At 39.9% G+C, this 144,179-nt stretch overlaps 2 protein-coding genes across 5 annotated transcripts; both read left to right on the plus strand.

Moving 5' to 3' along the window:
• The first annotated feature begins 21,212 nt into the window (after positions 1-21,212).
• Positions 21,213-30,144, plus strand: LOC308232448 (dipeptidase 2-like). Its single transcript, XM_080638664.1, has 10 exons — positions 21,213-21,346; positions 22,683-22,809; positions 23,291-23,420; positions 23,746-23,887; positions 24,752-24,821; positions 25,312-25,488; positions 26,048-26,135; positions 26,780-26,855; positions 28,613-28,748; positions 29,949-30,144. The coding sequence occupies exons 1-10, from the start codon at positions 21,216-21,218 to the stop codon at positions 30,138-30,140; spliced, it is 1,269 nt and encodes a 422-aa protein (XP_080494790.1). The 5' UTR covers positions 21,213-21,215; the 3' UTR covers positions 30,141-30,144.
• Positions 30,145-42,714: 12,570 nt separating this feature from the next.
• On the plus strand, positions 42,715-94,308 carry SLC12A4 (solute carrier family 12 member 4; the record flags this gene model as incomplete). 4 transcript variants are annotated; one of them, XM_080638518.1, is made up of 25 exons in its annotated part: positions 42,849-42,988; positions 59,422-59,699; positions 63,700-63,794; positions 66,036-66,167; positions 74,226-74,372; positions 74,919-74,973; positions 75,298-75,428; positions 75,887-76,128; positions 78,074-78,288; positions 79,235-79,399; positions 79,483-79,581; positions 81,648-81,705; positions 82,153-82,327; positions 82,728-82,846; positions 83,287-83,385; positions 83,746-83,865; positions 84,579-84,683; positions 85,620-85,788; positions 86,855-87,050; positions 87,760-87,929; positions 88,099-88,230; positions 88,328-88,435; positions 89,163-89,347; positions 91,984-92,117; positions 93,255-94,308. In XM_080638518.1, 24 exons carry the CDS (start codon positions 59,528-59,530, stop codon positions 93,344-93,346), a joined length of 3,315 nt encoding a protein of 1,104 aa, XP_080494644.1. In that variant the 3' UTR covers positions 93,347-94,308. The 4 variants fall into 4 exon arrangements, with proteins under 4 accessions (XP_080494643.1, XP_080494644.1, XP_080494646.1 ...); XM_080638519.1 differs by lacking the exon at positions 42,849-42,988 and adding an exon at positions 43,376-43,615; XM_080638517.1 differs by lacking the exon at positions 59,422-59,699 and having other exon boundaries at positions 42,715-42,988.
• Positions 94,309-144,179: the final 49,871 nt, after the last annotated feature.

A 144,179-nucleotide genomic window follows, 5' to 3' on the forward strand; every position in this document is an offset into this window, starting at 1 on the left:
ATTCTAGCAGTAAGGAAGGGAAGATCATAGGATTGTTTAGACTTATAAAAAAAGTTTTGAAGCTATCCTAAATTCTTACAGAAGGGATATCACCAGATTTCTTCTCCACCTTCAGAATCCTGGTGAAATTTTTAATAAAACTTGACTGCTCTAGGTTTAAGTTTCTTTTGTTTGTTTTCAGATTTCAATAAGAGTGTTACAACTGGGGCAGTGTGAAGAAAAGTGAATATTCTGGATGGCAAGTGGCAGTGACCTGCTGAATCAAACATCCAGTAAACTAGGCAAAAACTCAGCTTGCTTTCACCAGGGAACTCTGATGCTTCAAATGTGACTTCAAATGGAAGGTAGCTGGTGTGGGATTATTGCTGGCACGTCTTACTTGGAGAAAATCATTTCCAGTGGTAATGTACATGCTTTGCTGAAAGCTTACCTGAAAATGTTCTTACCGTGGCATTCAAGAGTTAAAAAAAAAAAAAAAAAAAAAAAAGGTAATGATTCCTTCTGTTTCTCTCTTTCTACCACTTCTCGTCTGCTTTAAATGGCATGGTTTGGCAGGAGAAATTTCCTGTCCTTGAGGATTCACAGCTAAAATGCATTTGGAAGGGAACTGACCACGCTGAGACAAAATACTTGCCACAAGATACATTAAGTAGTCCAACCAGGAGATGAAGATCAAATCACTTTACTGAGTGCAGGAGCACAAATAGCAGGTGAACCTGTAATATGTGATTTGCTGGGAGCATCCACATTGTGTGTGGTACTTTAAAATTTGTGACATTTCACCTGAAAGCCAGAAGCAATTAATGCACTGTGGATAGAGCAACATGAAATATCTCAGCTTTACAATTTCTGCTTCTTAGATGAAGACAGCAAACATTTCAACATAAATAAGAGGATGTAGGAAAAAGAAACTGAATATTCTCTATGGGAGCTAAAAAAAGGTAGCTATCTGACAGACATGTGAAGACTCAGTTGGAAGCCAGATGCTGTTGCCTTTGTCTGAGTTGGTGTTGGACTAAATGAAAGCATTGGACTTGCATGCTGAGTCCCTAACTAAACAGGAATCAGGGGTGTCTTGTTGAAAGAGGACAGCTCTGAACCTCTATGAATAAATTGGCAGGAAGGAGAAGAAAAGCAAAATATTAGCCCTAGGAACAAGGATAAGGGGGGAAAAACATTATATGGCAGTATTTAAATGGTAACCTTTTTAGCTTGTGTAGGTGCAAACTAATTTGTCCATTTTCTGATTGCTAATGGGTGCTTCAGCTCCTAATTACACTGAATATCAGGTATGCTGTAAATCACTCTTACTGTCTCAGTAGTCATGGTTCAGCTTTTTGATACCTGTGCATTAGCTCTCTAAGCCTCTTGAGTGGAAGGAAGGGCACTCAAGCGTAACAGTGAGCAAAGACCCTGTGACACTTCTCTTTCTCGTTCTGGAGAATGTGGGTTACATCTCAGATGCAGATTTGTTTAAAGGAAAACAATCAGGCATCCAGCCTCAAAATTCCACTTTGTGGCTTTGAGTTCAATAGCTGTCTTTGTATACTGTGCTCTTCAGAAAGCTGACTTGGGCTGAAAAGCCCTTCAGCCTGAGTAATGAGCTACACAGATGCAACTGCTAGGAAACAAGCTTTGATGGGTCTGAAACCTCTGCACTTGGATTGGAGCACCTGTCTCCAATTGTGGCCTTGAGCTTGGTTATGGCCTTGTGAGAGAAGTTCTAGTCTCCATCCTTCTTAAAGTATGACCCCAAGGGAGGCAGGAAGTTCTGCTGCCTGGTCTGCATATATTAGACAAAAAAATGAGAACTCGGATTCAATTTCTTTCCAACCCCACCTAATGCGTTTCCTAAAGGAACTGAAAACTTCATCCCCTAGATACTAAGTTACTTGTCCACCATGCCATAAGCCAAGCTGTACATGGTAGTCTTGATCGTGTAGGAACTATGATGAAGTGCTGCAGCAAGTACGAACATCACAAGGTCAGAAGAAAAACCAATTGGACTGTTCAAGCTAGGCACTTGCTGGAGGTAAGAGGAGGCTCTGAAGTGTGACTTCATTGCTTCAAGAATTTTAGGGTTAAAAAGTAAATATAACAAATAAGTAAATCCTTTTAACATTTGTGAGCTGTAATGTTTGAATTTCTTGGGTGAAGGATTGGAACTGAACCTGTGTATCTCATGCTGGCCATGAAAATGTCAAACATTGTGTGATACAAAAAGATAAAAGCATCTTTTATGAGGAATCTGAAATTGTGCTGTGTCAGTATGGGAACTAAACTGGGGTCATAAGGAGCTGCTCCCTCTCAGTATGGATCTTGGAGGGCTGGACAGGAGTTTGGTAAACAGCTGCCCATTTGGCACACGTGTATGTGTGTGTGCACAAGGGAAAGCCTTCAAAGCACAGAAGGGGCTGGTTTAATCAAACAACTGGCCAAAAGGGTACTCTTGCAGCATAGTGATAACTAGTCACAATTACATCAGTCACTTGGTCTCTTCTGAAGAGTTTCAACCTGATCTGAAGCAGTTTATTAGGCTGTAAAACACTTTCCTGATGAAAGGGGTTTAAATCGAACATAACTGAGGAGAGTCCTTTTAATTAATGACAACCTCAAGCACAGCTGCTCTGAGCCCTGTGATGTTGCCATTGAGATGGTACAGACAGGATTTAAAGAAGATACAGGTTTATAGATTGATTCTTAATCTATTAGATCACTTCGTCTTATGAAAGAGAAAAATAGTACAATCATAGAACTGTTTGGGTGGGATATTGGCTGGCTTAACGAACCTCTTTGTGTTGCTGATGTGTTGACTGAGGTATGAGCTTGTTGAGTATAGTATATAAAGTAACTTTATATGTAACAATGGCAAACCAAAGCATATTCTTAAATGTAAATACAGTAAATACTGAAATTGTGGCAAACTAAGAAAATGTGTTTTGCGCTTTCCAAGCCCAGGAAGGACAAAGGACAGGAAAATTGGGTGAGTGCACTTCTGAACTGACAGTGCTAATTATCCCTAATTCTTGAGGCTTGTACCACAGTCACTTTCCAAATTGGCTTCTATTGGCCTGCACTACTTCTTTGCAAACACATAACCTAAAATATGATAAGCGAAGCTCTGGAAAAGTACTGGTCTGTCAGAACTTCACATTATATTTCACTTAAAAATTTGCATGGAGCTGATCCAAAGTTAATATTCTTCCCTTAAATGATTAGACTGTTAACCTGTTTCCATAGGTTAAATCATTATAGACAAAATTCTAACTTATTTTTTGACTGTTAAGCAAATAAATGGCTGACTTAGTAGAAGGTATGTTGAACTAAGAAAAGTCCTTTGGGTTCCAAGTCCTTCAGTGCTGTATCTGCATGGCTTTCAGGAGCACACTTCTTTACAGGAGTGTCAGCTCTTGCAAATTCTAGCTTTTATCCATTTTAATGGGTTGAGAGGGGGAGCTGGTGTACACCATCAGTTTACCTTCACATAGATTTATGGAACAGTCTCAGTTTTTCAAAGAAACTATTTTGGTTTGCTCAGTAACAGAGTGAAGGTATTGCTGAATTATTTTCTATTTTATATGTTGAAACATCTTCAGATTATTGTCTAGAAATGACCTATGTAGTTTATGTATTTTGCAGGTGTCTTCGCACATAAATTATGCTAAAAATCAGTCTTCATTCCCTGACGGAATGCCATTAAAAGAAGAAGTATTTCTAAAAATCTCTCATGAGGCCTTATAGGAGTTTCAGACCATGGGACTGAATATATAGTCTGTGAGTTGACAGCCTGTCTTGCCTTTATGCAATCATCAGTGTATTTCAGAAAACAACTCATTTCCTGAATAATGTGTGCTGTGTGAAAACAGTTAAAAAACCCAAACCCAAACTAAACAAAAAACAACTTCTAATGAATTACTACTTCACTGTATACATAATTTTGCATTACCTAAACCATAGACATATGTGGCTCATTCAAACAGTTGTCTTTAAGAGTGTGCCTGTAGAAAGCTCCAAAACAAATCAGAGATTTGCCTTTCAGATCCTTGAAGAGCTGTTTTATAGTGACTTGTAAAGCCAGTTTCAAAGGTAGAAAATAATGTTGGTAACAAACAAGATCACATTCAATCTGATGCAGATCAAGGGAGCAGAAATATTTTGTCCAATCTTCCTCTGAGCAGTCTGCCATATAGTTAACAAACAACTGATAATAATATATTTGCCAAGGTCTTTTATCTCTGGAGGTGTTATTTCATATTGTATGGTCAGATAAAGACTTTCTTTCTCATGTCAAAATGTACCGTCTGCTAACAAAGGAAACTTAAATATATGTTCTGGTAAATGGCCTAAGGCCCTCAATAACTCTCATAAACTTCCCGTCCTTTGCTAAAATAGTTTACCTGATTCTTAAAAAAAAATTTTCTTGACCAGGACTTGAAGGTCAGTTGTGTGAAACTTGCACTGATTTATAGTATAGGTTTTAGATTTGTTATGTAGCATATTATCTAGGTTAGGGAAGGTTGTAATACGCCTTATATGATTCAGACTTTTGTGATTAGATACTCAGCGAAGTTGCATGGGAGAGCGGTTTTAGTTAAGCTCCATATTGTTATATACAAACAAAAATTCAAAACTATTGGTGAATAATATAAATAACCTGCATCCTTCTCTCTACATTGCTATAGGTAATATAAAGGGTAATTTGTCAAAATCTGTTTTAACTTAACATGTTTTTGAAATCTTCCAACTCCCACAGTGTATGACCCAGTAATCCAAGATCTGATTCTTTCATTTAACTGTCTTTGAGTTTATCTATGTTAATTGTACATACATGATTGGAACTTCTGAGTATATTTTTCTGTGAGCTCCAGTGAGAATCTTCAAAGAGCAGTACTGACAGAAATATATTCAGTCTGAATAACTAACTAGGAAGACTGAAGTAGAGCAGTTCAGCTATCTTTGATTTGTTACGCTTAAAACTTTTAGTGAAACCTTTTCCTTTTGGTAAAGAATCAGTAACAATATTTCCCAGTTACTGGAGAATATGTTCAAAATATGCACAGAAATCTTTTCCATGTGACAAATTAGACTAAGAAATAAAATTTCACTTCATTGACAGCTTTTTCAGCCTTATAGATGCTTAGTCTACAGTCTGAGTTCCGACAGCTCCTTTCTTGAAGCAATGGCAACTTGAGAACTGTGAGAATTCAAAGTACAGACAGAAACTTTGTGTAATAGTTATCATGGTTGCACATGTGAATAAAAGCGGCAGAAGAAAGTCTGCAAACAAACTGTGGATACAATGGTTTTGGCTGTTCAAATGGAGTTGGTTTACTTTTGTTATGAATTCTAGGAAAGGCAAAAGTAATTTACATGGTATTTATAATTGGCAATAGCTATCATGCATCTACCTTTCCAGTAAGGAGGACATCTTGTTGAACAAAATTTGTTATTAATTTATGACCAATCAAGTAACAAATTATGATCTTGGGTCTAATAGAATTATATTGGAATAAAGCTCAGAAAGAGAAGACTGTTGGGCATAAAGTAGTGGCAGGTATATACAAAACTAGGACAAGAAGATGCCAAAATCATAACAAACTTCAAACCAGGATGCTTGTTGATATTGGCTGCAAATTCTTTAGAGAATAAGGAACATATCCTGGCTTGTGTTCTAAGATTCAAGACAACACATCTTCCTGTGTGCTGCTGTGGTTTTGTGCACAGCTCTTTTATGGACTAAGTGTGGTCAAAGTGATATAAATAATGTCTCACATTTTGGTCTTTCTTACCCAGAAGAACAAGGTGTCTTGATCTTGATCTTCATATGTGATACATTTGTGAACACATATATAACGCTATGCAAAGGGTAATCAAATCCCAATGCAGAGTTTGAAGAGACTTACTTGTGTTGTGAAAGTCAGAAGTGGAACGTCACTGTGGAGAGGTGCTGCTGCCCTTGTTAAATACCAGGCTTGCTGGTGTTTAGATGAAGAAAAGTGAGAAGGTACTACAGCTTTTCTGTAGTTTATGAGCTTAGTCCATACTGATTTGAAAAATAGTTCATTCTATGGCGGCATGAAGTTCACAAACCTATTTTTCATCTGAGTTTATCAATTTGAATTTACCTAGCTGTTTAGGTAAGATCACTTGTGTGGTCCATCTCCTAATACTACTCTTTCTGGAATAACATACACTGCCAAATGGCCATCTCTGAGGCATAACAAAATTCTGCAGTAATTCTCCTGAAAAAGTCCTTGTCTCTTGCTGTGTAAATAGCCTTTTTAGTCATTTCAGGCTGTATCACAAAATGCTGCTTATTACAAAAGGACAGACGTAAGTGTACATGCTGCACTTCAGTATCATCTTAGCAAAAGGTTTCCATGGTAATTTTTCTCTCAGAGCTGCATGGGAGCTATCTTTCTAACAGAACCACAGCAATTTTCTACCTACTGCCTTATTCAGATTACTGTCTAATTCCTCAATTAAAGAAACCTGTTCTTAAGCAACACAATATACTGTATAGATGCTAAAGTGCCTCAGAAACAATGGAACCTAAGATGGCAAATTTTCTGGTCTAACAAAGATATCTCAAGACAAAGGTAATTGGAAGGCTTTTAACTACACTTCTGTGAAAAAAAAAAAAAAAGTTCGTTTAGTTTGCCCACAGTTCTGGATGTTTAAGAGCACATGCATGTGCTTCATGTTAGATTCTGGGGCTGCTAACTTAGAATCATAGAATCATAGAATCCTAGAATAGTTAGGGTTGGAAAGGACCTTAAGATCATCCAGTTCCAACTCCCCTGCCATGGGCCGGGACACCCCACACTAAACCATGCCACCCAAGGCCTCATCCAACCTGGCCTTGAACACCGCCAGGAATGCAGCATTCACAACCTCCCTGGGCAACCCATTCCAGTGCCTCACCACCCTCTCAGTAAAGAATTTCTTCCTTAGATCCAATCTAAACTTCCCCTGTTTAAGTTTGAACCCGTTACCCCTTGTCCTGTCACTACAGTCCCTGATGAAGAGTCCCTCCCCAGCATCCTTGTAGGCCCACTCCAGATACTGGAAGGCTGCTATGAGGTCTCCACGCAGCCTTCTCTTCTCCAGGATGAACAGCCCCAACTTTCTCAGCCTGTCTTCATACGGGAGGTGCTCCAGTCCCCTGATCCTCCTCGTGGCCTCCTCTGGACTTGTTCCAACAGTTCCATGTCCTTTTTATGGTGAGGACACCAGAACTGCACACAATACTCCAAGTGAGGTCTCAAGAGAGCAGAGTAGAGGGGCAGAATCACCTCCTTCGACCTACTGGTCAAGGTTCTTTTGATGCAGCCAATGATACAGTTAACTTAAAATACTTGCATTAAATTTTAGATTTTTTTAGATTTGATTTAATAATTTCTCTAAAAGCTTTTGACAGGCTTTGACCAATTTTATGTAGTTTCCAGTTTGTGCAGTGCAGTTTGGACAAGAGACACAATTAGTCAATTTATTTCTATGCCACCTTTAGGTTCATAATACTTCCGAGGTATGAAAGTAACCTCTGCTTGTATGTGTGCCCAGTAGAGTTGGCTGCAGATACATAGCAAGGTCATTCCCTAAGCCTTTAGGAAATGCTAACAAAGTGACAAGTAGACAACTGATTATTTAGCTACTTAGTATAAGAGCATGAATGTGTTTCAGTGTAAATACAGTAGCAGTCTACCATACAATGCATGTCTGTTGTATTTATAGCTATGTTGTGGTATAGGGAAGTATAATTGTCAATATTAGACCTTCTGTAACCCTACTCATATTTAGTTCACTGTTACTGTGCTTAGGCACTGGGGCCACTTCAAAAAGCTTGGATTAATAAAAATCCTTGGGCCATTGCAGAGGCTTGAAACAGGCCCGGTGCAGGAGAGGAGGAAGTGAAAAGCATCTGTTTTCACCATCTGTCAGAGCGGAAAAACAGGCATGAGATTAAGAATATTGATAAGGAATCACCTCCTAAAAATATAAACAATGGCTTATTACCTTTTTAATCCCCTACTGATATGTTTCTTGCATTGACCCTGAGTCTTGTCAAGAAAGACATATATGAGACCTTTTTAATGGCTCTCCAAAGTCTGAGCTCTTTCTGGTAACTCCTTGCTTTCACAGAACCCAAGTCATTTGAGGGCAGTTCTTGCTTTTCCAATGCACATGTGTGATCACAGACTGGGAGACAGTGTGTGAGATGTGGGAGGAAGAAGAGAGAAGCAGACAGGGCAGGAGGGCTGATGCTTGAACTTACACATTCTCACAGACTACCAAAAAGGTAAGTTGGAGCTGACTTGGAGTGGTTTGCTTTGGTGTGGGTGGGATGGAGAGAAGGAGCAGTGGGACAGAGTATGCTTCGTCCCAAGAAGTGTGGGCAAGTGGAGGTGGATTCTCTTAATGAGAATTTTCCTCCAAATGATTAGTTCTAGTTTTCACTCTGAGTAGATGTGTGTATAAATGCAAAAGCTATTCTTTCATTTGGCATATTAATTAGAGGATTGACACTTGGAATTGGAAAGATTTTTATAAAACTTAGGCTACCTCAATGTATTTTGTTAAACTGAAAAAAAAACCCCAACCCAACACCAAGTTTCTTGATTTACTGTCCTGCTCACCAGCATATTACAGAATAACTGACTTGGCTTCCCCATGGATTTGAATTTTACACTGACCAAAAAAAAAAAAGTGTAGTGTGTGCTTAAATGTTAAATAGAGAACGAAACACTAAAATTAAAATCAATCTTAGAATCTTCCAATATCTTTGAGTGTGCTGACAAGCTTGCTGCTAAAGGTGTTGGGATCTTCTGCTCACAATGGTTGTCTGGCGGAAATGCCTGTTTCCCAAGATGGAAAGATTTTGCTGGAAAGAGCTGGCTAGCTGCTTAGAACAAAAGGGGAGAGAGAAGGGCAATATCCTCAGCTGTAACTAAAAATGGAATTTGTCAGAAACTAAATACAATTAATCTTGTTAAAAAGTTATAATTATAAATAACACTATGTACAATTTCAATGATGATTATGCAGTAGTATCTTTGGGATTTTATTACTTCTTGAGCACAACTTATAATAATCAGAATTTAGCAGTAGCAAACAATAAGGGCTGTAAAGCACAGTTATGCAGGAAGAAAGTCTAAAGTCAGTGGAAGACAGAATACTTGAAACTTTCCTCATACACTTGCATGTTAAAAAAATAAGTAAAATCCAAAAGTTACCATCATCTCTGCCACCATGATCTGGCTGTTATGTGACAATAGATTTGAGGCATTCTGTGGAGACAGTGTTAAGCACCAGTGAACACTATAACCTGAAGGTCATACTTAGTAACCTAGTACCTTTCTTGCTGCTGATAGCACAGCGTGGGTGACTTCAGTGTACGAAGCAAACTCCTTCCTGAGATGTATGATCTTCCATTTCCCCAAAATAATCCTGAGAGTAAACGTAAGTTTAAATATATTAAAAATAAAGCCAGTAAAAATGCAGATATTACATAGGCTAAGGCATAGAAATGTAATTTGCAATGCTGCATTCATGAATGTTGGCCATTCAAGATTCATGGTACGTTTGTACTTAAAGTTATACCAGTGGAGCTGTCTGCTGTGAGCACAGGGCTAAAACATCTCCCAAAACAGTGTAGCTGCTATGCTTTAGTGCATGAGCCCCAGTGAAGGAAGAAAAGCAAGGAATAATGAGGCCTCAGGAACGTATCAAGGATTATCTGCATATCACCTGCAGATCGGAGACAATGATGACTTTCAGACACCCCCTAAAACTCAAAGCAAAGTCTTTCAAATGCAAGTAAAAAAACTCTGTTATTAAGTGGAAGAAGTGAAGACGACTAAATAGACTTACTCTAAAATAGGATTTCTCATCGATGCCAAAAGGATTGGCTCTTCTCAGAAACCTGTGCCAAGCAGGAAACATCACATTCAGTGGCGCTTGGTGTCCTGCATGGCCGTGGGTACCTAATGTAGCATGGGCAGCTGCTCTTAAATAGGTATTAATTGCTTTGCTCCTGCTAAAAAATTGAAGTGGGAAGTGGCAAAAATAAAGCTTTGAGAATTCTGCAAAATAGTGCTTATATAGCAATCAATCCAGGGTAGGAAAACAATTTTGTTAAGTACTTCTTTTATTTCTGGAAGCCTTTTTAGTTAAAATTCCTGAACTGAGTAGGCAACAAATTCTTCTGCTGTCCACAAGGCTTTTGTGAGCTCTTCTATTGCTTTTTAAAGAAGATTTTTCTTTTTATTTTCTTGTGATGGGGAAAACAAACAAACCTACCAAAAAAAAAAAAAAAAAAAATCAAAACCCAAAACCAAACTTCAACCAAAAAAGAAAGCAAATCCCAAACCAACCAACCAATCAGACCCCCAAACAAACAAACAAAACCCCCACCCATCTGAACCAAGCTACTTGGCATCCTGGCTCACGGAAATGGTCGATAGTCCTGACAATTAGCAATGTGCCATTAGAGCATGGATTAGATACGATTTTAACTGGGAAGCTCCTGCCCCCTTGTGTTCAGAACTTTCACTTTTCTTGAATTAAAAGAATTAAACTGGATATCTGATACCTCTGTAGAACAAATGCATGGCTAAACAAACAGGAAGCAGGGAAGCCAAATGATTTGTTTGGTTTGCTTCATTATTTGGGCATTATAATTTTAAATGTTACTAGTATTTTAAAATAAGCATAATTTAAGTGAAAAGATAAGCTTGTTGCAACCTTTTTTTTCTGTAGCTGCTTCCTCCCTCTTTTTTTCCAGCCATTACAGAAATTAATTCTGTGGAAGTAGAGTATTGAGCCAGAAGAACTCACAACAACTTTAGTATTTGTATAAAAAACTGTTGACGAGAGTCATTGATGGTGTCATTGTAGTACTCATTTGTGTTCCTACTGGAAGGTATCTGTTCTCATTATGGCACTATTTGCTTTCAATTGTAGGAAACATTCAGCTATAGCTTCCTTCTCAGTGACTACAAAGCTTTTGTGACATCTTCATGTGTTTTGTGAAGCCTTTTCTCTGTTTATAGCATGGGAAAATAAAAACAGTCTCTGTGAAGACTAACATGTATCTTTGTACTCCTATTTCTTTTGCATTTGGTAAGTGGTGTCAACTGATGTGGTTGTGTGTACATATCCTGAGAACATATGGCATCATCTGAACTGTTTTCATGGATTCTGGTCAAATAAGGGTTGTGAACCTGGCAGCTTCAGCCACCCAGAAGACGTGAAAAAGAAGTTTTTGCTGATTTGGTTTGTGATCTCTTTGATTTTCCAAGCTTAGATTAGTTTTTCTCACGAAGTCTTATCTGAGAAATATGTTGCAACCATGCTGATTTAAACAGATAAAACCAACTAACAAACCTCCCATCTCCACCCCTTCCAAGTGTGAACTCACTCCATTTTAGGACCTAAAACTAATACTGAGATAAGTAGAAGAAACAGGTAAAATTTAATTTGCAATAGTTAAAGCTGCCTGTATTGCTATTTTTGTGCAAACAGAAATCTCAATACATGGGATTTTCTATTCCTAACATGTAAGAGTTTCTAATTAAAGTACTGATAGATACCCAAGAAATGACAAACTGACAGCCGTGATGACTGCAGTCTTTACGTGGAAGATAGCAAGTTTGGATACCTCATATGCAGCATTTATAATACTGTGCCAATGTGGTTTGTCCCTAAGTCATTTCACTCTATGTGGTTTTAAAGCTGATTCTCACACAAAACACACAAAACTACATCCATGCCAAATGCTGGAGTACTAGTAGGTAGGGTAAATGAGGTGTGTAGTAGGTAGAGGTATATATGAAGTAGAGGTATATATGAGGGGTATATAAGGTAGAGTGTATTTGTTTCTTCATGAATTTATGGAGAAACCAAATTGCAGTTAAAAAAGGCTGCCACAGTAAGCATCTGCATTTACAAAGCCCTACTTTCCCAGCTGTAAAATCCACAATTTAGTCTTTGCTGGTAGTAAAAACACTAGAGCTTTGGATGTGTAAGTATTGAAATTAGTGAAGCTGTTCTGTGACTGAAACAAGCCTTCCTAGTGTGAAAAATACTTCCAACATGTTAGCCTTCTATGTCGTGACAGCAGCTGGTGCTGCCATTATTTTATAGCTTCTCAGCTTGCTCCAAAATACATCTGAGACGAATATAGCATGATACAAAAATAGGGATAGCTATTATCAGGGAGAGAACTGTGTAACATCATTTTGGACGATTAAGATAGCTCTTGGGATATTTATTTAGAGAACAATTCTACCAGATGGACTCTGCAGGAAGGACATACATCACAAATGACACATCATAAGAATTATTATACACAAGCAGCTGCTAAGACTCATCCAGGGCTATTGGAATAAAAAGGTAGAAGAAACCTGACTGTGAACCAAAGGAGGAATTTGTCTTATAGCAGCTTTAAAAAATCAATTACATTCTGAATCTGTAAAGAGGTGAGCTGTTAAAAATACAAACAGGAGCTTAGTGGCTTGGCAAAACCTGTTTTTGAGCAAGGATTTGGTCAGCTTATTTTCCTGGAGGAATGTGGAAACAGAGAGTTTTAGGTAGAAATGAGATCAGAGATTAAACTTGACTTTGCAAAGGAAAAATATAAATAGGAAAAATAAATTGCAATTGGTGATGGTTATGCAATGGTTACTTACTTTGGAAGAAGGGGATGAGAATTTGGAAAGTTGAAAATCAACAAGGGAGCATGAGCTAGAACTAGACCACAAGTGGGAAAATTAATCTGAGTTATTATTTGATGGTTTAAATTAAATTTGGGAGATAGTTTCCTGTCATAGGCATGAATATGGACCTAGCTTGGATAAGCTTCAGATTAGGTAGAATCTCTTGATATCTCTTGATATTAAATTCGTGATACTAAATTCATATTATTTAGGGTTCTTCAGTCATTTGAGTTGATATCTGTAAGTGAAGGTTACTAACTTAGTGATGTGCAGCACAATTAAAAGTGATAGGGAGTGTGCTGTTAAAGTTTTCCAGATAGTGGGAACTAGATGATTGATGACAAACTTATGTTCCTGTTAAGATATGACTCATGCAATGCGCCAGTGGAGGTTTGATTGTGAGTCTAGTTTATTTCTCCACAATGGAATCATAAATAAAAGCATGATGCCCTTTTGGTTTTCTGTAGATAAGCAAACCTTATTTCTTGTGAGACTGCAGGATCATGTTTATGTATGTATTTCTTTGTTTCCAAACCGTCAGCTCCCACAAAGGGTGTGGAAAGTCCCAGTAGGTTCAGAGGCATAAGTGTATTTGAAAGGGTCACCTGTACTTATTGAGCATCTTGTCCTTTACAAATATCATACAATGGCACTGTAAACCCTGATTAAAATCCACCAGATGTGGTAACAAGGAGTAGATATTTATTGGTTTAGGTATGGTCGATGTGGTAAAAATGAGGTCAGCAGTAAGAAGCATACCTGTATCTGTGTTTGCTGTAAGTGCAAATCTAAGAGACTCTTCTCAGAGCAGGTCAGCAAGAGAATGAGAGGCAACCATCACAGACTGCAGTGAGGGAGATTCCAGCTGAATATAAGGGTGGTGGTGGTGGAAATCACAATGTCAATAAACAAGCAGTGCAACAGAGGCCTGGAAAGGTTAGATAGTATTTTTTCCTTGAAGACATCAAAACCTCGACTGAGCAAGAGCCTGAGCAACCTGACCTAACTTTGATCTAACTTTGATGTTGCCTTAGCTGGGATTATGTGGCTGAACTAGATGACATCCCACCATAAATGCCCCCTCCCTCAATGAAATTATTCTGTGATGAGTGGCACCTATTTCTAAACAACATCCTCAGAGCAGTGTTTAACGCATCATATGTCAGTGAGCGGATGCAAAATGGATTTCACAAACAGCCTGCCGTAAGAGGGAGGAAGTGCTGGGCTCGAGCACACAAGTCTGTGGTTCCCTGTGGGGGCTGAGCCAAAACTTTGTCAGACTTTGTATCTCTGTAAGGGGCAGTCCCCAAATGCCTGTTGAGTGTAGAAGCCTGTGACATGTGAACTAGAGAACTAGAGGATGTTTCTTGGTTGCCACCCTGATGCGAGAAGGCCCTGGTGCCAAGCTTAGCTGTTGCATGCCAAGCTTAGCTGTTGCATCCAACGCAGTGGAATGTGGATTTTGACTGCAGCATTTTCCTAAGAAGGTAACCTGCTCCAAGGAGCCTTTAGATAAATAAGAAAAAGCTATAAATCTCATGTCAACTTCACTTTTCAACTCTGCTCAGCAGTCACCATGGAAAAAGCTGTGTGGGGTTTGTATTTTAAATGGGGTTTAAATAGGAGTGCCTAATATGCCTTGTTCTTAATTTTGTGTGGTGTGCAATATTCCAGTTTTCAAGAACTGATTTCTGAAGGATGATACACTTAAGGGTCTTTTTTTACCTAAACACTTTGGCCTAAGTTTCAAAGGCAAATGAGTCTAACTGTCAAACTATAAAGAATATTTTGCATGAAACTTTGAAAGTATTTTTATATAACAAATCTATAGGGAACTCTTGTAGCTACCAGGAATAGCATTTTGTAAAAGTCTTCCCAAAAATCACTATAGACTTCATATTGATGGAAAAATAGTAAATATTTGGACCAAAATTCATAATGTGCAGCAGTTTTTATACCATCAGAACAGTGTTATTTTGTTACTTTCTCATTAAGTATTTTGAACTGACAAATGATGTGGATTTCTGGAATAGTAGTTATACTGCACAATGCCACAATCTTAGTGTTCCCTTTAAAGTGAGTTTATCAGGGTCTGGCAGAGTTCTACAGATACAGTTTGCAGATCTAATCTGTATTTTTGGTTTGAGGAATTTGAAACCAAAAAATGCTTGCAGAAACTAGTTTGTGTTGCCAGCTTGCAAGAATTCTGCTGCTTGGGTGATTTTTTGGCCTTTTTTTACATTTTGCATGCTGAGCAGCTATGGCCAAATTTGGCATTTTCTAGATTGGAGATACAAAGATTTTTTTCACTGTGGTAACAAAGTGTGTGGTAAGAACGGAAGTTTAAATTTCTGCTTCCACGTTTGAAAGAAATCTCTACAGTTGCATGATGTAGAAACCCCCCCAACTTCTGGTTGATATCTGTCCTTTCCAGTTCTGTAGAAGTGCTGTTTCACTGAAGTTTTGGGGTCTCACAATGCATGTATATTTTTGATGCATGTTTATGGAAGAAAAACTTATTCTCTAAGACTGCACTCCCATCTGAGGAAGGATTTCAACGATCACTGTGTTTCCAGGAATTGCTGTTCCTTGGAATCTTTCATTTGCATGCCATGACCAGAAGAAAACAAAGTTCTCTCTTTTAGATTGGAAAAACATGGGCAGCACAAAGAAGGAAAAGGGAAAAAAAAAAAAAAAAGGCAGACTATGGTGTGTTTTGAAAATAATCTCTTTTTAGAACTGCTCATGACCATCTCTACTGAGCGTTCTTACCTGAGTATGCTGCTCAACACGGCTCTGAGGGAGAGGCAATGAAACTCCTCTGTGGCACAAGTAGTTAAGTAGGCCTTCTTTTGCTGAAGTGAAGTTTGTTGCCTCCTATAAGAGCAACTTCCTGTAAGAGCAGTATTTCCACAGGCTGCATGCATTTTGGTAAAACTTGGCTGTTAATGCTCAGAATCAAGACATTTCCAGAATAATAGAAGTATTTTGAAACTGGGCAAAACCCTACAAAAATGAATGAGTCTATCAGGGGTAGGGGCTGGAGGGGGTACAGATTGCACTGATCCTGGCATATGCATAATATGTTTATATTTTATATTATATTATATTATATATATTATATGTTTATATTATATATATTATATATATATATATATAATATATGCAGAAAAGCATATGTTAAACAAAGGACAGGACCTTGGGGCCAGGAGCTCAAATGGGGTGGCTGGGAGGAAAAGCATTCCTTTCATATAATCTGCTGTCTACAGCTTTGAAACCTGTTGTGGTCCATGTACAGAGTATATTTGCAGAGGGTAATCCTGGAGTAGTTGTTTGCTGAAGTCCATTCGTGCTGTTCAATGGGTTCTGGTTTGCGTTCCAGGTAAGCCATATCACCAGATCTGAGAAAGGGGAGACTGCACACTAGCAAAGAAGCCAGCTGACTCCCTGCATCAAACACTCCTGGCCAGCCCTTCCACTGAGGTCAGCACTCTTCAGCTTGACACAGTTTTGTCTGATAAAATGTGGTCTGCTACAGTGCTACAGAAGTAGCTGTCAGGCTGTTCTGGTTTGTTCTGCCTTCGCGAAATTATGCCATAAAGTGTATCTATCTTGAAGTTAAAAGACTTTTGATAAGTTTTCTAAGAAAATAGTCCTCATCATTAGCAATTAGATTAAAAAAAAAAAAAAAAAAGCATAGCATTAGCAGAGATTCTGTTAAATTCAAAATTACCAGATTCAGCAATTTGAATTTGTCAGAAAGTCTAAAAGAACATGGACAGGAAAAGGCCATGGTGAAGTAAAGGATGAGAACCAACAAAAAAAAAAATTCAGTAGTTGTTATTTTCTTAAGGGAAGCTCTGAGAAATATTTCTGGAGTTAAAACATAATTTTTATGTGTAATAATAACATTTGCTATGGAATTATTTTAAATGAGAAACAATGAATCTCCTATACAAAGAAGTTGCAAAGAAGTCTTCCTGACTGAGGTTATACTGCATCTGAAAAACTTGCAGTCTACATGCGTGATGGATAGTATATGGAATATCCGAGGATGCATTGAAACTCAAGGCTGAAACCTAGGAGTTGACTTTATAAGGAAGTACTGTAATTGCCTTTACTGAGTTCCCCTTTCCCAGGAAGTTTGAGACAAGCTATCCTACTTGTTCCTTTCTCTTTTGCAGAGATCCTGAAATGCCTTCCCACCATTACTGTGTTTATTCCTTTTTATTCCTGTTTTAAGCTATAAATTTAACAGGAGGTTTCTAAGCAGAGGAACATAAACCTGGCATGATTCAGGGCTGGTGATGGTGGAAAGAATTTAGAGCAAGATTTGAGAAAGATTTGAAAGACTTTCTTTGACAAGGTGACTTTCAAAGGGGTCGGTATCTTTTCTGAAAAACATACTTCATAGTATGGTGCATGTGCTCTGCTCCTAAAATATACTTAATATTTATGTGTTAACTAACTATGCTTATTACTTAAGGACTAGGTCAGCAAGGAAAAATTTACTTAGGGTCCTGGTCACCTTGTGTTGTCTATGCTATGGCAACTAAGCTATGATGTGCGGTAGTTACTTCAGAGCTACACTAGGAATATCTGCATGAGATCTCAGCATAACTGGACTGTGTGAGGGAGTGAACCTTCTTAGTTTTTCAGGATATGTTACTAACTTGAACTGTGAGCTCTGATTTATTGCACTTTGTGTGTTTGATTTGGCACAATAATTCAACAAATCTGAGTATGCCATGAAGTGTTTTAATAAAGAATAAGAAGGAGGATAAGGACTTCAACTGGGATGAAAGGAATGCCATTCCTAACTGAGATTTGCTGCACTTGAATAACAGCAGTTTACTGAACCTTCTGCACTGAGGTCTGGCCTGCTTGCTGGAAAGGAGAAGAGGGGCCAGGAAGCTTGCCGATACTTCCGAAGATGGTAAATGACAGAAGCACGCAGAAAAACTTTTTTTTACTGTAAAAGTTTCCATTTAAATGTATCTATTTAAAAACAGCAAACTGTTGCATCCTTATATGGCATATTGACCATCCTGTTTCATTATAGCTCTGTCCTCCCTGATGTGGGAACACTCAATATAGTATACACAGCATTTACGTTTTACTGGTAGCAACTTCTTGCTGTTAAGATCTTGAAGAACACAAACCAATGGTAGAAGCTAGCTAGTGTGAATTAAAGCTTTCTTTCTGTAGTGCGTGTCTGCAAAGACTCACTCTGTGCCCATTTAGCTCTCCTGGGACTGTCATTTTTTATTTTGGCCTGTGGGCTCATGGCTTTTCTAAGCTTGATACCCTAAAATTGCGGTGCCTATCCTGTGTGCAGGGGTATGACGGGGATGAAAAGCAGTTACGCTCTCAATGAGAGATGCAAAGTTAGATACGTAAAAGATATTCAGGCTCTGAAGTGTAATGTGAAAAAAATGGTTGACTTCCCTCCTTATCTCTTCCACGCTGTGTGTCTGAATGTTGCCAGGCTGTGCTGTGTACCTGGAACAGAACTGAAAGGAAGAAGTGGGACTAACGGTGCACTTTGCTTTACGTACCTCAGGGCAGAGAGAGAGGAGTTTTGCAAGAGAAATAGCAGGCTCTTGGGCCTGGTTTACTTTATATTCCCACTGCATAGTATCTTCCAGTTCTCTGCATGAGGTTAATTGAAATAAATCAACAGTAAGCAAACTGCTGCAGATTTAAATGCATGTAAGATTCCAATAGGATTCTGACTATCTTTTCCTTTTGCAAAGTGCCCTCTTGCATAAATGGATTTTATTGAGGACAAGTAACTGAAGGAAATAAAATACCACTTCATAGTAGCACACAGGGCTCTTACTTTAAGCATGGATTTCGCTGTACCTAGTTATAATTTTTAAGCTGACATATCTGTGACCTGCCTCATTTTCTTCCCCAAATACATAATCTATAAGTATTCGATTTCTTTTAGCTAAAGTAATAGCAGAGGTCAACTTGTTCAGCATTGACACATCTCTGTTGTTTCCAGTGATCATTCAAGTATTTTTCTGTTAAAGGTAGCATTACAAAAAAACTGATAGAAAATGACCCTGTGAATAATTTTTTCCCTGTATACAAGTATAAAGCTGTGGCAATACATAGAAGCAGAAAAATTTCCCTGTCAATCAGTCAATGTGGGAAGAACACAAAAGGTTTTCATGATTATTGTGCAGATATGACAGGAACAAGACCTTCCATCAGCTATGGTACAAATCTTATGCAAGTTAGTGCCACAAGGGAGTCAACTGTGCTTTGATGAAGGGCAATCTGAGAGTATCATCCCAGTCTTGGGAAGTCCTGTCCTTATTCAAACCTCAGGGGAAGTGGGTAGGCCTGCATGAAACCCTTCCCATAAGAAAACTCAGATGCATAGACTTCTGATGTAAATTGATTCCCAAAGGAATTGTCCTAAGGGCTGAGCCAAAAAGCCTTAAGTTTTGTACACATGAGAAGAAACTTTCAGTCAGTCATTTCTGTTATGTTTATTCATGAATGAGAACATAGACTGCCAACCATCCTTGAAGGACAATCTATTTCTAGAGTACTTTATGTAGCACTAAATCTCTGTACTTCACAAATACTCTCTATGCTATTCCTTACATTATGTTTTCCTTGTAGGAAACATTCAGGGGTGAGGCTTATTAATTTTCCTTTGTTAGTGTCACAGCTCCCGTGGTACCATATCTATATTGGATCTTCATTTGCGCCTGCACACTACTGTGTTTATGCAGCTCTCCTAGAGATTCTTTCTGAGACCATTTCAGGGCCGATTTTAAACCTGCTTCTCCATCTGCGCTGCCTTTTGTATGAGCTTGTGTGTTCTCGCTGTTCAAAATTACTTCCTGCCAGATGGTCCCACGATTTGAGGCATTCCCAAATCTTGCGAAACAGAAAAGGCCTGAGCCAGTTTCTCAAAAGACAGACCTTAGGAATTTTTGTCCAAGTTACAGGATTTCTTTAGAGTAGCAGTTTGCACCTTTCTAAACCCAAGTTGGGAGGTAATTTCTTAATGGAAAAAAAACAGCAACCAAACCAAAACAAAAACTCAAAAAAAAAACCCCCAAAAACAAAACCCCACCTAACTTTTATTTTATTTTGGTTTAGAGATAAAATGCATGCAAAATGGATTAATTTTTATTTTAAAACATCTTAATTGAACAGCTTAATTAAACTCATACTGGTGCATTAAATAGTCCTTTACAAATTCATTTACATTTTATCAGGCATCTGCAGGGCAAATAAGCCACTTAACTTTTCCTTTGATTTACACCCTGCATATTGCAGGTGATAGGGAAATGATTTAACATATAGGCTGGAAATACAACAATTTTAATAATATGGTTTTCACTTTGTTGCTTTCCAACATCCTGATTACAGGCCTACTCTTATTTCAGCTTTGGTTATTCTAATACAAATGTTCTTGTAAGGGGCAGAAAGAAATATGTTTAGAGCAGGATGCCATCAACAGGTATTCTGCTCAGCATGACTTGAATTTGCTTCCAATACCACCATTACCCATGGATCTCCCTTGAGGTATCTCTGACTTCATAAATGAATATGTGGCTTCATAGCAGGAAACCATTTCCTGGGTTTATGTCTATCTCCTGTTGTTTTAGAAAATCAGCTTAAAAACAAGAGAAGGCAAGTGTGTAGGCAAGGTGAATTGCCTTGTAATTTTATAACATTTTGGCTATTTGCTATTTGTTTTTACCTCTGAAGAGAATGATTACATAAACCCAACATCCTTTATTAGTAGAAATGAACTTTTGTGTTGCCAAAAGAAAGTTTACTTTTATAAACCTTACTGACTGATTTTACAAAAGAGCAGAGGCTGCTTGCCTTACTCTTGAAGTCCGTCATACCCATTTCTTCGTGGAAACAAAGTGACCCTTTCAAGTCTAGAGCACATTGTCCTTCCTAAGGTATGAAAAAGTGTTGGATTTCAATAGCTTTCATTTGAAAATACCGTGCCATGCAGTGTGTTTTAACAATACAATTTACTCAGAAGCAGCTGATTTTTGGAATTTCTCAATAACGGTTTCAGTGTTCATTTCAGTGTGAGATTTCCCAAATAATGAGAATAAAATGGTTAATGAGAAAACTATCCTGTTACACTGTTTTGGGAGCTGCTTTCTGAGAGGTGTGAAACCGTGGTCTGCCTGGCTTACCTTGCCAGGTCTGACTGAGGCTGTAGTTCCCCTCAGCAGTCAGCTGGTGGCAGCAGCAGAATTTAAAGGGCGTTCACATGTGCAAAATTACAATAGCCAGAGACCTTAAAATCTTTGGTTTACGGTTTCTGCTGCTACATTCCCTTCTGTGTACTATTCTCCTTTTTTCTTTCTTTCCTCCTGCCGAATTCACCTGAGCCTTACCAGAAGGAGAGGCATTAAGCCTACAGCCTCCACAGACTAGAAATTTTGCTGTTTCATTGTCCTTAGAGAATAATGGTGGTATCTCTTTGCTTTAGTGAACTGGAAAATGGAAATGAAGAGAAATACAACAAAGCTACTGTGGCTCTTGATGTTCTCTGATATTGTGCTATTCAGCTACGAGAAATCACTGCGAGAGCAAGCTATCAAGCTGATGCAAGATGCACGTTTGATTGATGGGTATATAAAATACATTCAATTAAACCCTCTGTGAATCTGACGAGTGAGAAGGGAATGCTAATGTGTGTTTGCAACACTAGAGACATAGGCTGTTACTAGCACCTACATAGCAGTCAGTTACTGTTGCAGTGATTTATCAGAAAGGAATATTGGTTCAGACGGTACTTACTTACATTATCAGGTTATGCTAAATGTATTTGTGGTGTTCTGGTCAGGTGGTGTGGCTTAACCCCAGCCAGCAACTGAGCCCTCCACAGCCACTTGCTCACTCCCCCCTGGTGGGATGAGGAAGAGAATCAGAAGGGTATAGGTGAAAAAATGTGTGGGTTGAGATAAAAGCAGTTTCATAGGTAAAGCAAAAGCCATGTGCACCGACAAAGTGAAAAAAGGAATTCATTCACTATTTGCCATGGTCAGGCAGGTGTTCAGCCATCTCCAGGAAAGAAGGGCTCCATCATGCAGAACAGTTACTTGGGAAGAAAAATACCATCATCTACCCCCTTCCTCCTACTTTCCCAGATTTGTATGCTGAACATGACATCATATGATAGGAATATCCCTTGAGTCAGTTGAGGACATCTGTCCTGTGTTCCCTCCCAGATTCTTTTGCACCCCCAGCCTAATCTCTGGTGGAGTAGGGTAAGGAGCAGAAAAGGCATTGACTCTGTGTAGGCACTGCTCAGCAATTACTAAAACATTCCTCAATTATCAGTGTTGTTTGTGTTTCCAGCAGAAATAAAAAATACAGCCCCATACCAACCACTATGAAGAAAATTATCTCTATCCTAGAACATCGTGTTTCGCCGCTTAGTTATTATATCCCTCTAATGTAATGTCCTTGTCTCCTTCCCATATTTTAATGGTATCTTTCAGTAGCAACCATTTCTGTACAAAGCTAGAAAGCAGGCATTGTACTTCAAGACAGTACTCTTAAAACCTGAGAGAGTGATACCTGTGGTAAGTGTATTTTGACCTGGGAACACAAATGCTCATTCTTCTGACAAAGGCAGCACTGATTATTCTGCCACAAGTACTTATTTCCAAGAAGCACGGTGGCTGATTTAAATTCTTCCACTCCTTCAGCAATGATGGGAAGAAAAGTAGATATAGAAACACAATAGCTATGAAAATGGAAGAAGCAAAATAAAATTACTTGCTGTCCTAATTAAGAAATAAAGCTTGTTTGCAAAAGAAAGGAGACTTTCATGCATATATTACTGCAAGAATTATTGCAAATGAGTGGTCTAAGGGACTATGAACAGTGGAAGAATTACATTTGTGTTAGAAAGGGGAACAACTTATTTCTATCACAAGCCCTGTTTGTTTTCAATTCTAGCCACAATGACTTGGTACTGCGGCTGAGAATATTTTACCAAAATAGACTCAGTACAGTCAACCTAAGAGAACTCAACAAGACCCACACAAACCTTGCGAAACTTCAGGCTGGTTTTGTGGGAGCTCAGGTATGTGCTGCCATGGTTGTGAGTCTGAGAACATATTTTTACATTTGCCTTCTTCTCAATCACAAACATACTCTGGGCCTTGGTTTCTAGCTAATTCTATTGAAAAAGAGAAAATTATGAAAATGCAAAGCCACAGACACTTTTCCGTAATATCTGTGTTTCAGAAGTTTGTGTTTTATAATCTGGGTACCCTTATCCAAAACAGTGGTCTTTGTTTAGTGATAAGCAAATGAAACTTGTATCCACTTTCATGTGTGTACTGTAGAGCAGCTGAGTGTGTCAGGAGGCTTTAATCATGTCTGGAGCAGATGCTCTTGCCTTATATCCTAACTCTTCTTTTTGGGGAAAAATTGTAGTGGCAACTCCCTTGTAAACTGTAGAAAATTATTCTGGTCTGTGCTTACGAACTTCACTATTAGCAACTAAAATTTTCCAAGTTGAAACACAAGCTTTCTTGTTTACTTGTCAATGTCTCTTTCAGTTTTGGTCAGTGTATGTTCTTTGCAGCGCTCAGAACAAGGATGCTGTGCGTCTGACCTTAGAGCAAATTGATGTTGTCAAGAGGATGTGTAACAGCTATGAAGAGCTTGAACTTGTGACAACTTCCCAAGGTTACACTCACTCTTATACCAGAAATGTTTTAAATGGGGTTGTAGGAGTTATGTGCAAAACACACAGCTGCAAGCAGGCAAGTTATCCTGCATTAAAGAGTAACTTTGTTTTTTTCCGTTGAACCACAATAATTGACTGTGCACAGCTGTAGCCCACTGCAGTTGTAAGAAAGTTTGCCATATAAACGTGCAGTAGTATAAGCTCCTGTTCTATGCTATGTCAGTATTATTGCTTGCAATTTACAATAACAACTGTTACTTTGTGCTGCTTATTTCTTATCTGTTATGAAATTACTTTGGAATTATCTTCTTTTGTTGTTTCCAGGTATCTCTGACAGTAGAAGGATTGCGTGTTTGATTGGAATAGAAGGTGGTCACTCCATTGACAGCAGTCTGGCAACACTGAGGATGTATTATGACCTTGGTGTTCGTTACATGTCTTTAACGCACTCCTGCAATACACCTTGGTAACTAATGTCATGTTTTTGTGTGCACATCTAATGCAAACTGGTGGCATTTTTCAAGGTGGGGAGAAGATGTATACAGACACAGAGTTCACCTGTGAAAGACTGAACCAAGTCAAGGATGATAGGGCTTGGGGTAAATCACTTGCCATTTGTCAAGTGGGAGATTGAAGGATCTGTTACGTAGTGCTTGTAATTCGGGAACTTTTAACCCTTGTTAATGGCACAAAGATGGTAAATGTGCTATCCCCTTTGCTTTATTAGGAAAGCCACATAGGGCAAAAAATAAACAAAAAAAAAGTATTAAAAATGCATAAGATATAGGTAAGAGGTAAATGCTATGTAGGTCAGCAGCAGTCAGCAGCCTTCGGCACTGTCCTCTTTGGCCAGCTCTAAAGGGCAGGTACCATGTGCAGCATCAGAGATGGGTACTTAGTTCTGTATCTGAATATTAGCACCTACTGCTTGCTGGATTGGCAAAATTTCTTCTTGCACTGACTCAGGGAAAGGAGAATTTTGTGCAGAGAGGGCTGAAAAGCAGGCTTTCTGGCTGGCAGGTCAGTGACGTTTCAATTTATCTTTGCTCCCTGATGCTTGCTTAATCAGAAAAATTCTTACAAGCATCTCTTTGCTTGTCTTGCATTGCTTCACAAACATGCAACAGTTCTAAACATAAAAGCATAATGTCCAGAAAACAAAAACAGTTGTGAACACGATAGTTATTATCTAGCTCATTATCCCTACATTTGTCTATGTGACATGGTAATGATTTTTATTGTGTGTAGCATAAGAATTTTCAGTTGCTGATACTGAGGTCTCCAGAATAATATGATGTTTCTCCTTCCTCATCCCCCTCCCCCTTCCAAGGTCTGAATCATCATCTAAAGGAATGCACAACTTTTACCCCAATGTTAACGGTCTGACTGCATTTGGCCAAGTAAGGATCTCTTTCAAAAATGTTAGTCTAAGCAATCTCTCATGCAGCTAAGAACTTCTGGCCTTATTTTTTCAAAAGTAACTTATCATTAAAAATTAATTACTGGAAGTTTTTGATAGTTAGGAGTTCTCAGGGTTCAGTCAAACCAAATTCCCTGAATGTTCTTTAGGGTAAAAGAAGTGCTATATTTAATATTAACAATTGTTTTAGTACAGATCAGATGTATGAATATGTGGAAGTACTGGGATATGAATAACAGTTGAAATGACATACAGATTGAATGAGTTTTCTAAGTTTTGAGCACGTGGTTGTGTGCTAGTTAATTGTGAGTGAATAAGCTACTGCTGAATTCATAAGTAAACAGAAATCCATACAGGCACAGGGTATGTATGACTAGCTGACAGCTCCAGAATTCATTTATCTGTTTAAATATATCAGCTAAACTGTTTCCTTTAAGGAAATTTAATACTGACACTCTTGTCTGTTTTAGGATGTAGTAAAGGAGATGAATCGTCTGGGTATGCTGGTAGATTTATCTCATACTTCAGATATGACAGCTAAAGCTGCATTGAGTATCTCAAAAGCACCAGTAATTTTCAGCCATTCCTCAGCGTTTTCTATTTGTAATCACTCAAGAAATGTTCCTGATGATATCCTCCAGAAAGTGGTGAGCAGTATGGTGGGGGTTTTTTGATTGGTTGGGTTGGGTTTGTGTGTGTGTGTGTGTGAATTTTTTGTTTCGTTTTGGAAAGGTGTTTGGATTTGTTGATTTGCGGATTTATTTTGTTTGTTTTAGTGGTCTGAGGCAAACATGCACATTCAAGTCATGGTGCTTACTTTTCACTTTCTCGTATATGAATTGGATTTATAAGCAAATCCCTAAGCAGCAAGTTACATGTTTGCTTCTTGAAACATTTTATTTGGGTTGTGTATTTTCTTTGGCTACAAAAACTGAAGTGTTTGCAAACACTTGAGTTCCTGGTTGAGTTTGTTTGACATGGACTGGACTTCTGGTGATTCAGGCTACACATGAATATAATGAATCCAGGGTAAAGGACAGAGAGGCAAAGCCTTGTGTTGCTATCTGAGCTTTGATTTTTACAGAGTGCTATTATGCTTACTGATGAATGGATGGATGGATGGATGAATGGATAGGTGTATGGAGAAGTCTCTACATGAGATGTCTATGAGTTTCCATTCACTACCTGTCTCTTCATATCTTTCAGAAAAAGAACAAGGGAATTATCATGGTGACTTTCAATGCAGATGTACTGGCCTGTGACAGAAAAGTTGTTAATGTTTCTACCCTTGCAGGTTTGAAGTTAATGTACTGAAGTTTTTATGGGTGGCTTCTACGAATTTCCTGGTGTCTGTGTAATTTTTGAGACAGCGTAAATTTTAGTGCTTGTTTATTCCCTTCCACACCTTACCCCAGCTCTAGGTAATTTTGGAGCTAATATTCATTAAACAATAACAAGAGGTACAAAGTGTGTAGATGAAGGACACGATGCTCTCAAATGGAGCCAAGAACCATTAACTGCAAAGAAGTTGTTATCTTCTTAGGTCTTAAACCTTTGTAATAAGGAGTGGAAAACATAGGTATGTAATGGGAAATGAAAAATCTGTTTGTATATGTGGGGTACTTGCTGGAAAATAATGTGCCGTGATGATCATGTCTTTTTCCTCATTTGTATCTATCTCATCAGTGTAGCTTTTATTTTTTAAGATTGCTACTTGATGTCCTTAATAACAGATAACATCTAGTTAAGCAATAGTAAAATACATCAACTGCATTATTAAATTTTAGTTTGTATTATCAGGATGTCTTTTGGCTTTTTATGAACAGGATTAAGTTAAGAACCCATGATTAAGGAGAAAAGTCATCTAGTGCCAATATATCTGAACTACTTCTTCTTGCTGGATGCTTAGATATTGTTGTCTTTGACATTTTGTTTCAGATCATTTTGACCACATAAAGAAAATAGCAGGTTCAGAATCGATAGGAATTGGTGGTGACTATGATGGAGTAGAACGGTTAGTAATTGCACATACATTGACATCTGCTCCTTAAATTAGTAAGGTTTCAAATCGTTTTAGGGAAGAAAGAAGGTACACTAAGAGATCATAGAACAGTTTGGGTTGGAAGAGACCTTAAAGCTCATCTAAGTCCAACCCCCTGCCACAGACAGGGACACTGTGCTCAAAGCCCCATCCAACCTGGCCTTGAAGAGTTACAGCAAGTTGTCTTGCGAGGAGCACTAAACCAATTTTTGTGAAAATAAGGCACAACAATTCCATTGTAGAACTGTATAAAGCAGTGCTACAAATGTGGAAATGGATTCTAATACTCTCTGAACTCTGCAGTTGTGAGTTCTAGGCAGTGGTTTGCACATACAAAACCAGCGAGAGAGTGATTTCCCCCAAGAAGCCAAAGATTAATAACAGAATGCCTCAGGCTTTACACGGTTAATAGGTTAGCCTAAGGAGATGACGCACCACTCTTCCCTCCACTATTACTTTCTAGTGAGGAAAGCCCGACATGTGAATTTATTCCTGCTTTTGAGGCTTGAAAAGTGTTTGAGACAAGCAGAGCATGGTGGACAGCTTATAGCATAACCTCTCCTCCTCACTCCTGAGCTAGTGTTGTTACAGCACAGGAAATAAACGCAGATTAGGTGGCATTTGGTGGCCTATTTTTGCCTTTAATCTTTCTGCTGAATCTTCTTTCCCTGGCCCCCTCCCTGGGGTCAGACACACTTCGGTATGAAAGTCACAATCAGACTTACATCTGTAAAATACGATAACAAAAACAGTGTGTCAGCTCCCATGAGTCTTAGCTAATCATAACTCTGAAACTATAATCTCCAAAATAAAACCACAGTTTGTAATGAAAAGACACATTTTATTGCATGCATTTTCGCAGAGACCATCAGTTTGATTGGTAGTGGAGTTAAGGTCCTAAGTCCTGGTAGAAAGTAATGGCACGGATTTCTTGAGATATGCTTATCACCACATCTCCACAGAAAAGAAAAATAACAGAAAATGTTAGTTATCTCAAAATGAAGTCAAAGATTCATGGAAATACAATTTAAAAACATCTGTTTAATGCAGATGTTGCAGCTTCTAATTCCTTTTTTATTTTGATGAGAATTAGCACAAGGCACAGGTCAATTTTGCTTACTGTAATTTCTTTAGTAGAGAATTCTGAATAGCTTTTGTTTCACTGCCTAAACTGCTGAATTCAAAACAATGTTATTATTCTAATTATATGGTTTTTTGGGAAAATGACTTTGTAAACAACAGAGTACACAGAATTGCCTGCAACTTCTTAGTTCACCATGTGTTAGGAGATTCCTTCTTGTTCTCAGTTGCACAAGTGGATTGTACCAACTCCATCTGTGATGCAGCTGTTTCCTCTTACTCTAAAGGCCAGATAAAGAGTGGGTTACTGCATACATGAATTTGACTTTGTGTTTTGCTCTTTTATCTTTTGTTTTAATATGCTCCATACTATTGTTTTACCTATACACAAGTGCATCTTAATTCCAGAATACACAGTTGTGTTTTGTTTATGGGATCATCTGTGCAGAAAAAGCCTTTAATTGTGTCCCAGCCCCACTTCTGTTTGTCAGTTGAATTCTTAATTATTTTTTTAACTTCTCAGAGGAAGCATTGGGTCTAAAGTGAGCTCACTCCAAATGCAAATATGTGCAGAAGACTAATTAAAAATATTTTTCTGCATGTTTTTCAATGATATGTGTTGAATGTTCTCGTGTGACTCTTGCCAACAGTTTCCCTGAGGGATTGGAAGACGTTTCTAAATACCCTTCTTTGATTGAGGAACTTCTTAGAAGAGGATGGAACGAAACTGAACTGAAAGGGGTCTTAAGGGAGAACTTCCTCCGTGTCTTCAGAGAAGTGGAAAATGTAAGATTAAAACCAAAACTGAATCTTGATTCTTACTAAAAGGGAGAGAGAACCTTGCTGCTCCCTCCACCCCACCATGACAGAGCTATGAGGGAATGTGAGCACTTAATGCAATAATTACAAATGCTGGGAAAGAACCCAAGATGGCAAGAGAGTGTTAGCAGAATAAAGGAAAGAAGAGAGTGGACAAAGCTCTTTGAAACTTTTTCTCCCTGTGGTAATCTGATAAGTACACATCACTGACTTCTCAATAGAATCACTTCATGGTTTGGAGGAACTGTGGACGTACCAGCGTCACAGTCTGGCTGTGTTTGCTTGTGCAGTAAGGAATGCTGTCTCATGCAAATCAATTTAATTCCTGTCATGGGATCTGGCTGCTATCCAGAAGGCTTCTGCCATGACCAGATCACTAACAAGCATAAACGTAACAACTAGATCACGAGCTTTATGTGTAAATGTTAAATGCTAATCCAGAAGGAAGAGGGAGGAGCAAAGGGAGACACTGTATGAGAGTAAGGACCCCCTAAATGGTAACTGTTTCAAAAGCATCTGTTGAAACTCACAAACTGCTTGTCTCCTACTGTTTTTATTTATAGGGATAAGTAAGTAGATATTATACACAAAACCTTACAGACAACATATATTTCACAGTGATATTTGTTCCAGTGAAAAAATGCCTTGGGGGCATGTTAGATGAACAGAAATCAGGGAATTCTGCACTGTTCCAGTTAATCTGCCAAAATATCTACCTGATGCCGAGTTGCACGCAGTCTGATGTTATGAGGAGGTTGGAATTCATCACACCTAGCCAGTCTGTGAGATTAAGTAAATTTTTTTCCTTCTAAATTAGAAATGTTTGAAGCTCTGTCTTGACACTGTGAGCTGACTTCAGGGAAGAAAAATGATGAGTTTGTTTGCTTAAGGTTTTCCAGCTAATGGATTCATATGTGGATGGACCAAAGACAAAGAACAGCCACATCTGTGACTCTCGCCTGTAATGTATCTGTACTGAATTCTTGGAAGTGTTTCATAAGAATGCAAACATCAGAATAATTATGTTGATTTCCTCACCTTCAGATGTGGTTTTGCAATACCGTTCAAGTTGATTCACTTGAAACAGCATTGAATTTGCTAGCTGCATAATGCTTTTTCCTATTGTGTCAGTCTGGCTTTCAGGGGCAACCTTCTGAATTTTTCTAGGTGCGGAACCTTAGCAGACTAATCGATGTAGGTGAAAGTGAAGCTCCACAAGAAGTACAAAATTCCTGTCGCCTAGACCTACGTAATCATCAGCCTCAGAAAGTCAGGTCCTTTGGACTTTCTTCTATGGCACAACCTTTGAGTCTGATGTTTGTAACTATATCACATTTAATACTGTATTATGACTTGTGAGACTTATGGACCCTTGAGAGAGATATGTGGAGTAATCTGCAATGCAACTAGTTATCTTTTGGGGATTTTGTTAATGTAAAGCTATGCTAAATTTTTTAGTATCATTTCTTTAAATTTGCCTGCATACTTGGAAGTTAATGTAGTTTTTAAATGCTGTAGCAAAAGCATTTGGATTTTAAAGTGATAAATTCTATGTCATCCTGGCTACCACTAACACGTTAATGGAAAGTATTCACATCTAATGAATAAATATTCTAACATACACTGGATTCCAGAGTCAGCAGTTCCACACAAGAACTACAGAGCATGACTGACAGCTGTGCTGAGATGTTTTCAATATTGCTTATTAAGTCATACAACTTTCATCATCAGCCAAAGGCTTAGTCAGAAAAGACCACTCCCTGGTATATGTAGAAGAGTGGGGTTTTTTGGAGGCAGGTTTTTCTTTTGGGGTGGTTTTTTTGTTTTGTTTTGGTTTGGTTTGGTTTGGTTTTGTTTTTTAAAATGACAAGATGGATAACATAGAATCATAGAATGATTTGGGTTGGAAAGGACCTTAAGATCATCTAGTTTCAGCCCCCCTCCCATGAAACCTCACTCTAAACCATGTCACCCAAGGCTCTGTCCAACCTGCCCTTGAACACTGGCAGGGATGGAGGATTCACAACTTTCCTGGGCAACCCATTCCAGTGCCTCACCACCCTCACAATAAAGAACTTCTTCCTTGTATCTAACCTGAACTTCCCTGTTTAAGTTTGGACCCATTACCCCTTGTCCTATCACTACAATCCCTGATGAACAGTCGCTCCCCAGCATCCTTGTAGGCCCCTTTCAGATACTGGAAGGCTGCTATGAGGTCTCCACGCAGCCTTCTCTTCTCCAGGCTGAACTTTCAAAGCTCCAACTTTCTCAGCCTGTCTTCATATGGGAGGTGCTCCAGTCCCCTGATTATCCTCGTGGCCCTCCTCTGGACTTGTTCCAACACCTCCATGTCCTTATATTGAGGACACCAGAACTGCACACAGGGCTCCACATGAGGTCTCACAAGAGTGGAGCAGAGCAAAGAGGCAGGATCACCTCCTTCGACCTGCTGGTCACACTTCTTTTGATGCAGCCCAACATATAGTTGGTTTCTGGGCTGTGAGCACACACTAAATATGGCTATTTCAATTCAGATTTCACACCTTCCACTAGCTTTAGGGACCCATCCTGCAGTATTAAAGTTTTTTTTGAACACTGACAGGGATACTGAGCAACTGGAGAGTTACTGAAGGGTGCAGGTAGGCCTCTTGCTTTCAGGTAGAGATGACCAGGCAATGTTGTAGATACTTTTCTATAACTTGGAAATTGCTGTTTGCTGCATATTCATAGAGCTCGGAGCAAGAATAAGCCAGGAAAAAGCAGGAATTCTGGCTAGTCAGAAGGTGAGATCTTGTTCTGATATTTTCATTGCAGTCTGAAAAGTATAACATGAGTATTTAAATAAAAAATTTGGTAGAATGTTTTGCAGCTTTGTGGAAATCTTTTTCACATTTAAACAATGATCCTTATCAATATCAGGTTCTATTATTTTTATTCTAGCTGGCTGAAATCAGATCATTGTCCAAGGATTCATAGACATGAGATTAGAAAGAAATCTTTTTATTAGAAATCTGCCATTTTGGCCTTTGTAACACATTTTTAAATATGCAAGGTGTGTGAGGCTAGAAGCTACGGTTATACAGAAAAGCATATATTGTGATAAGCCTATTCTTGGTAGGCTAATATGGCTCAAAACGGGAAGGTTTATCAAACATCCTGAGATTCATGACTTAATCAGAAGGTGGCATCACTACGTCTTTATAGGGTCACTTCCCAGTGCTTCCTGGTAAATGCCTTCTGATGATGCCATTAATTGTGATTTTTATCCTATGGTACATGCTTTTATTATTTTTATTTATTTTTATTATTTACTGATACGACAACTACAGAATTTATCTGTAGTATAAAATTAAAATCTTGTAACTGGCCTAAGGACAGCATCTGTAAATACACAAAGTATTTAACAAATGAAAGACAAAGCTAAGGAGAACAGTATAGAAACAGTAAGTCAGTTATTTTCTAGGATCACTTGAGACTGTTCCTGCCATCCACTTCTGCACTGCATATACAAGTAGGGTTTCTGGAAGAAGACTGCTCTCTTATTACTTCAAAATGAAGCTTCATTAATTCTTCTGATAAGGTGGTCTCCTTGATAAGTATATTCTGAATATACTACCGCCACTTACTAAATTTTTTACAAATCAAGTTGAATAATCTGGTTGCATGCAAGCCAAGTTTTTGAGAACAGTTTCTCAATAAATACTGATCCTGGTTATGCACCTACAATGGGGAAGGACTGCACTGACTCAGAAGTCTTGCCTTCCCAATACTGCTTGACTGGCATCAGAACTTGTTATTCTGGTAAAATGATGAATTCAATAGGGCAGATATTTACTTCCTGTCAGTAGTTCAGCTAATAGGTTCATAAGTCATTGGAAAACTGCCATCTGTAGTCTCTTTTCACAGAATTAGCACTGAAATTGTAACTGGATAACACTTTGATATAACTGGTTCCACAATACTACAGATATTGTTTTATCTATATTTGTTTGACTGCTTTGCACAATGAATAATTTGTAACCTCGTAGCAAAACATATACATGAAATTTAAATAAAATATTGATTTAAATTGTGTATAGATACCGATGTAATATCACAAAACAATGTGCATGTTCAGAAATCCAGGAAAACCTGGAAGAACCATACAACTCTGCTGCAGAAGGAAGGCCAACCTATCATAAGGGCTCTGGGTCTGCTTTTCACAGGGAAGGTAGCCTCCTCCATAAGAGGCAGGATAAAGTCAGGTTAAGTTTAACCCTAGAACACACTGGATGTAAGCAGTCAGCCTCATCTTCACTCAGATATCACCATCTAACCTCTAATGAAGTCTGAGCAAGTGCCTGTGGAAGGGGGACATGGGTGACTCAGTCATTGCAGTGAGTTCATGATACCTGTGGTAAATCACCTGCTCAAACTAGTCACATCATAGAGAGCAAGGCTTATGGTTGCCTGCACCAAGCTGCGATAACATCTATTTCACAGCATTTCTCACAGATGTGTGATGATCTAGAACTCCCTTTTTCCATTACTGGCTACAGTGTTAATTCAGAATGCTTCAAATAAGCTGCCTGTGTGAAACTAACATCAGAGTGCAAAATCACCAAACAACAAATGGAATCTTATGCATGGTGCAACGATCATGCACATGGTACCTATGTTATCTAATAAATGCAGTTTATTTTTCTTAAATAATCAAAATCATATACATCTAAACATGGTATAAAGGCATCTCATTAGAATTTTATTTCAGAAGTAAAATGTCCTATGTGGCTGTGACTACTGTCAGGAAAACTACATTGACCCTGCAGTCTGAACACTAGTGTCTCCAGTTCTACTGCCAGCAGCTTGTAGAAGCAGTTACAACACTGCATTTCTAACAGCTCAAGCATAAAGTGATTTCACTCTGATTTCTGCCTCCCAATGGAGAGGATGCTTCATCTTGCAGTTGAATGCCTTTGCCCTGCACCAATTAATAACAGAAATTTGCACTGGTAATTTGAAATGCATGCTAGCTCAGCTGACAAGAGTCTATTGTGGCTAGTGGTGTTAGTGAAGTGTCAGATATAACTGAGATACCAAATTTATAGCAAGCTTTGTTGGCTCCCAAAGGGAAGAATGCAAGTCATTATTTACCTTTTCCAAATACTGAGTTGTGCTAACATAAATTCTGAAAAGTTTGTACTCTTTCTGTAAATATCAAAACTGATGTACTATTAAGTACTTTAGGCTGACTTTCTAAGACGCAAACTTCAAGGCATCTTTAACAATCTGAGGCTCATGCTTTCAGATGTGTGATATGAACAGCCAAGAAACTACAGACATAATTTTGATGTAGACTATTGATTTGATTCTAAAAGGTTGGTGCCATTGCCCTTCCCCCTGTGCTATTCTTTTTCAGATTAATGAGCTGTAGCATCCTCAGAAATAAACAACTTCAGTTTGCAGCTCTCTCATCTGCATAAGTTGTGATGCTAGAACCCAAGCCTAAAATGTCTGTTGCTGGTCTAACATATACAGCTGATCTGTTATGTAAAATGTGAGTAGTCCAGTTCATGTATCAAGCTTCTACTCAGTATGTGACTTGTCTGGGTCATGGAAGGAGTCTTGCATGGTTTAAATTGGATATGGACTACTGAAATGTGCCAGTGTCAACATCTGCATTTCTTCTTGCATATTGTTGAGCTACTCAAGCAATATGGGAGTATATTTCTATGTTTCAAGGTCAGTAAACACCGTGTATTAAATTTAACCACCTATGTAGGTTTATTAACTTCTGTTTGATCTTGAACATAAAGTTCAGTGGACATCTGCACCACACAATCAATGCTGAAAAGCCCGTTTATCAGTGCATCTCTATCACCTTCTGGAGTATGGTGCAGTGCCAAAGCAGTTCATACCAGTGTCAACTTCACCTGCTGCAGTTCTACCCTCCTTTGCTGTGAGAGTTGCAGATCTAGCCAAAACCTAACTGTTCTCCTCCCTGAAGTGATAGGTTTCCTGATCATGTCAGTGATTGGGTTAATCACGTTCAGTGCTAGTTGAGGGGAGAAGTGGGAAAGTTGAGTGAGGCTGCAGCAACTTGAATTTCTTCCACTTCCTATTGAAAGCAGCACCTCCTCTGTCTGCTCCTCTTCGGATTGATACATATGGAAATCATTAAATTGCTTCATATTCTGAAAATGTAACATATCTAAATTATAAAAATATAAATTAACCAGAAGATTCTTCCCATCAACAGTGGTTTTCATTTGCTCTTAAGATTTGCTGAATTTAATTCACAGAACCAAAGCAGTATGCTGAAGTGTTTTCAGGACAGGCTGTGATGCTTCCCAAGCCTTCTTGGGGTGTTTTCAAAGGCTTGATTCAGTGTTTCAAAGACTAATTTTTTCTTTTTTTTTTTTTTTTAATCTGGTCTTTATTTTTGTCTTGATATTTTACCTATAAACCTTACATCTATATAGTACAACTTGAGATGGTGGTGGGTGTTTGGTGCTTCTGTAATTTTCCTTTTTTAATCTTTCAGAACCAGAGAAATTTAAAAGCTTTTATAAGCTTTCATATTTGTTTAGAAGTTCATTATATAATTTCTTCAGAGGAAAACCAAAATTTGTAGCAATGGGAAGCATTTTTGTCCCATCTCTGTATTTCACAGATGCCCAGGATTTGGTGATTGAGTTAGAACCTCTCAGAACCTCTCAGTCACTTGGTCCAGTATTTACCAGATGAACTGTTCATAGCCTGTTTCACTTCCTGGCACTTAAGTTGCAAAGGTGGAAATTCTTTCCCCAGTGTCTCAGTGTTTGAGAAATTATTGCAAGCTGAGAAGAGTTTTTTCCTTCTTCTTTGTTGTTGTTGTTGTTGTTGTGCTGGTGGTGGTTCTTTTTGGTTGCTTGGGGTTTTTCTTGCTAAGCCATGAAGTACGCTCATTCCCTAAAGCTGTGACCTCGGAAAGATTAGACTTGGTTTAGCTCCTTCTGTCATGAGCCAACAAATGTGGGGGGAAGCTAAGTAAACAAAGTTCAGCATTTAGCTCACATCACAAAACTGCTGCTGTTTCTGACCAAGGCTCTAGCCTTAACCATCTGAACTCAAATGAGTGGGCAGTTAATTTTATTGTTTCTGTTGCTTCTCCCCAGATTGTTTAGTAAACTTCACTAGGACGATTCTTTCCTCTATAGAATGGGTATTTTTTCTGAAGCCCTTTCTCAGTACCTGGTTTCACTGTTTTATAAAGTATTTCTTTTGCCAGTTCTGCAACGTAAAAGCACAGAGCTCAGGAAGCAAGAACTCAAGCTCCCCCGAGGGCTGTTGCTGAGAAACAAAGATTAAAATAGCTAAGATTAAAACTGAAGCTAACACATGTTTTGTCAGACAAATCAAAAGAAGGTCCCTTCAATCTGGATTACAAACATTTGGAAAAAAAGTTCAATACAGCTTTGAAAAGTCCATTTGGATTAATCTTCCTGAGTGTCCTCCTGTAGTTAAACTCAGCATCTAAAGAATCTTATATAGGCCTGTGCTCATTTTCTTCTTTGAGCCCTTTCTTAAAAACAGACCACAACAAACCACGGAGTGGCATTTTTTCTGCATATTAATTGTAAATTAAGACTAAACTGTAATGTTTAACAAGCTAGTGAAAAAAAATTTGATCTAGTTTTCACTTGAATTTACAGAATCTGATTGAGTTGGGGGGGAAATGTCTAAGACTTAGTAACTTGTCAGTTTCTAAAGATGAAACTAAGGTATCTTTGTAGAAATAGCTATTCCACATATCAAATACAGTTTTGAGTAATTTTAGAGTAATTTTAGGCAAACGTTTGAGGTAAATTAATTTCGAAGATAAGTGGCACCATAGCGTCCTCTTGTGGTCCTTTAATGTCTAAGCTGTGACATGTTTTTCACGACAACAGAAGCGAGATTTGCAGTTGCAGTTAGCATACAAGCTCCTATGTAAGTATAATGTGACCTTTCCTTGCCTTATTTTTCTCCTGGAAATGGCATATAGGGGATTGCACATCCCATCTCCCACAGGCTTTTACTACTCTGTTCCAAATTCTTTACATGTGGAAGTATGCATTGCGGTCCTCTCCAAAGGACGTTTTTCAGCACTGCTTGTCCTTGTCAACAGTGAAGTAGATCCTGATCGTTGTTAGTGAGAAACCTTTGCAGCCAGGTTGCCAGTTTCCGGCCTGCTTTGTCCACAAGGCTGGCGTCATCCTCGGATGTGGGGAAGCAGGAATGTGCTGAAAACAGAAGTTCACTACTGGCCATGAACTTGCACAATTTCTGTCAAGGCTGACGTCCAGGGAAGCTGTACCTTGGCAGTGTCAATTTTTGTTTTGTTATTTTTTCCAGCGGTCACCTCTGAGCTATTTGTCACTCAGGTTTCACTCCAGTGGGAAAAAAATCTTTGAAAACAATAAGTAATATTTACAGATCCACTGCTGTGCCAATCCCAGCTTTTTTTTTACAGAGTTTTAAATATCTGTATTTACGCTTTTACAAACATGCTGGCTTCAAAACTTGCAAGTATTTTACAACTGTATGGGAGATAACTGAGCAAGGTTTAAGTTTCCCAGAGTTTTTTTTACTTGGTTAGATCTATGCTGTCTATAAATCTGCAAACCCTACTTCTGTTCTAACTGGAATACATTATTTTTTTTTTTTTTTCTGGGATGCTACCCTGCTACTAACTTGAGGAGCCAGGATATCTTGGAAATACTTTGCATGTCATATGGTTTAGAAATGTCTTGTGGCTTCAAAGTGTAAGCTCACAGATTGTTCCACTGAGACAGAGGAGAGAAGCATTATACTGGTCTGCAATAATAGCAGAGGTACAATATAACTGTACCAACAGCAGAATACAAGTATTCCACTCAAGTTTCATGTGTTTTGGATAAATGCATTTTGAGTGTTATCTCTTAGGCTTCCAGGGCAGTGTGTCCTGTGCATATACCTCTAAGCAAGCCATGTGTTCTTCCTGGGGACATAAACATTACAGACAGCAACAGCAGTAACTGGGCAGGTCATTCTACCAATGAGGCATTTCAAAGCTTCATTTACAGAAAGCTAATTTAAACTTTCTACAAAGCTTTTTGAGGTACCGCATTATTATGAAGAGCTCCAAACAGTGTTAGGGGCAACACAATTTTACAGATGAATAGAAAGAAATTTTGAGAATGATACTTTTTGCTTGGCCTTTATTTTTACAGTCAGAAAAAATAAACTAGTTTGTCTAAAATTAGCTATCCTCTCCTGACATTCAGGAAGGGAAGGTAAGAAAAGCTGTCCTCAAACAGTTTCAGATACTGGGTCATCCTATTCTTAAACAAATGGCAAATCATTTTTACCAAGGGTTTGAAGCAGTGTTACATTTTGTTGTTTGAGGTTTTATCATATCTTTCAAGTCTATAAGCAAATAATTACTCAAAAGCTCATTTATAAGGGCCTTCTGATGTGTGATCCCTTTGTGAGGGCTGAGGCAGCCTGTTCCCTCTACTATATCCTTAAAAGTGATCCCTAAAGCTGATATTAATTCTATGTTCACTTTCTCCTAGCATGACTGTATAAGCATGACATGAGAACTTGTGAATTGCTGTCTGCCAGGGAAGGGATGAAACACCCTGCATATGTAAGTCAAGTTAATTTTTGAGACAGCAGATGCAGCATGCAGTCACCATCTTGTGCTGGGCTGTAAAAGCCAAGCTGCCTTTTTTTGAATGCTTGAGTGTTGCCCCCTGTAATAAGAAGTGTTCAAGCAAACTCAGCTTGAGTGCCTGCCCTAAGGATTTCTGTAAGACTCTTCAGCAGTTTATCAAACTGCTCTTCTAGAAGACTTAGAGTTTCTCACACAATCTTTTTGAGTCACATGGCATAGTTGTTCACTGTGAAAGCATACTGACCTTTCAGCTAGAAGCTTATACCCACTTAAGGTAGTTCACAAATACCCAGTGGCTTACTAATTAAGAACTGAACTGTGTCTTTACTTACATGATTTGTCTGTTACAAACAATTTTAAAAGCAGCTCCTGGCTGTGTATCAGACATCATGAACTTGCTAATGTTTAGACTGCTGATTTCACTGCTGCTGTTACTGTACACTAGAGTACCAACAATTCAGGCCTTTTCTCATCTTGTAAGCCTTGACTCTGCTAAGTTGGTCTTAATGTTTTTCCCAGTGAAACCACAAGATGTTTGTTTAGAAGTGCAGTTTTTCTCTGTTGGGGGTGGGGATATGTGGTGTGCAGAGGCAGAGAAAAAAAAAAGACATTAACATTACTCTCTCTGCTCTTTTATTTTCACTGACCAGTCTGTACCCATATGAAATAATAATCCCAAATTCCATTTAGCTTTGTAGAAAAGAGGTAATTATTTTCAACCCCATTAGACAGTAATGTTGTCTCAGGTAAATGCTATAGTATTGTAGATCATTTCAACCTCATATTCATATCAGACAACTTCTAAGTTTACAATGGCTACTCAAAGTAACAATCAGTATTCATACTCAGGAGGTGGGGAACAAACAACAAACAAAAGTCAATCACCCGGGTTGAAATTTCAGTTCTCTTACAAACCAGTTGCTAAACAACAAAGTTGAAATGGGTAGATAAATTCTTATCTTTCACCATGGGCTTTCCACAAGTCAGTAAAGAACCATTGTCGTTAGACAAAAGAAGTATTTTTGCTTCAATAAACTTGAATAGTTTCCTAGGGCTAAATTCTCTCCTAACAAATTTGGATATAGTTTCCATTCCAGAGAGGGGAGTTGCTGGTATATGTGCAAGAGCTTAATTTTATTTATTTTTTCCCCCTCATGGGGTACAATTTCATTGCCATTGATTCCATGATATTAAAACATTTTGTGGTGGCATAGATGCATTTTTTGGTACCTAAAGTACCTGTAGTGACAGGACAAGGGGTAATGGGTTAAAACTTAAACAGGGGAAGTTTAGATTGGATATAAGGAAGAAATTCTTTACTGTTAGGGTGGTGAGGCACTGGAATGGGTTGCCCAGGGAGGCTGTGAGTGCTCCATCCTTGGTGGTGTTCAAGGCCAGGTTGGATGAGGCCTTGGGTGGCATGGTTTAGTGTGAGGTGTCCCTGCCCATGGCAGGGGAGTTGGAACTAGATGATCTCAAGGTCCTTTCCAACCCTAACTATTCTATGATTCTATGATTCTAAAGACAGCAATCTAAAGTCTTGCCAGACCTGCTTTCAAAAGCAAGATGAGAAGGAAGAGCCCAGTTTAATTCTTTTTCCTGAATAAGCATGACTCCAAAAACATTGACTCATGAGATTTCTTTCTTATAATCCCTGTTTCCTTTTTCTAGGACAGTTTACTTAGACCAGACACTTCCACTCAAAAGCTTTACAAAGTGGAAAACAGGAAAGATGACAACAGAAGACTAGGTATGAACTAACTTGCTTAAGGGTGAATTATCATGTCATCCTTTTTCTATATAAAATTCTTTGCACCCCATTAATTAATACTGAATTTTCTTGTTTTCTTGGTGAATTCTAGCTTATTAGGTCATACTTATTATAAATACAAATGAAACATAATTCAAGCAAAGAGAGTTAAACAGAAAATGCTACTTTTTGGCCAATTCTTAGACCTTCCTCCAGGGAAAAAATATTGCTGGAGATAAGACAGTGCACTAAGAGGTGCATCAGGATGTTTCCAGTATGTCAGAACTAATGCTTCTAAGATTAACAGAAATGCTTTCTAGATGATCAATATTGGCCTAACTTGCCCAAAGAAATTGCTGGTAAAATGTCACAGTGCGACCGTATTTACAAATGTGCTCATTTTAGGGTTACTGGGGAAAAAAAAATTACAAACAAATAAAACAAACAAACAAAACCCCCAAAAAACCAAAAACCCCACGTCCCACCCTAGATTTTCAAGATACTGCGAGTTTTGAATAGAGGGAAATCTGGCTTTTTATTTATATCCTCCAAAACTGAGGAGGCTTTTATTGAGATACGCATGGCCACATGGAGATGACTGCTGTTTAACAGAGCAGTGAGCCAAAAGTAAAATGTAGGTTAGAGGAAAGCACAGGAGTCTTAAGTCTTTCCACGTGTCTGAGCATTACTAAGAGGTGTAATTGCTTTGGTTTCCCTAGAAGTGGTCTACCAGCAAGTTTGTGTTAAGTGAACTGAGAGACTTGTACCACCCTTTGGCAGCAGCCACTTCACAGCATGGATCCTTCTTGTTTATTTCAAACTACAACTAATTAAAAGTAGACTTACTACTCAGTTCTTGTGAACAAAGTATTCTCCCTCTTGTTTTTTCTCTTCCGCTCATTACATGTTCCTCTTTCTCCCAGTGACCTGGGAGTTGTTGTGTCAAAAATGCAGGACTAAGTTCAGAAAGCTGGTTTTGAGTACAAGACGTGTCTGGTGTTACCCTTTTCCTCTGGTCCAAGTTTTATGTTCTCCCATAGCCTCCTAGGCAACTGAACATCAAAACTTAGACCAGTACTGGATTGACTTGTCACTGTACACAGATTTCTTGATTAAGGACTACTTCAGCAAAAAATCTACAGAAGTAGTTTAAGATGATATTTCATGGCAGAATGCACAAACTCTTCCCTAGAGCTTTTTTCTGATGATTATGTAATGCATTGAAAAGGGATCCTTCTACTTCCAAGGCCAGCTTTCAAACACAGACAATAAACAGCATTATCAACCATTAATTCATGTTTAAACTCCATGTGAAGACTACCATATATGAAACAAAGGACGTATATGAAACAAAGATACCCATTGCTGGTGTCAGCTTTTTCAAATGTGGAAGCAAGCCTGAATTTTGCTCCCTCAGGGCCGAGATGTTGAAAGGCCTTCCTGACACCCAGGCGCTCACCCCACTGCATCCTTAGTGGGACAGAACAATGATGCAGTCTTGGCTCTCAGGCCCTGCCTGAGCATCAGGCCACAGTTCATCTGCCCCTGCAGTCTGCCGCCCTAGCAACTGTTTGCTCTGCATAGAGCTGGAAATATGCTTGGCTCCAGCCTGCATCCAAACAGCCCCAGTGCAGGATTTTGCCCCCACTCCCCCCACACCTTTTGTGCAGCTGGCTCCATCAGGCCTGCCTCGTTTGACACGTTACTTCTGAGGGTTTCATGCAGGCAGAGGAGACAGCGAACACCATAGAATCCGCCCTCCCCACCCCTGCTACCGCCCACAGGCACAGGAAGCAGGGACAGCTGCCGCATCTGAAGTTAATGATAACTTGCGTAAACATACACACCCTCTGGGGAGATGGTGCGTCTTCCACTGGTTGGTGGTCAGCCCAAACCCGGGGTTTAACGGTCTGCTGGGAGTCGCGATTATTTGTAATTGCTGCGCCCCGCTCCCTCCCGGCCCCGCGGGAGGGTCCCTCTTGCCCATGTTCTCCTCACACCACCCCTCAAAGGGGTCCGTGACCACCCGGCCGCTGACAGGAAGGGAACAGGGTACCCTCCGGCGGCAACCGCCAGGAGAAACGACTTCACCCGACGCGGCCTCTTTCGGCCTCCCTGGGGATTACCCCCATTCAGTCCCCAGGGCCACAACCCTCCCCGCACCTCTCCGGCTCAGCAAATGGCCAGGGCACGGCGAAGGGAAATTTCCGCCCTGAGGCGACCCGGCAACGCTGGCAAGGGAGTCCGCCCCTCCACTCCCCGCCCCGCTCCCACCGCCCCTGGGCCCGGCTCCTGTCACGATGACTGCGGGAGTAAGGCTCGCCCTTCGCCGCGCCGCCTCGCAGCCTCCGGCCCCTCCCCCGCGGCCCCGCTGCTGAGCGCGCCCGCCCGGAGGAGCGACCCCCCCCTTCCCTGTGCCCGGCCCTCGCTGTGGGGCGGCCCCGGTCCCGGCCTGCCCGCCCGCCCGCTGGCCAGGGGCGGCCGCCGTCGCCGGAGCGACTCGCCGCCGCGGCGCTCGGAGGGGAATGGGTGGAGTTGAGGAGCGCGGTTTCCTGAGAGGAAGTGACCGCACGGGGCAGGAATGCGCCGCCGGCTCCGCGACGCATCCCGCCTGCCTCGCTGCGGTGCCGCGGGAAGCCTCCGCCGTCGCGCCAACCATGCCGCACTTCACCGTAGTGCCGGTGGAGGACAAGCACCGCGCCGAATACGACAGCGTAGAAGGGCTCAGCTGGGTGGACTACCGGGAGCCGGCCGCGGCTCCCGCCCCTGGGGACTCCTACGACACTGTCAGCTCTGACGGTGAGTGAGCACGGCCGGGGCTGGGGCGGCGGTACCGGCCGCTCTCGGGGAGGGGAGCCCGGGACGAGCCCGGTTGCCCCGCGCCGCTCCGCTCCCGCCGTCCGCGGCAAAGGCGGGGGCTGTTGTAGCGGATCTCGGGGACCGTAACTGCCAGCATTGTCGGGCCGGGCCGAGCGGTGGCGGCGCAGCCCTCGGGATGCAGAGGAGCCGAATCGGGCCCGCTCCGGACGCGCCCTGGGATTCTCTCCGCCCCGCAGCACTTGTTGATGATAGCCCAGAGTGCGGCGGGCAGCGGGGCCCGAGGAGGGGGGCGGGCGTTATCGTTGCTCCTACAAACTGCAGCCTGTGAAGCTGATAAGAGAGTGGGGAGATACGCTCCAATAGTTTCAAAGCTCCACTGCAAAAATATACCGGTGATAGAATTCGGTTAAATTAGACGATTCGCAGGTGGCTGCTTTTCTTTCTTATGTCATCTTAACCGCCTACCTAGCTAGGGCTCTCCCTCTGACCGGGCCCTCCAATTTTACAGCATGCCTGTTGTGTCTGTGTGGCTCTCACAACCGCTCCTGCTAGGCAGAGCTGCTTTTTGTTAGCGGTTAATTTATTCCAACTACAGAAGAGGATCACGTAAGTAGGAGGGGATTGGGATGGTGAGAAGTGCATTCTTTAATTAGGCAGCTAATATCAGTGCTTAGACTGTCTTGGTGTTTTGCTGTATCTTTTAAGTATAAATCAATTTAATTACAGCGACTGTTTCTAGAGAGAAAATGAAGGGCGCATAGATTTTGGAAAGTGGAGTAGTTCTGGTAAAGGGTTGTTTTAGCTGCCCATGAGGATCTGTTTCTCTTTTGTGCCATGGTTTTGTCTAGTTCTGTAACCTTTAGGAAGAGGATCTTCTCATAGGCTCAGTTGATGAATCTGGGTTGCCCTCTGTGAATCATGCGTGACTCTAGGCAACAAAAGAAGAAGCAGTAAACACCTGACCTGTTCGTCCTTGCCTGTGCAGTCAAACTTTTCTGACTGCAAATAATCCCCTGCACAGTAATCCCTGAAGGGAGCCTGCACTGCTCAGGCCTGCCTTAAGGAAGACAGCAGTGTTATTTTTCTGAGTAATACTCAACTGTCATGAGATCAAGGTCCAGTTCCTGCCTTCCCACCCTGTTCAGTTTTCTGTGAATCTGTGCTTCCATCTCCAGTATACCATTTCTCCCCCCACACACACTTCCTTTGCATAGTTTTGAAAGGAATTTTAGATTATGTATACCAAACAGCTTACATAAGCCTAATGCTAATTGTGCCAGTTCTAGCATGGGCATTTTGGAATGATGAGTGGTAGATGCTTTTCCCAATTGGTCTGTTATCACAGACAATTTGAGGTTCTAGCCCTGAAGTCTATGCAGGGCCTTGATTTTAGAAAAGGTTCTACTCTCAGGTTTCTGAGAGTATGTGTATGAAAGTAACCAGGTGTTTTTCACCCATCTCAGCAGGTTGAGGTGGAGACATCATGGGGTACTTTCCCATTAGCTAGCTTTGGCAGTGGGTTGGTACATGTGACTTGTGGAAGCTATGGGCATGGTGGATCAAGGAAAGTCCACTCAAACTGCCTGTTGTTTGGGTATGAGACTTCCTGCAGGATGTGTGCGAACAACACTCTTCAAGATACTCAGCTCCATGTCACAGTCTGTCAGTAGCTGGCAAGCTGTGGTCTAAGTACTGCTGAATAGCACAGAACCCTGCTGCTGGAAGTTAACTTAGTCTCTTTATTTTAGAACTGATAAATATCTAGTAACTTCTCTGTTAATATATGGTAGTCCTGTTTCTGTTTGAACTTTAACTGCCTTCTATTTTTTAATTTACTTTCACAGTAATTAAGAAGTGTTTCATATCCTCAGGGTGTACCTATAAAGGTATGGTGTCTTGCCTACCTGTACTGACAAGCATGTTCTTCCGCATGACCCTTTTCTGCCTCTTCCTAGGTTTCTTGGGGTTTATGGCTCTGTAGAGGGGAATCGGAACTCCAGTGTGTTAAACCTTTTGTTTTTGGTGCTTTTTTCTACATCCTGTGCAGAGTACCATAACCTCTCATACGCGGGAACATTGGTAATATGACATGGTGGAGATGGAAGCTTCTTCTGAAAACAGTATCTGGCAGCTGTTTAACACTGGCTGGAGCCTGCAGACTGGAGGGAAGGAAGTGACTCTCCAGAGTCTTCTGTGGCAGCTGATTATGGGGCTCATGGAGGGATTTGTTGGTGTTGGTGATGCCCCTGGTTGCAGATAACGTGAACTTTGTTTGACTTGAGTGCACAGTTCTAGAGTTCTAGGCTGTGGCCCTATTGAAGTACATACAATTCTTACTGGCAATACATGAATGCACACAGAGCTGCCTGAGCAGTGCCATTGTCCAGGCTTTCTGCTTGATTGAGTGGTGCCGCCACAGTCAGGGTAAGGGATTGGTTGGAGTTGTTCTGGTCAGTCTTCCTCAGAGAAGATTTTATTTTATCAGCTTGCCATTCAGAATCTTATTTAAAGACTTCTTCAGTTAAACTGATTTGATTGAAGATGGGTTAGAGGGACTCATTAATGGTCTTTAGAGTATGGTCTGTCTTGCTAGTTAACTGTAGCTGCTCTGTAAAGGTGTACGTAGTAGTGGCTTTGTTGTCCAGTGCTCCTTCCACAATCTCTTAGACTGTTGCTTATGATTCTGACAGATTCTTATTTCACTGACCTTTTCTCTCCAAACTTTGTCATAGCCTGTTTTTTTAATGTTTTCCTCTCAATTTTGCTTTATTTAGGATGTCAGCTGTCAAGTAATATGGTGTCTATTATAAACACTACAGACATGAAACCATTCTGCAATAGAATTTGGCAACCATTTCCATAAAACATTAGTCAGTGTGCAATAATTTAGCCTTCCCAGATAGCTCCAGTGCTTGCTTGTGAAAAAATCAGCCTTTATTTTCTAAGCAGGTTCCACTGACTGCCAGTGCTTGTAATAGATTTTGGCATCTTCCATTTAGAAAAAGAAGTACAAAGAATTATCCTGTGATCCTATGATAAACATGTGAGCTCTGCTTTGTGGATCGGCAGGGATGAGAAATGTGAAGTTGGCATCCCTTCAGTCTTTGCAATAATGCCAGCATGTTAGGTTGGGTACACAGGGTAAGAAGAGGGACAGTGGGGCCTGAATAGAGGTTAAAAAATCCAAGCTTTGCTTTAATAGGAATCTCAGCTCCACAGTGATGGTACACTCTGTTAACCAAAGTATGACAATGTCATGTGTCCTGTGGGAAGTTATTTATCTTCCTTTGACTGTTGTTTGTGGAAATGAGACTCTAATCAGCTTGGTGTCACTAACCAGCTTTGATCAGCAGCCACCCTTGGTTTTTGCCAAGGAATTGCTCTGTTTGTGTTCCAGTTGTCATATGGCTTCCTTTCAGCCCAGAGTTTTCTAACTAGACTTGAAGACCTTTTCCTCATGCGTACAGTTTGCTTCTGCACTTTCAGAGCCCTTGTGCAGCAACAGATTATGCTGGTCATTTAAAGTAAGCTATTTAGGAGAAGATGTGATGTGATGGCATCTGATGTGATGGCAGTGTACTTTTACTTTCATCATCTTCCTGGTTCACTGATTTTTAATTTGTAGTAACTTACCAGTAGAGGTTTTAAGTCTTTTGCAAGACTTGAAATAAAGGTCATATAAAATGTCTGATGATACGTTCAATGGGGATACATAAATAATTCAAAAATTCATTTTTAAAGCACTTCATTCTTACATGTAGGTGTTTTGGCAAAGTCCAGAGATAAAACAAAGTTAGTTATATATTTGAATTAGGTACTCCAGCTAAATAGGGGTGACAGAAACGTGTGCGGATATATTTTAGACTATATTAAATTTAAGAACTTCTAGCAGCAGTGTGGGTAAATGATGCTGTTACAGTAGTCATAGCAGGATATTTTTGCATAACATCGGTAGCATCTACATCTTTCAGCATTTTTCATGTTGCCTCAAAACTGCAGAAAGAAGTCCTGGAGGAGTGAGCCTGGGGAGGAGCTGAGGCAGAAGAAACTCTGAATTGTCTGGGAGGAAAGAAAATAACCTGAGAATAGAAACCAACTAATACTAGTGAACTGTCTTTTCTAGTGATTTGTTTATTATTGTCTTGCTGAAAATGGTGTGGAAACTACATCTTCTTCAATTTAGTTGCATTTTGAATGAGGAAAAAGCTTTTTTTTTCCCTGTTCTGTTAAGCTTGGAATCTGTTTTTCCTCTCTATAAAGTTTAATGTGCAGATTTGGATATATTAAAGGTATCCTGTCAGTACTGAATATGTCAATATTTGTTCCTGTTCCATAAAGGATACTTGTGAGGTACTTGTAGGATACACAGCAATGGTTATAACTCAAAATGAAAGGGGCCTCAGCAGCAGGGATGTCCTTGTGAAGTCCTGTATTCTTTTTTTCCCCTGTTTGTGCACTTGGCAATTAGCACGGCACTGATAGCAGTGCTAAACTCCAGAATGCTTTTTCAATAATACAGGTGCATAGATAAGTGCACCCTAGCTGCAGATAAGGAGAGATAGGAGTCTGGTATGTGGAAAATGAGAGTGGAGAAGTGCTTTGTGACATAACCAGCTGTTCATGACACTTGAGAAGAGGTGATGCATACTTTATAGTCTGTAAGCAAACTAATTTCTCTGAGAAGGTCATTTTGGTAGAGCCCATGGTGGGTACCTCAAGTTTATTTTTAGCAGCATTCCAGTGTTACAAGGTTTAATCCTTCTATTAAAATGCTTGTCTAGGAAAATAAATAAGTTCATGTTACTTTATAAACTGTTACTTTTGCTAAGCATGTCTCTCATACCTCTTCTAATTTGTGCAGTGATTAAGACAGAGCTGGAGAGGCTGCAGCTCTCTGGTACCAAGATAGTGGTGCCAACTGCTGACAGCCAGGAAACTCAACTAAATACACAGGCATTTTTGTGGTTTCTGTGGTAATTCAGTTATCTGGGAGAGCTCTGGGAAAGAACTTTGTGATGCATGTAAGTGATCTGAAAGCAACTCCTGTAACTATGTATGTGTGGGTTTTTATTTTGCAAAAACCCTAAAGATAAAAAACAAAACCAAACAATCCTCTGCTGGTGTTCTGTAGCTGTTGATTTTTCTGTGTTTCAGAGAGCACCTGTATAGAAGGCTAAGGTATTGCGCATGAGAAGAAGGGGATTTTCCATCTAATTTTACCTGTAAATGCTCATTCATTTTGCTAAATGCACATTTCAAACTTTTGTTGGGACTAAGTTTGGAGTTTTTTTTACATGCTGAAGTTTTATCTTTGAGTCAATCTCTGCATTTTTCCTAAAGAAATTAAAATAAATTTTGAGGCTTCTTGCACTGTGTTTGAAATGTATATGTCTCTCACATATAAAATTGTGTGTTATTCAATATCCCTTTACAAATCTCTTCAGTGTTTCACTTCCTTAAAGAAAATAATGGCATTTCCTTTCTTTTCCCCACTGCAACAAAAATCAAAGAATACACTCTTCAATGTAAAGTTTAAACTTGGCTTTTGCTCTGAAGTTCTCTGTAGAATGGAGATTAAGGTACTTTGCAGCCTCATTGACTAGGAAATGTAGCCAAACATAATAAATGCAGTTCGCTGAAGTTAAAGTTCAACAGCCACCTTGAGGAACATCAAAGTTAGGGATCACTGCTTTCTTCTTAAGTGCCTGTAACAGAATGGGGAGTGACACCCAGTACTACAGGAAGATAAAAGCTGTGTATGGTGAGTTTCCCCTTCCAAGACCAAGTTATGGATTTATACTAATTCTTGACTGTGATGTAACAAAGAATTTGTTGTGCAGACTGATATATATTACAGAAAAATTGCTATTGGCACCAATATATGGGAGCAAGAGTTATTTGATCTCAAGAAGTTGTGTCTTCAGCTTGGTGGTTCAGGGTTTTTCTTTAAATACTTTGATCTGAACTATGAAGAAAAAAATGCATAATTTTAAAACATGTTCTAAAGCCCATTGGATTTACATTTTAGGGGTGGTTCATTGTCTTCAGTAACCTTTGAATCAGAAATTTTTAATCTCTTAATTGTACTGACTTTTATTCTCTCAGAGAGTTCAGTATTTTTTATTTAGTAAGACCTCTTTAAGTATTAGTTTTCAATAGGCATCTGTTTAAATGATGCCAAGTGATCCCTTAGCAATGAGTAGTGCTGTTCTTCTTTCAGTTGAGCTGCTTTGGGTGATTCCTTTCAGTATACTTGGATTTTGTCATGCATAGAGAGCTGTGCATCTTTCACGGTGGCTGCTGTAGTAAATGCCAAGCAAACAATACCTTCTTTTTAAGCAAGCAAAATAATGAAATACCATACATAAAAAAAAATTAAGTTTTCTAGCAAAATTAAATACTTGACAAACATTTAATATCTTCTGTTGCTAACTGTAAATAGTCTACGTGACCAAGAAAAATACAGCTCTTATAATGTATGTAGGTTTAAAGTTCTCTGGATTTTGGATGTGATAGAATTTTGTGTACTGCTGTGTGATAGATGTCCCCTTCTGCCAGCCTTTGCACACCTACCCAGGGGTTATTTTGTAGGCTCTCTACTGCCTGTTTGTCCTCATGGCTCTTACTTCAAGCATTGTTTCCTGAGTCAAACTTCTGAACCATGAAAAGAAGTTACTGGAGTTAAAGAAGTAGTATTTTTTCCTCACAGGTCATGTGATAAGATAGTAGATTTTGTGGTAGGTATTTGGTTTGGCATGGAAAAGAAGACAAGAAGACTGTTTTTTGCTTACCAGCAGTGTTAATTCATGTCTGATCAACAGAGGTATAGGTTAGAATGGTTCTGTTTTTCTGGTGGTTTGTTTTTTGGTTTTTTTTTTTTTTTTTTTTTTTTTTTTTTTTTTTTTTTTTAACATTTTCATTGCTATTAAAGGAACTTGCTGGAATTTTTTTTTTTTTTACTCATCTTTTGGTCTTCATTCTGCTATGTGGGACCTAGTGGTGCAGTTCGATGTGCAGAATAAAGAAGGACAGGGACCTGCTGGAGAGAGTCCAGCGCAGGGCGACAAAGATGATTAAGGGAGTGGAGCATCTCCCTTATGAGGAAAGGCTGAGGGAGCTGGGTCTCTATAGTTTGGAGAAGAAGAGACTGCGGGGGGACCTTATTAGTGTATATAAGTATATAAAGGGGGAGTGTCATGAGGATGGAGCCAGGCTCTTCTCAATGGCAAACTATGATAAGACAAGGGGTAATGGGTATAAACTGGAACACAAGAGGTTCCACTTAAACTTGAGAAGAAACTTCTTCTCAGTGAGGGTGACAGAACATTGGAACAGGCTGCCCAGGGGGGTTGTGGAGTCTCCTTCTCTGGAGACATTCAAAACCCGCCTGGACACATTCCTGTGTAACCTTATCTAAGTGTTCCTGCTCTGGCAGGGGGATTGGACTGGATGATCTTTTGAGGTCCCTTCCAATCTCTAACATACTGTGAATAAAGCTGTAATTGCCCAGAAAGAGCTCGGACTCAATTAGCTTACGCATGACTGTGGAAGGCTGATAACTTGGATGTATTGCCAAGTTAGCTATGCTTTGCTGGCTAGAGGCAGCCTAAGACCTGTTGGAAATGTAAATTAAATGGCATTTGTTGAGAAGAAGATGAGAAGCCAGTGCCAGGCTGGGGTGGGCAGCTGGGGGTCAGGAGCGAAGGAAGAGGTTGCTGGTACTAAGTGAGGGGACAGTCATCATTCCACCCTTTTATTGGTGGTCACAGTGCTCTGACAGACAACTGGAAAGCTCATTTGCAAGGCTTAGCAGCATTTCCAAAGGTATTCAGATTCTGGGTTTGCTTCATGTCCCCTGGAAGCTTCAAGGTCCATCCCCTTGAATCCAGAATGCTGAATTTGCCTTCTCCCTGTTTCACCTAAGTGACCTGCATTGTCTTAGAAGCCCAGCTCTTCCATTGATTGGCATGTGGTGTATAATATTAGTATGTAATCCATCAGTTACTTTGAAAATGAGAATCAAAGCTGTAAGCTGGTGTTGGAAGCTGGTTTTCAGGCAACTGTAGCAGAGATTGTATAAGATCCTGGGAGAGGAGAGATGATGCAGAGCTGTGTTTAGGCAGACGCATGCCATACTATGTATAGGTTCAAGCTAATTATGCCTGAACAAAACTGTATGTGTGTTTTTTTTCTAAAGTCTAATTGCCCGCCTTGATTTTCATCTCTGACCAGTAGCCAGCAATTTCTTGAGTTTCTCATCTGAGGGATTCAGAACACCGTTCAATGATTACAAATACCTCCTGATCATGAAATAGGTTAGACATCCAAACTTTTGCCTCTCAGTTATATGTCAAAGGGGAAAAAAGGATTTTTATGGCGTGCCATTAGAAGCTGCCCGTTTGCTGAGTTAGAGTAACTCCTAAGGGGGGTAAACTTGTTTAAGCTTGCAGTTGCATGCTTTAAATTGCTGATTGCTGCAGTAAAACATAATTTTAATGCCCTGGAGTATAATTACTTCTCATAAAATTATCTGTAGCAATACTACTTTGTGTTATGACCCTGTCTCTGCTTGCAAGCTGAGCAGCCCTGAACTTAGTTACTGTGTTCAAAGTCCACCTCTGTATTTCCATGGAAGAGATCACACCTGAGTCAGGACTTCAAGTAATTCAAGAAGATGCTGTAGGTGCTGCTGTTTCTGATGGAGGACAGCACATTACTGTTTCTTGTATGCCTTCTACCTTTGCATTCAGGAGCTTTGCCTTCCTGATCCACTTCTGTGTAATATAACTGATGTAATTTTTGCTGCTACTTGCTATTGTATGTACCCAGAACTGATGCAAAGGGCAGAGTTAGAAGTTCTTTAGTGGTTGTAGATCTGATTTAAGAACCTACTACTCTTTAGTATTTTCATCTGTCTTCTGCTAAGGTTTTCACTGTTCAGTCTGTGATTTTTCAATATGAAGTGTTCAGCAGCAATACCACTTTTCTGTCTCTCCCCCCGCAGGATCCCTTCTCCCTTGGTTCATATTGATAAGACAAAGGGGAATGGCTTTAAGTTGAAAGAGGAGAGATTTAGATTAGATATTAGGAATAAATTCTTCCCTTTGAGACACTGGCACAGGTTGCCCAGAGAAGCTGTGGCTGCCCCATCCCTGGCAGTGCTCAAGTGCAGATTGGTCAGGGCTTGGAGCAACCTGGTCTAGTGGAACATGTCCCTGCTCATGGCAGGGGGTTGGAGCTGGATGAGCTTTAAGGTCCCTTCCAACCCAAACCAATCTGTGATTCTGTGATATTTGTGTTCTGCACCCTGTGCTGGGGCATAATCTCCAGGGCACATCTGGTTTTAGAGCATCACAAGCCAATTCTTGCCAAGTTTATCCAAACTTGGTTCCCACATGGATATAACATATCTTGGCTGCTTTGCCTGAGCAGACACAAACCATTCACTTTTTGATGTTCCAGAGAATGCGATGGAAATGTTGGGGGTTTATTTCAGGAATATTGCAGCAGGTCCCTGAAATTAACATGAAGGCAGGTATAGCTGGGCCATGCTTGATAAATCCCAACACTGAATAACCAGACACTGGGATGATTATCTGCATTGTGTCAAGATGTCTTCTAACATACATGCAGGGAGCTTTAAAGCTGTAACTCAGGGCAGCGCACAGAGAATAATTTAATTGCAATATTTTTCCTTTGCCCTTTTAAGAGACTGTATTCTGACCTTTGTGGTAGAAGCATACGTTAAGCAGGAGTAAACTCATTGTTATGTCACTGAGTTTCTTCTGACCTAGATTCTGTTTCATGGGCTTGATTTAATTCCTAACTGGTGGAGCAGAAGACAAGTGATCTGATGTTGCCCATTGCTCCTTGAAGAATTTCTGTAAGCCAATGTGCTCTACTAATTTTGCTCTCATGCTCTTGCAAACTGCTGAACTTTTTTCAAAATGATGATAAAAGCCACTGTGGCTTCTCCAGATATCTGACTCTTCTGGTCTGTGCCATGTGTTGCCCAGGGGTAAATATTTTGTGCTGTTTTTGAGAGCTCTTTATAAATGTGTGTTTGAATAAATGTATTTTACAAGAACTGTGGTTTGTTGCTTATCATGTGCAATGTCAGAGTGCTCTCCACCCTCTCAAATGTTCAGTGAGATGGACTGGCTTCCTTTGCTTGGAGAAGTCTCATGCTGAGACTTGTACTTTCTTTAATTGTTATGACCAAAGTTACAGTGAGTTTTGGCTGTTTGAGCACTTCACACTGAAAGGTCAGTTCTTCATCCTTGGAGCATATGCAAGCGTAGCTCTTTTTTGTCTTTCTCTTTTTATTTTCTTCTCCCTTTTCCATTAGTTCAAAAAAAATCTCACACACTTTGTTTTCACATGGATCAAAATCCTTCTCAAATGTAAGAAAAATCTGATATTCAGCACTTTCTATATGAGTTGACTGAAAACTGAGAAAACATTCAGGGCTTCACAGTAAGCTGTAACTGATTACCAGTGTCTTTCTGTTGTCTTCCAGGAATGGATAATAGATGTCCGTTAATGGCCATTGTATAGTATGTAATCCATAGAATGTACATACATTGACATTTTTACAGTAATTAAACCTCTGTTTTTTTTTTCTTTTCTGTAATTTTCTATATGTTTGGAGATACTTGGCACCCTGGCTCGTATCTGCTCTATTTCCACTTGTTCCCTGTAGGAAGTTTTTTGAGCTGGTGGTAATATTGACTTAATGGTCATAGTTCCCATCTGTTTGTTCTCACTTCATGGTTTGAACATGTAGAATTGTTTCTTTAGCATGTGTTGAGTTGGAGAAGGGACCAGATATGTCTCAAATTGTGGTGTGTGTTGTGGGTTTTTTTCTTTTGAGTTTGGATTTTTTGTTGCTGTTCTCTCATTTTAATTATTGTGCAGCCATGGTCAGCTGAACAGGTAGAGAGATGAAAACAATGTTCAGTATTTGGTACTGGGGGAAAAGATGAATGAATACTGCATGCTGGCATCACAGATGTATCTTGCTGTCTCACAGCAAATGAGAACACTTTACAGCAAGGTAAGAGGCCTTTCCTGAGGTAGGGAAAATGCTAGAATGCTTCTCCCTATATTTTGATACAGGGTGTACTGTATCTGAGGTGCTTTCATGCATGTGAAAAGACAGAGTTTCAGGGAGGGTAGTCATGAGAAATGATTTGCAGGCATTCCACGTGAAAGAACCTCTGAAGTGGATTACGGTGAAGTACAAAAGTTGTTTTCATAGTGCTTTCATTCAGCTGGCAGTGACAAGTTGTATTATGGAAGATCCTAAGTGATGTGTGTTCCTAAATCAAATTTCTCCAAAGTGACTTGGCATCTTTAATTACATAGACATTCTTGAGCATGGCACCTACTGTATGATACAGGTAAATCCTAATGTGGTGTGTGCTGGTATCCAGAGGAGCTCCTTATGACTGAGCAGAGTGGAGGGGTGTCTGGTAATTACGAACTGCTTAGAATCTGTAAGTTAGTATTTACTTATGTATCTTTTATAAACCCCCATTTCATCATGCTGATTCTTTTCTGTTTTTTCAATGATCTTGCATATGATTCATCCCTTAACAGATAACCATATCAGTGTTGAAGATGGAAAGAAATGCATCACTGTTTTCACTTGAAAGCTGAAATGCCTGGAGGGCTAAAGGCACAGAGCCATACTTTTCATGGCGTTAGCAGGTTTAAAACACTCAGCAAGCAGCATATTTGTGACACACACTTTTTTGAGTAAGTGTGTAAAGAGCTGGCAGTGTGCCTCGTAAGTGTGGTTGGATTTGAATTTTACAAATAGCATTTTCAGTAAGATCCTGACATTTGTGTATTTTCTTCATGTTGAGAATCCAGTGATGAATATAATGCCAAGATTATACCAGTGTTGGCTTAGCTTTCTGTAAGAAACCCTTTTGCTTCCTGAAAGAGATCAGTCCCATTCATTATTGAAGACAGTTTATCAGAGGACGTTAAAAAAGTTCTTTTGGGAAGACGGTATTATTAAACTTGTCCGATTCTCAGGACTTCATGGAGGAGGCATTTGCTAGAGCATGTTCTAAGGGTAGAAAGAAGAATAATGGTAAACCAAATTACTGAAAATGGCAAAGAGCTGTTGCTAAAGGGTAAGTACTTCGTGTTGATATTAATACCTGCAAAGGATTATAGTGTTCTGAATCATTGTGTCTTAACTGAAGAATAAAATCATTGCTCTTTCTGAAACACAGTATTGTTAAATTGCTAAATCCTTTGAGTTGTGTAGCATCAGTCAACTTAACTGGTAAAGCTGTTCTCTAATCTACTTCTGCAAAGTACAGTAGAAGTCTGATAGTATCTTCATACTTGTTTATGTAGGGATAAATCAAAGATCTGTGCTTAATTGTACACTTAATTCTGTACTCTCATGCAGCCTAACTGTTGCATAGGTTGTTGTCTGGGAAAGTTTTGGCTGGGTTTTTTTCATGCAGAACACAAACAAATGCGGTCTTAGAACTGAGAAGAACTGTTTCAGAGGAATTAATATATTGCCAACTATACAGCTTTTTAATTTACTTTTTGGTAAAACTGTGCCTTGCGTCACTTTTGTAGATACCAAAGCTGTTGCGATGATAAATATGTACATGGTATCTGCAGTGTAGCGTGTAGTAAATTTTAAGAAGCATTCCTTTATTTGTTGGATAAAATTCAGTAAACTCAAAACATTAATGACAGTGTCAACAGTGAAGTGAATGGTGCTATGTGTTAGTTTTAAAATATTATCATATCATTTACATTGTATTTAAGAATATAATGTGGATGAACACATTATATTCTTAAAGTACCCATGAATGTCTATAGTTTGGCCTTTAAGCTGCAGTTTCTAATGGAAGCAGGTGTCTGGGTCTGGCATGTGAGAGTTTGGTATCCTCAGTGTAACTAATAGTTTGAACCTGTGTTTAAAGTACAGAGGATCTCTTTGCTGCCTAAAAGCTATCAAGGTAAAGATCTGTTCTTTCATTCTACCATTCTTTCCTCTCATACAGACTTAATGTTGCATGAATTGTTATCTGGTGCAGCTTTGGCCTTTATTTTCATAAAATACTGGATCAGCCTGGAATTCACAGCTCATGCTTTCTGCCACCTTCAGTGAAAAAAACTTGGTAGCCTAAGGTCTTAAGTGGATGGGCAGTAACAGATTTCAGTTAGTAATTCCATTACTAGTTCCTAGTTTGTAGTGTGAATAAGCTTTATCGAAGTAGATGCAGTGCTATTTATTTCCTGCTTCTCCTATTTCTGATGTAAACATAATACTCCTAATAAGAAACAAAACAAACCAAAATAACACCAAAAAAACCCTAACACATAAAACACTGCAACCCCAAGAACTTAGTAAAGTATTCAAAATATTTGAGAACTGATGTTCACACAGCTTGGAATGTCACTATCAATCTTTTGCTGGTGCAAAATAACAAAATTCTCATTTTTGGTTCTGAAAAACCTGGAAGTTTAGTCTTAAATCGTGATTTTCTGGTTTTGCATGAGAAGTATTTTGGATAATATTAACTAATTTGTAGCTAAAGTGAAAATAAATATTCTTCATTATCAGCTGCCTGTTCTGCTGCCATAAGTGAGTTTGTAGTCAGAATTTTTATTTTACAAATGCTTCTTGTTTCTGGCCAGCTGTGTGTTGTCCATGGAGAAAAAACAATTTCTAATAAGTGGTGGTGGTGGTTGTTTCTGCTTTGGACTGTTACTGCCATTAGATTAGGATTTTTTTTCTATGCACTTGGAAGTGAGTAGTTTAACAAAAGAGGCAATACTCTATTTCTGTTAATGAAATTTATAGTTAATATAAATAAATATAGTAACAAGTTTAATAATGTGTTATAGTCTCCCAAATGAACCAAAAAGGAGGTTTCATAACAGTTCTGAGAGTGAGTAAGAGCCCAGCCACATGTGAGGAAACACATAAATAAAGTATGCAAGCAGATTCAGGATGTATTTGAATCAAATTGACATCTACATGTGTCTTAGGTTATCTTAATATGTCAATCTTTTGATATACTTCAGCAGTACCCTTGACTGCTGCTGAAATCCGAAGATATTTGGGGTCATGAGTTTCTTGGCAAAGGCCAAGAAACTTGTTTTCTGTTTTTCAGTAATACTCATTTCTGCAAAACTTTACTGCTGGTGGATAATGAGAAGAGTGCTGTCTGAGCATAGAACTTAGGACAACCTTTTGGAGGGAACCAAGTTTTATCTTGTGATGCAAATGCCTGGGAGAGTAGTATCATGGTTAACATCTGGCAAGTGCTTTCTCAAGAACTGTGTTAAAACAGTTGCTTTTGTAGAAACAAACAAACCAAAACCCCAGATGGTAATAAAACTTTTTCAATATTAAAACTTTATCCTTAAAGCTGTGAACAGATTTTTAAAAAAATAATGTTGTGACTTATAGAATTACCTGATTATGCAAGGGTGATTATGCCTGTTTTGGGTGTATTCATTTGCTCCTAGGTCTTGTGAGAACAGTTTAGTAAACCTGCTTTGGTTTTGTAGTCAAAACATCAAGCTGAATTCTGGCTTAATTACCAGTTTTGTAGAAATTTGCAGAAGATCTTGGCACATGAACATCTGGAAAAGCAGAAATAAATTGGAACAGAACTAACATGCTTTCCAAAGTGGGATAAATTTTGCATACCTTAAGCTATCTCTTTTTGTTTACATTAGACTCTTTTTAGAGGTAATTTGCAGCATGACAAAATTATGTACTGCATAGGTACTCCAGGGATCAGCTAATTGAGCCATCTCTTTCTGGGGAAAAAGTAAGCTTATATTATTAGTTGTATGTAACTGCCTGCTGTTTAGATAGGTGCGATTAGGTGGAAGGAAGCCCACACCAACTGCTTGGGTATCAACTCTAATTTCTAATCTTAGATTCCAGTGTTACTTGTGGATGGAATAATAAAAATACAAGTGATTTCCCGTGTTGTGTCCCCGTCCCCCCCCCCCACCAAGAGAGCAAAGTTTTAATAATGTTCCCTGTCCATGAAAATGGCTTAGTTTGTGTCCCTGTGCAGTCTATTACATCTATTCTTTTGCATTGTTTTTTTTTTGTGGGTTTTTTTTTGTTTACTGTTGTATACACAAAGGTATCTATACCTCCTTTGGAATCACTTTTTTTTTAAGCCTCACTGCAGCTCAATTAGCATTACTCTCTTTTTCACTTTTTCTGTTATCTATGTTGGCTAGACTAAAGCTAGGCAGACTATGTCCATCTGTGCCTTCAGTATGCCTTAACTTGTCAGGTAGATAGAGCTGCCATAAGGACTAGGTGAGTTAGTCATGGCCTGATAGAAAGATCTGAAGTTGGTTTAAGATGTACTAATTTCTACTTATTTAACTCAACATAATGAATAAGGGGAGTGGTTTTTTTCTTTAAGGGAGTTCATAAACTGACGGTAGAGGAGAATAAAACCTTGGCAGTTGGGTCATGCAACCATTCCTGCCACCTGCTCACAAGGATGATTGTTCTTTTAGTTGTCTGACTGAGTAGACTTTATCACTGTGAAGCTTCTTGGTCTTTGTGATAGTCTGACTGTGCCTAATTGTTCAGCTTTCATTTATTCTGACTAATCTTTGTTTTAGTTAGTTTCATGTGTGTTTTGTCTGTAATTCTCTCTAAATTCTGGTTTACATCCCTCAGTTACTGAAGAAAACACAATGGCTTGCATGAAGGACTTGCATTTGGCATGCTCAAGCACTGAAACTGTCTCCTTCTGGTCTAATTGCCTTCCAGAGGACAACAGTGACATAAACACTGTCCTCTGTGTTCTTGATATTTTATTTTATTTTTAAATAAAGACAATATAAGTCTTTTGGAGAAGAACAGTGTAAAACCACTCAGTAGAATACCTGCTACAGTTCTGCTGCAGTGTTTTCTCATGGCAATGAGACAAAAGCTTGGTCATCCATTTATTGATTTTATTCTCTCCTGAGCTTGTGTGTTTGCATGCATGGCAGTATGCACATTTAGGACTTGTAGGTTTTATTCCATGGGCCATCTTTGATGTTTTATGGAAATCAGGTGATGTACACAATGATGAACCTTGTTCTAGGTTCAGACCTTTGTTGGTACCCAAGTACGGGAGCTCTGAAAAGTTCAGGGACCTGGGGTGGAGATGTTTAAATAAACTGTATAATTGTAGTGGTGGTTGCAAATAGAATTACTTGGCTTGGAAGAGAACGGTAGTATTCGGAAATAAAATGTCTAAGTTATTGAAAGATAATGAAGAGTGAAAAGCAATGAAACAAGTGAAGAGGAAATATTCACTGACTTGAAATATAGTTTGCCTGTCTCAAAAATTGATATTAATTAGGGACTAAGGCAAATAAATTATTCTTTGTTGCAGAAGATATAGATTCCTCTTTAAGAAATGTTCCTTCCAAAACAATCTTGCATGATGAAAACTAACACCACATAGCTACTGCCCAGGACCAAAAACTTGATAACTGAAAATGAGGAAAACAGTACGCATAGCACAGGATGGTGCTTGCCCAGGAGACTTCATGCTTCAGAATGTAAGCTGTCCTCATGTGATGCTGGGGCAAGAATTTCCCCGAGTAGCTTTCCGAGGTCACCTCCACTCTCTTCCAAAACTGATGGAGAAAGCAAGCTCTTCCCATGCAAGTAAGTCTCTTTGAAGCTCATTGCTCATTGGCAGATGGAATGTACTAAGTTATTTTTTTATTGCAGTGCATATTATATACTGTGCTCCAGTCCCTTCTATTTTGTCCAAGTACATTTGTGATTCTTGTTGAGGGAATGGTCATCTGCCATAGGTTTTACTTGTGAAATTGGAAACAGAATATGGTAAGAGAGGAAATTATATTAACACTTTGATGTGATTTAGGACATGTCTGAAAAGTACAGATTGCGCCAAGCATGCAGATGTGATAGGGGTGATTTTGACTATCATTCAGTTAGTTGTATTTAACTTAGCAGTGTAGCACTGTTCTTTAGTCAGCACACATCTCTGTAGCACACAGTTCTACATATTGGTGAAATTAGAATAGGATGTCATTGGAAAGAACTTGAATATAAACCTGTACTCCTTTGCTTCCTGTTGAAAGTGTTCACTGTTAGAGAGGGGTTTAATGTGACACTTAATCGGATCAGTAGAATCATGCAGTTTGAAAGTTCACTTTTGTTTTTCCGTTGTTCACAGTAATCCATAATCTGTATATATTTCCAGGATAATAGAGCTAGTGCTGTGAATGGGATAAAAAGCCAGTTGTATTTCTCTATCATGTGAACTTTTCCATCGAGAGAAAAATGTGCCTTAGCAATTGCAAAAACAATACTTTTATTTCCAGTCACTAGTTCTGTGAAACTGATTTAGAACTGAATAGAACACTGATTGTTCTATTGCAATTTGCTTTATTTGAACTTCCTATGTGCAGGAAGATATATAAAGCAACCAACCAAGGAGTCAGATTTGGAGGGAAAGTCTAATGGGGAGGAATTGGGTGATGCTTGAAAATGCAAATGGAGAATGAGAGGAACTGACAGCTCTTTTTGAGAGAGTGAACTTCTGAAGAAACCAATGGTGAAGAACTTGCTGGTGGTAAAAATGAAAATGCATCTGAAAAATAATGCCAGTTAACTTGAAGATGCATCTTAAGTCACTGGACTTTGTCAGGCGCAGAGAGATGGTGTAGCATAATCTGTCTTAACTGAGGAGAGCTCGTTATAATGATGATGGTAATGAGATGCCTGGCATTTTGAAGGACCAAAGCAATTGCCATCTTATATAAGGTCTGAGATCAAATGTATGCATTATCTTGACAACAGTGGGATTTTATACATAAAAAGGCAGGGAGTTTTTGTAAGCATTAAAAGTAAAAGAACATCCTTTATACTTTTTTGCGACAGTGGTAAGCTGCATCTCTATGCTAAGATTGCTGATGAGAGAGCAAGGAAAACTAAAAGCAGAGATCATGCAGTGATTAAAAACAATCAGTTTAATTTTTCAAACATTCAGTTACCAAAGCTAGTATATAGGGAATGAGAAACTAAAACCAAGTTACTCCTGGCCTTGCTGTTTTTGGTGTGAGAATGAGAAGATACAGCACAGACCAAAGCTTTGAAGAATCACGTAGACAGTATTGCTGTTGATGTCATCATTTGCCCCCATGTCCTGTTTGATAAGTGATACCTATATGGCAGAAAACTCCATTTCCTCAGCAAAAATCACAAATATACGACAATCACAATAGGAAAGAACAGGCCGCAGCACAGCTTACAATACGTACTGGAACAAAATTGATCTTGTATAGGCCTTCTGCCAATATAGATGTAACAAATATACTAAGTAATTAGGTTTGGCTGCTTTTTAGTAAATATTTGCTTTGCTGAAGTTGATAAACGTATTTTAGTGCTGTGTTGCTAAGCTTATGGATATTTTTGTAGTAGCACAAAAAAATCTACTATGTACAGCAATATGAATGTCTCTTACATGTGGGTCTTATATGTAACAGCGCAGCTGCTAAATAATGTTTGCATGTTAGTTGTCAGACCTGTGAGAAAAGCAATAGGCAGCTTAACACAGCAGTCTCCTATTTACAGATATTTTTGGTCAGCTAAGTGTTTACTTCCAGAAGCCTAAAAAGACCTCTGTTGTTTATGAATATTGATTTTCCAAGTTCTGTTCAAAGCACCTCTCGGCAGTTTCTAGCAAATTGTGTTTCTTTCCATGCACCCTTTCCCCTCAGTAAGAACAGCACTGAACTTTCTCATATTTTTTTTGCTTATAGCAGTTGTTTTTGTAACTGTTATATATGCTGATCGCTGTGTGTGCAGGGATGTTTGCCTGCCAGCTTCATTTTTTAAGTTGATTCAGATTTCAAAATGCAGAGATACTTTCACTTCAGTTATATCATAATTTAGTGTAGCCTTGTTGAACTGATTACCTTAATCATTGAAAATATGTACCCAAAAATTGAGCTGTTTAATCTCTTGCTTTTTATATATTCACTGTACAATACTGTGTTAACTTGACATTTTAATTTGAAGTAATATTTTCTTTCTTTCATTTTCGATTTCTGTAGTGGTTACTTTTTTTTTTTGCACATAGAAAAAGAAGTATTCCTTGGATTGATCCTTTCTCAAAGATACTCTTGGAGATGTCTTTAGTTTGTATTGGCTGAAAGAGCAGGGAGTGAAAAGTTACAAGCAAGTGAAAGGATGTTTTTGTTTGTCAAGCAGGGTAATGGAGCCAAAGGTTGGAGAACCTCTGAATACTAGAATCGATTTAATATGTTACCCCCCTGCTCTGAACTAATTTTATACTATAGTGCTCTTTTTTTTTTTTTTTTTTTTTTTCTTTTTAAAGTTAGCTTTTCTTTAAAAAGCTCTTCTGGTAATAGAATCATCATAGAGTGATTTGGGTTGTAAGGAACCTTTAAGCTCATCCAGTTTCAACTCCCTGCCACAGCAAGGACACCTTCCACTAGACCAGGTTGCTCCAAGCCCTGTCCAACCTGACTTTGAACACTGCCAGCGATGGCACAGCCACAGCTTCTCTGAGCAACCTGTGCTGGGGCCTCACCACCCTCAGAGGGAAGAATTTCTTCCTAATGTTTAATCTAAATCTCCCTTCTGTCAGCTGAAAGCCATTCACCCTTGTCCTGTCACTAAATTCTCTACATTCTCTTATAAAAAGTCCCTCTTCTGATTTCTGGTTGGTCCCTTTAGGTATTGGAATACTGTTAAAGGGTCTTTCTGGAGCCTTCTCTTCTCCAGGGTGAACAAGCCCAGCTTTCTCAGCCTGTCTCCATAGCAGAGGTGCTCCAGCCTTTGGAGCATCTTCATGGTCCCCTCTGTACTTGCTCTACTAATCTTCCATGATATCTCTCTTTTTTTTTTTTTTTTTTCCTAAAATGTTTATTGCATAAGTGGATGCTTTACTTTTACTGTACCTGATATTAGGCTTTTAACTTAAAAGCATAAGAGGAGTCTGAAGAATGCACAGTCTTAAATGTTCAAAATACAGTAAGGGCAAAGGCATCATGAAGTGAGCATGTTTGATGTCTAGCATTGTTGGGCATAGTAAGAAAACAAGCAACAACTACAACAACAACAACAAAAAAACAACCCAACAAATGAACAAAAAACCCCAACAACAACAACAAAAAAGGAGGTGCTTTGGTGTACTGTAGTAACAGATTATATATAGCCTTTAATTTGTTTAGTTTTACTAAATCTACCTAATCTGTTTGAATGTAGTGCTCAAATGTTGCTACTTAGCATTAAAATGCTACTTACCATTAGCAATATTTTCTGAGTGCACAAGAACTCTCTTTTTACTTATTACTAATCTGTATAAGAAATAGTTATTAGATGGAACGTTAGAGAATAAATGCACAGATAATAGTATAGCTGTGACCCTACTTGTAAATTTTACTTTGAAGTGATTTTTTATTCTATTTTAATGAAAATGGAGGAGTAGAAATAAAAATAACTCTACCTTGAGAGTAACACCCCTGCTACTGATAATGTTGCATAACTGCAGATACTCAAAAGAAATAGATTCAATTGACCAAACAAATTTATTCCCTGTGGGTTTTGTTGAGGTTACATAGTCTGTCATCCTGTGCTTATCAAAACCTGATTCTTTTTTAATTTGCAGGTCATGGCAACCATAAAGAAAACAGTCCTTTCCTGAACAGTTCAGAAGCTGGCAAGGGAGGCGATTACTATGACAGAAATCTGGCCTTGTTTGAGGTATCTTCAAACTGTTTTTTATACTTCCATTGTGATTTGTGATCTTCCAAGATGGGAGGGATTGAGCACATTAAGTGCATTGCAAAGTTCCAGGCAGTGAGTTGGTTCCGAGCTCTCACTGCATGACCAGTCTTAAAGCCATTGGTGTATTTAAGGATATCTCTACAAAGGAGCAGAACATAATGGTACCAGAGGTGACCTGAATAATTGAAGTATTGAAGCTGTGGCACCGTGGGCTAATGATAGTGGAAAATGAGCATGAGCTGATTTATTGTGGTAAGAAGGACTGTGTTATTCTGTAAATTCAGGCAGTCAAATTAGCCTGGGTAGCCTGTATTACTACCACAGAATGGCAGTAACCTGGATTTCTCCCCCATGTGCTTTTCTGTGGGTGCATGTCTGTTTTCCAAGGTACCAATAGGCAGAGATACCCCGTGTGATGAAAAAGCTCAGATACTATGACCACTCGGGACTGTGAGGAAGAGAGGGATGACTGCTTCCATGAGGAAGTGAGAAGGACCAGACTCTTATGTGGAAAGCCAGCTGAAGCCACACCAAGTCCAGCAGAATCCTCTTCCACTTCCTCATCTCACTTGCACTGCATTACATACAGATATATTATGGTTGCTAAAAAATGTTTCCAGAAGCTCTGGTGCTGAGGAGTGCTGCAGAGTCTTCGTATGGCTTTGCAGCAGCTTTCCAGCAGGGCGTTTGAGTTACGGTTTCACAGCAGTACTGACAACATGGAATCCTAGAATGGTTTTGTGTTAAAGGTCATCCAGTTCCAACTCCCTGCCATGGGAAGGATACCTTCCAATAGACCAGATTGCTTGAAGCCCCATCCAGCCTGGCCTTGAGCACTGCCAGGTATGGAATGTGTTTCCCACTATGGGAACTCATTTTGGGGCAGTCAGAACTGGCTCTGCACCCTGCTAGGTTAACACCTGCAGAGTTCAGCTGCTTGGCATAGAGCCTGGACAAGTATAAACCTACCTGCTGCAAGATAGGCACTCACTGTGGAAAGGCTACAGCCATGCTTGGCGGCAGCGTGCTTGAGCTAAAAGACTTGGAAACATGCTCTCAGGCCTCCTCCCTCCAAGGCATGGTAAATCTGTGACCAGGATAACCTCACTTTCAGGTCATGCAGAGTGGTCACTTGTGGCACGGCTGCTATTATTTACATGCCTGCATTTTTCACAAGCAGTAATGCCTTACCACACCGGGTCTGTGGGCTCCTCATGTGCTACTGCAGAGAGGGAAGAGCATCCCAAAGGCCATGCTGCTCAACTGAACAGGAAGCATGTGTTACCCCTTTCTGAAAGGAATTGAGTCAGGTTTTTAAAGATGTGAAGTGCAGATCAGAGCAGAGGAAGCGGTCAGAAAAGGGATGCTTGGCTCGTGGCATCTGCTTAGCCATTTGGGGTCAGTTTCTATCGGGTACATAGCATGTAACTCTGCTGATTCTACTGGGAACTTTGTGGTAATACAGGAAAATATGATAACACTCAAGACAGTGAAATCTTTCTTATTATTTTTTTTTATTTCCTGTGTAGAAAGTTGTTTCTCTTTACCATGCATTACTTACTGTGCAGTTAGATGCATAAGACAGTTTAGTTTCATAGAGAAAGAGGGAGAGAATGATTTTGTTCTTATTTTTTTCCCCCTTTTTCTTTTTTCCCCTTGACCTTAGTTTCAGAAAGAGAAGTTGGGTGGGATAAATGTAAAGATGTGAGGCCTCTCTGCTTGTGGCTTTTGGGATTTTTACCTAGATCCACATGAGTTAGATGACATAGTTTGAATAATGTACTAAAATAATCAGAATGCGTGCATGCCTACAATGACTGGAGTTTTAATCACTAAAGCTGTAATTTGTTAGGCATCTTGACACTTTAAAAAGTATATCTGTTGATACAAGCTGACATGAGGGACACAGGCAAGGTACCTGTTAATTTTCTTACAGTTCCAAAGCTCAGACTTTGTTGCTGTAATTCATGCTTTTCAGCACCTAAGGAGAAGAATACATGCAGTGCGGACCTGTGGGCATAGCCTTTTCTCATAAGAGTTGCACTCCTTTCAGTAAATTAAATGCTTTGATCAGCACAATAAAATATTCTGTTACTCCCTGGATAATTTTCTTGGTGTATTCCCTGGCGGCTTCAGACATGCCAGGAAAGCGTGACCCGAGCCACTCTTCATAAATGCTGTGAATTGCAGAAATTGACTAGTTGCCTTCTTCCACAGGAAGAACTTGATATACGACCAAAAGTGTCATCTCTGCTTGGCAAGTTGGTCAACTACACAAATCTTACGCAAGGTGTTAAGGAACATGAAGAAGCAGAAAGTACTGATGGCTCGAAGAAAAAAGTGTCAAAAGTAAGTAAAAATTCTCTGCATGGCCAGCTGATAAATGGCATAATTCCCTACGTATTTTTTGAGAAGCTGGGATCCTATCTATTTTATCTTATCCTCTGTCAGGAGCCATGACGCTGTTGCAAAGAAATAACTTAGAACTCTGTAGCTAACCAGATGTTAAAAAAGAATTGGGGCAGATGTTGTGCTTAAGCACTGTGCACTACAGTGCAGTTAGGTACACTTGTTATGGATTAAGAAAAGGAGGATAGGCTTTTAGCGGTGAATAGAATAAACAACAAGACAACCCTCCCAGCTTTTTCCTAGTGCTGTTTTAGCTGCCCAGCGGCATCTTACGCATCTCTCCAAGCCTGGTAGGTATGACACAGGACTTGCAGGAGACAGCAGCCTTCTAGAGCAGTGGCTGGAGCTCAGACTGGACACCCTGGGGCAGCTGAAGAGTCATTCTGGTATTAGGCACTTAGGCAGTGGAATTCTGCCCCAAAGGATCAGCATTTAGATGGTTAGGCCATTTGGGCTGGCCTTGTAATAACTAGGTATAAGGTGGGGTTTGGCTGTTGGTAGTTAGATTTCTATCAGGAGGGCTGTTCGAACTGCTGCTCTTAGTGATCTGGCAGTCCAGCAGGTTGTTTCAGTTAGTGCTAAATCCTCAAGTGGTGTGGTTGCATTTTATGACACTTGCAGGCCTGTCAGTCTACTTGCAAATCTTGTCAAAAGGAAGTCTTCCAAAAAGCTAAGATAGCACTTGAATTCTACAGATTTTATAGTACTGCCCTATTAAAGTTTGAGCCATTTCAGAAAGAGATGGTAATGATAATGTTGAAAACCAGCACGTTGTTCTCAGAGAATGCATGTTGCCCCATGCAGAACACCAGATTCCAGCTCCCTTACTCACACTCCAGTTGCTTACTCTGCAAGGCTTTACGCTGGGGTTAAGAAAGTTGTTTAGTCAACACTGAAGCTTAAAAGTCAATTTTATCTAAGACCATGGGCACTGAAGTGCTGTAATATTGTGGTTAATATTACATCATTGCAAGGCTGAGTGAAGGTCATCTGGGTATAGTCGCTGCATTCTGATACTGTAAGCTTACATCAGAAAAGTAACTTAAACCTTTTAATTGTGAATTTCTTTTGTGTGGTACTTGGTGTTACACTAATTGCTGAGTCTATCCAGAGTTTCTACCTTCAAAATGTCAGCTGCATCTCTGTTTTAGCAAGCTTTTGATGGAGTAATGACAGGCATCAGCTGCTAATATGGTGTTATTGCATAATCTAAAATAATTTTCAGCCTACTATCAAAAGGAGATTGATTATTACCTAACAAAGATAGAATGGAGTGTGATACAATATGTGTACTCTCTTTACTATTTTGAGGAAGTTCTGACTGCGTTTGCTGTTTGTTTCCTTATTAATTGCATGACCAGAATACCAGGATAAGATGCAGTCTAATCTGAAAGCTAGTCACTTACTTCCCTGTTGGAAAAAGAAAAGGGAGAATTTGGTAATGGATCTGTAGTGTAAAGTTGGTTAAAGCAAATGTATTTTACCTTCATAAGGTAAGATGGAGCAAATAACAGGAAACTGAAAAGTTGTTTAAAACAGTGGTAGAGTAACTTGTAAGATTTGGTGTTAATATTTTTACATTTAGGAATGATTTATGTTATCACTTGCTTAACTGTTAACTGTTTACTGCCATAAAAAAGAACTGTTGTCCTTGTTAAAGCTATGCTTCTACGGCAAAACAGAGTTTTGGCTTAATACCTGGATTGTTCTGAACTATGCTTTCCCACGTCCCCAAAATGTGTGTTTGCAGATTCTCAGATGTTTTTTGTATCATGGGTTGAGTAACCATTCCAAAAGTGACAATGTCATCCTGTGTTAATATCTCAGTGTTTTCTGTGTAAACACTGCAGTTTCCTTAAGCAGCTCCTTGCCTAGCATGTCTGTCTCTGGGATAAATAGCATCAGCTGTAATACTATAACTGTAGTCTGCATTTCTTCTCTCTCTCTTGCTATGAGCTATATGAAATTTTTCTAATGAAATATGAAAATTTTTCCTTTTTTCATATTGAAATATGAAACATCTTGTAGAATATAAGAAGATGGAATATTAACTTTGCTAATAATTATAACCATTAAACCAAGAATTTCAAAAGCAGTAGCTGTATAGTGCTATGGATTGAAAGTATCCAGAAACTGTGCAAATGGGATTCTTCCTCACATTTGTTTTTAATCATCTTTGAAGTATAAATCAATCTCCTGCTGATACCTTATCCTTCCCATTTAAGCATTATTAGTACAGAAGCATGAATATCCACCCCAGCCCCATAAGAACAGAACCTGCTAAGTGCCAGCATTGTTAACTGATTCATTGCTGAATGTTGTCCTGGGTACACTCAGCAAGTACATACCCAGCCAGCATGACAAAGTGTGAAGAAGTAAGCTGTCTCTCCTGATGTGTTTCTCACTGGAATTGGCATCTCGTAGGCGAGAACTGGAGCAAGGGGGTGAGCAGACTTTAGATGTGGTATTCAAAAACTGAATGAAGAAAGCAGTCCTTTCAGTAAGTGAATATGTCATTCCCTCTCTGAGCAGGTAAGACAGGTCTCTTTGAATACCTTCCTGTGACCTAGCACACTCCTGCCCGCTGAATCACATCCATTCAAATGATAGAAACCCCCCCCAAACCAACAAAAAAAACCCCACAGACACGAAAAAGAGGCAAGGCAACTGTGTGCACACAAAGTGTCTGAATCTCTGAGGGGCAGGTGTCAAAAAAGAGATCCCTCTCCCAAAGTTTAACCTTAGTTTAAAGCTTAAAGGTCTGGAGAATGGTGTGCTTCAGCTTGTGGAGATTGCTGTTTTCAGCATCTGCTTCCTACAGTGACTACACCAAAAGAGACCTGAATATTTACACAGGATCTGGAAAATACATTACATTACTATCCCCCTTCTAATCTCTTGGAATAATGGCTTCAGAGTTTGTGGAAGATTCGAGGGAAGATCAGGACAGTTTCAGTGCAAGATGGCTGAATATGAACATATTACCCTGTTTCAGCATTCCCATTAAATATTTTTTGATATTCTTTTAGATACACATCAGATAAGATCAACACTGTTCCATGTAAAAAGGTAGAAATAGGGTTGCTTTTTATCTCTTCTAAATACAATATTGTACTAAAGCACTTAATAGTCTCAGTACTATAAAAAAATCCCCTTCTCATCTCATGATGAAAAATGAGATTAACTCACCATTTCATTTCTGTGCTGCTGTCTGGCCCCATGCCACAAAACAGCCATAAAAGCTGTCATTACCGATCAATGTCCTCAAGCCCTGCAGCCAAATACTTTGATAACCCATCATGCTGGCACAATGGAAATAGTGTCCTTCAGACTCAGATCAATATTTGTATCAATTTTGTGTCTGCAGCTGGCTAGAGTGAACGGAAACATGATCTGCATCACTGAAACTGCTTTCGAGATTTTTCTGTCCCTTCCTGGTTGATCTAACCAGTGTTCTTCAAAATGTTTATTTCCTTTATGCTGTGTGGGGTGGTGTTCTTTTTTTTCATTTGGTGGCTGTTTGGTCAAGATAATACCCTTCTTATTTCAGATTGCTTTCTGTTGAGACTTCAGCACTAGTTCAGTATCACTTCCTGATTCTAAGATGCTATAAAAAAGGGTCAAGTCACTGCAGATTACTAGTGTTAAATATTTCTGTGAACAACCTGCTTCAAGTGCTGTTTGTGGATCATGATTCTTTTATACCAGTGTTTTTGATTATACAGGGTAAGAAAATCCAGACTAAACTCTTATGCCTGAGGTACATTTAGTAATACTGTGGTTTGGGTTTTGCCTGTGGGCAGACACTTGTGTGTGACTATACAACTAATGGACCATTTCTCACTCACCTGCTTTAGTAGTGTTTGTAAGACTGTGTATAGGATATACAGTAAGTGTACTCCACTTGCTTGTCCTGTGTAGGCGCAATAGGTTGGGCTTCTTTTCTTTTTCCAGATGCCAGTTTTGACAAACTCTTAGGAACTCCTTTTCCTCTGAGATACCCACACCTCTGATAAATTCACTTGCTGGGGGGTTCAGAGATGTTGGTTGTGAGGGGAAGTGACTGATGGATGAATAGTCAGATAGATGATAAAATAATGTGGAATGTGTCTTTGAGAGGGAAAGAGTACATTAAGGTGACAATGGGAAGCCCTTGTGCAAGGCAAAATCTGCCTGGTGCCTGATATCATTTAGGCCTCAGTGAATATTTACGCAACTAAAGACACAATGTGAATCAGATGAAGGTGTTTGAATCAAAAGTACCTGAACCTCCCCTTCTTGAGGAGATGGGTCCACTATAATGAACGCCCTGAGAAGATCCTCTTCCGCTGTACCACTGGAGCAACTCATGTAAAAATTCTTACCCTAAGCAGGATACTCCTGTACAAGTGTCATTTCTGTTTGTATCAGAAGACAACAATTCTTTTTGTCTTTACACATAATCTCAACAAAGCTGGTCAGGTTAGTTCTGTAGGATGGCAATTTTTGTCCAAATGGCTGGTGACATTTTGGGGATTATTTCTTTGTAGTGTGGCATTGCAAGAGCAGAGTAACAGCTCTGGTCCCATGCTGGTAGAACTCACAGGGCAAGTCTGTTGCAAACCATTATGATGTGGGTCCTCATAGCCTTTTATGAAGACATAACAAGGTGGTTGGATTATGGCAGAGCAGTGGATGTGGTCTACCTTGACTTCAGTAAAGCATTTGACACAGTCTCCTGCAGCATCCTCACAGCTAAACTGAGGAAGTGTGGACTGGACGGTCGGGTGGTGAGATGGACTGCGAACTGGCTGAAGGACAGAAGCCAGAGAGTTGTGGTCAATGGGTCGGAGTCTAGTTGGTGGCCGGTATCTAGTGGAGTGCCTCAAGGGTCAGTACTGGGACCAGTATTATTCAATATCTTCATCAATGACGTGGATGAGGGAATTGAGTGTACTGTCAGCAAGTTTGCTGATGACACTAAGCTGGGAGGAGTGGCTGACACGCCAGAAGTTTGTGCTGCCATCCAGCGGGACCTGGACAGGCTGGAGAGTTGGGCTGTGAAAAATGTGATGAAATATAACAAGGGGAAGCGTAGAGTGTTACATCTGGGTAGGAACAACCCCAGGTTCCAGTACAGGTTGGGGAATAACCTATTAGAGAGCAGTGTAGGGGAAAGGGACCTGGGGGTCCTGGTGGATAGGAGGATGACCATGAGCCAGCACTGTGCCCTTGTGGCCAGGAAGGCCAATGGCATCCTGGGGTGTATTAGAAGGGGGGTGGTCAGTAGGTCAAGAGAGGTTTCTCCTTCCTCTCTACTCTGCCCTGGTGAGACCGCATCTGGAATATTGTGTGCAGTTCTGGTCCCATCAGTTCAAGAAGGACAGGGAACTGCTGGAGGAAGTCCAACACACGGCTACAAAGATGATTAAGGGAGTGGAGCATCTCCCTTATGAGGAAAGGCTGAGAGAGCTGGGTCTCTTTAGTTTGGAAAAGAGGAGACTGAGGGGTGACCTCATTAACGTTTATAAATATATAAAGGGGGAGTGTCACGAGGATGGAGCCAGGCTCTTCTCGGTGACAACCAATGGTAAGACAAGGGGTAGTGGGCTCAAACTGGAGCACAAGAGGTTCCACTTAAATTTGAGAAGAAACTTCTTCTCAGTGAGAGTAACGGAACACTGGAACAGGCTGCCCAGGGGGGTTGTGGAGTCTCCTTCTCTGGAGACATTCAAAACCCGCCTGGACACATTCCTGTGTAACCTCATCTAGGTGTTCCTGCTCTGGCAGGGGGATTGGACTGGATGATCTTTTGAGGTCCCTTCCATTTCCTAATATTCTGTGATTCTGTGATGTGGGTCTGTTGTGCACTGCAGCAGGTTCACCCAAGTCAGTGTCTATGGGGAAAGTCTGGTTGATCTGATTTAGCTGTAGTCACACAGGGAATTCAAAACTGACTTCAAAACACTCAGTCATCAATTCCTGGCTTTTCTAACACAGAACTGTTCAGATCGTGTTCTTGGGCACAGTGTTTCTTCATCTCTGGCAAAGCAGATTTCTAATGCAGATGAGGAGATTTCAAGTTGTAACATGTAGTTCCAAGTTGAAGCACTACATTCCTAGGTTGCTTATTTTAACCTGGTGATCTTGCAACCATTTGATTCTTCTATGATTTTGTTTTGTATAATAAAATATACTCTTGACATACCTAAGGTAACTAATTTTTTCCATAGTGAAGACAAGGTAAGAACAATGTTTTTTGACAGCCATTTAAGGAATGATATGCTTGTCTTAAGCACTATTGCTTTTGATTCATGACTAATTTCTCTATAAGGGTGCATGTGACCTGTTTATATTTGCATTTAGTTAATGCTATGTGAAGTCAAATGTGGACAAGTGTTGTCACCTGCCTTTAATACCCTTCTTATTTGGATGGTTGTTCATGGGTTTCTTTAAATGCTGTCTATCTGCAATAGGGTTTGGAATTCAGGTTTATTTATAGAAAGTATGAAGAGGGATGAGCCTTTGAGAAGTTACACTCTGTATTCCCCCTTTGTTTCAGTGTTCTGTATAATTTTAAATGCAAAACAAGGCCTCAGAGAGCAGGAGCAATGAAATATCTTGGCAGGAAGCCACAGAGGTTTCAGTCCCTGAAACACTGCTAGTGCTAGGTGTGCCAGTGCACATGGAATACTTTTGTATTCCATGAAATAAAACCTGTATCAGTGGCATTTTGATATCATTGTTTTGGATCTGACTGTCTTCTGACGGTAACTATTTGGGCAAAGGAGAATTCTACAAGATACTGTGTTGAATGCCAGTGAAGCACAAAAATTGAAGCATGAAATCAGACTCTACAACTCAGAGTTATAAAGCAGGTATGTTTATTACGGTGCCAGGTGCAAGGGGGATCGCTCCTCCTAACTTGCACACTGAGGGGTTAAGCAAGCAGATATTTATTACACACAAACATACATATTCATTAGGTTCCCTAGAGTTCGGCAGGGATAGTACAATTAGTTTAGGTACTCATTATCATAAGTCTCCTCCCTTTTGGTGCTTGCGCACTGCCCTCCAATGGCTGTGGGTAGGGGTCTTCCAGTTGAAGTAAGTAGTCTTCTTCATGTGGGCAGCGGTTTTCAAGATGAAGCAAGCAGTCTTCCTCAGGTCGCACTTTTCACCTTTGGCACAGTTGAATGCCCCAGTAATCACAAATTAGCTGAAACCAGCAGTATCTGCAAGTTTCTGATAGCTGGCAAAGATTTAAAACTGTGACAGTCTACAAACTTTATTGCCTCCCAAGCTAGCCGATGTTTGGGAGTCACTGTCTGCAAACTAACTGATAATTAGAAGGATGGTAAGAAATACTTCACTCATTAGAAGGATGAAAAGAAACGATTCACTCTTGTTAGTAAGACTACTAAATTCTGTTATCACTTCCTGTGAAGTCACGCAACTAACTTGTATTTTCTCAGTCACTGTCAAAAATAATTCAGAGTTTGATACTAACATTAAACATGAGAAAGGTTGGAATCATTAGTTTTGCGTGAAATATATTAAAATGGAAGCAAATACATTATGTATGTCTCCAGATTGCTTCCAAATCTTTTCAAGTTGTTACATCAAAAAAGTATATTTTCCGTGGAACTAATCTGTAAACTCTGGGGATTAGGGTAAGATCTGTTTTACTTGTGTCTAGAGCACTCAGCAGGTTTCATACTACAAACTCTGTGATTCTACAGTAAACTAAACACATGTATGTTCTGTTGTTAGTAATTTGTGTTATATGCTGAGTATAATTACTTCAAATGTGAAGATGTATTAAGGTCAGCATTTTGTTCAGGAATTTGTAGTTTTGGAGTTTACTTCGTGTTTTGTGTCCAGGACAATAGTACATGTGTGGGTCTACTTCGTGTTTCCCAGATTTCTACCACTTGAAAAAACAGAAGTTGTAGGGTTTTTTTGTTATTATGCTTTAAATAATTGCAGTTAATAAATGGCAATGAACTTGTTTTTCAGTCACCCAGCATGGGCACCCTGATGGGGGTGTATTTACCATGCATGCAGAATATCTTCGGGGTTATTCTCTTCCTTCGACTGACCTGGATGGTGGGAATGGCTGGAGTTCTTCAGTCCTTCCTGATAGTATTACTTTGCTGCTGTTGTGTAAGTATATAGGTAAAATAATGCATGAGACATAACCTCTGTGAAACTATTGAGAAATTTGGAGAGGCTGCATTGTAGATACATGTGTAAAGAAAAGCCAGAATTATGCTAGTCACTTAGGCTATGTTTGTAGCCATGTGTTTCCCCTAGTATTTCTGAACTGACAAACTGTGTCTAGTGCAGGTGCAATCTTGAAGCTAGTGTTTGTTCAGCAGACAGCTGTTTTCTGTGCCTGTCCCAGGTTATGGCTGCCTGCTTTGCTGGAATCTCAGATCTGCATATGGGGGGACACCTGCACTCTCTTGTCTTCCTGTGTCTGCAGACACGTTACTTGACCTGATAAAGCAGTGGTCATCTCTCAGGCAAAAATCTCAACAGCTTGATGATTAAATTCCTGCTGCCCTTATTTGCTTTCAGATAATGACCTGTCAAGGCAGAATACATAGAAATATTGTATCCTATGTGCAGTGGCAGCTTTAATCTATCAAGAAATCGGTTTTAAAAATGTTGTTGACACAATTGCTTAATTTTCCTTGTTTTCCCCAGACTATGCTGACTACCATATCAATGAGTGCTATTGCCACAAATGGTGTTGTTCCAGGTAAGTATAGTTAGCAAACCTCTCATTTGTGTTTAAAAAATAAAAAGTTCCTATAAGCTGTTAGTATGATTTTATTCCAGAGAAATTTGCTAAAGCCAGGATAAAAAGCCAAATTCATATCTAGTATTTCTTCTTCTTATCAATTAAGCTAAAGATTAATTTATTTGGTCTTTAGTTACCCCTGTGCTAAGAGAAAGATATTTGAATTGACCCTCCCTCTCCAAAACAGATACACAGTCTGATTTTGTTGTATTCTTGTGAATATTTTACAATTTATGGCAATAAATCAATGATAATTTTACTCTCACTTTTCTTGTTTCATAGCTGGTGGCTCCTACTTCATGATATCTAGGTCATTGGGCCCAGAGTTTGGTGGAGCTGTAGGGCTGTGCTTTTATCTGGGAACAACATTTGCAGGAGCCATGTATATCCTTGGTGCCATTGAGATTTTATTGGTGAGTAGTACTGGAGAAGTCCTGCTTTTAGGACTTTCTATATGCTTTTTAGCATGCAGAAAATGCCCCAGTATTCTTGGCCCATGTTTGTATACACATTTCTGGGTAGAGACCAGAAGATCCCTGGTTTCTTGGTGTCTAATTCTGTACTGCTACTGCTTCCCTTTGAATGCTGCGTGTTCTGTGAGTATCCAGAATGGAAGCTCTTCTGAAAACATAGATGGAAGTAGGAATGAATCAGACACATGCTCATCACTGATAAAGTTGGCGCAGTTGTACAATGGAAATAGAATGGGCCATTATATAACCCTTGACTTTTTGTATAAACTGAAGGTTTCAGGTGAAGAGCATGTTGCAAATTGGGAAGTGATTTATATTTCCAGTATAGGTACAAGATCACTATGGTAATATAGAGGTCTGTTCCCATGTTCCTTCAGCTTGCTTTCTTCTTCTTTCAGACATATATTGTACCACAAGCAGCAATTTTTCATCCATCTGGTGCCCATGATGCATCCAGCGCTATGCTGAACAACATGAGGGTGTATGGCACTGTATTCCTCATCCTGATGGCAGTGGTGGTCTTTGTGGGTGTGAAATACGTAAACAAGTTTGCTTCCCTCTTCTTGGCCTGTGTAGTAATATCTATACTGTCCATTTATGCTGGAGCGATCAAGTCCATCTTTGATCCACCTGAATTTCCGTGAGTAGTATTTCTGGATGGGGATATAAGTTTGCGTGCAGGTCTGGAGCGTCAGGTTCAGTAGAAGTTACTTAAAACTTGTGCCTCATACCTTTTTTGTGAATTACTTCTGATTTTTTTTAGCTGTATATAGTGACAGTGGTCATCTTCTTCATGCAGAGCTCATGGAATAGATGTTTTGTAGGCTAAAATGAATGCGTGGTTACACTCTTTAACTGTTTTGGTAGAAAGAAGTCTTGTGGTGAGTAATTGGATTGATGGAGGCTGACATTTCTCTGCTTCCTGTGAAGACAGTCCAGTACCTTAGCCTACAGCTGTTGAGTTACATTTTAGCAAGAATTTTGCACAGTTATTTATGGCAGGCAGTAGGAAGCAGTTTGGCAGGTCTGTTTTCCGCAGGCCAGTCAGACATGAATGATGTGCTGCCTTCGTGGTTGGAAACTGTGGTGGTGTGATGAGGCTGCTTGCTGAGAAATAGGGTATCTCTTAGGGGAGGTGTGATGGTGGGGCCGTGCTGAGGCCCCAGGAAAACTTCCTCTTGGTCTGGAAGTAGATTATTCTGCTGTGTGAGCAGTCCTGCTCTGAACACAATACGTGCTTCTTGGCATGTATATTAAACATATAATAGGATTTCTTAAACTCAGAGCAGTAATGTGGATACATGTGTTTTACCAGAAATGCAAACAGTATTTCCTGATACTGCTGACAAGAGATGAATGGAATGGAAATAGAGGAGTCGAGTCTGTGTAATTATTCACATCTTAAAATGTTGTGACCATAACTAAGTACTTGCAGCCCTCAAGGGCTCCCTTTAGGTATTATGGGCCCGTTGATTATAATGTTTTATAACATTGGCAGGTTTACAGCAGTAAAAATAAAACAATGTCTCTACCTCCCCCTTATTATCTCTTGGATTGTTCTTGAATGGCCTCCCTATCTTTCTTTGTTGGGCTATATTTCTTTCTCTGGAGAAACTAGTACAACTTCTAGTTACTCACTGAAGTAACTAGACATTGTACTTATTTTTAATTCTGGAGGGGAAAGCTTCTTTGAAGTTACAGTTCACAGTCCTGCAAACCCTACAGAAATGGCTCCATCTCTTCCATTTTTCCTGGCTTTATTGATTGATAACATGTGTGAAACAATTAAACTTATTAAAATGAAAGAAACAGTTATTTTATTTTTTTTCCTGTGAGTGTTTCCTGGCACTGGGAAGAGAAATTGAATGAACTTTGAGTGGTAGCAAGCTGTTAAGTTACATCACCCAAGCTGTTAGGTTTTATCACCATGTCTTGTGGAACCATCTTTGGAGAACTGGATTAAAATTTTTCAGTGCTGGAACAAACTATGTTTGTGATGAGGTCAGGCACAACAGGCACTGGAGGATTTTTAGGAACTATGCACAGTATCTTCCGACAAGAAGAACCTTTGCTTATTGTGATTGAAATGTGTGTTCCTGTGTCTGAAGCTAAAATGTCAGGTCATTTGAATGCTACTCTACAGAAACTGGGGAAATGTGATTTCTAATGTCTTTAGACTTTCTATATATCTAGGAATTTGAATCCTACTATTCACAGCTTTTCCACTCCAGTAGTTCTGTTTAACTCGGGGGGATGGTGGGGTGGGAGAAGGGAAGTATGTGCGTGGGGTGTGGAGGGGAGGGAAAGTGACCTAATCTTTCCCTTTCAAAGTAAATTTACCAAATTCAATAAATCACACTGATGTAGCTTTTTATACCTCTCTCAAAATAGTTGGGTAAGTGGCTTTATACTTCTGACCCTTAAGGGAAACAGTCACACAGTCTTTGTCCTGCTACCACCATCTTTTTGAAGCTGCTGTACTTAGCAGGCTAGAGCCACTTGAGGTTTCCACAGTACAAATGAAGAATTATGTGAAGGGTGGATTTCATTTTGTAGTAACACTGGTTTCCATGCTTTCCTTCCAGTATTTGCATGCTGGGCAACAGGACATTGTCAAGAGACCAGTTTGATGTTTGTGCCAAAACCGTAGTGAAGGATAACATTACTGTGGCCTCTAAGCTTTGGGAGCTGTTCTGCCATAGCACAAACTTAACCACTGAGAACTGTGATGAATATTTCCTAATGAACAATGTATCAGAGATAGCAGGAATTCCAGGAGCTGCTAGTGGCATTTTGAAAGGTATGATAGAGTGTTTCTTTACCCTCTTAAGGAGGAGACATGCTGAGCAGTTGAAATGGGTTGAACTCTGTTCCCTGCTGTTTAAGTAAGAGATTGAAGAAATGTGATTACAGTGAAGAAAATTATCTTCGATAAAGAAAACCAGTCTTACTATCTTTAAAAAATGTACATGGCATTTTTGTCCAGATACAGGACTTGTCTGCTGTGAAATTGATTAAATTTGCCTTCTACATCTCATAATTTCAGCAGAAAGTTAGCTGTGATTATGAGCTAGACTAACATGTTGGTAAAGTTTTTCCAAACTCTGTCTAGCTGTGACTCTCAATTTTAGACAGGTTAAGATTATGTCCTGAAAGATGAGAGTACTTGTACACCAGTAATGTAATTCCTGCTCCTGAATTTATCATTTGAAAGTGTTCATTATTGACATCAACTTCAGAGAACAGTTGCTTTGTGTAGGTGCTGAATGTCTAAGGTTCCCCTTTTCACAGGAATCACTAGTCTAGTTTCTAAAGCAGACTTGGTGAATTTTCAAAGGCCAACCATGTAATTCTGTAATTCTTCTGCTGTCTAAAGAGCAAATCTGTTTATATCTAGAAAGCTGGTCACTATTGCTTTGGATTCTCTGATCTGTGGTGGGTATGGTTCATTAAAAATATTCAGTGTATTTCTTAGGATTAAAATAGGTATGAAGCTAAAAGAATGTTGCATCTAGTAATATTAAAGGATAAAAAGTGCTTATGCTTTTCTAGGCTATTCATACATATTTATTGGTTTTGTTACAGATTCCCTTGAAAGCATGCAAAATAAATTTTCTTTGACATGCCTTTTTTTTGTGTTGATCACTGAATTGCATTTGTAATGCTCAGTTGTAGACCATTATAATGAGAACAGGTTTGAACTGAACCATGCTTTTCTTTTCTGTGGTGTGGTGATAACACTGAAGACAACTTGTGGAGCAATTACTTGGAGAAAGGAGAGATACTGGAGAAAGCGCATCACCCATCTGTGGATGTGGCAGGCCAAAAGAACAATCTCCATCTGTATGTGCTTTCAGACATAGCTACTTCATTCATGGTGCTGGTTGGCATCTTCTTCCCTTCAGTGACCGGTGAGAATGCTGGGATGAGAGGGCATCACAGGGCTGTGAGCTTTCTTCTCTCCCATGATCTTATGTTCAAAATGTATTTTCAGGTATCATGGCTGGTTCAAACAGGTCAGGGGACCTCAAAGATGCACAGAAATCCATTCCCGTTGGAACAATTCTTGCTATTATCACCACATCACTAGTCTGTATCCTTTTAAAATTAGAGTCCTGGCATGTTGTGAGTGACTGGGGTGAATGACTGTGTATCCCATTTGTGAAACAGCCTTCAGGTGGCTAAATTATCAGATTGGACACTGAGGAATAAAAAACAACAGTCCTTGAGCTGAAGGCATTAGAATTATTATCCTGCTGTTTTCCATTCCCACAGTTTGCGTTAGGGTAATTGTTTTCTTCTTTTGCCTTTGCATTGCTTTTCTTTGCAATGATCTATTCACTTTGCAGTGATCTATGGCTTTCCAGGCTGGTGGAATACAGGTATGTATTTTGTTAGGATGCAGTGGACCATTAAGATGAGGAATGTAAGAGATCATAAATTTCAGGTTCTTTAAAAAACAAACAAAAGCCTTTCAGTTTGAGTGATGTTAAGGAGTATAGGCTTTCTTGAACATTTTAGGGCAAGATAAACTGGAGTTAAGAGATTAGACTAGATGTTTCCCAAGTGGGTTGGAGGGGAGGGTCAGGAGGAAGATTCAGAAATTTCTGTATTTATTTTGAAGTTGGTGAAACAAGACCATCTTAGATCAGTTTATAAGACTGTATTACCTCTCCCCGCCTCAATTTTTAACACATTGATCTGATTTAATGCTATTCCATGATTCTTAGATACATCCTGGCTGGTATGCCTGGAGGTGTTACAAGTGGTCTGCTCAGTATGGAGCTCCATGAAGGAGTGAACGACTCATTGTTTCCTGCCTGTTGCCACTGAGACTAGAACACTTAATCTGCAGAATATGAGGATGTTCTTCATACCAGATTTCTAGGTGCTGAGCATGTGTTCGGAAGAACAGCCTTTGTCACACTTGAAGTTCAGGGCTTAGGACTGCAGGAGCTTTGCTCAGGAAAGACTGTCTTAATCTCTTCTCTCCCGCTAGAGAAAAGATGAAGCCAACATCTTTCAGCTTCATCTAGCTGTTGGTGTCATGATAAACGAGATATAAGTTATCATATTACAATTTATTAACATAGCAGAATAAAAAAAAGGGGGGGTGGGGGGGAGGACAAAAGTCAGTTAATATGAGCTAGGACTTCAGAACTTTGTATGAGCTTTCTGAATAAATCCCACCCAAAGGACAACTCACCAAGATGGGGAGTCCTGAAAATTCTGCTTTTTCAGAGCTGGTTTTCACAAGAACTTAACAAGCTGTAACTCAGGATTCCAGCTTGCTTGTCACAGCTTCTTTGGAGCACAGCCTTTTCCAGATGTTCCTTTGGGAACTGACCTTATACCAGGAAGTCTGCATTTCCCATGGATGTAATCAGTATTAAGACAGGTCACAGATGAAACCCCCAGCTTTAGGGTTGAAATGCTTGTAGTTCAAAACTTCTCTTGTTGGTAACTCTATATGTAGGTGTTAATACGCCACCCAGTGGAAGGCTTACGTGATAACTTTTAGGTGTGATCAGTGTTTACCTTTGCATTACCTTTTATATTTTACAATTGCATTTCAGGGGTAGAGTTTACAAATTAACTATTCATGTAAACTTAAGCTGCAAGGTGAAAAGCTTTACTGTGATGCCAGATCCAAAACCTGAGGTATTGTGTACTCACCAATGCAGCAGTAGTGCAGATTAATAACAAACACAATATTCAAAGACTATTGGTGATGTGAATGCCATCAGAGACCACAAAATGAGAAAGTGCAAGGTAGTGGTTTTCTGTGTGTCCAAAATCTCTTCAAACACAGAAGAAGGATGGAGAAAAGAAAGACACTTAAATAATTTTCTGTTTTATACTAACAGATTAAATTGATGTTTACATATCAAAATATTTCTTCTGGAGTTATCTTCTTTATGGTAACATTTAACATTTTTTTTTTAAAAAATGAAATTTAGAATAAAAAACTGTATCACTTTAACATTAGAAGGTATATATGATCAATGAGACATTAATTTAGTCACCACCTTTACGTTCTACTAAAGGAGATGCTGCAGTGCAAATGCACATTTTGAACTTTCCACACTACTTCCTACGGTTGCTTTTATCTGCCATGTCTAATTAAACCATACTTCTTTAACACAATGTCTACTCAAGACTTCAGTTGTGTATTATTGTTTGGAGCCTGCATAGAAGGAGTAGTCCTGAGAGACAAGTAAGTTTTACTGCATTTCTCTTCTCCTTTTTTTGCAGAGGAGGTGTATTCTTCCCCATTTTAGGCCCCTTCAACTTCTAGGAGCCTTCTAAACCATATTTCCATGTAAATTGTAAACAGTGTTTTGGGAATCTGCTTATATTTGATTTGATATTTTCCACCATGGCTCCTTCAGATTTTCTATCCTATGTTTTAATTCCTGCATTTTTTTAAGTGAAAGTGGGAAATTATGTGATCGGAGTTTTATGATACATAATAAAAAAGAAGTTTTCAGATTGTTGAAATCAAACTGCAGACACTTCCTACCTGTGTATCAAAAGTAACTCATATTGTTTCCTACTTTCTATATTTTCTTATCAAGAATATATATAATATTTAAATGACATCTTAAAACAGACCCCAGAAATAAATGCAAGTGTCAAAATGTCTTGCTGTTTCTCTCTGCAGGTATGGCGATGCGGTGAACAGGAACCTAGTGGTGGGCACCCTTTCGTGGCCCTCACCATGGGTCATTGTGATAGGATCCTTCTTCTCTACCTGCGGAGCAGGTTTGCAGAGCCTCACTGGAGCTCCTCGGCTGCTGCAAGCCATAGCAAAGGACAACATCATTCCTTTCCTCTGGGTTTGTACAGCTTAAAAACCACTGCCATCACCAGAGCCATTCTGTACCTAGTAACTAACCAGCTATTTGACTTCATGCTCTTAGAAGTCAGATTTATTTTCCCTAGTTTGCCCAGCACTGAAGTGAAGGTCAATATTTTTTGTTTTAATACTTTGTTTTCTTTCGTTAAAAACTAGGAATATTTTTAAAGGAGTTTGAATAGACATATGTAGTAATTTTATGAACAAAATTAGCATCTAATTCAGTGAAGCACAGGAAGTCTTTAGAATAATGTGACTTGTTGCTCTAGAATCAGAAGTATGTGGGAAAATTGCTATTGTTTTCTAAAATGTAATTTTCTTTTTTTCATTATAACCATATGCAGTACTTGGAAGATACATTATTGTTTCTGTTTCTTCAGGTTTTTGGTCACGGAAAAGCAAATGGTGAACCGACATGGGCTCTTTTGTTAACAGCACTGATTGCAGAGCTAGGAATCCTTATTGCTTCACTTGACATGGTGGCTCCAATTCTCTCAATGTAAGAAACAGGCAGGTTGCTACTTAAGGGGGGAAGAGTGGTAATCTTGAGTTTTGCTAATTTGATTGTCCTTCAGAACCATATTCTGGAACCTGAGTTCCACTTTTATTATTTCTGTGAATTCTCTGACTTCAGGCTCTCTATATAAATCTACTTGTTTCTGCTCTGGAGTATTATGTGAATAAACATGTTTTAGTATATTGCTATTTTGTTAGTGAAAATGTAATTTTTATAACAGAACAAAAATAGCATTGATATTGTGGATAGATCTAACTTGTTTTAACTACTGTGTACTGATAGTTCAGGCTAGTAAAAATCAGAGATAGGCACACATAACAGGGCAGCTGTATTTTGACTGTAAATCATTCACATGATTGTAATATGTGGCAGAATCTGTAAATGTGCGTGCTAAAAGGTTTTGCCATTTTTTGCTCCTGCAGGTTTTTCTTGATGTGTTACCTCTTTGTTAATCTAGCATGTGCAGTACAAACTCTTCTTCGAACTCCAAACTGGCGGCCTCGATTTAAATACTACCACTGGTAAGCAAAAGGTTGGCACAGCACACTCAATGCCTAGTCTGTAAACTGCAGTGGAGGTTTCAGAAGAGCCCTCTCCATGAGGGTTGTGGGCATCTTTTATTGCTTTAGGTATCAGCTCTAGAAAAGAGTAGTGTACTCTAGATTTATTTGTAGTGGACCAGACCAAGGTATTTAATGGCATAAGAGTTTAATTTCAACAAGACACTTTAAAACTATTGGGGACTGGGGAGATTCATTGGAAGCTTTACTTCCACTGCTGGTTCAGAACAGACAATTTAAAATAAAAAGCAAGGGAATAATTGACTTGTTTTTAAGCTTTTCTACACTACTTCTTACTGGCATCTTTGTCTTTTGTTTTAGGGCACTCTCATTTTTAGGCATGAGTATTTGCCTAGCACTGATGTTCATTTCATCTTGGTATTACGCTTTGGTAGCTATGCTTATTGCAGGCATGATTTACAAGTACATTGAATACCAAGGGTAAGTATTGACTGGATAGAAAAGAGCAGGAAGGAGACTGGGTCAATTTTTTAATGAATTATCTCTGGCTTTCACATTTGGAGAAGAATTTCTCCAGAGATACAACTTTCAGGTTTTTTTCTTTTTTTTTTTTTGTTTTTTTTTTTTTGTTTTTTTTAATTATTTCACTGTGTCAGCTAAACAAAAGCCCTTAAAGATGTTTGGTGACACTTGAGAGTCACAGGAAGCAGAAACTTGGTTGGGATCTATCCTTCTGCTGTCTGTCATGTGTAAATCTGGCCCAGAACAGCTGAAGGCAGCCATCTTACTCCAGTTGATTTGGTGCAAAGGTCTGTCTACAATAGTCCTAAAAAAGCTGAATCTGCAGATTATGTTGCCTGAGGTAGTTAATATCTGATGGACTCAGGCTGTAGTGTATGGCTGTGTAATGTAACTTTAGCAGTCAGGTATTGACATGCCTGAAGTTTATATAGGCTTGGGAAGCCTTCTCTGTAGTGGAGTGTTGCTTGCAAATGAAGCACATTTGACTTTAAGATTTGAATTTTCTCATGTGATTTGTTGTATCATGGACATACATGTACAAATGATAAATACATGCGTGATGCATGCTTTTAATCTTATTACAAGGTAATGATTTCTCTGTAGCATGACTGTAATTGTGCAATTAACCACTCATGAATCTGTATGTTGGCTAAACTGTGTGTTCTTTCCAGGGCGGAAAAGGAATGGGGTGATGGGATCCGAGGTCTTTCACTCAGCGCAGCAAGATACGCCTTACTCAGACTAGAGGAGGGCCCTCCACATACAAAGAACTGGAGGTACTCATTTTGGTTTAATAACATCTACTGTCATGATTATCTACTTACACTTTGGGAATAAACTGGACTCCAACCAAGATGCTTTTGGTCTGTATGTATGAATTGAAATGCTCAGGATATTTAAAAACAAGAAGTTGAGCCTGCGGTAGGCTACTCTGTCGCTGCCCAGGCTCAATTGTGCAGCCCCTGAGTTGGCAGAGCTTTTGTTTCTTTAATCGGACTCTGAACTAGTGAAATCAGAAGTGGAACTTGGGGAAACTGTGAAGTTCTCAGGGTACGGAGGTCCAGATGCCCATGGTAATTCGCACTGTGGACACAGAGAAGTCACTGCTATAAATCTAGGATTAAAAACCAGAGCAGTGGTCAACATTTGTCCCTGTGGCTTTGTGTGTAGATCAGGTGGGCAAGCACCTTCCTCTTGGTTATGCATCATACAATTCTTAGGCTCTGAGGAAAAGGACTAGGAATCTAACAAAGAGAGTTTATAAATGTTTTTATAGTTGCTCAACCTTAGCTTAAGACAGAAAATAACTTAATTGATGTGTGGCAGCACCTGAATGAAAATACTCATGTTTCCCAATTGCTTGGCACAAGGATCCAGATAGCTGTGGAAGCATAGGCCAGTAGTACTTAAAAGAGCCTTGAAAATCAGCCACTTAAATAAAACACTAATGTAAGCCTCTTAAGTACATGAATGAGTTTTATGACTGTCAAAACAATGCAGCAAAAGAATTCCCTCAATGCTCCTGATCTGCTTTGAATCTAGAGAAATAAAATATTAAATAAAACCCTTCTAGTGTGTGATATGCGGGAAGAATGTGCTGTTTCAGGGTTAATATTTAAGCACAGTTAAAGGGATGAGAGAGGCAGTTGTTTTAGAAGTGTTTTTGTTAAAGTCTTAGTGAAAAATAAATTCCCTTGTTTTATTTTCTCCAGGCCTCAGCTGCTGGTGCTTCTGAAACTTGATGAAGATTTGCATGTAAAATACCCTAGATTGTTAACATTTGCATCCCAGCTGAAGGCTGGTAAAGGTTTGACTATCATAGGGTCGGTGATCCAAGGGAATTTCTTGGAAACTTATGGAGAAGCTCAGGCTGCTGAACAGGTCAGTGTCTTAAATTCTTTAAAGTAAAAAGGGGTGAGTGGGCAGATAACTTAAAGGTTTCCATGTAATCATACTTGGAAAAAAGTGTATCCCAGGAAATACAGGACTAGTGGAGTAGTGCAGCGGCAGTTCAGGAATGGGCTAGCAAACATGCTTTGGCTGCTGCTTGTGACTTTGGGAATATAAATGATCAATTTTTGCAACTTGTGTAAACAGCCTTACTGCATAGAACTTTATTCATTGATTAGAAATATTGAGTGTGGAAGTTTAGGTATGCTGATCAGTGGAGGGAGGGGGACTGGTTAGATTTCTGAACATACCAAGAAACATTTCAGTAACTGTCAGTTATTACACACTAGCAAATGTGCTGTGTCTCTTCCATCATGGTAATAGATTTCTTCAAAAAAGCATCAAAGGATGTTCCTGAAAATATATTAATAAATAGTTTAATATTCCTTGCTGTGCAAATGTGATATCATAGCCCTGTTTACATAGTATCAGCACATCATTGTTTTCTTCCCTAGAGGCTTTTTATACAGGAAAACTGTTATAAGGAGAAAACTAATTCATAAGCCTATGTGTTGACCAAGTTTGTTTAGTTTTTAAACAAATAAAGAGTGTGGTATTCCTGATAGGTTTGGTGCTTATATTTGTAAATTGAATATAATAACACAGCATGTGACATAGGAATCTGAAACTGGAAATCCAAATGAAGTTAGTTGACCTTGGGTTTGAAAGGTATTTTACGATTAGAAAATGGAAAGTGAGATAGTAACACAGATATCACTAACTACTACTATGAATAAGAGAACTAAGAAACCCGTATCTTAATCTGTTAGAAATAACTATGTTTGGAAGGGAACTGTGTGTGTTTTGAGCAAGTATTATACACAATTAGTGGGTATTTTCTCTTCTGTTTTATTAAGTAAAGCACTCACGCATAACTTTGCTTTGAAAAGTGTTTTACCTATGGATGTGTGAACCAGGAATTTACACTGTAATCACATGATAGAGAAACACAAAGTGTTCCTTTTGGTTGTGAGGTTTTTCCTTGTCTGTCTTTCAGACTATTAAGAATATGATGGACATTGAGAAGGTGAAAGGTTTTTGTCAGGTAGTTGTAGCAAATAAAGTTCGGGAAGGAATTGCCCACTTGATCCAGTCCTGTGGACTAGGTGGCATGAAACATAACACCGTCGTTTTGGGATGGCCATATGGCTGGAGACAAAGTGAAGATCCAAGGTCATGGAAGACATTTATAGGTGAGCTTTGCAGGTTCTGTGTGATCAAATAGTGTGAGGAGAGATGTTTATTACACACCTGACACACAAAGAGGGTTTTAAGAGAATCCTTGTGAAATTTGTTTTGGTTTTTTGGTGGGTTTTGGGGTTTTTTTTCAGTATTGATTGTGAAGTAGATAATTTCTCACAAAACTGTTCTGTTTGGAATGCCACTTCTTGGATGTAAAAGACTTATGAAAGATCCTCAAAGATTAATCTAGCAGCTAAAATTGATCTGTCTAATGAATGGTTAAAAAGTTAAAGACTGTTTTAATGGCAAACTATAATTTGTTTCCCAGATAATCTGTCTTTTCACTGGTCCTAACTTGTCCATCTCTCTTCACTACTGCAGCCAGTGTTTTCCTTGCCTGTACCTCTCTCCTTCTCTTGTGGTCCAGTTCCTTAACACAGTCAGATTAGAACAGAGCAGATGCTTTCTCCTCATCTTTAGCTTTGGAGATTGCTGCTTTTCTTTCAAACACGAAACAGGGCTTGGTTCCTGTAAGTCTGCTTTATCTGGGCTTTGTCCTTTGGTCTGACCTGTCTCTGTAAGCCTTGCTGTACCTACTTTATGTAAGTGATGACTTTTAAGGTTTGCTGACATTTACTTAGTAACTGGTTTGTTTGTTTAGGACCATAGATCACTGTTGCAGATTTTGAAGTAACTGTCTGTCCTTCCTCTATTGGGCAGGTACTGTTCGCTGCACTACTGCAGCTCATCTGGCTCTGTTAGTTCCCAAAAATGTGTCTTTCTACCCCAGCAACCATGAGCGTTACAATGAAGGCAACATTGATGTGTGGTGGATTGTGCACGATGGAGGCATGTTGATGTTGCTTCCTTTTCTTCTCAAACAGCACAAAGTAAGGAGCTAGCCAAAGAATATCACCCAACTATTTCTCTGAGTGTTAAAGAAACAAGGTCCAGTGGTAGAGACTGTATTGATAAATGAGAGTGGATGTATTGGTAAGTTTCTGTCTCTTGGAGCAAAATACTGGTTCAAATACTAAAGAGTTTGTGTTCCCTCACCAGGTTTGGAGAAAATGCAAAATGAGGATTTTTACTGTAGCTCAGATGGATGATAACAGCATCCAGATGAAGAAGGACTTGGCTACTTTCCTCTATCAACTCCGAATAGAGGCAGAGGTAGAGGTGGTAGAAATGGTAAGGAATTTGAGCCTGGTTTTCCCTTAATGATGCAAATGGTGGTACTTGGTTCTGACTTGATTACAAGCACAGTATTTTTTTTGTATTTCTGCAGCACAATAGTGATATCTCAGCATATACTTATGAGAGAACTCTTATGATGGAACAGAGATCTCAGATGCTGAGGCAAATGAGGCTGACGAAAACAGAGAGGGAAAGGGAGGTATGTCATTTGTAGTTTATTGCTATGGACTGCTGAGGTGGATGACACAAAGTGCCTTCCTAGTAGTGTTTTATATAGCTGCTGCTTAATTTTAACTCCTATGTTCTAAAGATGTAAGGAAATACTTTTACTGTAGCTTTTTTTTTCCTTGAATTGCTCATAGTTGTTGAATAGTCTGGCTGTACTTGCAGAACTGTGATAGAAATTATTTGTTTTGGGGCAAAACAATGGCAGCATATACACTACAGAAAGAGTATGTGTTCCCCTTTGCAATGTAAATGACACTTTGATGACTTGAGGATGCAAGTCTCAACCGCTTCTTGACCCTGTTGCTTTATATGGGATGTTTGGGGTTTGTCTCAATTTATAGCATATCCTGTTTTTCTATGGAAGATTTTATTCCAGTTTGGACTGACAGGACATGTAGTGATGACAGGTGCAGGTGATCTAATATTTCTGCATATGTTTGTCCAACTTTTTTGTTGTAGGTCTTGAGTCAGACTTGTCCATTGTTTCAGACCATGTCGTGATGTGAGCTAGACTGTTTCTCTTTCTTGTATAGCTACAGGCCTCTGTTAGTCCCAATTCTGCATGGCTCATACCCATCAAAACTGCTGAAAGTCGGTTTGGTGTGCAGGATCACTGGCTAGGGCAGATGCCTGGTATCAGAACCAGGGAATGTAAAATAAAATCTCTGAGTTTATGCTGTCATTCATGTGCCCTCTAGGCTCAGCTGGTAAAGGACAGACATTCAGTGGCACGTCTGGAAAGCCTCTACTCAGATGAAGAAGATGAGACAGAACCAGTTCCTGAGAACATCCAGATGACCTGGACGAAAGAGAAATGTGACGCTGAGAAGCGGAACCGAGGCAGTGCTGTGGGAAGCTTTAGAGATCTCATCAGCATTAAGCCGTGAGTCTTGTCTAAGTCAACAGCTTGCATCTCCTGAAAATCCTGCTGTGCTGTGCGTTTGTCTCCCAGTCCTTGGTTTAGACTTGCACAATAAACATTGGGACCCGACTACTGAAGACAGCAGTTAGCCTCCTGAGAAGTCTATAACCAATTAAATGTGTCACACATCTCTCAATATTTTGCTTGGTATAGTCAAATTCTTTTGTAACTTTCCTCCTGTCTCCCACATACTTCAACAAAACACACATTTTAATACCAGACTGCTAATTTCACTGATCTAATCAGAATTAAAAAATAAGACTGATGATTTCAGTATCTAATGCATAGTGCAGGTGTTTAACAGAGCAGGGAAGCAGCTGTGGAGATAGTGATGAATGACTAGAACAGAGTCTGTATGTGGCACAACCCTCCAAGACAGACTTGCTGTTGAAGGAGTACTGACATGTAACAACAGCTGTAGCTGTGTATGTCCTATGAAGAGCTGGAAGGAAAAGTGTGTTTTGGCTTTGCATAAAAATGTGTGAATCTCCTTGACCTCTTCAGTGTACCACATCTTACATGAAGAGTTCACACAGTCAGTTATGCAATCTCAGCAAAGTTCCAGATTTTTCTTCCTAATAAATCAGTGAGAATTCAAATCTGTTGTAGGATGAATCATACTGTAGAAATTCTGCTGAATTTGGTGTTAACTGCCTGTACTTTTTCCTCTTCCATGCTTTCAGAGAGTGGGAAAACTTGTAAGTTTGTTATTTAACTTAGAAATACATTAAGATGGTTGAGAGGGAGGACTTCATTTTCTCAACTAAAAGTAGGAAAACTATGTGTAATTATGAAAGGAAAGAAAAGGAGTTAGAGCTGAGCAGTCTTAGCAGTGTTTTTAAAGGGAGTAGAGTTAGCCACTTAAGCCAAGTATCATAAACAGCACATAACTACAGGAGCTGTCCTGACAGGAACTAAGTCAGGATACAAAACAATTACAAGTCTGAACCTGTTTTATTAAGCAGAGTATGACACAAGAAGTGGGAAACATTACTCATTTAGAGAAGTCTTGTTTCACAATATTGCTATGATGTTATTTCTGGCAGTTTCTGGGCACTAAAGAAAACCCTTTCATACAGCCTACACTTTCAAATTGCTGGGAAGGGTCAGAGATACCAATTATAAATGTCACTTTAGGGAATACCAAACCTTTAGTTTTCAATTCCTTTTCCAAAACTATATAAAGTTAATGACAGCACATTGCTTTTGCTGCTGGTTTCTTCCTCACTTCTTGTAAACATAATCTGGCCTCTGTGTTGTCCCTTGCTTTCTGAAGCTGATGTGAAGACAGAGAATGCCCTTGCCCTAAACTAAATAAGAACATGAAATAATGGAGAGGCAATTAACAGTGGGTAAACTGTGCTGTTAGTGTTATTCTTACCATTGCATCTTCTATTTTCTGTCTGTATAAGTATTTGTTTGCAAACCTAAGTGTTCAGAAGAGTAACAAGGTTACTAAAATCTTCCATAAAGCTGAATTAACAAAAACTATAAATTTGTATTTGATTAGTTTCTACTAATACTTGTTTTTAATATGTTAAAATGAAGAAAAAACCCCCAAACAAACAAGTACATTCTCCCTTTGATGAATCTATTTCTGTATAGTTTTTCCTTTTACCTTACCAAAATAATGGTTGATTTCCTGGAGGAAGGAAACATTCCCTGGCTCAAAATCCCTGAAAGATACTTTCCACTTCTGTTCCTGCATGATTGAGTGTTATTTTGTGATAATATCTTCTGAATAATAAATCCTGTTGCCTCTCCTAGCCTGGATTCTTAAGGAGCAGAGGCTTTTGAGGTCATGCTGCACTTATTCCCTTCTCCTATAACTTTTGAACCAAGTGGCTACTCAAATTTGAAAGCATAATTGAGATTTTAAAGCCACTCGGGTCATCAGTGTTTGTTGTAAATAGCCAGGCAGAGAGGTCGATCAGTGTCCAGCTGAAGGAAAGGCTAGAACCATTGCTGGATACCAAGAGGGCCCTGTCAGGAGGCATACACCCAGCTCTTTGTAGGTTGTGTTGAATTCCATGGATCTGTAAGAAATCAAGCTTTCTCTGGAGTTGTCAACTGCTGTTCAACACAAAAAAACTAGTGCACATGTGCGAAATGTGGGCTCAGCACAGTGGTGCTGGTCTGCTTGGTTCCGATGGATCTCTGAGTTTTTGGTACCAAGTCCAGAGAGGTGCATGGTCTGTGCTGCTGGGGGGAGTGGAGGGATCTGGGGAGGGATGCCTGAAGGGAAGGCTCTGCAATCACAAGCATCCATGGTCAAAGAGCATGTCCCTGTGTGCAGATATGTTTTAACTTATTACATAAGACTCACATCACCTGTGTAAGTCATGCTTCTTGAAGGGCAATGTAACTTCATAAACTGGAGACTTGATCCAGAGACCTTAAAATCCATGGACCAGCTGTACCTGAAGAATGCTGTAAAACCTCTTTTGAACATTCATCATTAAATTTGAAAATATTTAATGTGTGTCAACATGTAATGGGGTATTTAGGAGATTGTAGGTATGCTTGTAGGGGCCTCTAATATTTCCATTTTCAGAGGCACATTTCTAACAGTAAGTCTGAATGTGCTTCTTCTACAGGAACCAGTCTAATGTCCGAAGAATGCACACAGCAGTGAAGCTGAATGAAGTTATTGTAAATAGATCCCATGATGCCAGACTTGTTCTTCTCAACATGCCTGGTCCTCCAAAGAATACTGATGGTGATGAAAACTGTATCCTTTCAGGCAAGGCCTAGACCATAGCCAGGATCTTTCTTTGAATTCATTTTGCCACAAATGCTGTCAAGCTGTAATATGTGACAGTGTCCATTCAGCAGAGGGTACTGGCTTATTGACACTGTTACTGGCTACTGTTACGTAGTAATGGCTAAAGTAAAAGTTGCCACTGGTTGCTCTGGAAGGCTCATAGGTTTAAATTCATTCTTGTCTGTACTCTTACTTGATTGATTTATTAAGTTAAATCTGTTTAATTTAGTTTTCAGTAGTGGATGTAGCAGATGCCTAAGGTGCATTCACAGCAGCCAGCACTCTGGGCAGAGCGATGTCTGAATCCAAGTGAACAGAAGTCCTGAAGGACAGGGCGCATTGCAGGCACAGCTCATGCATCAGAATTTGGGAGCTTAGCTCCAAGTGCAACGCTCTGGTAAGATTAAAATTCAAACCTAAAGTGTTTCAGCACGTAGAGGGATACTTGCACTGTGCCCTGGAGCAAGGTGAGAGCTGAGGGTTGTGATCTAGTGAGCTGGCTGGCACTGCAGTTCTCTGTCCACAGCTGTTCACAGCTGTTCTTCCGCCTTGGTTTGCACTATTAGTGAGGCTTTCACTGGCCTGTGTCAAAAGTGTGTCACAAATCACAGGCTAAGTGATTGGTTTCTCCTAAACCTAGGTAGAAGTAGTAATGCTCTTTCACAACAGTGTGCTGGCTAAAGTAAGGATAAAAATATTCCTCTTAGCATAAGGGAGGTTTAACTGCAGCTGCTATAGTGCAGGAGAGATTTCTACCTTAAGATTATGGGTGAGGATGTTTATTGCTTCACCCTTCCCTGTGGAGGCTGAGCCACTGTGACTGAAGAGCACTCCATGTTCGTGGAATGTGGCTGGGAGGGAGTGTGGCTGTGTAATGTGGTGCACCAGCTTTGCTGCTGGGTGCAGTTTTATGCGGTGGCAGGTTCATTTTGGAGCTATTTGAAACTGGCTTTGTGCAACATGAGGCAGCCCCTGGTCTTGTCTCCCAGAAGATGCCCCTGCGGCCTGCCTGCTGCCAAGACCTTCCCACAGAAGCCGAAGACAGGCTAACCACCGTGTATTTTGGGTGTGATATTCCTGTTGTCCTTGACTTCCCTGAAACAGACATGGAGTTCCTTGAAGTCTTGACAGAGGGTCTGGAGAGAGTACTGCTTGTGAGAGGCGGCGGCCGAGAAGTCATCACAATTTACTCCTGATTTTAATAGAAGCTTCTAATGTTGGTCTACATTTACCATCTTGGTGATAACGGACATTCCAGTTTAAAATGGAGAAGAAAAAAAAGGTCTTTTTGCCTAAGTTTCTCCTCATCCAGTCCTGTCCATTGTCTTTCCGTTTGCAACATACATATCTTTGGGGATTGCAGTCGTCTTGTTATACCATCCAATTAGCAACCTAAGTTAATTGTGAAGATGCCACATTATTAAGTTTCTGCTTTGGTACTCCAGCATTTGTGCATGTAGTTTTAACACTAAACCTATTTTTATTTTTAATCAGCACTGCTAGGTGCAGTATTTTTAGTAACTGTATGTAAAGTTAGGACTTGAAAGCCAGTTAATGTAAAAAGATTTTAAAAGCTTTTTATATTAAGTTTGGGAGCTAGAATAACATTACATAGCAGCTAGTTTCTGCTGAAGTCCAGCTATAAAGCATTTTCTAAGAGCACAGTAAATTGTAAGAGGGGACTGAAAAAGCTTTGTTTTTCTGGGTTTATTTCCAGAACTAAACTCTCAGTATTGGATAAGAATTTATACTTTTATTACATTTATTGATAGAGATTTAAATAAATTATGTTGCAATAGTTGGAATTATGTATGTAGCTTGCTACAAACTGTTGCTTCTGAGACTTGAGGTTCTGTGAGGCCAGAGCCCTATTTATTTTTGTATTTATTTGTCAGAAATATTGGATAAGCAGATGCAGACTGTTTAGGATAGCAGAGATCTCACAATGAATTTTGAATTGGCAGTGGATTGAAGGACCAGTCCTGTGCACTTCTTCCACGCTTTAAATTTCTTGCAGACCATCCATCAAAGTACATTGAGCATGCTGGAGTCCCGTGTGTAGAGCCAGGTGCTTTGCTGCATGCACGGCGGTGGGATTGTGCTTGCACTTGCACAAGCAAAGGGGACCTGCAGCTTCATTGTTTGTTTTATGCCCTTAGATGAAAAAGAAGAAAAGAAAACATGTAGCAACTAATAAGTCTCCAGAGAGTTTATCAAGCCCATTAAGTTGTACTTCATGTACAGAACATCGGTATTTTTTCAATAAAACGTTTCATACACTTTGATCCTATCCTCCATTCTGCGTGCTGTGCCACCTCCCTGAGAGAATACTGTCTGTTCTTCCTTGCACTGTGGCACTGCACTGATCCGCCTGCAGTGGTGATGGTCCACTGATCCGCCTCTGGATGAGGGGGGGTGGTGGTGGGGCCCTGTTGGTGTTCACCAAATGGTGCAATGACTGCACAGTGGAGGCACCAGCTCTAGGGTGCTGAGCAGGCTGGTGCTGTGCCCAACTGTGGGAAGGCTCCTGGCTCTGGAGTTACTGCCATATGCCAGGTGGAAGTCTGCGCCTGTAGACTATGAAACGCTTGCAAGCTGGAACCCTTCAAGATCTTGGGCTGTCTGCGAAAGCTGTAATCTCATACCACAGGCAGGGGTGAGCTAAGCTCCATGGGATGTGTTAATAGCAAGGAAGGAAAGGCAGGGATTGACACTTTTCTCTGACCTGTGTGCTCTTGTTAGTTGGTGTATACTAGTTGTGTCAATCTTGTTGTGACAGTACTCTTAGTTGTTTCCCTGATAAAAGCATGAGGGATTTGTCTATGAGACAGAAATCTGGGAAGCTATCCAGGAATCTTTCTTGAATAACATAATAAAAAAATGCTTTTTATCGGTTTTATAGTTAAAGCCTAAGCTTGTTCTCTTTGAAACAGGACCTTTCTGAATGGGAGTGAGATGGCATTAGTGCCTGCCTGATCCCTGTAAGACAACAGCCAGAAAACAACTCTAGGGTGCGCTCTTGGCTGTGTATTTTGCATTACATTTTTGTAACACGGGCTTTGCTTTTTTGGTTTTGAAACCCAGAATTCTTTTCACTCACACTTTAAAACCAATAAAAAGAATAAAGCTTGTTTATTTGTAAGTAATGTGGTATTTGTAGAGAGATCATTTTCACATCTTCAGAGGACTGAGTAGTACACAAGTGTACAGCACTGATGATAGTTAACATGTATTTGCAAGCATTTGTCTACAGGAGTAATAAAGTTTATAAAAACTTTTATTCCTCAGACTTTTGTAGGTATGACTCTGTGATATTAACTTTCTTTTACCAAATGTAAACCTCTAATACACACATGCTGAAAATGCATAGTTGTTCTTTAGGAAATGTTATACATAAGGTTGACCTAACTCCACCTCACAAAAGCATTTCAGTGCCATCGATTACTTGACCCAAGTAACCTGTTAGTGGTTTTATTGTGTTTTAGACATCTAATGAAGTGACTATCCTTACATACCTTAGATCAGGGTTTCAAAGGTGATTCTATGCAGTGTGGATTAAAAAACCCAAGCCCTAATTCAGCAGTGTGTGGACCCTAAGGGTTTAATAGTCTCCAGTTATGTAAGACCATCTCTCTATATGGAAGGTTCAGAATAAGTTCCTCTGAGACTTCTCTCACACTGATGTGAGGAGTGTAGGGGTGCATGTCAGTGAAAACTGGAAGGAGCATGGGAAAGGTTGTGTAAGAACAACATCAATGGAAAAGGTAAGTTCTATTTGAGTCATCTTCTGTGAGACTACTTAAATGGTGATCTCCCATTCTTGTCCCTATGCTAGAACTCTTTTTGGTAAGGAGATGAAAACATCTCAGTTAAAATGCAACAAGACAAAGTAGATTGATACCCATCTTTGTATATGGGTGTGGAGAATTCCACTTGAAACTTCCACTGTATTGTTTTAATAATTAGTTATTAGAAACACCCTACGGTAGCACAAAGATGTCACTTTGCTTTATCTTTCACCTCCAGAAAATCTGCAAGTGAAGAGGTAGTTTACTGTGAGTAAACGTTCGCGGCAGCGAGGCGGCTGTCTTAGCCACGGAGCAACACGAGAGGGCACCAGGCTACCTCTGTAGGGTCCCCATGCCTGAGGAAACCCCGCCGCAGTTACCAGCTTATTTGGGAATACATGTTGAGTGGTGATTTTTCACTCTATTAATCAAAACAGGACTTCTTTGAATTCTAGATGCACTGATAGGAAATGAAACGTGATAAAACATTTCCATTTAAACAATACATCCTCCTCCCCTGTCCTCATTTCTCATTTTCTCATCTGCGTCATCCATAATAATGTTTGCTTCTTCAGTAGTTCTCTTGGGAAGGGAAAAACTGCCTCATGCTGTGCTCTGGAGGTCAAATGTTCTCATTCCATTCTGGAGCCGTTATGCCCCTGCACAGTCATTGGCCCTGGTATGTAGGCAGATGCTGCAAGTACAAAGTCCTGCTTTCCCACCAGAAGAGGTACTCCATCACTCTGGATCTGCTGTGTCAACCAGCAGTGCACAGAACACTGGTGCAGGGCAGCAGGTGATGGGGTTTTGACGAACAGTTCCCCTTGTCATCACCTTATTCTAAGCTCAGGCAGCTCTTTGAACGAACGCACCCTGCCAGTGGACAATCGACTAAAATGGAGTCTGTGGTTGGCATTATCTGTCCAGAATTCTCTCTCCACTCCTAAAATAGCACAGGCAGGCTTCCTGCTGTTAGGAGAAGTGCCATGAGGGCATGTCTCTTCCTCTAGCTGGGAAAGACACACACCAGCCCTGCAGACTCTGCTCCCTCCTGGCAGGCCTGATGTTCATAGCTCCTGTCAGCTCCCAAAGCAAGCCTGTCCAGTGCCTCGAGAAGTGCTAGGCAGCCACTGCATTGACTATGTGTGATGGGCTAAATCTGAGCTGGGAAATGGGTGAAAGGCTGAGCAAACAGGACAATTTCAAAAGTAAAGGGGTACCTCGCTAGCCCTATGTGGCACTGGGAGGTGTCCTGACCTGCCCCTGCACAGGGCTTTGGCTGAGGTTCTCTTTCACTTCCCTGCACCTGTTGTGGGACTCCCAAGACAACTGTCAGTACTCGACATCATGAGGTCTGGGGCTTTCCAGCTTGCAGTGATTTCTGCTATTCTCTGGCAATGTCAGTTACAAAGACATCACTACTAAATCAGATATGTGGCAAGATGTGTCCATGGTCTACAGATGGCACTGCTAATGGGTTAGTAGCAAAGATAGAGACTTCAGACAGGGGTCTCAGACTTTTAAAGGTCTGTGTTGTGTAAGAGGGCTGGTGATTCTATGACACAAAAAGAAATATAAGTGGGACTGTATACTGCATAAATCTCATCCATTATTAAATAAGTAAAAAATTGATTTAGCTGCCCAAAGAATTTTTACAGAATTGTTAGAAGAGGAGAATACCAGTGGGTTCACTAATCTTCTAAGCAAAGGCAGTCAGGATCTACGATATTCTGGATATTCTGAGGTAGCTCCAACAGGGAGATGAAAGCAGCAAGTTACCATTTCGATGCATAACTCTCCAATGCTTGGATATTATTCATCTGTTTTCTTCCAACCCAACCCAGACACTGAAGTTTCAAAAAGTGATCTTTGTAAAACCCTTCTCTTCAGCAAACTGAACCAAGAGCTGAGGTGAGCATCTCTCAACAAGTGTTGTTTCCCATGTGACTTAACACAGGAGTGCCTGAATCTATTGCTCAGGCTGTGATTTTCACTGAGTGCTTATGTGCAATGTTGTCTATAGTGTTGTTAATACTAAAGATGTGTGGGCCCTCTAACAACTTAGTCCTGTTGTTGACACACAGTGTCAATGAGAGGCAAAACCAGAAGGCAGCAGGACATGGGAATGGAAAAATAGTTTGTAGAAACGGAAAAAGGAATAAAGAACTCGAAGTCAAGAAGCGTATGAGCTGATCTTCATCATAAGCTCTTTGCAGGAGTTAATTTCTGATTTTGTTTTACAGCTGTCAGGCTGTTACTATTTCTACTTGCCTGCTTTATATTGCCAAATAAATAGGATTTTCATGTAATATATCTGAAACAATTTCCTAAGTGTAATAATTTCATTCTGCTTTTAAATTTAGAGCTACTATTAAATACCTTGACTTGCTTTCTGTTAGATCAAAAACCCTGACACAGTTAATAGGGAATCAATTGTTGAGGCAAAAAAAAAAAAAAAAAAAAAAAGAAAAAAGAAAAAAGAAATAAGAAATTCACTACAGAAACATCAGAGATTCAAATGGAATATGTAAATAGTCCCTATCTAAATAAGCTGCCTACAATTAGGACTGAATGTATTTTTAGTTGTCTCCTTTCATGTCCTTTACCAAGGTCCACACAAGCTGTTCCCACAATATAACCCTTTGTGGTTATCTTCTCTTTTAAGGACAAGTACAATTAGCTTCCCCAGAGGTCAGCTGTGCTAGGGATGAAGTGTGGCCCTGCTTATTGTTTGTGGACTTTAATTTAGCATAACTCTGGTCTTGTCAGAGTGGCTTCAGCTCTGTTTTTTGTAAAAGTGAAAAGTGTTTGGTTGGTCTCTGTTCATTGCCATTTTCAACAACTTGCTTGAGTTTATAGAGGTATTTCTTACCTCACAAGAGCTCATTGAAGTGGTCAGCCAGGCCAGCCAACTAAAATGGACATACTGACAGTAAAAAGCAGATGAGCTTCACTCCAGCGAGTCTCTTAGGTGTGTTCAGTTTAACTCCCATGCCTTGTTTTTCACGCACTGAAGCTACAGCTGTGAAAGATTCTGCTGTGAGCAAAGCTTAGCTGTTACGTTGTCCTCAGAGTGGTGCATGGTTTCTACGATGTATTTCTTTCTCTCAGATTTGGGAACCTGCTCCTTCAAACAGGCAGGATTTACTCCGTGCTCGGGGACGAAACACTCCATCTACTTTTTCCTGTTATGTCAGTATGTCAGTAACTAATGGAAACTGGCGTAAAGTCCGTATCATGCGGTAAACCATAAGTGTTTCACCTCAGCTTCTGCACAACGAGGCCTTACCTCTGGAGAAAGCACATTGAGGGTACAAAACACTGCCTGGAAAGTCAGCATGGCTCCATCCTAATACGGCTAAATCCGATTCTGATGTTTGCGTCTTCTGCTGTCTCATGTACAGAATTCCTTCTGGCTTCCTGCACAAACTGCACCTGGGGTACAATGGCAGCCCAGAATGACTTCCTACCTTTGGAGAAAGTAGGTTATTCTTTCTGTAACAGTAAAGATCTTTCACTCTGAAGGCCTTCAAAGGCTCCTTGACCCCTGTGGATGTAAACTGGTATGGAAAATCATATTAGCCTCCCATCTAAAGCACATGCTAATTATTATTATACATAAATAAATGCTGTTGTTGTTGAAAACTGCATAAGACAGATCTAGTTAGTTGAAATGTGTCTCATGGCTGTAAAGATTAGCACTTATTGGAAAGGAGGTTTGGAGAGGATAAGTATGCAAGATGAAAATGCCAAGTCATAAGTTTTAGACCACAAATTAGGATATTAGATCACCTCTGAGGTGATGGATTTATATTTCCACACTTTTCCCTTCCCTTTAGCTTTCCTCTAATACCAGGAGTGACATTAATTTTCCTGAAAACCTCATTTTGCATGAAGTTAGAACAAAAATGACAGTAGAAGAGGCAGGATACTCTTTACTATTATTTCTGACTTACACAGAAGTAGCAAATCAAATAAAACTTACTGGAAGACTGAAGTTAGAGGTAGTTTCATATCTGTGTTAATTCACCTCTGCCAGTGAAGACTGCAAGGAAAACAAATCCTGTTAAAATTCACAGTGCTGGTTTAATAGGACATTTGTGATTATGCCAAGAGTTTATTATAACGAGCATGTGTGGAGTGGCCTTTTTCGTACTGCACTTTAGTGCTGTGTAGTTACAAAATGAATGAATTTATGTGCATGATTTTATAGCTAATACAGCAGTGTGCCAATATTTATCAATTACATTTAGTGTCCCAATCTAGTTAAAGAGAATCAGCTCTCAGTACAGAGTCTGTGAGGAGGAAAAAGCCACTCTTGTAATCTCTTCAAAGTCTAACACGATTAAGAGACTGACCCTTCTCACACCAGGCTTAAGTATCAAAATCTAATTAGAATCTCATTACTAACCATATGTCCACAATCACATCCTGGGTACCACAACCTGCCTGACAGTATTTTTAAGGAAACTCAATAATGTCTTTAAATTGGGCATGCAGTGGCAAATTTTCTAAGAAGCAGAGAAATAAACTTAGAAAAAAAAATTAGAAGTCGATAGTCCTAGAGATAAAATGGTTAGAGGAAAAAGTACATATTTTAGCAAAGTTGACCTCCTCTTGATGCTAATGTTTTTTTTTCTTTGAGGTGTATCTCACAGATACCAGAATTGGACAAGAAATCAATCTCAACTTTGTAACTGAAGAATTAGACATGTTTCAACCCCAGATGTCTAGGTCATTTTGTATACCAGCATCATCAAAGAAGCCATCAGCCAAAGTCTAACATTCATAAAGAGATTCCAAACCTGCTGCATTAGAGTGCCAAGCCTGCTAGAGCTTGTCTTTTTGTTTGTAAGAGAGGAAGTCAGCAAGGCATGGACAGTAATTGCTGCTTTGGAAAAGTTCATCTAGAACAGGTTCTTTGTTTAGCCTTCTGCTTTATTGTGCCCTTCAAATATGAACTATTGCAGCAGTTCTTTATGTGGCTAGAATTAAACAGCAAGGGTTGCAACCCAGCTCTTTTATCATGATGTAGTATGGAAAATCCCTCTTTCTTCTGCATCAGTGCATCATAATTACCTGACAGCTGTACTCCTGTCCCGCAATGCAGGAAAAGATATGTAGAGACAAATGATTTATAGGTAGAGCTTACAGTATTTTTGGTTGGCCTGCATTAAAGATATGTCAGACAAATAGCTAGCTGGTTGTTATGGCTTAAAGGAGCGGTTCTTCTGCTGGGAATACACATCAGTGGTAAAATAAGCTAGGTCAGAGGTGTATGATGGCTGTCACAGAGCTGTGAGCCATCAGCAGTTGTGCCTCCTGCTGTCACTGCTTCGGCTCACAGCTGTAGTTAAATCTCAAAACCATCTGGGTATCCTTAACATAGACTTCCTTTTGAAATATTTTCTCAGGCTACTTTAAGTATATATTTTTTTTAGATGGACAGCTGCAGGAAAGTGGTACATATGATTAAGTATACCGAGATTGTTTTCTGCAATTATATCAATAGGAAAAAAGATAATCTTATAGCTGAACAGTAAGGACAATGAATTGGGAGTGGAGCTGGGATAGCTCAAACCAGCAGGACTCTGTCTTCTTTATACTTGGAAGATGGTAATTTCACCCCTCCCAAAATGCATGTTTGTGATATATTTAGTGTGAGGACCATAATCAGAGCTGGCTGAGACACAATTTTGTAAAAAACTTTTATTTATAAAAACATCTCCCAGATGGAGACAAAATAAAAAATAAGACCTTTTGTATGATAAAACTTACTGATTAACAACCTGGAATGAAGTAAATTTGACAGCATCCTAGTCTGAATTGTGTTGCACTGAACCTGATACGTACATGATACATACATGAGCTGTCAGAGAACAACATAGATCTTCACCAGAAGATTTTATGAGGAGGTTTGTTCCACAAAAATGAGCCTTTTGACAGCCATTGTATCAGAAGAAATGATTTTATTGATATCCTTCCTTCAAAAAAAAAAAGTCCAAACTTGCTGGAGCTCTATGAACAAAGTACAGCACTGTTTCTGGAATGCTGGTACCCACATGACTGATGGTACCAATCTGTACTCCTGTTGCGCTAAGAGTTTAACTCTCCCCATTCAGACAACAGGGACAACTGCAACCAACTGTATTTCTTTCATGAAAGCTGCAAAGAAAATGCATAGATGTGAAATGATCAGTGTTAAAGGTGTCCTGTGAGCTGGTAGTAAGTCTGATTTGGGAAGAATGTACTGCTGACAAGCTATATAGTTGAAAAAATTAAGTTATGAGACAACTGCTGTAATCTGGTTGAAATTAAGGATATTGAATCTAAAAAAGCAAAAAGAAAGAAGAAGGAGGCAAGCACTGTCTTCTCCTTTACCCAGCCAGCCTATCTTCTATTAAATTCTCTTAGCCCAGTTACTGAGATACGGAGTCTGCTATCAGTGGACTGCAGTCAGAATGTGGCTGGTAGGAGCATGCTCCTACCCATTAGGAACAACTGTCAGTTATGGTGGATGCATACTATGACCAGGATTAAAGGTTGTGTAGGGTGGGGAGGTGAAAGGAAGGCTGTACTTCTATACAGTTTTTGTACAATGTTGTTTCATTAAATCTGTGTAGGGTAAAGAATGTTTATCCAATTAGGGGATGAGATGCAAGTTTCTGTGCTAATCACAAGCCTGTTGTAAACTTGGGTTTACAAACTAATATCTATCATCTACAGAGAATAGATGATACAGCTGTTGACTGTATTAAGAGGTGAAGATTTAAGTTAGATGTTCTAAAATTAGACATATTTTTGATAGAGAAGGAGACAGCACTAAGCAAACTCTGGTTTTGCTTCACTACTAAGTTGGCTCCAGGAATTTTGTGGATTTTTATTTTGAGTGGCCATATTCCCAGTTCTTCCTGAACCTCAGTTTAGACAGGAACTTGGAGTTTTCAGATTCAGAAGGGACAGGATCTGCTCAAGGCTGCTGTCAGCAATGAAAGCAAGGTAAATTCTGCAGTAGTGTTACTTCTTAAACAATACAGAACTCAATAGACCTGTGAATTGACATGCCCCAGAGATCTCATCCTGGATACCGAGCACAGCTGGTAATACTTCTTCAATGATGTCCACAGGGAGAACAATTACATTATTTTTTTTTTTTTTTACTTTTTCACTTGTAGCAAAGACTGGATTTTCAGTAAATAATAAACTATTATACCTCATTTGACAGCTTCATTAACGTGGGATTTCCCTCAGCTGCAGGAGGAAAGAATGTATGAGGAAGTTGTGAAAAGTCAAGTAACTTTTATAAGGCTAATAGGGTTTTTGCAATAGTGCTTTGTAGTGAAGAAAGGAACTAACTGTGAGGCAAGGAAGGAGGAGTTTGTTATGAGAGTAACAGAAGGGTAAAATCTGACATGCAGTAAAGAGCATTCCCAAACTTCGTGTCAGCTGTTGTGACTTTTGTTCATGCTTAGCCCATCTATGACAGACAGTTAATAGTACTATTACCTATCCAAGACACATTTACATTAACTTTAGTACTAGTAAGATTATTGAAGAAAAGGTAAGATAAAGTGGTCCTCTGGTCCCCTGCCATTAGGAACTTTCTACCACAAAGAATAATGGAGAATTCTAGGAGGAATGCTGGCAGGACAAAATCCAGAACAGTTACTGAAGCCTGAAGAGAACATTGTTGAATAAGACCTTATATTCAGTGCATATATATAATTGCACTGATAATTTTTTTTGTTCTATTTTTTTCACTACTAACAAAATACCCTATTTCTTCTCCTCACAGTAGTCTTTACATTCCACCTGGAAGCTCTCTCAGTGCATGCACAGAATTGGCCAGAGATACAGTTTCCGATAGCTTAGACTTGCAATGACCATGACCTTCTTTAGCCAGGGAATGCACTGTGAATATCCTCAGTCCTCAGAACAGCAGAGATAAAATAACTGGTTAATGTATTGAATTTAGGGCAACATATTGGCTTGCCTGAAAGTTAGAAAGCTGTAAATTATGATAGGACTGAAATAAATCTAATTATTCTGTGAATTTGGGAATATAGGATGCATTCTTTTTAATATGAGTTCTACATTTGAAATAGCTGGGGGGTTTCTTGCCTAGCTAATAGGAGATGAGATCTAGTTCAAGAACTCTTTTCAAGCCTTCTAATTTCTAACCTAGATTTATTCCCAGTTTATAGCCACTTGCTCTCATAAAAAACTGCCCTTTAGCTTAAATAACTTTTCACCCTCACTAGAACTTGGTACTTGGTACTATTTATAAATAACAACAGAATCCCATTGTTTAGCTTTAATTCAGCTGTTTTTCCTAGGCTGGCAAGGTCTATAGACGAGAGTTTATGGTCTGTACTGGCTTAAGAAGAAGAAAAAAATTGAAAGTAAAAATGGGAATACTGACTTTACTGAGCTCCTAACAGCAATTCATTAGATTTACCTGTGTTTGGTAATGCCATCTGACGTAACACTGCAGTATGGAAAAGCAGCAAGTAATATTCTGCTGACCATGTTGCTTGTGAGCTTTGTCAGTACCATACATTTTCCATTTTTCCTGTTATTCTATATTGGACTTAGTCCTTGTTGCTTTTACTCTCTTCGGACTCCTGAAAGAGGTCTGATGACCCATGAGGGGATTGAAAAGAATTTCAAGACAAAGCTTTTGGAATTTCATGTTCCTCCTGATTCTCAGTATTTATAGGAATGATGAAGGTGTGTATTGCTAAGAATGATCCGTATACAGGAAACTAGAAGTAGGTAAATGAAGACAGCAACCCTTTACCTCCTCATGGAATAAAAGAGTTCAGACTTAGCTTTGAGTCAGCAGGTCAGCCTTCTGAAACGGCAGAGGGATAAATGTTTCCTCATTGTAATGAGTTAGAACACTTCACCTTTGTCATTCTCACAGGCAATAATGTAGTATGAATGGCAATGGAGAAACTGCTGCATCATAGGCCATTACTTAAGTCCAGTTTTCTACGAATGCAAGCTAACAATGTACGCTCTCAGTGCACTTTGTCACACAGCAATTGTGATACTGGGAAGGTGGTATATCTTCGACAAAGAAGAGTGGAGAGTCCAGGACAACATTTCCTGGACTTTTCAGAAGTCAGGGCTGTATGCAGTGTAGCATATCCTTTGTGTAGCATTATCCTTTCCCTTCCAAAGACACATGTTTCCTCCTGCTCCTCTGAAGTAAAATGGGAGAGTCCTGGCACTACACAGGCCTTCTAAAAGTACAGAGCCTGCTGGTTACCTTTCTGCCTAACTGATAGAATTGGAGAGCAGCCTGCCTTAACTGCTAAGAGTGTCTTTGGCTGACAGCTGTTGCTTAGAAGTGTACTACCTCTTTTATCTAGCTCACTTTCATGACTTCTTGTGTGGCCAGGATCACAAGGAATAGCTGCTGAGTTAAAGATTTAATTTACATAGCAACTCTGGAGGGAAACAAATGTAGGCCAGGTAATTGCTTCTTTTGTTTCCTACAACAGACCCTGTCGTTTGATAATGTAGTAACCATCAGTCCCTTGCTTGTCTAACTTCCAAACATTTATTTCGTAATCTATTCCCATGTTAGACCGTGTACAACACTAAGGAAGTAAAAGGTGGCAACTTCTGGCTAAATACTTAAGTTCTAGCTTGTCTTAAAAAAAAACTACTGCAATAACAAACAAGCCTCAATAGCTTTTCCAAGAGTAAGCAAACTGTATAAACAGTCTTGTTTTTCCCTTGTGTATGCGATTAGAAGAAAATACTAGCTACTTTAACTTAATTCCTTCAGCTGAAAAGCACAAGGCGAAATCCACTTCAGAAGCAGAAGACTCAAGCTTTTCAATGTGCTGCAGTGTGCACAAACAGGAGAAACTGCAGAATGTATCTGCTATAACTTGGTGTTATTTTCTCTTACAATATCTTATTCTCTATCCATACTGTGGTGAGTTAAAGGACACAGTAGATTTCATCAATTGAATCTAAATTCTAAGGGGCTCCAGTGTAACAACTAAACTTACTGTAGGAAACTTTCCAGCAATTGGAAGACCTGACAATATCAAGATTGATAGAAATGGTAAGCCATGTAGTCTTGAATGGGGGTGCTTGAGTACAGACCATGCCAAAAGCACTCATCTTGTTTATGCTCCTTATTGTATAGATAACACATTTCATGCTGTGAAAACAAAGCTGTTTCATAGTTTGAGATTGGAGTAACAAGTTGTCAAAGTGGAAGCTACTGTCAGAAAGTAACCTCAGCAAATGAGGCTTTATTCTGCTTGAGTTTGCTCATAGCTTGCTTGAGCAAGTGAAACTTCAGTATATATAACCTTGTGACACTGTTAAAAGGGATTTCCTTTTGCAGATGTTAAATGATGCTCTTAGAGCACTGAACTAGGGCTGTGTTCTTTACTCAGTTCAAACGGTCTGTATGTAGCTGCAGCTCTGGTGGCTGCAGATATTCTCCAAAAGCTTGTCTAAAAAATAACTATACCAGGAGGTACCTCTTGTACAAATAAATATAATCTTAATTTATCTTGCAGTCTGTGATCTTTTGGCACAAAATATACTTTGAGACTAGACACGAAGCAAAAGCAAGTGCAAAGGTTCTAATTGTTTACATAGAAAGCTATAACAGGTAATTTCAAGACGTGCTGCATTTACTGCTTATAAGTTATGATTTGTAAAAATATTTTCCTGAAAAATGGTATCAGTAGCATTTTCCTCCATGAAACTAGTCCAGAAGTCTGGTTTGTAAAGGGAAACAGTAATTTTAATTTTGCTGATAACAGTTGTGCTAATGTTACTGATGAATTTGCAGTAGTTAGTGGCTATTTCTCATCTTCCCTCAACACTGAATGCTACAGTTGATACCTAAGCAGGCCTGTAGGTATTAAAAGAAAGTGTGGAGGGAACCCCTTCTACCTTTCAGTTTTCTTTTGCACTGATAAATGGCATCTGCTGTAGTCATGTTACCTGTGAACCTAGCTCCCTGTTGAACAAAGCAGTTGAGCTCTGCGGCTGCCTGGGAGGTCGATAGCAGGGGAGAGAGAAGCTGTTGGGATACCTCACCCAGCGCCTCTGGCCAACAGTGCCTCAGGGTGAAGGGGAGAGAGTACCCGTTAAAGGTGTGAAACATCATTGTGTACTTTGTACAAAAAAGATCACCTGAAGAAGAACCAAACACTACACTCTGAGCTTCAAAAGATGGTAAATCAATTGCAGCTTCAGGTTATGAGGTGTGGCCACGGATGAAATGGTATGTCATGCTAGAGAAATATAATTGATACGTGACTGATGCATCATGGAGTTCCCATCTTTTTCCTCATTTAACATGTATAACTTCAGCTACATCAGATACAGGTTTTAATTGAAATCTGCAGTTGTCCTATAAGGGGCAGTTAAGTTGCCAAATCTTGTCTGTGGTGGTACTGCTTGTCTGTTTCATTGGAACACTCTTTAAACACTGAGCAGAACATGGCAAGTGCACTGGTGCAATAGAAAGGCTTGAGAAACAGCTTGAGATGGTAGTTGAGCCAAACATTTGGTCTGCCTATTTGTTTTAATCTGTTCTGGAGCAGGCACTGTGAGGGGTTGGTTTCAAACGATGTCAAGCACAAAGATTTAATGCCATAATAGAAGATATTTTATATTTTGTTATTAACAAAGAACAGATGTGCATGCAGTGGCACTTTTGATAGCTGGAGCTCTGAAGAAGAATATCAGATAATACAATTCAAATAATATGTCCAAATCCAAGGCCTAGGTTATTTTGGGGTGTGTGAAAGTAGAGATGGCTTATTACTGAAAGCCAGAATCTAAAAGGTAGCTCTAGGCAAGGACCTACTAATATATTTGATCATAAACTAGAACTGGAATTTCCTACCACGAGCTTGTCATAAAGGTAAGCCTAAAACATATACTTGCATAAAACACCTACAACTTATACTGCAGAAACAAAAGTCTTAAGGTGGCATGGATGTATGGAAGTTAATGGTTTATTGTTTGTTTTGTTTTATTTTGTTTTTAAATATTTACTGCTTGCAATTATAACCCCTGCTTGGATAGTCTGGCTTGTTTTACTAATATAATAACACTAAGTTATCAGGCATGTTATTTATTACAACACAGTAGCTTTTCTAAAATAATTCTGTTGGAGTTTTTCTGGCATTTAAGCAGTTCTGCTGAACAAACTAGTTGTCTATGAAGTTGTTGGCTAGTAAGTCCTTTTGAGTTTGTTTTGAAGCATTTAATTTGTTGCTTTGAGAAAACTAGGTATGGAGTTAATGTTGTTACAAGTCTCAGATCTTATTTTCTCGATGATTTGAGTTGCTTTCAAATCTGGATCTAAAAGCTTTTAAGTATGACATTGTCATTCTGCCAGTATTACAGCTTATAGAAAAAACAGTTGTAATGCCTTTGCTTATCTACAAAACCTTCTAAGAGGGGACAAAAGCATAAGACAGAGTGAAGCAATGTACATTTTTCATGCTTCTAGTAAATGTAAATATCAGCAAGGAAAGAGACTGTCAGAGCATGCCAAACACAACAGATAGTTGTTTTCTGTCCCAATGTAAGCATCTGTTCTTAAATAAGACTAGCAAGAGTACCACCCTTCTGATAATGGGCAGTTACACTCACCCAAATTGTTAAGAGAATATCAACAAGCCACTGCTTCCTGCTGTTTTTTAGATGTACTCTTGGTTGTGTGATGCTGTACTGTTACATGCTTTTAAAGTAATAAAGTGCTGGTTTTACTGCCACACTGGTCACAGTGCTCTGTGAGAGCAAAGCAGTAGTAACTTAGTTTTTGAAGAAATAGAATCCTCTAGAAAGAACAAGGTGTGACTGTGATGCAGAGCCATTATATGTGGTCTGAGAACTTGAGAATTGAGACTCCATCAGGCTTAGTTCCTCAGCTGAAGATATTTCTTGCTGGTTTATGAGTAAGTTGACTAGTATTTAGTAAACTGAAAATTCAACAACCAAAATCGAAAGCATAAAAGTTGTGATACAAGTTATGATCATTCATGGATGAATGATCTGAGCTTGCACAGATGCCATGTTGAGTTGCAGTCTGCTCCTTCATTTGATGGTTTGCTGGTAACTCTTCCTGTTCTCTTTAGCTGGGAAGACTGGGATAAGCTGCATCCTCCTCTGAAATTGTTTTTCTGTGGTGTAGTTGGACTGAAGCCTGGGTGAGGAGATAGGACAGAAAGGGCAGTTGGAAGAAAGTATAGAGGAAAGCCGGATGTGTGGGAGACAGTGGGACTTCCTGTGTTGATTTTCCTGCTTGCTCAGCAGGGGTGACGATGAGGCTCAAGACCTCCTACTGAAAGAACCTCTTGAGGAAGGCATTTTCTCCTCAGATTGAAAACCTGTTTCATTTGGTGCCCCCGTGTGTTCTGTTTGTTGACAACACACAAGCTTGTCAGTATGCCTTTCTATTGAACTAGTATTGGTGTTTGTAACTCTAATCATATTAGCATAGTTAAGAGCCAACCTTCATGTGTCATTTATTATGGTACAAAAATTACTGGTAGCCACATTTCAAGTATTAAGTTATGTGGCTTCACAAGCAAGCTGTGTGCTGTGGGAAGCTTGTATTAAGTAATTATGATTTGCTATCCTTGGTGCTTTAAAGTAATTTCCAGAGTGACCAGATTAATCAGAAGTATCAGAGAAGCATCTTGTAGTAGCTTGGATTAATTTTTGTAAATTCCTGTTGTGTTGATGTGGTAACTTCAATAGTTTAGAAAACTGGATAGTGAAATTCTGCCGTCCCCCCACTGCCACACAGGCTGCAAATTCCCAGCCGGGCATTTTACCATGGCTGTAGTTTTCCATTGAGGCTATTTTTCTGCGAAAACCCTTGAAGCCAGATCACAAAAGTCATCGGAGTTAAACAAAAATGAAATTTCTGAAGAGCTGCAATCTGTGGAGGATGCGTGAGACAATGACCTGTAAGCCTGCTTTACAGAAATAACAAATCCTGGAATGTGGCCTAGATTCCCCACTGTGTACTGACGGAGATGCTTACAGTATAGTTTTCTCATTTGTTCTAAGGCACTCAATGAAGTTATCCTTATTATGACTGCCCTATGTAAGAGGGGCATAGCTATAAGTCTCAAAAGGGTGTTACTTGTGTTCTCTATCTAAACAAATATTTTAACTCCCAATTTGTGGAACTCAATGCAGTGAGGTCTAGAAGTTTGTTTTGTTTAGAGGTAAGTGTTCCTCTGAATTGCAGTTTGCTCAGGGGCATGTAAATTAGATGGATACGATAAAATACAAATCCTAGTCCAGCAAAAAGAAATTAGTAGAGGATAGAGGTTTGTGGGAAGAAACAAGTCCCATAACTGCCTTTGTGAAGTCTCCTGTGATGCTTGCCATTGATCAGACTGCTTGGGTATCTTGAATTGGGAGTGCCGCCATGTTCTACAGGGAGTCTTTTCAAGTAGTATTATTAGCTTTCTTTTTGTCTGTGACCATTTCAGGCTACTATGCATTGGCCTACTACATTACTTACTGTGTCTGCCACTTTGTCAACATTTCAGTTAAAAGCCAGTTCATTTTCTATAGGAAGGAATGCATCTCCCGCTTCATCTGCCTGTCTCCTTAAGTGGTATCAACAGTTTTTGTTTGCAGTACTAAATGATCTAATACTGATCGTGATCTGGCTAAGGAGTTGACAGTCCTTTACACATCTCCCAGACATTAAATTGTTTTCTAAGGTTTTGTTTTAAATGTTTGTTTCAAGTTCATATTTGGACATGTAGAAAAGGCAGTTACTTAGAAATGACATAAATAAAAACAAGAAATAGGGCAATTATTTACTCTCAACAGGACTGTATTTCACTACTAAACAAAATCAAATGTTTTTTCAAATAGCTGATGGACTTTGGCTGCAGAGTGAACTGTAGCTGCTATGGAAAATTCCAGGAAAAGGTGTAAAATGATGAGTGAAAAATGTCAAGCGTGGTATTTGTTTAATATGATTTCATTCATACGTTTATATCCAAAAATGTCTCTTTAGACCATGTGGGAGTTGTACTGTTGAGTCATGTTAGCCTTTTCCTTTTTCACATTTACTCCATTTCGTTTGTGCTTCCCAAAGCTATTTTATTTTTCTCATTTTATTTTACCCTGCTGGTTTGTTCTTTCTTGGCTTTATTTTTAATTAGTTAAACATAAGTGGCCTTTGACATAGCAAAGATTATGAAAACAGTGGGACATTGGTTACTGCTTTGAAGGAGTAAGGCAAATATTTTTGTGTGTTTGTTCTCCTTTGTCTGTTACCTCTCTCCTGGGGTTATATTGTCAGTGAGTGAAGTAGAAGAATCACTTGAAGTGGGGAAAGGGAGTTGATTTAGAATCTTGCTTAGTTTTCTCTGCATTATGACTAGAAACCCCAATAAATCTTAGTTCTGCAAAGTTGCGAATGCATGGTGAGAGCCTCAAGTTTACAGCATAAAGCATGACAGACCAGACCTGGCAGGGAGATGAAATTTTAATTTTAAGCATGCAGATTAACAGCCAAAGATTTGGAGCCAGCATCTAATCGTGTTTAGGATCTCTTGAAAATCTGTCCTCCCTATAATGGAAGCTTCTATATGGAAGATAGCCTACTGGAAATCTCTCCTTTTTCAGTCATCTCAGGGTCACAGGGGAAGACAGTGACATGAGGTTTGAAAGAGTTTCCCAGCTCTGCTGCCAGTCCAGACTGCAAGCTTGAGAATATACCATTTCACTCACTTTAAACCTGTCATATCCAGTACCAAATATGGTCAGACTGTCCATGTTTGGTCTCCCTTTGAGATTTGTGTCATATTTCATTTGAAACAGCAGCATTTAATGATAACCAGAGGTGGCAGCAACTGAGATGGCTGATTCTGTTGCAAATGGGTTATACAGCTCCCTGAATAACAAACACATGCATACTGTTCCCTTGTTTGATTTAAACCAAAAGTTATTGCTGAGGGTCTGCTAGTTAAGTGAGGCTTACACTTTGTCAAAAGGAACATGCAAAACAGTCACAGAATCCTGTGTCTGTACATTTCTCTATAATGTGAACCTGTTAGCCTTAAAGAGGTTCAAGGGTGTTTTCTTAGAGATTTATTAAAAGATAGAAGGTTGATACTTGTGTTGCCTTCTTAGAGAAAGCTGTTTGGGAATTAACCATTGTTAGTTGCCACAGGGGAGAAGTAACAAGCGCCTTGTGACTTGCATAAAGGGATCTTTCCAGGTTGCCAGAGAGGTTGCAGCTGGCAACATTCAAGGCCAGGTTGGATGTGGCTCTGAGCAATCTGGACTAGTGGAAGGTGTCCTTGCTCATTGCAGGGCAGGGCGGAGTGGTAGTGATGCTGATGGAACTAGAAGACCTTTAAAGGTCCTTTCCAACCCAAACCATTCTATGATCTTTTGAATTCTGACTGCTGAAACTGAATAGGTCTGTTTCAGGTGACCACAAAATGACTAGTTATCTTTATCCCAGCAGTAGATCCCTCAGCTCTGAGAGGTATTACAATTAAATTATAATTGATGGCCTTCCACAGTTTGAATATAACACAGCAGGATTTGTAAAAGACTGGAAATGAGCATGTGCCCCAGAAAATAAGAGGATTCACACATGTATATGTGAAAGTGTACAGGAAATGTACAGCAGATTTGAGTGGTTTTCATTCATGGTCATCATTAAATACTAATCTGTTTTGCACTCAATCACAATAGTCATACATGTTGGTATATGACTAACATGTCATACATTTGAAGCCCCAAAGACCAGCATCCTACTCTCTGGGGCTTCAAAAATCAAGATTGGGATGTGATTTCTACTTTCTGGAAGACCTTCAAGTGTCAATGAACCAATGAATCCTCAGTTTCCTGCAGCTAGTCAGCAGCTTGAATTTGAAAAGCAGCAGTCTGTTGCCCTCCTACTCTAGGTAAAAGCTAAGTGGTGATAGTGAAGCACTCTATGTTCAACTCCATAGAAATACTTGTATTCGTATAAAACATCGTCTATGAAAGAAGGCTGATAACAGAAGCAGTGATTCAGCTGTAACGAAGGCACTACAAAGTTTCCCCGTTGCAGGAGCAGAGTTCTTAAGAAATGTCAACCTTTCAGCTGTTTAAATAATCTTAGAATATAAAGCTTCATACTTTGAAGATTACAGAAATAACAAAGGAAATACAGTCAGTAGGAAATGATATTATCTTTTTTTTCAGCATTGAACAACTACAATCACTGACACACCCTTTAATGTACTCTAAGGCACATGACAATGCAGGCTATGTAGACTGTAAACAAGGATTCAGAGATAATGAGCTTCTTTACCAGCTCTGCTTACTCCAGAGCCTTTATCTGATTCACATACCTGGATTTCAGTATTTCAGCAGATGAGTACGTTGCTTCTGTTTTACAACTAGTAGTGGGAGAAAAGTTCCAGTTCATCTTACTGAACTGGCAGAGATGGCCCCCGTTTTGTCTCTGTATGGAAATGTGATTAATTCTTGCCCTAAATATGTATTGGTTAAGAGAGAAAAGGAGTGTGAAGCTCAGGGGAAGGAAAGGCAAAAAGTCTGGTCCTAAGAACAATGCTTGTCATCCAAACTTGACAAACACAAAGAAGAGACAGATAAAGAGCTGTAGTACAGAAAGGAAGAATGTATACTATGTGTAACTGTGATCCAAGCTTCAAAATCTGGTATTTCTGCTCAATATTTTTTTGGCTCCTGGAGTAAATTAATTCTGAAATGATCAGGAACATCATTAATTTTCAGTCTAAATGTGGGCCTGGAAACATGGGGTTTCAGCAGTGGAAAAGGATAATTTAAAATAGTATAGTAAAAGTTCTGTGCCTTTGGTGTCTGTAGTTTCTTTGCATGATGGTTGACATAGATGGATATTGGTAAAAAAGTTGGAATCCCTTTTTGAATAACTCCATGACATGCGGAAGTGATCATATTTCTTCTGTACTGAGGGAAGCAGGTTTGTATGGTTATCTAAGTTTTGGATGCCCAAATATGTAGCTCATTGGAATTAAAGCAGGCAAATGTACCATGTGCATTTTTAACAGTCCACTTTAATGTTTTTGCCTATTGTTACCAGGAAATCCTTCTACAATTGCATGTAAAACACAATCTGGCCCCTGCTTGTTTTAAACAGTACTCTTTTCTCCATTATTCACCAGCTTAGTTTTGTTATAATCTGTGTTTAAAGGCGATTGAAATATCATCTTTGTAGACAGAAGCAAATACTGATTAATGTCTAGAGGTTTGAATTAAGCGTTTTAAATGAAGGTAAAGATAGAGGCAGTGGCCTCTATAGCAGTCTATAACATTTACCTGTAACTTAATCACACAAGAAGGCACTGCTTTCAAGATGATCTTAGAGCTGCTCCTCTACTGAATTTAGTCACTCCTGGAAATGAAATTTCTGGCATTGTTTGTTACAGTGCAGAAATGGGGGAAACTAAGAAGCGAACCTGATGCCGGGGATTAATGTGAAACAAGAAAATCTTCCAGTGCTTCTGTTTAGCAGTGTTCACCCAGTGCTGGGCATCACATTCTTACTTCTGGAAGATTTATTTTCATTTGTGCAGGAAGTCCTATTTTCAAGGAGTGCTTTTAAGCATATAGCTCCCATGTGTCTGATTGCCAAACACATGCCTTGTTCTATTCTTCCTAAGCAGGAATTGAGCAAGGCCTGTTCCCTAGAAGCAGGGTGGGGAGAGAGGAAAAGCTTTAATGCCGTCAGCTGTCACTGAGTTTTGTGAGACTGCAGCTCTGCGATAAGGGCTCTTCTGAACTCTTGAAAAAATATGTTACCTTCACCTTTTTTTTTTAATTCTTATTTTCAAGATAATTGAAAATCACTACTTTTGGCTAATGTTATGGGTAGTTGGAACTGTCTACTCCTTGAAGGCATATGGACTTCCATCCATTCCATGGAACATACTCAGGGAAAGCTGCTCGTGCAGAACAGTTCTTAGTATTGGAGCCTGTATGACCATAATAAGTAATTTGTGTAGCATTTCTAAGAGCTGTGTGTTGGTATTTTCCAAATCACTTACTTTAGACTTGTGCAGTTTTCAAGCATGGTCAGTATTGTCCAGTTTCTCCCGCTGAAATGAAGCGAAGGAAAACAGAAGCTGAGTTTAGAATTAGTCTCTTTGGAACTATCATTGCACCGTGGAGTTGATGGTGGTGAGACTGCTACCAGCTTGGGATTGGTCACGTACAGTTGTAATTCTGCACTTCAGAAATTATGTGCTCTAGACAGAAAAGTAAGAAAAGTGGTGATACTGTAAGAAAAGCTACTATGAGAGCTTTGCCTTGTGGCAGCCTATATTCTGGCTACCATAAAAGGGGAAATGGAATAATCCATATTTGGGACATGTATGCTTGAATTAAATTGTATGTTATGTTGTCTTGAATGAACGGATGGAAATTAAAAAGGAACTACACAAATATGAACTTTCAAAAAAAATAGTGCCTTTTAAAAGATAAAGGGCTTCGACTGTAGTGGTGGAAATATAAAACAGTTGACATTTAAAATGTCAATAATTTCAGCATTTACCACAGAGTTCTGACATTTTAATAGTGACCATTGAAGCTTTTATTAATTTCAAATGCCTTAAATTCTAGAAAATTTTTGGCAATCTGGTCTTTGGTATCCTCTTTTGGAACTACAGCTATTGGGGAAACAAAGGTCTTAATTTTGATGGTTATGTTCAGTGAAATAAGGTCAGCTGTATAAAGATGGGCACTTATCTCCTACTGCTTATATTTGAATTTTGCTCTGGGCAGCGAGAAAAATTCAGCAAGAGGTAATGTTTTCTTCTTCTTTCTCCTCCCTCCCCGAAAATGTGATCTGTATTAAAATCTTTGTTTGGTAGTCAAAAAGTAGCAGCCATGAAAGATCTTATTCCTCCCTGAATTTGCCTGGTTGGCTGGCTTTTGCAAATCCCTTCCCTCTCTGTGTCTTAGTTTTCAAGGTTTAGAGAAGTTAAGTGATAATGATCTTTTTTTAAAAAAGCATATTGAAGTTAGTGTTAGGAAGAAACTAATTGTCAAGGCATTTGTAGATACTATAGAGGCTTCTTAAATGCTGTTAGATGATGAAAACTGTGTTTTCCTTATTGAGAACTTAATCCATACTCAATTATTCAGTGTTTTATGACCACTAATGAAGGACTTACATTGAAAATTTTTCTTTGTATAATATTGAATATTAATGACACTGAACTAACATTTCTTTCAGGAAGATACTGGGAAAACCAACACACCTAAACAAATAATTCAGTACCATTCTCACTTCCGTTGCATATGCTTGTTTGACATATACTTCTAACACAGTTTCTGAAGTATCTTTGTATCTTACGGGCACCAAAGTGCCCATTTTAGCCTAACAAAGTAAAATGCCTGGTGTGAGGATCCATTCCATGACATTTCATATCTATACCATGTGCATAGTAAGAGGAATTCCCATCCCCAGTTTTATACTGGAGAGTGAAGCAAAGTTCAAGGGAATGCCTTTTCGCTGAAGAAAACTGCTTCATGGCTTGCCAAAGTATATTTATCTACATGAAACTTTGCTGAGTTTAAGTTTTTTCTGTAGAATGAGGAATTCCTGTGAGTGTATAGTATATTTCAGTTCTTGCTATTCTTGGCTTGCTTCATAGAAGAAACATCATAAACTATGCATAAACCATTATTGCTAGTTATAAAAACACTTTGTGTGACCATATCCCATGGTGTTGAACTGTAACCAGGTTGCCTGCCAGGTTTGAACTCAAATATTTAGCATTGTCCTGAACAAAAGCTGATAATGACAACTCTGACTGTTTTTTAAAAATACGTATTTGGTTAAAGTTCATTGATGTAGAAATAGTCTAAAAAAACCCAAACATTAGATTCCTCTGTAACTTCTAAAACTCTATGTCGAAATGGTTTTTGTTGGGTTTTTTTGTATTTTTTTTTCCTTAAATGTGATTTTGAATGGGATTTTACCTATTTTGTTATAATTAAGATTTTTTTTAAGAGCCTGCTAAGGCTTCGGGAGTCCTGGCTGTGACACTAGTAAACTAACTGTTGTGCTTCATTTAAGTAGAATGCGTGGTGAGGATTTTACGGCTTCTGTGCCTCCAGAGATGACTCAAAGATTCTTTAACTGTGGTCAAATGGTGGGTTTGTATTGGGTCTTGCCATATTTCAGTTTTCAGTAAGAAATCCCCCACGATATGTAGGTTGAGATTCTTTTCCCTTTGAGGTAAACACTATTTAATAAAGGGCGTGTTTAAGCCATCTCTTAATTCCATGAATGGAGTTATTTATATTCTCTGGCATATTAGTTCGTTGCATATCTCAAATATTGCACCAACAACTTGAATTGAAAGGTGTGTGAATGATGGAAATAAACATGATAGTTGAATTTTACTGCCAAATGATGTTAGCAAATGAAGGGCATAGCTGGTGGTCTGTTTTCCTATTCAGACTCAACAGAAGAACTTATAACCCAAAATGTCTAACCAGTCACTTGATTAAGGAAAATCTAAATTTATTCAGCACAGTGGAAGAGTCCTTCAGTCTCCTCTCTTATGCTGCTCCCACATACAGGAGCTGCTAAGGGAAATGAAAGAAGCATACTTTGGAAGACTGTTATTCTGTGCAATATCACCCATTTGTTTAGACGTCTCTTTGTAAGAGACTGTTAGGAAGATCTATGTCAGTGATACATGGGAATGGAAGATGACTGATTTGGTCATCAGAAGGTGAGACAGCTTTTTGTGAGTGGAATCAGTGGAAGGGATCAGAAGCAAATCTTAATATCCAAACTGTAATTCCTTCAAAAGAGAAGGGAAGCTGGGTTTGTACCTGCCTTGCGCTTCCTTACAACAATAAGCACCATGGCCTCTGTCTCTGAAATAATTTGAAAAATTTACAGACATCCCTACATTCTAGAGCCATGTTGAAGCTGTAGTTCTGTTTGAAATGATGCATATCTGGCCATAGGATCCCTGAAGTGAAAGCTGTGTAACTTTGTGTTACATAACACATACATATGACTCTGTCTCTTTCTTAAAGCTTAAAAAAGTGTAGCATGCCTTTCTGCACAGCCCCAGGGAGAAGAGGAGCTGGCAGAGACACTTATGCATAAGTGAGGGGCAGTCTCTGCGTGTAGAATGTCATGGAAGGAAGGTCATTCAGGCCTCTTGTACAAAGAAAGAGCTGTAACTGAAGCTCTGCTTTATACTATCTCTCCCCCGATACAACTATCCCTCACCTTTCCAAATTGGAAGCCAGTGCAGCACCGCTGCACTGTAGACTAGAGCGCTCTACAGTTATAAAGGGAACAGATATAGTTGGAGATGAATAACTTCTGTGGAACACACTTTTGCACATGCTGATTAACTGTGCTATGTCATTGGCCTTGAAATGATGCTGGAGATGCTGTGGTGCCTGCAGGTTTTACCAGCAGCTTTAGTCTCTTTGTGTCACGGAAAGATCAATGCTGTGAGACACAGGACATAAGGGTATAAGCTGACCTCATATGCCCTGTGATGACTTTTGGAATTGGTAGATAAGGTTGTTCTCTCTTGTTTTTAATGGGCAACTATCTTCCTGCAGGATCCCGCAAATAGTGCAGTGACATCTCAGTAGTGTACAGGGGCTAAAAAGTTGTCCTTTTATGGTCATCTCTTAGATGTGATAGGGTTTTCAGAAAGGATTTAATGTTGGAAGATTATTGTCACTTCTGCAGTGGATCACGGGCAAGTTTATTTTCTTTGTCTTTCGTTATAAAATCTAGAAGGAGCAAAAAACTCAAAGCAAAGTTCCTTATGACATTAGTACCTACACGACCTACTAATGACAGGAAAAAGGGAGTGTCAGCCTATTCCTCCAGCCAGAAAGAAGTGTATACAGCAACTATAATGGATTCTTCTTACTCTTATTTTCAAAGCCTGATTCAGACAAAACCCTCCAGAGCCAGAGCCAGACCCAAAGCCAAAGCTCTGTAGTTTTGGATTTTCACCCTTGATTAGAAGGCAAGCAAGAAGCAGGTTTATCTTTGGAAGGCCCTCTGGGTAAACTAATGAAATCCTTCTGAGTCTATCAATAGTTTTGACTGCTTCCTTCTGTTTCCTTTTGAGAGGGTGTTTTTAGGGATGCTTAAGTGGATTCTTTAAGAATAAGGACTCTGAAAAGGGTATGGTTTCTGGGAGCTTTATTTACTCTTCTTCTATACAAAAACATAGCCTGACTTTTGTTTTTTAGAGCATGAATGGGAAGTAAAAAGTTCAGAGAACTAGTCACAAATCTTACCATGTTTTAAACAGTGCTGCAATGGTTTTCTCCGGTAGAAGTATTTACAGTCAGTAAATGACAGTATCAATTACTATTTTGTTGTTGTTGCTGTTGTTGTTTTCCAGAAGGTGAAAAATCCAATTGTGGCTCTAATTGCTCTGTAGGACAGAGCAAGTTCTGCTTATAAAGCCTCATAAAAACTGAGGAAAGTTTGACTATCAGGGATTGAGTGTTAAAAAATACTTTTCATTTTTGTCTTGTTTAAACCTGTATCTTTTTTCATTATTCATTATTTTTACTTCAGTTTGAACAAAGTCGGCTTGAAGTAGCAATGTTTTAGCTTAGTTTTATGTGCATTTTTATAACCATCATATTCCTTTGGTACAAAAATGCTCATTATCATATTAAAAGGAGGATATAAGAACAAATAAGGCCTTTTCAATCAATACAATATTACAAAAGATTTGAAGGATATGGATTCTTGTCTGTCTTTAAATGTCATGTGTCTTTGCAAATCTTGTGACATCACTCGATTAGATTTTGTTTGTCTTTGTGGAGATAATGTCCTAAGTTGTTTACAGAACTAAATAATGTATTTGTGTGACTTGTGCTGTGGCTGCTTTTCCTGATAGCAACAGTGTATGAAAAATTGTCTGATATATTAAATACATATTTAGTTGTGAAGAATACAAAATGTTGGAGTCAGGGGAAATTTCTGTAGCAAAATTTCTGAAATCTGAAAAGCTTTTCTTATTTGCTGATGTCCTTTAACAGCTGTCTTCTGCAAAGTATGCCAGCAGTTGTCTGACGTTTCTCTTAATGTTTTTGCCCTGGTTGTTAATGGATGTGTAACAAAGCAAAGGGAGTGGACAATGATTTAGCAATCCAGCCTTTTGTTCTCTTTTGTTTCCCAGACTCAGCTGTCCTGTGCCTTTCTAATAGTGGAGGGGAAAAAAACAAGTGAGATGAGGTGGATCATAGCTGTTAGTTTAGTTCCCACTCTCTCATTTCATCTATTGTGGCTGTTGTTTCCTCACCTGTATGAATGACCAGTGTCCTACTCCCATGATGTAAATGGTTTTATTAGTTGAGTGAACAGGCAGCAAAGTTGTGACCTGCCCTGGTAGTAAACACAACTTTGTTTTGAAGTTGCATGTTCTTTTTGTAATCATTTTATCTGGAGTCCTGCAGGAATCTCTAATATTTCTGCATTGGCTGTAATGTACCTGTTCCTCTAATAGCTGTAAAATAGACCAAACCGGAAACTTTCCTACTTGACTGAGCTCTTGATTTGGATGTGAGTGCATGCTTTACTTAAATAAGAGGATCTTAACTGGACTTAGTCAAACCAAATTGAATCTTTGAGGTGATGGTAAAATGCCTTACTGGTGCTTTTGACATTTTCTTCTCACTTGCATTATGAAGAGGGGTTGGGTTTTCCTTTGAGTAGAATGATCTTGATCTAGGCTCATTTTCCTGAAGATGCCGTGTTTCCAACCTAATAATGGTGTCAGTAATGCTGGGCAGAGGGAGGCTTCTGAATAAGCCATAGGGAGAAAGGCATTGAGCCTTGGGCAACATGGTGTAGGGTGAGGCATCCCTGCCTATGGAAAGGGATTGGAACTAGGTGATCTTAAGGTCCTTTCCAACCCAAACTATCCTATGATTCTATGACAATAATCTTACATGTAAACCAATACGCATGTGGTCGGCAGTGTTGGCAAAGAGAAGGCATAGTAAAGAATTGGAAGCTAGGAGGTAAAGCTTTAAGAAACTTTGTGTGTCATATATGTGTATACACATACAATTATCTCCTGAATTGCAAGGGGCATTTAAAGTCAGTTTGGTATAAAATTTATTTGAGTTTTAGCAACCATACTTTTTTCAGCAACTTTGATAATGGATCTTGTCAGGATATGGTCTGAGGTCCCTCATTTAGGCAAGGAGAGCTGTTACTACAGTTTAAGTTAAGGCATAGCCTGCTGTTTACCCAGTCCTCCTGTTCAGCTCCTTACTAGCAGATAACCTTTATCAGGAACTGAGAGCCTCAGTATAACTGAGAAGCAAATTCATCCTCAAGATAGCTCCATAGAAGTCTGTTGATTACAACAGTCCACAGGAATATTCAGCACCAAATTATTTCTATGTAACTAGTAATTTTTATTAAAGATGTAGATTAATGGGACTTAGTTTTTAAATCTCATGGTCTAGTATCTTGTCTTCTCAGTCCTGTTGACTTCAGCAGGAGCTGCCATTCTGGTCAATAGTAAGTAGTGTGTCCCTATGGCAACTTTCAATAAAAGAATGATTTATTTGTACACACACACATTTTGTACCTCATTTATAACTGAAGGGGTATGTCTGAATCACTACAAACATAAAGATTTATAGTTCTAGCTTCTAAATAAATCAAACTCTACCTTGTTTCAGGCCCACCAAAGGAAAATACTAAGTAATTGAAACTTGTGCGCAGAAGAGGATACTATAATGTGCTTGCTGTAGAAATGTTAAATCTGAATGGGGTGATACACACTGATCCTTTACTGAACATTATAAGTTCAGAGGCTTCAAGCTGTGTGTAGTCTGCTCCTTTTTAATATCTGGAATTTGAGGAGCAATTCTCACTCTGAACCAATCGCAGATGGAATTTGTAAAGATCAGCCCCTCTGGCTTTCTAAAAATATTAGTTGTTAGTCATAATTACTATTTCTCATTGTTGTTAAAGTCTGTAAAGTTATAAGCTTGTTCTATGTGAGAAATAGATGGTATAAAATTGAATTACTTCTAAGTTTTTCCTGGAGTGCAAAATGCATATTTCATATCTATTTATATATATGCATTTTATTCAATTACAGCCATGTTAAGCCTGCTTTTTAATGGATTCCATTACATCTTAGTGCGTCTGATTTTTGTATAAGTTGATGAGGCCTAAAACTACTTTAGGTTTTACTTATATAATTCTGGATGCAACCACTCTTTTCCATGGTTGAGCTGAAGGTAGAAGTAGGCTCTGTAAGTTGAATAGACTTGCAATGGGGAAAAAATTAGCAAACTTACTGTAAATTAATCTATTTGCAAATATGTGGAAAATGTTAATGTTTATCACCTTTCATTGTATGGGAGAGTAAAACATAATCCAAGCAGAAGGTTGCAACTGAAATGCATCAAGAAGAGCAGCTAATAGTGTAATAAGCAGAAAAACTGAGAAACTGTATTAAATTCACTCTCTTTCCTTTGAAGGGTTCATAGAACTCTATTAGTAAGCTAATTTCTGTGAGGAGAATTAAATACCATAGCATTCATTTTATAGGGGGAAGAATAAGGCATGGCAGGGTTACCTAAACCTAAGCCATAAGTGTGACTGTATCTTCAGGTAATATTATGGACCTTGGTGATGTGCATTTAAAATTGCATAATAAATTATTCCACATTAAGAAAAAGGAAATATTTGTACCATTAGGTATTTGTGCTTTATCTAACACTAGATTTTTATATGGGTGGGATATGCTAGAAAGAAGTGCTTCCTAAAGCTGAAAGTACTTAGTTGTTATTGCTAAAGAGCTCTTCTCTGCCTCTAGATATTGTTGTCTCAACAGTTTTTGTAATAAAAAGCCGCAGTAGGTCACGTCAGGCTTGTTTATTATCATTACTGCTAAAAGTTCTTTGGTGTTATTTTTATGGAAACCAAGCAGGACTGCAAAAAAGCTGTGGAGCCCTATGGTGCTAAGAAACCCTGATAATGAATCAGCCTTAAATAATTTGTAGCAGACAACAATTGCTCTGTTTTCCAAATATGTGAAAACTATTAGCAGTTGCTATGCTAGTTCAACTGGCACTTAATTGTATCATATTTGTCTGTGAGCCAGAAAATATATAGAGCAGGCTTTGTTTATTGTCATGTTATGCACCAAAGGCACATGCACATCAGCTTGCCCCAAGGATAAATACCAACTTCTCCAGCAATGATTTCTCATTTGGTAACCCAACTCTGTGGTGGAACTGCAACTTGTGAAAAGTTTTGCTGCATAGGAAATGACATGTGACCTGGCTTACTTATAGTTGACAAGACATGGTAAAAGAATGTATGAGTTAAAGTTGAGTATTGTTTTACTTTTGCCTTGTGGATATGTTTCTCTGGCATCTGTGGCAATGGAGTATTGTAAGAGGCAGAAGTCATGATGCAAACAAGATACAAGAATGCATCTTGCAATACAAGTATAAAGCAATATATATATGTGTTGTGAGACTAGTTTTAATAGCAGTCCTGAAGTTCCTGCCTTTCCTCCTGGTCTAACCATGTCAGTTATACCCCACAAGATCTTGTGGTGCTGACTGATTTCAAAGGCAGGATTACTGCTAGTGCTCCTTTTGGGGCTGTAAAACCATTCTGCAGCTCAACACAGCCCTTGATAGTTTGATTGTCTTCATGTCTGCGTAGAAGTTCTATTTCTTCAGAAGGCAGTGGTCATTTTGTTTTACAGGTTATAACTTTTCTTGTGCTTCAGATTTGCTTGCCAGGTCAGAGGCTTGAAATTCTTTGCCCGTGTACATAGCAGGAGTACAGTTTCTTCTTTTGTTTCTAAACCCTTTAAACATCTTAATCTGGTGACTTGGCAACAATTAATAATGTTTTGGTAATTGATTTTGATAGATATTTGACAAGTGCTATTTAAAGGGGTTGTATTCATAGCCCATAGTAAACCTTATTCATAAATGGCAGAAGCTGTTTCTTAGAGAATACAGTCTCATATTTCTAAGATGGTGGAAAAAAAGCTTTCTTCTAGAATTCTAATAATGCTGTTCCAGATTAAAAAGAAGAAAAAGTAATAAAAAATAATTCCAGCAACAACTAATGAAAACATTTCATCTGCTCATTACCACGATTATATGTCAGTAACCTGATGACTATGTAATCCTGGACGCATTTTTTCTGGGAGATTATATATACTTTTTCTTTGCTTTGAGTGAGTTCATGAGAGGAGTCCATTTGTTTTGTCAGAGAAAAGGGCAGTGTCATGTCACTTTCAGAAAACAGTGAGATAGAGTGGGATTCATTAAAAATATTTGTAAAACATTTTCACATATTCATCTACCAAGGCCTGTAGTGTAGTTGTCAAAAGCATGGAATAAACTTCAGAAGTTGTTTGACTACCTCAACTGACAAGCTAACACTGCAAGCTTGGTAACTATTTTAAAATAGTACAGAATGCAAGGTACAGTCATATTTAGCATGAAATTATAGAAGAAAATCTGGCTTCAGGTTAAACGGGAAGAAATGAACTGATGTATCTTTCCCATATTTATGTAAAATATGCATTTTTTAATTTGTGAGATTTAAACAAAAGAGCTGATCTAAACAGAAAAAAGCCTCCAGTAATGTAGAGTTAATAGAAAAGCATAATCATTGCGAACTGTTGGAAGCTCTGCTCATTCATCTGCTTTGTATATTAAGCTGCAAAACACAGCCGTCAAGCTGTTAGTGGCTCACAAAACAATCCCTCAACCCTCCTTTTACTGTTCAAAATTCTTTCTCATTATGTTTTTCTGCATTTTTGTTTTTAATTCTTCAAAATGGTTAATCCAAATGTATGATTATTTATCTGTATCACTTAGGAGTACTTGTGTTCTCAGCCTGTCCAAGTCTGCAAACAGTGCTTGTCTACACCTCCAGCTTTTTCAAGAGAGTTGATGTTGGGGAAAGTGAAATTTGATAGGTAAGTTAGGATGCTATTCTATATAATATGTGAACCTATCCTAGTCCAAGTGAGACTCACAATTAGAGGATCTAGTGGATGATGAGCAAAGACAAAGAGACCAGAAAGCAATTCAGCCTATTAAAGAGCGGAATCTTTAATGTTGTCTGGTTATGCCTTTTTCTACTGACTGCAGAGGACATCTAAATGTGTATATATTAGAATTTAAATTCAGATCAGAAGAGGACTGTGCTTTTAACATGTTTCCTATTTGTGTCTCCACAGGTTTTGGCTTGCACAGAGCTGCATAGGAGCAGTCTTCAGGGCACCCTCCCTTCTGTGGTGGTGTACGCAGGAGGCTGTGATCACACTGTAATGTTTGATATCTGCCTTTTGCTATGAATTTAATAGAAGAAAGCAGTGTGGTCATCTAAGCTTGTAACTGCACTTCTACCAAGGTGCACAATTTTTTGGTCCTAAATTGTTCTGCAGGAGTTTAACAGATGCTATTGGTAGAGTGAGAATTAGCCCCTCTGGAGCTTCTTCCAGTCTTTGTGTAAAAAACCTCTCATGTTTACATAGGTTTGCCAGCTCAGAATTTCATGTGGAATTCCAATGGATATTTGTGCAAGATGTTCACCTGTATGCCTCTGCCCTACATTTTAGTTGTCTTTGTGAACATTTCAAAGGAGATAATTGGGTTTTTGGGGAATGACCAAGACACAGAATTTTCTGCAGATCTTCAGACTGCCTTTTACTAGACAGAGATGGATATGTTCACACAGTTGAATCTGGGTGTATTTCTGGGTTCATATTTTATGAAAGTATTACTGCTGTGGAAATGTTTGGAAATAATGAAAACCCCTTTTCCAGGGATTATGATAACTATGGTCAGTGGATTTGATTTTATGGTTTATTATAGCCAGGTCTAGTATAAGAATTTTCTCTTGGAGTAAACATGCATCAATCTAGTTGCCACTGGTTGGGCACACAAAACACATAAACAAGAAATAAGGAATAATCTATAACCCTGCATACTTGAATCATAATAGGGACAGGATTGGAATGAAGCGTTTTCTGAGATTTGGAGAAAGATGGAACAGCAGCTGAGGGTATTTTTTTTTTTTGTTCTTATTTTGTGGAAGTCCTCTCAGAAAGAAACTTTCTATAAATCAGCCCATTGCATTTCTTGACATCAAGCTATTCTGTCATATTTTGTATGTTGCATGAATATGTAAAAACTATATTAATGATAATTATATATAGAAAATAGCACACTGAGGAACTTTAGCTTCAGGAATTACTTTGTTTTCTTGGATATTTTTTAACTACCTTAAATTTGGGACGGTATTTAACATTTGGTGTTCATAAACCATGGAAAGGGCTTTTATGGAGGATTGTATGAGAATAAAAATTGTGCTTGCCCATTTTTTCCTTCTGGAAGATGTTTGAAAAGTTTTTAAAAGAGCTTGAAGGCATTCAAATAAGATCAGATGCAAAGTTTTGAGAAAGGTAGCTTTAAGATCAGGAACCAGACAGATAAATGTTTTGTGAATTAGATTAGAGTTGAAGTTGTCTGAATGAGTTTGATACCAGGCAGCTAACCAAAATTTTTTTTCTTGAATTGGATTAAACCATTGTAGTCACAGCAATTATGCTGTGCTTAGTAGGCAGTTTACTGACTTTTATTATTTAAATAAATTTTAAGGAGTTTTGTAAGTTTGACCTTTTGTAACATCAGATAGAAGCAGGAGCTTGGAAGGAAACCAATAGGCTAAAGAACTGTTGAAAAGCCAGATTTTCCCAAGCATATGTATTTTCTTAAACATATAATCTACTCATTATTGAAGGTGGAATATAATAACACTACAGAACATCTTTGAAACCTCTCTAATAATTCTAAGGGATATTTTTCTCATTTTCAGTGTTTAGTTAGCATCAGATTTTCTTTAATGCTATGCTGGAAATGAAACCTTTGAAATTGAGAAATACTGGGTGGTAATTGCTAATCATAGAATCATGATTAAGGTTGGAAAGGACCTTAAGATCATTTAGTTCCAACCCCCTGCCCAGGACACCTTGCACTAAACCATGTCATGTGAGACTCCATCCAGCCTGGCCTTGAACACCACCAGGGATGGAGCATTCACAGCTTCCTTGGGCAACCCATTCCAGTGCCTCACTACCCTCACAGTAAAAAACTTCCTCCTTATATCCAATCTAAACTTCCCCTGTTTAAACTTAAACCCATCACCTCTTGTTCTGCCACTACAGTCTCTGACGAAGAGTCCCTCTCCAGCATCCTTGTAGGCCCCCTTTAGATACTGGAAGGCTGTTATGAGGTCTCCACACAGCCTTCTCTTCTCCAGGCTGAACAGCCCCAACTTTCTCAGCCTGTCTTCATACGGGAGGTGCTCCACTCCCCTAATCATCCTCGTGTCCTTCTCTGGACTTGCTCCAACAGCTCCATGTCCTTCTTAAGTTGAGGACACCAGAACTGCCCACAGGGCTCCATGTGGGGTTTCACGAGAGCAGAGTAGAGGGGCAGGATCACCTCCTTCTCCTGCTAGTCACACTTCTTTTGATGCAGCCCAGGATACAGTTGGCTTTCTGGGCTGTAAATACACACTGAAGCCAGCTCATGTTCGGTTTCTCATCCACCAGCACCTCCAAATCCTTCTCCACATGGCTGCTCTGAATCTCTTCTCTGCCCAACCTGTAGCTGTGCCTGGGATTGCTCTGGCCCAGGTGTAGGACCTTGCTCTTGGCTTGGTTGAACTTCATGAGATTGGCATCAGCCCACCTCACAAGCGTGTCGAGGTCCCTCTGGATGGCATCTCTTCCCTCCAGTGTACCAACTGAACCACACAGCTTGGTGTCATTGGCAAACTTGCAGAGGGTGCACTCCCACTGTCCATGTCACTGACAATGAACAGGATCGACACCAATCCCTGAGGGACACCGCTCTTTACTGGTCTCCAGTTGGACATTGAACTACTGACCACAACTCTCTGAATGAGGCCATCCAGCCCATTCTTTACCCACTCAGTGGTCCATTCATTAGATTTATGTCTCTCTAGAGACAAGGATGTCATGTGGGACAGTGTTGAATTCTTTGCACAAGTGCCCTGTGTAATGCCTAAAAAGGTGTTTCAAGGGCTATTAATGCAAAACCTCTAAAAGAGATGGTTATGTATCTTTGAGGTTTTGTCACACATGGGACTCCTATGTCTAGAAAAAAACTCCCAAAATATAAACCAAAAATCAACCCCCCCAGAACAGCCTACAGAATAGAGCCTGACCTGAACTCTTTCTGCCTTGAACTTGATTGCTATCCTCATTTGTATTGTGAGGAATGTCAGAGCCAGTATCACTCCAACAGGGCTCTGCTCTGGGAGCAGAAGTGATTGATCATTATTCTTTTTAGTGCTTAATTGTATCTTAGCTTTGTATACAGTGACTTTTCTGTCTACCTCTTTCTTGATGACAACAGCCTCATACTCTTAAAGGGTAATGTCTTCAGAAAACACTGAGAAGTCAGTGGAAAATGTGAACTACTGAACTGGCATATTGCAAGGACAGAAGTAACATGATGATGAGTATAAAACAGCTCATTCTGTTGGATAACAAAGAATATGCTACATGCCTAGGAGGGACATTAATACTTTGTAGTAAAATGGATTTAAAAACAGAGAACAAAATAGTTCAAGGGAATCAGGGTCAGTTCAGTGGGTGCATTCAATTATTTTCTCTGTAACATGCTTAACAAAAAACAAAAGGGCAAAATAGTGATTTAAAGCTAGAGTTTGAAATTCTTAGGCTGCTTAAGTTTTTCAGACTAGAGCAAAACTGATGTGGGCTTCTGACCTTTCTAGGTAGGTGAACTGGCACTCAATCAGCACTCAAGCTTCTATTGCCATGCTTTTGGAGGAGACAACTAGGAATTTGAAAAGCAGTTTGTTCTTTTCTGAAAAAGGGAAATCAAAGTTCTTACGCAGTCAATTCTCAGACTTACTTACAATCCGAATGGGAATGGGGCCATTGAAGCCCACTGAAACACTGAAGCCAAATATAGTAATTACATAATAAATAAACCCAGCTCTTTATAACATTCAGACTTTATAATTTTCAAATGCAGACTCCTACATATGTTTTCTTAGCTTATGGAATGTTTTACAGAAGACTTCATGCTTTATTCTGTTTCAGAAGTATGGCAGGCTACCTTTCTCTTGTATGACTGCTCTATTACTTGTCCTGTACCAAATGAACTATAAATGATTTAAATAGCATAGCTGACTTGATTCCTTTTGAGTAAAGAGCATTAAGAAACCCAGACACAGATTGCTTAGCTGGCAGACCTGAGGTGAGAGGAGAGGCAAGATAGTGGCCTGTAGCATGGTGCAGTGCAGCTGGGGGACAGTATTAGTGTCTGCAAGCAGAGCTGATGCTAGTCAGTGTATGTCATCAGTCAGGCCTTACTCCATCTGTGCTGTATGTTCATTTGTTACTCGTGGTAATTGTTTCTCACTACGTAGTTCTATGATGCCTTTGTCCCCTTCAGAATCTTCATTACTGATGGTGAAAACTTAGTGACAGCAGAATTAAAAGTTGGCTGTAAAGTTAAATCAATATACTCTTTACAATCTAGCTTAATTAACTTCAAGGTTTGAAAGCAGAAGCTTAAGGGAAGCTGACGGTGACCTCTCTTAGCAGAACATGGAAGACTGAATGCTGCTCAGGTCTCAGGGCCAAAGTTGTAATGAAGACAGTAGGTGGCAGAAGGATCAATCACTTCTAGGAACTAAGAACAGGACAAGATCCATTATCTTGCAGTCAATGTCTGTTTCACTTCAGGCTCAAAAATTCTGGTCTGTGGTTCTTGTTAATGTGTATTCTGGGAAGAAGTCAGGAAATAGACACATCTGTATTCAGTTGCAAGCAAATCACCCATATTTACTTGAAGCCTTGATTCAAGATAAACTTTCCTTCTCTGGGAGGGAGGAATTAGCCTTAGGTATATATTGCACTTATTTCGTCCCCTATATTGCACTTACTTCATCCCTTATATTGCACTTCATCCCTTATTTTGCACTTGGAGATAGAACCTAAGCTTTCTATATAATTAGGCCCTCTGCACTCAGAATGTCTTTTGAGTCAGGAGTTCCTGGAGAGCCACTATAATTCTGTCTCTCTTTTGGTAACTCTTGCTCCATAAATAGAGTAAGTTTTTTGTAGGGAATTTTCATAGTCTTCCAGGATTGGCTCATGCACAATGGCTAATAGTCATAATGAAATCTTTGATCCTTTATTTTAGATTTTCTGTTTTTCCCCATATAAATATAACAATGAAGTGCCATTCTTTTCTGGTACTATTTTACATTTTAGAAGTGATTTTTTCACTTGCAGTTGTCACTTGATGGACACTGAGTAATCTTGCAGGTTTGTGATGGTCACTCTCTGCATGTGAGACAGCAGTAACAGTGGTGAGTAAGCCTTACTCTGTTACGGGCTGGATTAGTCACAAACTTTATTCAGGAGGAAGCTTTGTCTGATGGCTGCTGTATTGCAGTTTCTGGGCTCTTGTGCTTTACTAGACTGTAGTAGCTTTGCCAAAATTGTAGTCTTACTTCCATCTCTCTTGTCTGCTCTCAGGGTGAAATGATTGTATAAGCTTTTTGTTGAGTTCCTTAATTAACAAATGACTTGGAAGTAATTAATGATCATGATGATATCCCTGGATGTTTTGATATTTTTTCTGTACACTTGTATATACATGTGTATGTGTTGCATTGGACCATGGGTCTTGGAAGACTTTGTCTGTAGCTTGTGCTTTACCTTACTGACTTGAAACATCTTTTTGCAAAATGCATATTTTGTTGTAAATTTTTTCATCTATCAAAGAAGAAAGTCATTATTTGTAGGAAAACCCACTGATTTTTCAGAAAGAAAAAAGTATTCTCAAACTCTACCACATTTATACCTATGCATTCCCTATTAGAACTTCTGTGACAAACAATGAAAAGTAAAATACCAGAGTTATGGTCAAGCTTAGAAGGACGTATAAGATAGCCTTCCTAATTGGAAAATTTTATTAATTTCTATGTGTTCGTATTTTTAAGGTAGCCTATTGTTCATAAGCAACAGTTGCTCAGCTGGAAGCACTAATGGGAAAAGATTGATACTTTGGAATAAAAGAGAACGTTGTTGGCACATATGTTAATGTGCAGAGTAGGTGTGATTTAATAGGTAAATTATATTAAGTATGGTCAGCAGTAGTCAGACAGTTTTGCCTGTGGAGGTGAGCTGCTTCAGATCAGATAAAGACTGTGCCAACATGTGTGATTTTTGTTCTTTTTATTATCAAAGCTTGCTTGATGTTACTATTCTTTCAACGGGCTTATTATGTTGTCATGGTTTAACCCCAGCTGGCAACTAAGTATGACACAGCCGATCATTCACATCCCCCTTCCTCCCTTCCTGATGGGATGGGGAGGAGAATCAGAAAAAGGCAAAACAGCTAGGTTGAAATCAACACAGTTTAAAACTTGAAATACAATAAAATGGATTAATAATAAAAGGAAAAAGAGAGAGAGGAATAAACTCCAAGACTCCAAGAAACCCAAGTGTTGCACAGAACGGTTGCTCACCATCCACTGACCAATGCTCAGCCCATCCCCAAGCAGTGACCTGCCGCTTCCGTCCATCTGCCCCAGTTTCTGTACTGAATTAAGTGTGAGTAACCCATACTGTCATATGGAATACTCCTTTGGCTAGTTTGGGTCAGGTGTCCTGTCTCTGTTGGCTCCTGGCTTCTTGCGCCCCTCCTCACTGACAGAGCATAAGAGACTGAAAAGTCCTTGATTTAGAGTAAGCATTACTGACCCACAATTAAAACATCAGTGTGTTATTAGCATTATTCTCACACTAAATCCGAAGCACAGCACTGCGGCACCTACTAAGTGGAAAATGAACTCTATCCCAGCTGAAACCCGGACACATATGTAATAACAGGATGTGGGTTAACACTGATAAAGGTTTTAATGCTGCTGCCTGTCACTGAGATTAATGACAGGTAGCAGCATGCCTTGTGGTATTTCCAAAATTGTCTCTTTTGGCTAGAATGCAAAAGTAGTTCAGTGGGCGCATCCAGTGTGCTTCCATCAGAAGGGAAAGGAGAATTTTGACAGTAGTAGCACAGGAGTGTGTGGCTCCTGCTTTTCTAATATGTTTAGTAATATTGTAAAAAATAATAGTACATGACTTAGCTGTAAAGTACTTACTGTATGGAATACTAGATTTAAGTGACCTTTTAGTGCATTTTTAAGGGTTGTTCAGACCATAAGATATCAGAGTTAAGTATGGGTAAACATGGAATTTTTAGTTGAGACAGACTGTGTAAGAGAAGAGAGGGAACTATGAAGACAGGGTTAAATTTAGTCCCACATTTAATGTCCTGTATTTTTTGAATCCTTGGGAAAGTTCCTCCATGTTGAATGATGGTATTCGACCCTTTCTGCAGCAGTTATTGGATGGGGAACTTTCAGTGAGGCAGTCAGTACTATGAGAGAATACTGCTATTGCAGGACTAGAGATTACAATAGAAAAACCTTTTCTGGTTTGTGAAGTTTTTTCTATGATTTTTTTTCCCACTTTTCCAACTTAAAGAGCAGGCTTCAAATATGCTATATTGGTTATGAAGCTTTCAATTTTGCAATTGAATAGCCGTAACTGTGGTTGTTTCAGTCATGTTCAATGACATAATATACAAATTTCGCCAAAGATTTGCTTTTATGGGTACCACAGAATGAAGTATTTTCTTTCTGAAAGGTAGTAGTATTGTTTCTCTGTCAGAAATGATATCTTTTAATGATATTTGCTATCTGCATGTGCTTTATTTCTGCTGTCTGGGAAGGCTTAAATAAGAGTCATGAACCCCAAAATTTAATGGGAATATAATGATGTACGTGCAACTTTTGAAGGGAATGGAATTTCCAGTTAACGTTAAACAGGTGACAGCAATACGTAAGAAGAAAACTTAAACTGCACAGTCACTTCCAGATTCAGAACAGGATCATGAACTGCTTAGTGTAATATTCAGTCTGAAAGCCAACCTGTGACACTGAATCATTATGTAAATAGACAAGCAATTTAAGACGGAGATTAAAAGCAGGTCTGCTTGAATTAGAATACGTTTTGGAACTGGATCTCTTGCATTCTGTTCAAGTACCTACTTATCAATTGGATACAGGGGGTGAGGAATACAGCAAAACATCTCAGTTAAGACAACTTGAACTTCAAGGGTTGTTTTACAAGACCAGTATATAGATAATTTGTGATCAGGAATTTAGAAAAACAGTATTGACCAACGATTTCCCCTGCTTGATTGTTTTATGGCTTTGACAGGAAGGAAGGAAATTACAAAAAATGGATTTTAATTTTTAAAATGTTTCAGTGTTATGTAAGTATCTTAAATTATGTTGTTTTTATCTGAGTCTCAATAACTACAGATAATAACCCCCAACATTTATGCCTTCTGAAAATGTATGCAGTGTCATATATTTTGGTTAAAGTGGATTTCTGTCCATGTAGTTTGAGAACTAAATCTCTAACGAAATGGAAATCAATGGCTTGACAATACATACATTTTGCCTGAAACTACAGTAAACTTTGCAATTTGATTTTAATGAGACACTGAAGAGAGGTGAATTAATGGGTGGCTGAACTTTTAGTCTGCTTATGGTATAAGCCGAAATCAAGACCAGTAGGTACTGGTGTTCAGCTTTCCTGTTTGGTTCAGTGATGGTGATTTGCATAATGTGGTTCATTACGAAGTTTACACCTTCCCACACACACTATTGACACCTAAGAAGAAAATTATTGTCTCCTTTTGATTCTTTATTGCAAACCACAAGAACGGGAGAATTAAAGTTGGCTCTTCCTTATCTTGCACAAGTGACGTGTAAGAACAGGGATTCCTTTTCTTCCACTGGTTTTCTATGTCTACTTCAAACAAAACCCCCCAACATCAAACAAAACCCCTCAGCACTTGTATCTTTCTCAATACTCAGTGCTCAATAATACAACTCAAGTTGTATTTTTAAATGGAGTTTTGAGGAAACGTTTACTTATTTAAACATTTCACATTTAGTGTGGAGGGATAGTTCTGCAGTTAGCGTGTCACCATATTTGATTTTGCAGTAAGTTGCTTTAGTGGTCCTTTGGAGGTAATGTTGCTATGAAAGCTTGAAGGAAAAGAGGACAAGTGGTAGGTGGGAGTTAAAAGAGTAAACTGTTCAGCAAACATTTTCTAGAGAATTTCCTTTCATGTTTCACAGTGGAGACAGCAAAAGTGTAATGAACACCAAACAGCAGTGCTGGCTTGTATTAGTAACCCAGGTCATCAAAATAAGTCACAATCTTAATCTGGCTGTAATTTGGGTATCAGAGGAACAAGTTAATTTTCTTTAGGGTAACTGTGTAGGAGGAAGAAACAAATTATTCTGTTTGTGTTTGGCTTTCAGATTATTGCATCAAAGCAAGAAATGGGCTTGAGGTACATCAGAACTTTTTAGAATGAATTAAGAAAACACTTGGAGCTGACAGCCTCATCAGATGTAAGCACAATAGCCCATGTTTCTGCAGCATGGCATGCTTGTTTGGTGCCTTGAGTTTTGCTTTTCTAAAATGGGCCCAAAGCAGGATAGTGATGCTGAATTGAAATTCTTCTGAGCTGTAGTTGGAACTGGTAGGAAATTAATTTTATATAGAAAGCATAGAATACCAGTCTGGTTTGGGTTGGCAGTGACCTTACAGCTCATCCAGTTCCAACCTGCTGCCACAGGCAGGGACACCTTCCATTAGACCAATTTGCTCCAAGCCCCGTCCAACCCGGCCTTGAACACTGCCAGGGATGGGGCAGCCACAGCTCCTCTGGGCAACCTGTGCCAGGGCCTCACCACCCCCACAGGCAAGAACTTCTTCCTTGTATCTAATTGAAATCTACTATATATAAGTTTAAAACCAGTTTATGTGAAAAAAACTTTGCTACCTGGTTTAGTGTGTATGGTTAATTGGACTAATTCTCTGTATTAGGAAAAAAGAGTTGTGAACAATAGATTACAATTGTTCCTCTAGAAAATATGGCAGTTAGATGATTGACATTTGAAGCATTCAGCTTTTTGTACTCTAATGGGAAATGCAGTCACACGTCTGTAAAGATCATCTAACTTCAAACACATTGAAAAATTACTATTTATTGAAGTATTTCAACTGTAACTATTTGAACATTTTTTAATATAACAATAAAAATAGAGAAAAAGAACAGTTTCTGGAAGGCATGCTAAAGCACATGAAAAAGAAGGAGGTGCTTGGTGACAGCCAGCATGGCTTCACTAAGGGGAAATCCTGCCTGACCAATTTGGTGGCCTTCTATTACAGGGCTAGAGAACTGATGGACGGGGGCAGAGCAGTTGATGTCATCTATCTGGACTTGTGCAAAGCATTCGACACTGTCCCACATGACATCCTTGTCTCTAAATTGGAGAGACACCAATTTGATAGGTAGACCTCTCGGTGGATAAAGAACTGGCTGAATGGCTGCACACAAAGAGTTGTGGTCAATGGCTCGATGCCCGGCTGGAGAACAGTAACGAGTGGTGTCCCTCAGGGATCGGTGTTGGGACCGGTCTTGTTGAATGTCTTCATCAGTGACATGGACAGTGGGATTGAGGGCGCCCTCAGCAAGTTTGTTGATGACACCAAGCTGTGTGGTTCGGTTGGTACACTGGAGGGAAGGAATGCCATCCAGAGGGACCTTGACACGCTTGTGAGGTGGGCTGATGCCAACCTGATGAAGTTCAACCATGCCAAGTGCAAGGTCCTACACCTGGGTCAGAGCAATCCCAGGCACAGCTACAGGTTGGGCAGAGAAGAGATTCAGAGCAGCCCTGCAGAGAAGGACTTGGGGGTGTTGGTCAACGAGAAACTGAACATGAGCCAGCTTCAGTGTGCTCTCGCAGCCCAGAAAGCCAACCGTATCCTGGGCTGCATCAAAAGGAGCGTGACCAGCAGGTCAAAGGAGGTGATCCTGCCCCTCTGCTCTCGTGAGACCTCACTTGGAGTATTGTGTGCGGTTCTGGTGTCCTCACCATAAAAAGGGCATGGAACTGTTGGACCAAGTCCAGAGGAGGGCCACGAGGATGATCAGGGGACTGGAGCACCTCCCGTATGAAGAGAGGCTGAGAAAGTTGGGGCTGTTCATCCTGGAGAAGAGAAGGCTGCGTGGAGACCTCATAGCAGCCTTCCAGTGTCTGAAGGAGGCCTACAAATATGCTGGGCATGGACCCTTCATCAGGGACTGTAGTGACAGGACAAGGGGTAATGGGTTAAAACTTAAACAGGGGAAGTTTAGATTGGATATAAAGAGGAAGTTTTTACTGTGAAGGTAGTGAGGCACTGGAATGGGTTGCCCAGGGAGGTTGTGAATGCTGCATCCTTGGCGGTGTTCAAGGCCAGGTTGGATGAGGCTTTGGGTGGCATTGTTTAGTGGGAGATGTCCCTGCCTGTGGCAGGGGATTGGAACTAGATGATCTTAAGGTCCTTTCCAACCCTAACTATTCTATGATTCTAATATTCTATCTACCTGGACTTGTGCGAAGTGTTTGACACTGTCCCACACGACATCGTTGTCTCTAAATTGGAGAGACATCAATTTGATGGGTGGACCACTTGGTGGATAAAGAACTGGCTGAATGGCCGCATGCAAAGAGTTGTGGTCAATGGCTCAATGTCTGGCTGGAGACCTGTAACGAGTGGTGTTCCTCAGGGATCGGTGTTGGGACCGGTCTTGTTGAATGTCTTCATCAGTGACATGGACAGTGGGATTGAGGGCGCCCTCAGCAAGTTTGCTGATGACACCAAGCTGTGTGGTTCGGTTGATACACTGGAGGGAAGGAATGCCATCCAGAAGGATCTTGACACGCTTGTGAGGTGAGCTGATGCCAACCTTATGAAGTTTAACCATGCCAAGTGCAAGGTCCTACACCTGGGTCAGAGCAATCCCAGGCACAGCTACAGGTTGGGCAGAGAAGAGATTCAGAGAAGTCCTGTGGAGAAGGACTTGGAGGTGTTGGTGGATTAGAAATACAACATGAGCCAGCTTCAGTGTGCATTCGCAGCCCAGAAAGCCAACTGCATCCTAGGCTGCATCAAAAGGAGCGTGACTAGCAGGAGAAAGAGGTGATCCTGCCCCTCTCTTGTGAAGCCTCACATGGAGCCCTGTGTGCAGTTCTGGTGTCCTCAACATAAAAAGGACATGGAACTGTTGGAACAAGTCCAGAGGAGGGCCACGAGGATGATCATGGGACTGGAGCACCTCCCGTATGAAGACAGGCTGAGAAAGTTGGGGCTGTTCATCCTGGAGAAGAGAAGGCTGCGTGGAGACCTCATAGCAGCCTTACAGTATCTGAAGGGGGCCTACAAGGATGCTGGAGAGGGACTCTTCACTAGGGACTATAGTGATGAGACAAGGGGTAATGGGTTAAAACTTAAACAGGGGAAGTTTAGATTGGATATAAGGAGGAAGTTCTTTACTGTGGGGGTAGTGAGGCACTGGAATGGGTTGCCCAAGGAAGCTGTGAATGCTCCATCCCTGGTGGTGTTCAAGGCCAGGTTGGAAGGAGTTTTGCATGTCATGGTTCAATGCAAGGTGTCTTGTCATGGGGGTTTGGAACTAGATGATCTTAAGGTCTTTTCCAACCCTAGGCATTCTATGATTCTATGATTCTATAACAGTTTTTTTGTAAAAAATTTCAAACATATCTTATTTTTGTCCACTAAAAAATGCAGGAATTCTTGAAGACTAAAGGTGTATATAATTTATGTATCTTCCTTTAGCCATAATTTTTTCCTGTTATCGGGTGGCTGAGGCTTGAATGTCAAGTGGGCTTTGGATCTATTTGGATGAATTCCTGCCCAAGATAACGTGGATTGGTATTCTGTCTGATGTGATGATTTGAATAAGAATCAGTCAGTATTATGAAAATCTAACCATGTACAGTAAGTATAATACTTAGCTTTTACAGAGTCCTTTTCATCTGCTGTTTTAAAAATACTTTACAAGAGGTCACCGGCTTTACCCTGATTAGCCATTCTGATGAAACATGAGTTGCTAGATTGTGTGCCTGTGAAGAATTTTATTACTTTTGATTCCTTCTGTTATCCTGGTGTCTTACCCTTTAAATTCTTTTGATGTTTGAAAGCACACTTGCTGTTAATGTCTGTTTAATTTGCAAGAAATATCAAGATTTTGAGTTACTGAAATATTTGATAAGGAGCTGTCATATTTTCACTTCCAAAAATTCTTCACGGTTTCAGGACAGATGAGGAGCTTAGCTATAGAATCAATTGTGGGTAGCCAGGGTCTGTCGGTCGGAAGATATCGCGCTGTACGGAAAGATAGGGCCCCTCTCCTAGTAGCCAATTGCACTTGATTTATGATGTAAGCAGACGGATGTGACGTTGTAAACCAAAGCTATATAACACCGTGCCATCAAGCAATAAACGCCATTTGCCGTCCACCACATTGGTGTTAGTGAGCTTATGGCCCGAGCGGCCCAGGGCTGGTCGCCGTGACGTTCCTGAACCAGGTCGCTAAGCCTACGCGAAGGCAACAAGTGGTGCCGAAACCCGGGAACAACGCCTGGACGGGTGAACGTCGGCCGGAGCAGCGAGAGTAGCCCGGCGGGGAGGACGCTTCCGGACCCACAAGGAGGATGGAGTCCATTGTGAAGGTCGTATCCGAAATACATAAACAATGGGGTATTAGTTGTAAGCCCAAAGATTTTACTCTCTCAGTAGCGAGGCTTTTACAGCTCGGGTTCGTCGAGCAGCCGGTGGATATTCTCCACCTGGAGGTGTGGGATAAATGCACCAAAGCCTTAGCTGAAGAGACTATATCCTCGGGCTCTGGCAAGAGCCTTAAATCGTGGGGGAAAGTTATGCAGGCCCTGCGGAAAGCCATACACGAGCAGGAAACCTGGCAGGCTGCGAAATCCTGCCTCTGAGACACCCCAAAACTGGGGATCGGAGCAGCTACGCAGACTCCACACCCCCGTGACATTCCCCTCCCTGACATTCCCGGCTCTCCTGAGCCTGTTGTATCTCGGGAGGGCGACACCCCCCCCCAGCTCTCGAACCCCAATACGTCTTCTAACCAACGGACAAATGCAGAATCTTTTTGGGGTGGTCTGGCCGAGGAAGCAAGAAACGCTGCAAGGAATGCTGAGGCCACAGCAGGCTGGGCTGGGCCTCCACCCTATGCACCCCAAGATGGCGCCGAGCTCAAAGGCGAGGGGCGGGGCGAGGACATCTTTGGCGGGAACGGGGAGGAAAAGCCAGCCTTAACAAGCAGGCAGGAACAGGAGGGGGAGGAGAAAGCGAATGAGCACAAAGGCGGGGGGCGGGACGCGAGAGAAAAGCGGGCAGCCAATCAGAGCGGCCGCCGTAGGGCCAGTTCCCCCTCGATTGGTGGGCGGGACGAACCAATGGGGAGGAGGGGCGGGTGTAAGGGGAAGGACCGGCCCGCCCACAAGGGGAAGGACTACCCCCCCCACAAGGGAAGCGGACGCGGCTGCAGCCCGACAAAAAGATACCGGACACCAGATACAACCAGTCAATCGAGTTCTGATTCTGAATCAGACACTAGCTGGGGATCAGACAATAGTCGGGAGGAGCAGCTCTCGACAGGTTCAAATTTAGAGTGGCCACAAACAGAAATAAACAGAACTAAGGGTTCAGTTATCCCTGCCCAAATTAAAAAGGAATCGCAGGGGGAGGAGGTCCCTCTCACGGACTGGAGGAAAATAATGATTGATTGTGCCGACTGGACCCCATCGATCCCATTGGCATTTCCAGTCCGAGTGACGGACGCGGGACAGAGGGTCCACTCACCAATAAATCCTAAGGATATACAAACAATTGTTAAAGCAATTGCAGATAAAGGTATTAATTCTGCCATGGTTTCTACCCTTATAGATGGTATCTTTGGGGCAGACGATATGCTCCCATTCGATATAAAACAAACTTGTAGATTGATTTTTGATGGAGCGGGGATGATTGTTTTTAAACAGGAATGGGAAGAAAATTGTGCGAGGCAGTTAGCCCAAGCAGTCGGGGCCGATCATCCGCTGCACGGCTCCAGTCTGCAGCGGCTGATGGGCACAGACCCAACAATGATTACCCCGCAAGCGCAGGCCCAGGGCCTGCGGGCTCACGAGGTAATGACAACCACTCGTGCAGCCAGAGAAGTTATTCGCACAGCTTCTAGAGTTGTTGCTAAGCCATCGCCATGGTCCACAATAAAACAAAATGAAAGTGACAGCTTTACACAGTTTGTGGATCGTCTCCAGGCCGCGGTCGACTCTTCAAATCTGCCTGTGGAAGCGAAGGGCCCGGTTGTGGCAGAGTGTCTACGCCAGCAGTGTAATTCGACAACCAAAGAGATTCTGCGGTCACTCCCAGTGGGGTCAAGCATTGCAGACATGATCAAGCACGTCGCAAAGGAAAAGCATTTAACACCAATCCAAGCGGCTGTTCACACCGCAGTCACCAACATGATGGTATGTCTTAAATGCGGCCAGACAGGCCATGTTATAACTAGTTGCCCACTGCCCCCCCCACGCCAGAACAGGCCCAGGGGACCGTGTTGGGCCTGTGGAAAGAAAGGACTCGGGCCGCACACAGCCCTCTCCCACTTTGAATGTGAGGCGGCCCCATTATGCCAACTTCAGTTTGGGCGAAGTACCCCCGAATCCGTTACCTTCTCAAGGCGTAACCAACTTCACAACTCAACCGACAGCTCTAACGAACCCGCCTCTATCTCAGGAACAACAAGGACCACCCTCTGGGAGCGGGACCCCAGGGTGGCCCTGGCACTAAAATGCGATAATCCACCAGTGATATGGGGGATCTGCTCCCTTCTCAATGCCAAGGACAGTACCACTATTAGTGTTCCCTTTTTAATCGATACTGGAGCGGATGTTACAGTCATTCCTGAGACGAGCTGGCCCCCACACTGTATGCTGGAAAACGCCCCCATGGTGGGTGGAGTTGGAGGACTATCTCGGGCTCGAAAGAGCGCTCAATTAATAGCAATCACTCTCCATACTGAGAATGGGCCAGAAAAAACTATCACCCTCTCTCCGTATGTTATGTCTGGAGTTCCACCCCTGCTGGGAAGAGACGCCCTAACCCTATTGAATGCCAGGGTGACAAATTTACCGTAGGGGCCACTGCCGTACACCCACTTCCACCAATTAAATTAACTTGGAAATAATCTGATCCAGTATGGGTCGAGCAGTGGCCCTTGTCAAAGCCTCGAATGGATGCTCTCCTCGAATTACTTGACCGTGAACTACGACGAGGACATATAGAGCCCTCTACTAGCCCATGGAACACACCAGTTTTTGTCATACCTAAATGAAAGGGTGAAGGATTTCGCCTTCTTCATGACCTACGTGAGGTAAATAAGACTATCCAGCCTATGGGTCCCGTTCAAACGCTGTTACCCATGAACTCTATGATACCAAAAGGACAACCTTGTGCCGTTCTTGATATTAAGGACTGTTTTTTCTCCATACCCTTACATGAAGAGGACAAAGAACGGTTTGCTTTTTCTGTCGTATTCCCAAATAGCCAACGTCCTAATTTACGTTTCCAGTGGAAAGTACTGCCTCAAGGAATGGTCAATTCACCCACCATCTGTCAGATTACAGTAGATCGAGCCTTGGCACCGATCCAACATAACGACCCAACTGCAACCATCATTCAATATATGGACGATATTTTAATCGCCGCACCATCAGGAAAGCAGGTGGACCAGTTAATATCACTGGTTTCTGAAACTTTAAAAACAAATGGGTTCGAAATCGCGAGTGCGAAAATTAAAAGGGGACCATGCGTGAGCTTCTTGGGAGTAGAAATCACGAGTTCCTATATAACTCCACCCCAAGTAAAAATTCACCGACATGTCAAAACACTCCACGATATGCAACAGCTAGTGGGGTCCCTACAATGGCTCCGTAACATTGTCCTGATCCCTCCGAATATCATGGCCCCGCTGTATGACCTTTTGAAAGGATAACACCCATAGGAACAGAAGGTACTAACACCACAAGCAATGGACAGTCTTGACTTCATTGAAAAACAGGCGTCGTCAAGCACACTTGCCAGATGGAACCCAGATATGTCGCTTGACCTGTATGTGCATTTCACCAAAGGAGGGGGAGTGGGAGCACTGGCTCAGGGGACCCCCTGACAAGGCACACCCAATACAGTGGGTAGTTCTCGGAAAACCGTCACGTGCATTTTCCCCCGGAGTTGAGTGCCTTGATAACCTTATCATGAAAGGTAGAAAACTCGCTTTAAGACACCTAGGCATCGAACCTGCCAAGATATTCCTACCCTTTCGTAAACAGCTCCCGACGCAATCAGTGGCGATGTCAGAGCATCTAGCTATAGCCCTCGTCGGATTCGGCGGAGAAGTCCGATATGCTGCAAAGCCCCCCTGGACTCAAATGCTGGCGGTCGTCGACATCGACCTTCCACAGAAAATCCTGGATCGGCCTCAACAGGGACCTACTGTTTTTACAGACGCATCCTCAGCGACTTCAACCGCAGCAGCGGTATGGCAATCAAAGGAAGAATGGCACTGCGTAAAAATGACCGACCACACACTTTCAGTTCAACAGTTAGAAGCAGCAGCCGTAGTGCTAGCGTGTGGACTGTTCCCAACGGAGCATCTCAACATAGTCACTGATTCAATGTTTGTAGCTAAACTCTGCCTAGCCATGTCAGGGCCTGGTGTGTCAACATCTTCAATAGCTCTTATGCTGGAAGAAGCACTTTCCACCCGAGAAGGTACCATATCAGTTATTCACATCAATAGTCATGACCCAGTTAAGGGATTTTTTCAAATCGGCAATGACAAAGCAGATGCTGCCGCGAAAGGCCTGTGGACACTAAGAGAAGCCCGTCAGTTACATGAATCCCTCCATATCGGAGCCAAAGCGTTAGCAAAGAAATGCGGACTTTCAGTTGCCGACGCAAAACACATAGTGGCAACGTGCCCTCATTGTCAGAAAGCACCACTGTGGCCCTGCGGAGTCAACCCCAGAGGCCTTAAAGCCTCCGAAATATGGCAGACAGATTTTACACTTTGCCAATTATTAAAGCCTCGAGCGTGGCTAGCAGTGACCGTGGACACATACAGCGGAGTAATCGCCGCCACCCAACATCTTAAAACGAGCTCTAAAGCAACTATTCAGCATTGGTTGACGGTCATGGCATGGCTTGGCATTCCAAAACAAATCAAAACAGACAATGGCCCAAATTTTATCTCTAAATCAGTTCAAGCATTTGCTTTAAAATAGGGCATCACTCTAACACACGGCATTCCATATAACAGCACAGGGCAGGCCATAGTCGAGCGAGCAAATCAAACCTTGAAATCCAAATTAGAGGTATTAGCAAAGACAGAAGGGTTTAACAATACCATCCCCACGGGAGACCAAGCCCGCCTACTAGCAACCGCTCTCTTAGCATTGAATCAGTTTCCCAGGGGAGAGGAAGCAAATAGCCCTGCCCAAAAACATTGGTCCACTCGAGTATTAGATGATGGCCCATTGGTCATAGTCAGAAATGAATTGGGAGAATGGGAACACGGGTGGAGATTAGTCCTAACAGGACGGGGGTACGCTGCAGTCAAAAAAGGTAACAGAATTAAATGGTGCCCGATTAAATCAATCAAACCAGATTTGAAGGACAAAACTGATGAAAATTGTGAGTTTTTGTTTACAGGACCGATTCATTGGACACCCTCGTGACCGGTACTTCCCACTACCACAAGGGGACAATGAACCAGCCAATTCCTTACCTGCCCCAAAGAGCCCTCCGGCAACTGAACACCCCACGTCGCCAGAGCAACAGCATCGTCAAAAGGCCCCTCCCAAAAAGGGGCTACGGTACCTTTGTGTGATCATGGTTTTGGGGCTTTTCACTGTAGCGAGGGCAGAATCGAATTCTCATTATCCTCATCAACCTTTCAATTGGACACTATATCAATTTGATTCTGGTACAGTTATACAAACCATAACAACGTCAGGGGCTCCTAGTTTTATGGCCACTCTTTGGCAACTGATACCTACAAAGTTCTGCTTCGAACGAGGGGCATACTATTT

The sequence above is a fragment of the Psittacula echo genome, assembly GCF_963264785.1.
Source record: "Psittacula echo genome assembly, chromosome: Z".
Classification (NCBI taxonomy): domain Eukaryota; kingdom Metazoa; phylum Chordata; class Aves; order Psittaciformes; family Psittacidae; genus Psittacula; species Psittacula echo.

Coding starts and splice junctions, on each gene's coding strand:
- LOC308232448 (XM_080638664.1), top strand. CDS start 21,216: ATGGAAATGAAGAGAAATACAACAAAGCTACTGTGGCTCTTGATGTTC. Junction 23,421..23,745: donor ACTTGTGACAACTTCCCAAG/GTTACACTCACT, acceptor TGTTGTTTCCAG/GTATCTCTGACAGTAGAAGG. Junction 26,856..28,612: donor GACTATGATGGAGTAGAACG/GTTAGTAATTGC, acceptor TCTTGCCAACAG/TTTCCCTGAGGGATTGGAAG.